This window comes from Heterocephalus glaber, unplaced genomic scaffold (assembly GCF_053883595.1).
Source record: "Heterocephalus glaber isolate CG9 unplaced genomic scaffold, H.glaber_assembly_v1.0 deba00001724, whole genome shotgun sequence".
In the NCBI taxonomy this organism is placed as follows: domain Eukaryota; kingdom Metazoa; phylum Chordata; class Mammalia; order Rodentia; family Bathyergidae; genus Heterocephalus; species Heterocephalus glaber.
In genome coordinates, this window is record NW_028258435.1 from 1,488,656 (window position 1) to 1,632,834 (window position 144,179).

The following is a 144,179-nucleotide window of genomic DNA, read 5'->3' on the forward strand; positions in this document are numbered from 1 at the left end:
CACTGACGAGTTTACAGCTAACTGTGATGGTGGAAGGTGGAGCCTGGTTGGAGGAGGTGGGTCTCTGGGGGCGTGACCTGGAAGGGGCTATCTCCGTCCTCCTCCCTGATCACTCTCTGCTTCCTGCTCGCCATGCCATGAGCTGTTTCTCTTCTGCCAGGACCCTCTGCCATGCTGTTCTGCCTTGGAGCCAGCTGACTATGGACTGAAACCTCTACAAACTGTGAGCCAAAATAAGTCTCTCTTCCTAAGAGTTATGGGTGTCAGGTATTGTATCTTAGCAACAAGAAAGTAACTAAAATACAATCTAACAAAAATTGAGATCTATAGTGATAAGTTAACCAGTAAGAGAGCTTTAAGATAAACTTATAGCAGTAACATTCTGCAAAATTTTTAAGGGAAAAATAATATAAATTTTATACAAACTCTTCCAGAAAATTGAAGAAAAATGAGAACTTCACAAGTCTTTTTTATGAGGATAGAAATATCCTGATGCAAATTAGTAATTTATTACCAAAAATTACAGAATCATAACACTGATTAAAATAGATATGAAAATTATAAACAAAATCTTAACAAATTGATTTGGAATATTTACATTTTAAATCGCACCATGAACAAGTGGTATTTAGCCTAGGGAACACAGGGATGACTTAGTATCAATGAATGGAATTCACTCTATTAACAGACTTAAAAATAAAACCAGCCAGGAATATGGTGGTACATGCTTGTAATCCCAGCAATCTTGGAGACTGAGGCAGGAGGATCACAAGTTGAAACCAAGCCAGAGCAACTTAGTGACTTACTGAGATTCTGCCTCAAGAAAGATAAAAGAAGACTGAAGATATAACTCAGTGTGAAGTCCCTGGGTGCAATCCCCAATACATACATACATATATACATACATAAAATCATCTCTCTTGATTTAGAAAAACACAGTATCTATTCCTAATACAATTTTAAGAAAACTAAAAATTAAAGAGGAAATCCTCAATCTGATAAATGACATCTACAAAAAACCTATAGCTAACATCATGCTTCACAGTGAAAGCTTGGTTGTGTTTATAGGCTAAGAAGAAAGGTAGGGTTTCCATTCTCACTGTTATTTATTCACATTGTATTGGAGGTGCTTGCTGGTAGCAAGAAAAAGAAACATATATAAAGAGAAAGGAAGAAGTAAACCTTCTTCACTCACACGTGTTCCTTGTCTTGGTTGTGGTGACTAGATTAAGGATATATGTAAATCCAGACTTACAAATTATATGCTTTAACATGTGCAATGCATTGTATGTATATTTAACCTAATGAGGCTGTTTTTAAAAACTGACATAAATTAATTGATAACAAATAAACCTATGTGTATGAATGAATATGCATTTATTGACTATTATCTACAATGAATGGCTCTAGGTTTATCATAAATGACATGACCTTATATTATAAAGTACTCAGCATCTGGTCAGGAACTGAAAATAATAATAAAAACAAAACTAACTAAACTTATATGTGTACTTGGAATATAGTTAAGTACTGAATACACTGAATTCATCATTTGTATATTCTAGGTACTGATCTAGGTATTTTAAATGAATTGTCTTTTTTATTTTAACAAGGCTTTGATGTATGTTTTCTTTATTCTCATTTTATAGGTGAGAGAAACAAGGCTTAGCTAGGTTCAGAAGCCTGCCCAAGGGCATACAGTTGGTTAGCAGAAAGCCAGATTAGAACCCAGGACTAATATGAAAAATCTAGTGAAAAATCCACATTAATACTTTTCCAGGATTTATAAGCAAATATAGTAATTACAGTACCATCTGATAAGACCTTTTTGGAGTGGAGGAGAAGTAGTGATTGATTGTTGGCTGTGAGGATTCCTTCCTAAGAGATGACATGTGACCCAGGCTAAAGAATTTGCTGCTCACTATCTTTCTTTTAGAAAAGTGGCCCATGGAAGGCAAAGGTTAGCTGTATGTTACCCACGTAAGTGTCCATTTTTAAAATTTTGCTACTTCAAAAATGTTATTCAAATGGAATTATGCACTATTTAATATTTTGGAATTGGCTTTTCTCACTTAACTGCCTAGACCTTCACCCAGGTTCTCATATATATCAATAGTTCACTTCTGTTTATTGCTGAGTAGTATTCCATGATGTGTTTGTATCATAGTTTGTTTAATACCTGTTGAAGGACATTTGACCTGATTCCACTTTATGGCTACAGCAAATATGGTTGTTATGAACATCTGAGCACAGGTTTTTGAATGAGGATAAGCTTTCACTTCTCTAGGCTAATACTCAAAGGTACAATTCTGCAGCATGGATTTTGTCATTATTCTTTATTTTAGCCACTCTGGTATATATGTACAGTGGTATTTCACTATGTATTTAGTGCACATCTTCTGATAACTAATCACAGTGAAGATCTTTTCATCTGTGTATTTGATCCCTGTGTATCCTCTTTTGTGGAATACCTATTCATGTCTTTGGGCCACTTTCTAAATGGATAGTTTATGCTATTGAGATTTGAGGTTCTTTATGTATTTAAATCGTACTCTTTGTCAAATAGAAATTCTGCAAATATTCTTTCCCAGTCTGTAGTTTGTCTTCTCATTGCATTTATTTGACCTTCACAAAGAAGTCTGAGTGTTTTAGTGAGTGTCTGAGTGAGATCTAATTTATCAATTTTTCCTTTTACACATCATGCATTTCGTGTCAAGGATAAGAACTCTTTGCCTCATGCTAGGTCTCAAAGATTTTCTTTGACACTCTTCTAAAAGTTATATAATTTTACACTTTACATTTATATCTATAATCCATTTTGAGTTATTTTTATATAAGGAAATGCCTTTATTTAGTTTGCAACTTTGTTAAAAATCAGTTGAGCATATTTGTGTCAACTGATATTATCATATGAGTTTTCTTCTTTAATTTGTTGGTGTGGTAGAATAAACTCCACTCAGTAATTTTGTGTAACGCTTTCTCTCTCTCTCTCTCTCTCTCTCTCTCTCTTTTTCTGCACTGTTAGATTTTATTTGCTAATACTTGTTGAAGATTTTGCATTTAAGTTCAGGAGACATTAGTCTATAGTTTTTCATTTTGTTTAGTTTTTTGGTACTGCCTTTGTAGGATTTTGTTGTCAGATAAAACTGGCCTCATAAAATGAGTTAAGAGGGTTTCTTCCTCTTCTATTTTCTAGAAAATTTGCATTAGTAATATTTTAGTTGTTTGGTAGAGTTCTCTAGTGAATCTCTCTGGGGATACTTTAAATTATGCATTCAACTTATGTGGTGGTTCTAAGGCAATTATAACCATCTAGCTCCCTTTCATGGAGTTTTTGCCATTTGTGGTTTTAGAGGAATTGATCCATCACTAAATTTATGAGTGTGAAGTTGTTTGTAGAATTTTCTTTTTCTCTTTTGAATGCCTCCAATATCTGTAGTTATATTCTCTCTTTCATTCCTAATATTGTTGTTTGTGTTTTCTTTTTATTTATGTCATTCTCTTTAGAGGTATATCAACTTTATTAATTATTTTCAAAGATTGAGATTTTTTGTTTAATCACCTTTCTCTTCTTTTTATTTTTTAAATTTTACTTATTTTCTGTTATTATTATTCTTTCTGCTTGATTTCGGTTCCGTTTCGTCTTTTTCTAGTCTCTTGAGAAGAAACCTAGGTTATTGACATGAAATTTTGTCTTATTTCTAATTTAAGTAATGAGTGCTATAAATTTTGATCTCAGCATTATTTTAGCTGTGACCTACCCCTATATTTTGGCAACTTGTGTTTTGTCTCATTTGATACTATGTATTTTAAAAATAACTTCCTTTGAAATTTTCTCTTTGATCTGTGGATTTTTTTGGGGACTCATGTGTTTAAAGATTTTATTGTCCTACTGAAATTGATTTCTATTTTGATTTCATTATGGCTGGAGAGAATTCTGCATAATTTCAGTTCTTTTTTTTAATCAATTTTATTGGTACATTTTAGGTATACAATATAATGACATTCATCATTGTAAATTTGCACCTTTACATAATCTCTCTTGGTTCTTATTTTTCCTCCTTCCCCTGCCCTCCCTTCAACCCCTCCATCCCTCCCTATTTACAAAGACTTTGTTTCCATTTTTTCATTTTCTCATATTAATTCCATTCCCTTCTTTCCTTTCCCCTACCCCTCCCACTTCCCCTTGCCCTTTGCTCCTTTTCTTCCTATTTCATATTATCTATTATACCTTTTAGTCCTTATTTACATTTTCAGTTTCTCACACCAAAGAAACTATTTGGTATTTACACATGTGTGTCCTATTTATTTCACTTAAGAGTATTGCCTCAATGTTCATCCATTTAGCTATAAATGTCTCTAAGTTCTCATTTTTTATGGCTGAGTAGTACTCCATTTTATAAAAAAACCCCTACATTTTCTTTATCCATTCTCCAGTTGATGGGCAATTGGGCTGCTTCTAAGTTTTAGATATTACAAATTGTGCTGCTATGAACATGGGTGCATGTATATCACTGTGGTGTGATTCTTTTAAGTCTTTGGGGAAGATCCCCAGCAGGGGAATAGCTGGGTCACACGGGACTTCCATTTCTAGTTCTTTGCTATACGTCCATACTGATTTCCACAGTGGTTGCACCGGTCTACACTCCCACCAGTAGGGGAGCAGGGTTCCTCTTTCCCCACAGCCCTGCCAGCATTTGTTATTGGTTGATTTCATGATAGTAGGCATTCTCTCTGGAGTGAAGTGGAATTTCAGCGTTGTTTTCATTTGTATCTGTTGAATGACCAGTGATGTTGAACATTTTTTCATGTGTTTATTTGCTATTTCTATTTCTTTGTCTGACAAATGTCTGCTCATTTCAGATGCCCATTTTTGGATTGGGTCTTTAAATTTGAGAGGTCTGATTTTTAAAATTTCTTTATAGATTATAGATAGTAGACCTTTCTCTGAGGAACAGCAGATGAAAATTTTTTTCCACATTGTGGGTTGTCTTTTCACCCTGTTGGTGGTTTCTCTTGCTGTGCAGATACTTTTTAATAAGAAGAGATCCCACTTGTTGGTTGTTTGTGCTAGTTCATGGGCAACTGAGGTTTTGTTCATAAAATTTTTTCCTACACCAATGTCTTCAAGAGATCTACTAACCTCTGTTCCAGGTGGTTTAGCGTTTTTATTTTAATATTTACATCTTTAATCCATTTCAATTTTAGTTTAGTGCATGGTGAGAGATATAGGTCTAGTTTTAATCTTTGGCAAGTTGAAACCCAATTTTTCCAGCACCATTTATTAAAGAGGCTATCTTTCCTCCAGTGAGGGTGTTTGGCTCCCGTGTTGAAGCTGAGATGGCTGAGTGTGTCTGGAGTTCTTTCTGCATCTTTTAATCTGTTCCACTGGTCCTCAGGTCTGTTTCTTTGTCAGTACCATGCTGTTTTTATCACAGTAGCTTTGTAGTAGAGTTTCAAGTTGGGGGTTGGAATACCCCCTGCCATGTCTCTGTTACCTAGAATTGCTTTTGCTATTCTGGGTCTCTTCTTGTTCCAAATGAATTTTTGGATTGTTTTCTCCAGGTCTGTGGATTATGCTACTGGGATTTCAATTGGGATGGCATTGAATCTATACAGCAGTTTTGGAAGTATGGCCATTTTCACTATGTTGATCCTTCCTACCCAGGAGCAGGGGATGTCTGTCCATTTTCTGATATCATCTTCAATCTCTCTTTTTAGAGTGCCATAGTTTTCAGAGAAGAGGTCTTTGACTTCTTTTGTTAGGTTGATTTCTAGGTATTTCAGTTTTTTGGGTGCTATAGTGAAAGGAATTGTTTGCCCTATTTCTCTCTCAGTGAGTCTGTTGTTCATGTAGAGGAAAACTATTGATTTTTGCGTGTTGACTTTGTATCCAGCTACTTGACTGAATTTGGTTATTAAGTCTAGAAGACTTTTGGTGGCATACTTGGGGTCTTCTATGTAGAATATCATGTCATCTGCAAATAATGACAATTTGACTTCTCCATTACTTATCTTTATTCCTTTTATTTTTTTCTCTTGTCTAATTGCCATGGCTAATGTTTCCAAAACTATATTGAAGAGAAGTGGTGATAGTGGACATCGTTGTCTTGTTCCTGATTTTAGTGTGAAGGATTTCAGTTTTTGACCATTTAGTATGATATTGGCTGTTGGTTTTTCATAGATGGCTCTTATGAGGTTGGGGTAGAGACCATCTATTCCAATTTTTTGTAGGGTTTTTATCATAAATACATGTTGGATTTTGTCAAATACTTTTTATGCATCTGTTGAGATGATCATATGATTTTTGTCCTTGGCTCTGTAGATATAGTGTATTCCATTAATTGATTTGGTTTTTTCCCCCTTAAATTCTTTTATTGGTACATTTTAGGTAAACAATACATTTACATTTATCATTGGGTGCTTGTACTTGTACGTGATGTATTTTGGTTATTTTTCCCCCATTCCCTGTGCTCCCTTCCCTACTTACAAAGACTTTGCTTCCATTTTTTCCTTTTCTCATAATTTTTCCTTTCCTTCCTTTCCTTTCTCCTTCCCCTCCCACCACCCCTACACCTTTGGACCTATTCTTCCTATTTCAAATTAGCAATTGTTTATTTTAATCCTTATTTACACTTTAAGTTTCTCACACTAGAGAAACTATTTGGTATTTACACGTATGTCCTATTTATTTCACTTAAGAGTATGGCCTCAATACGCATCCACTTAGCTATAAACATCTCTAGTTTCTTGTTCTTTATGGCTGAGTAGTACTCTTTTATAAAAAAACCCACATCTTCTTTATCCAGTTTCCAGGTGATCGGCACTTGGGCTATTTCCAAGCTTTCACTATTACAAACTGAGCCGCTATAAACACGGGTGCACGTATATCGGTGTGGTATGATGCTTTTAATTCTTTTGGGAAGATCCCCTGCTTCACTTCTTATACCTTTTACTGTTGTACTTTTTCATTTTCAGCTCTTATCCAGTGGATCTCTGTACCCCTCGCTGTTGATGTCTTCAGTTTGATTGAATGATTTATTGTGCTACTGGGGATTGAACTCAGGACCTTGCACTTGCAAGGCAGGTACTGCACCACTGAGCTAACTCCCAGGCCCTAGTTTTATTTTTTTGAGATAGCGTTTGGCTATGTCATTCAGGCTGTCCTCAAACTTGAAGTGATCTTCCTGCCTCAGCCTCCTGAGTGCTGGGATTACAGGTGTGCACTGTCACACTCAGCTTCTTCAGTTTTAGATGCCATGACACTTACCATCCATGATGTTGGGATTTGCTAAAGGGTGTAAGGTTATTGACTCGAGATTTGCTCCATGCTTACCACAATTTACTTAGCTATGAACGCTTCATCCTAGTAACTTGCTGGGTGAGGTGGTGTATGCTTGGGATCCAGAACTCTGGGAGGCTGAAGCAGGAGAATGGCAAGTTTGAGCCCAAGCTGGGCAACTCAGCCAGATCCCGTCTAGAGAAAGACAATTGAAACATACATACCCCAAAGATGATGCACCATGTATAGCTGCCCAATCTGAGAGAAGAATCCTCCCACTGCTTCACTATTGTCTTGTTGGAAGCAAATTGCACTGGCCCAGTAATTGCCCCACTCAATCATGGTTCCTGGTCGGAGCCGGTAAGACCTGAGTGCATAGATGTTAGGTCCTGACTGGGGGATGGGTTCTTTCCAGAAACTGAACTCTAGGAGCAGCTAGTTCTTCCGAGAGATAAGCACGTTGCTTCTTGCCTTACGGAAATTTGCAAATTCCTGATTTCCCGTGAGTTTACTCATGACCTCCATGAGGGTGGGATAGCCTCCTTCATGCCTCCAGAGGTGGACAGCTTGATCCTGCTCACCATACCACGTGTTCCAAGTTCCCACTAAAGTGCAAGGATAATGTTTATCTTCATGAACCTTTGGTAACATCTCTTGAACTGTAACTTGTACAGACTGCTCGGTTTCCTTTTGGCTAGGAAATTCGAGTGAGTGTCTTTTCTCGGATCAACTTTCCTGACAAATAAGGATTTTAACCAACTGTCTTCTCGAGGTCTGTTGCTGGGAGACGTCAGTTTCTGGAGCCCAGAAGCAGGCTGCAGGGGGCCCGGGCTGCCGCCCTCTCACCCCGGCTCCCCCGCATCGATTGATTGCATATGTTAAACCATCCCTGCATCCCTAGGATGAATCCCACTTGATCAGGGTGTATGATCTTTTTGATGATGTTCTGCATTCCGTTTGCCAGTATCTTATGAAGGATTTTTGCATCTATGTTCATTAGTGAGATTGGCCTATAGTTCTCTTTATGAGTTGGGTCTTTCTCTGCTTTGGGGATCAAGGTGATGCTTGCTTCCAGGAATGAATTTGGGAATATTGCTTCCCTTTCAATTTCATTGAAGAGTTTAAACAGTAGTGGCAGCAGTTCCTCTCTAAATGTCTTGTAGAATTCAGCGGTGAAACCATCAGGGCCCATTCTTTTCTTAGTTGGTAAGTTTTTAACTACATTTTCAATTTCCTTGATTGATATTGGGTTGTTTAGAATTTTTATGTCTTCTTTGTTCAACTTTAGTAATTCATACTTATCTAGGAATCTGTCCATTTCTTCTGTGTTTTCTATCTTATTATCTTATTTCTATCTATTCTTATGTTCTTGAAGTAGGTATTGATGAGCCTCTGGATTTCTGCTGGGTCTGTTGTAATTTCACCCTTTTCATTCCTAATTGCATGGATTTGGGCCTTTTCTTTCCTTTTTCTGATAAGGTTGGCTAAGGACTTGTCAATTTTGTTTATTCTTTCAAAGAATCAACTCTTGCCTTCATTGATTTTTTTGTATCATTCTCTTAGTCTCCATTGCATTGATTTCTCCTCTGATCTTTATAATTTCTTCCCTTGTATGAGTTTTGGGTTTGTCCTGCTCATCTCTTTCTAGAAGCTTGAGGTTCAGCATCAGGTTGTTTAATTGGGCTCCCTATGTTTTCCTGATATGTGTAGTCCCTGCTATGAATTCCCTCCTAAGACTGCTTTCATTGTGTCCCATGGATTCAGATATGTTGTAATGTCGTTGTCATTTAATTGAAGGAACTGTCTGATTTCTTCTTTAATTTCCTCTATGACCCATTGGTCATTCAGAAGTGTGCTGTTCAACTTCCATGTGTTTATGAAATTTTTCCAGTTTCTTTTACTATTGATCTCCAATTTCATCACACTATGGTCTGATAATATACAGGGGATAACTTCAATTCCTTTGCACTTACTTTAACATGTTCTATGAGCAAGTATGTCATCTATTTTGGAGAACAGCCCATGTGTAGCTGAAAAGAATGTGTATTCTGATTTTGTGGGGTAGAACACTCTGTAAACATCTGTTAAGTTCATTTGTTCAAGAGTTTGATTGAGTTCTAGTATTTCATCACTTATTTTTAGTCTAGTTGATCTATCTATTTGTGACAGTGAGATATTGAGGTTCCCCACTACTATTGTATTAGTGCATATATGACTTTTCATGTCTGTTAGTATTTGTTTTATATAGTTGAGTGCACTAGCATTTGGTGCATATATGATTATCATCTCTTCCTCTTGCATTGTTCCCTTTATAAGAATGTAGTGTCCTTCTTTGTCTCTCTTAATTAGTGTTGGTTTGAAATCCACTTGATCTGAAAAAAGGATAGCTATTCCTGCTTTTTTTCAGGTTCCTGTCACATGGAGTATTGTTTTCCACCCTTTAACTTTCAGTCTATGAGTTTCTTTTTAAATTAAGTGTGCTTCTTGTATGCAGCATATTGTTGGATCTTGCTTTTTGACCCATTCTGCCAGTCTATTTCTTTTGATTGGTGAATTGAGACCATTAATATTGATGGTTATAACTGGTATGTATTGTCTTATCATTATCATGACTTTTTCTGTTTGTTGGGTTCTCCCCCTTTACATTTAATTTCTTATTGCACCTGATGGAGTCATTCTTCTGTGTTTCCTGGGGTTGTGATCCTTCTTGTCTTTTCCTAGGATATTGTCTAAAATTTTTTGGAGTGCTGGTTTGGTATTTATGAAGTTCCTAAGTTGCTGTTTGTCATGAAAGTATCTTATTTCTCCATCAATTTTGAAAGATAGTTTGCAGGGTACAACAATCTGGGTTGGGGACTGTTTTCCTTTAAGGCTTGAAATACATCACTCCAAGCTCTTCTTGCCTTGAGGGTTTGCGTTGAGAAGTCTGCTGTGATTCTGATGGGCTTTCCTTTGTATGTGATTTGTTTCTTTTCTCTAACTGCTTGTAGGATTTTGTTCTTCTGTTACATTTCTGGAATCTTAACAATTATATGCCTATGTGTAGATTTTTTTAATCAAGGCTAGTTGGAGTCCTATATGCCTCACTTATCTGTATGTCAAGTTCTTTTCCCCTGCTTGGAAAGTTTTCTGCCATTACTTCTGTGAACAGTTTTTTTTATGTCATGTGCACTCTCTCTTGTTTCTTCATTGACTCTGATCAGTCTTATGTTATTCTTCTTAACATCATCTAACAGCTGCTGGATTGATTTCTCATTGTCCCTTACAATTTTAAAGAAATTTTTGTTTTCCTGGTCACTAATTGCAATCTTATCTTCTATATCTGAAATTCTGTCCTCACATTAGCTCATTCTGCTCTCTAGACTTTCAATGGATTTTTTAATCTCCTGGAAATCTGTTTGCATCTGTTTCATGGATTCCATTCATTTCCTATGTTGGGATTCCATCATGTTCCTCAGGTCCTCTCTAGATTTATTAATCATGTCTTGCACTATGAGCACAATCTCTGCTGTTGCCTAAGAAATTATTTCTGATTTCATTTTTTCCAGATCCTCTTTTGTTGCCGGTTCAGGGAGTCCAGGTGGTTGAGTATCAGAGTGTTCCATCTCATTTCCCTTTGAGGTTGCTGTAGGTGACCTGGATGTCTGTTTTTGAGACTTGTTTATGTGTCTTCTCATTTTGACAGTGGGTAGGGGGTGTGTGCTGCTGGTGCCTGCATGGCTCCCTTCCTCTGTGTTGGGAGTGGTGCTACACAGCCTGGAAGCCTCCTCCTCTGTGCTGGGAGAGGTATCTCAATTCTTTTAACTAAGTTGAGGTTTGTTTTGTAACCCAAGATATAATTTATTTTGGTGACTGTTCCATGAGTGTTTGAAAAAAAAAAACTGGAGTCTGCTAGTGTTGGTAGGGTATTCTATATATGTCAAATTTGATTTTTTTTCTTTTTCCGGTACTGAGGATTGAACTCAGAAACTTGTGGATGAGAGTCAGGTGCAGTGCCACTGAGCTAAGCCCTAGCCCTATATATGTGAAATTTGATTCTTTTGTTTTTTTGCTTTTTTGTTTTTTTAGTTCTGGGGCTAGCACTTGGGACCTTGGGGTTGAGAGGGCAGCAGTGGAAGCACTGAGCTAAATCTCAGGCCCTAAACATTACTTTAAAAAAAAAAATTGGTACTGGGGATTGAACTGGTGTCCTTACACTTGTGAGGCAAGTGGCAGAACCACTGAGCTAAATCCCTGGCCTGATACATTGGTTTGATAGGTTTAGATTTTCTAAATCTTGTTGATGTTCTTCTAATATTTCTACATTTGCTGGAAGATGGTATTGAACTCATCAGTATGTGCTTAGATTTGCTTATTTCTCCTTTTAGATCTATTGGTTGTTGTATTATGTACTTTGAGCCTCTGTTATTTTTTATTTTTTATTTTTTTCTAGTTTTTTTTGTATTAAATTCTTTTATTGGTACATTGTAGGTATACAACACAATTACATTTCTCATTGGGAATTGTACCTTTACATGATGCATCTTGGTTCTTATTTTCTCCCCATTCCTAGCCCTCCCTTCACCCCCTCCACCCTTCCCTATTTACAAAGATTTTATTTCCATTTTTTCCATTTCTCATCATTTTTTCCTTTCCCTTCTTTCCTTTCTCTTGTGCCTCCCACTACCCCTACCTTTTGGACCTTTTATTCCTATTTTACATTATCGATTATTCATTCTAATAATTGGTACATTTTAGGTATACAATATAATGACATTCATCATTGGAAATTTGCACCTTTACATAGTCTCTCTTGGTTCTTGTTTTTCACCTTTGCCCAGCCCTCCCTTCAACCCCTCCAGCCCTCCCTATTTACAAAGATTTTGTTTTTATTTTTCCATTTTCTCATATTAATCCCATTCCCTTCTATCCTTTCCCCTAGCCCTCCCACTTCCTTCCCCTTTGCCCCTTTTCTTCCTATTTCACATGACCTATTATACATTTAGTCCTTATTTAGACTTTCAGTTTCTCACACCAGAGAAACTATTCAGTATTTACACATGTGTGTCCTATTTATTTCACTTAAGAGTATTGCCTCAATGTGCATCCACTTAGCTATAAATGTCTCTAATTTCTCATTTTTTATGGCTGAGTAGTACTCCATTTTATAAAAAAACCACATTTTCTTTATCCATTCTCCAGTTAATGGGCATTTGGGCTGTTTCCAGGTTTTAGCTATTACAAACTGCGCTGCTATGAACATGGGTGCACATATATCACTGTGGTATGATTCTTTTAATTCTTTGGGGAAGATCCCCAGCAGTGGAATAGTGAGGTCAAATGGGATCTCCAGTCCTAGTTCTTTGAGGTATCTCCATACTGATTTCCACAGTGGTTGCACCAGTCTACACTTCCACCAGCAGTGGAGCAGGGTTCCTCTTTCCCCACAGCCCCACCAGCATTTGTTATTGGTTGATTTCATGATAGCAGCCATTCTTTCTGGAGTGAAGTGGAATCTCAGCATTGTTTTCATTTGCATCTCTCGAATGACCAGGGACGTTGAACATTTTTTCATGTATTTATTTGCTATTTCTACTTCTTTGTCTGAGAAATGTCTGTTCATTTCAGATGCCCATTTTTGGATTGGGTCTTTAAATTTGGGAGGTCTGATCTTTTTAAGTTCTTTATAGATTGGAGATAGTAGACCTTTGTCTGAGGAAGAGCAGGTGAAGATTTTTTCCCACATTGTGGGTTGTCTCTTCACACTGCTGGTGGTTTCTCTTGCTGTGCAGAAGCTTTTTAATAAGAAGAGATCCCATTTGTTGATTGTTTGTGCTAGTTCATGGGCAACTGAGGTTTTGTTCATAAAATCTTTTCCTAAACCGATGCCTTCAAGGGTTCTACCTAACCTCTGTTCCAACTGGTTCAGAGTTTCTATTTTAATATTTAGATCTTTAATCCATTTTGATTTTAGTTTAGTGCATGGTGAGAGATATAGGTCTAGTTTTAATCTTTGGCAAGTTGAAACCCAATTTTCCCAGCACCATTTATTAAAGAGGCTATCTTTCCTCCAGTGAGGGTGTTTGGCTCCTTTATTGAAGATGAGATGGCTGAGTGTGTCTGACGTTGTTTCTGCATCTTCTAATCTGTTCCACTGGTCCTCAAGTCTGTTTCTTTGCCAGTACCATGCTGTTTTTATCACAGTAGCTTTGTAGTAGAGTTGCAGGTTGGGGATTGTGATAGCCCCTGCCATGTCTCTGTTACCTAGAATTGCTTTTGCTATTCTGGGTCTCTTCTTATTCCAAATGAATTTTTGGATTGTTTTCTCAAGGTCTATGCAGTATGCTGCTGGGATCTCAATTGGAATTGCATTAAATCTATATAGCAGTTTTGGAAGTATGGCCATTTTCACTATATTAATCCTTCCTACCCAGGAGCAGGGGATGTCTGTCCATTTTCTGATATCATCTTCAATCTCTCTTTTCAGAGTGCCATAGTTTTCAGAGAAGAGATCTTTGATTTCTTTCGTTAGGTTGATTCCTAGGTATTTCAGTTTTTTGGATGCTATTGTGAAAGGAATTATTTGCCCTATTTCTCTCTCAGTGAATCTGTCATTCGTGTAGAGGAAAGCTATTGATTTTTGTGTGTTGACCTTGTGACCAGCTACTTGACTGAATTTGGTTATTAAGTCTAGAAGACTTTTGGTGGAGTTCTTGGGGTCTTCTATACACAGTATCATGTCATCTGCAAATAATGACAATTTGACTTCTTCATGTCCTCTCTTTATTCCTTTTATTTCTTTCTCTTGTCTGATTGCCATGGCTAATGTTCCCAGAACTATATTGAACAGGAGTGGTGATAGTGGACATCCTTGTCTTGTTCCTGATTTTAGTGTGAAGTATTTCAGTTTTTGACCATTTAGTATGATACTGGCTGTTGGTTTTTCATAGATGGCTTTTATCAGTTTGAGGTAGAGACCATCCATTCCATTTTTTTGTAGGGTTTTTATCATAAATGCATGTTGGATTTTGTCAAATGCTTTTTCTGCGTCTATGGAGATAATCATATGGATTTTGTCCTTGGTTCTATTGATATAGTGTATTACATTGATTGATTTGCATACGTTGAACCATCCCTGCATCCCTGGCATGAATCCCACTTGATCAGGGTGTATGATCTTCTTGATGATCTTCTGCATTCTGTTTGGCAGTATCTTATTAAGGATTTTTGCATCTATATTCATTAGTGAGATTGGCCTATAGTTCTCGTTTTTGGTTGGGTCTTTCTCTGCTTTGGGGATCAAGGTGATGCTTGCTTCCAGGAATGAATTTGGGAGTATTGCTTCCCTTTCAATTTCATTGAAGAGTTTAAACAGTAGTGGCAGCAGTTCCTCTCTAAATGTCTTGTAGAATTCAGCAGTGAAGCCATCAGGGCCCGGGCTTTTCTTAGGTGATAAGTTTTTAATTACGTTTTCAATTTCATTGGTTGATATTGGGTTGTTCAGAATTTTTAGGTCTTCTTCATTCAACTTTGGTAATTCATATGTATCTAGGAATCTGTCCATTTCTTCTGTGTTGTCCATCTTATTGGTGTGTAGGTTCTGGAAGTAGGTATTGATGATCATCTGGATTTCTGCTGGGTCTGTTGTAGTTTCACCCTTTTCATTCCTAATTGCACGGATTTGGGCCTTTTCTTTCCTTTCTCTGACAAGGTTGACTAAAGGTTTATGAATTTTGTTGATTCTTTCTAAGAACCAACTCTTGGCTTCATTGATTTTTTTGTATCATTCTCTTAGTCTCCATTGCATTGATTTCTCCTCTGATCTTTATAATTTCTTCCCTTGTATGAGCTTTGGGGTTGTCTTGCTCTTCTTTTTCTAGAAGCTTGAGGTTCAGCATCAGGTTGTTTAATTGGGCTCGTTCTGTTTTCCTAATATGTGTATTCACTGCTGTGAATTTCCCTCGTAAGACTGCTTTGTGTCCCGTAGATTCTGATATGCTGTATTGTCATTGTCATTTAATTAAAGGAACTGTCTGATTTCTTCTTTAATTTCCTCTGTGACCCATTGGTTATTCAGAAGTGTGTTGTTCAATTTACAAGTGCTTATGAAATTTTTTGAATTTCTTTTGCTATGGATCTCCAATTTCATCGCACTATGGTCTGATAATATACAGGGGATAACTTCAATTCCTTTGCACTTACTTAAACATGTTCTATGTGTGAGTATGTGGTCTATTTTGGAGAATGAGCCATGTGCAGTTGAGAAGAATGTGTATTCTGATTTTGTGGGGTGGAAGACTCTGTAAACATCTGTTAAGTTCATTTGTTCAAGAGTTTGATTGAGTTCTAGTATTTCAGTGCTTATTTTTAGTCTAGTTGATCTATCTATTTGTGACAGTGGGGTGTTGAGGTCCCCCACTACAATTGTATTAGTGCATACATGACTTTTCATGTCCCTTAGTATTTGTTTTATATAGTTGGGTGCACAAGTGTTTGGTGCATAGATATTTATGATCGTCATCTCTTCCTCTTGGATTCTTCCCTTTACAAGGATGTAGTGTCCTTCTTCATCTCTCTTAATTAGTGTTGGTTTGAAATCTACTTGGTCTGCCAAGAGGATAACTACTCCTGCTTTTTTTCGGGTTCCTGTGGCATGGAGTATTGTTTTCCACCCTTTAACTTTCAGTCTATGAGTTTCCTTTTGAATTAAGTGTGTTTCTTGTATGCAGCATATTGTTGGATTTTGCTTCTTGACCCATTCTGCCAGTCTATTTCTTTTGATTGGTGAATTGAGACCATTAACGTTGATGGTTATAACTGAAACGTATTGACTTGTCATTGCCATGACTTTTTCTTTTTGTTGGGTTCTCCCCCTTTCCATTTAATTTCTTGTCATGCCAGATGGGTTCATTCTGCTTTGCTTCCTGGGGTTGTGATCCTCAATGTCTGCTCCTAGGATATTGTGTAAAATTCTTTGGAGTGCTGGTTTGGTATTCATGAAGTTCCTAAGGTGCTCTTTGTCATGAAAGTATCTTATTTCTCCATCCATTTTGAAAATAGTTTTTCAGGGTACATCAATCTGGGTTGGAGGCTGTTTTCTTTTAGGGCTTGGAATATGTCACTCCAAGCTCTTCTTGCCTTTATGGTTTGTGTTGAGAAGTCTGCTGTGATTCTGATGGGCTTTCCTTTGTATGTGATTTGTTTCTTTTCTCTAACTGCTTGGAGAACTTTGTTCTTCTGTTGTGTTTCTGGAATCTTAACAATTATATGCCTATGTGTAGATTTTTTTTGATCAAGGCTAGTTGGAGTCCTATATGCCTCACTTGTCTGTATGTCAAGCTCTTTTCCCCAGCTTGGGAAGTTTTCTGCCATTATTTCTGTGAAGAGATTTTTTATGTCATGTGCACTCTCTCCTGTTTCTTCATTGAGCCCAATCAGTCTTATGTTATTCTTTTTTGCATCATCTAGCAGCTGCTGGATTGATTTCTCATGTTCCCTTATAATTTTGAAGCAATTTTTCTTTTCCTGGTCACTAATTGCAATCTTATCCTCTATATCTGAAATTCTGTCCTCACACTGGCTCATTCTGCTGTGTAGACTTTCAGTGGAGTTTTTCATGTCCTGGAAATCTATTTGCATCTGTTTTATGGATTCCACTTGTTTCCTATGTTGGGATTCCATCATGTTCCTGAGCTCCTCTCTAGATTTATTAATCATGTCTTGTACTGGGGGCACAATTTCTCCTGTTATCTGAGAAATTATTTCTGATTTCATTTTTTCCAGATCCCCTTTTGTTGCCAGTTCAGTGGGTCCAGGTGGTTGAGTATCAGAGTGTTCCATCTCACTTCCCTTTGGGGTTGCTGTAGGTGATCTGGAAGTCTGGATTTGAGACTTATTTATGTGTTTTCTCATTTCGACTGGGCAGGGGGCTGTTAGCGCCTGCACAGATTACCCTCTCTGAGCTGGGTGAGGTGGGACAGGGGCTGGGAGCAGCGGTAGGGATGGTGACCCAAAAGCCCTTTCCTGTGGGCTGGGAGCAGCCGGAGGAATGTTGGCCAGGAAATCCCTTCCTCTGAACCAGGAGCAGTGGGATGGTGGCTCAGAAGCCCCTCCCTCTGGGCCAGAGTGGTGGGAGGGATGGTGGCCCAGAAGCCCCTTCCTCTGGGCCAGGAGCAGTGGGACGATGGCTCAGAAGCCCCTACCTTTGGGCCGGGAACAGCGGGACTCAGTACCTTGGTCTGGTGGTCTGGTGTCCTCTGCGCCTTGGTAATGTAGAGTCAGGTGGCTGCCTGTCTGCAGTGGGGTGATCCGGTGTCTTCCGCGTGACTCAGGACCTCAGTAGGGCGTGCACAGACCTGCCTGTCTGCAGCGGGCTGATTCGGCATGTGTTCCGTGAGACTGGGGTCCTCGGCAGGGTCGAGCCTCTGTTATTTGATATGTACATATTTAGGATTATTAGGTAGATGTTTTCCTGATAGATTTAGCCTCCTATCATTATATAATGTTCCTCTTTACCTCTAGCAATTACTTTTGTCATAAAATCTACTTTATCAGATATTAATATAGTCACTTCTGCTTTGTAAAAATTATCTTTACTTGACATATTGTCTTCTATCCTTTTACTTTCAATCTACCTATGTGTAGAAATTGAAATAAATTTTTTTCAGTTACATATAGTTAGGTTTTATATTTTTAATCCACTGTGAAAATATCTTGTGGTCATTCAAAAGAGAAGGAAATAGTATGAACAAATTCATGCTCATAAATTTGATTGGTGTAGTTAGATATTTTAGATAATTTTCAAGCTGCTTGTATTTGAGTCTGCCATTAACATTTTCTTTTTACTTCTTTGATTTGATTCTGCTGTTTCTTTTTCCTTTTTGCTTGCTATGAGATACTTGAATTTTTTTAGGATTGCTTTTTTATTTATTTATAGAGTTTTTAGTATAGATTTTGGTATGATTTTCATAGTAGTCATTTTAGGTGTATGTAATACACACACACACACACACACACACACACACCCATACATACATGACTCACAAATGTCTATTGCTTTTAATATTGTGGTACTTTTTTTTGAGATAGGGTCTCACTATGAATTTCGGGCTGTCCTTGAACTCACAGTGATCCCCCTTCCTCAGCTTCTTGAGTGCTGGGATTATAGGCATGTGCCATCACATCTGGCTGTTTTACTACTTTTTGAGTGAAGTTTGGAAATGACACTTTTATTTAGATGCCTTTATCATGTTCATTTTTAAATATAATTGTTGAAAGATTGGATGGCATCATTAGTTATTGTGTTAAGTCATCAAAAAGATTTATAAAACTCACATGAAAAAGGACAATGTATTTCTCTGAATGTATTTATGATCCTTCTGCCCCATTTTCCTTCCTGATGTACTATGGTACTTTCTTTTATCATTTTCTTTCTGTCTGAAGAGCTTCCATTAGCCAATAGGGCTGATAGTGTCAAATTCTTTTCCTTTCTTTGTCTGAGAATGTTCACATTTCCCCTTTATTCCTGAAGGACACTTTCTCCAGATATAGTATTCATAGTTAACAGTTCTTTTTTTCTCAGCAGTTGAAAAATGTTGTGCCTTTTCTTCTGGCCTCTGTGGTTTCAGACGAGAAATCCAGTGTCATTTGAAGTATTGTTTCCCTATTAGTATCATGTCACTGGTTTCAAGAGGAATTTAATTTTAACAGTTTAATTATAATATATGTTGGCATGATTTTCTTTGAGTTTTACCTGTGTTTACTCACTTTCTTGAATGTGTATGACTGTAATTTCCCAAATTTGGAGAAATTCCAGCCCTTTTTTCTTTTCACTTGCTTTCTTCCATGATCTTTCTGCAGGTCTCTGATAATAAAAATTCATGAGCTTCCCTTAATGGCTTCACACTTCCCAAGACTTTTTTATTCCTGTTTTTCTCAGTCTGCCTTCTCTCAGTTTCTCAGATCATGTTAATTCTATTGTTCTGGCCTGGTCTACTGTGTCCTGGTATCTATATTACACTATTGAACTCACCCAATCTTAAAATTTACGTTTTTGTATTTTCATCATACAATTTTTATGACTTCTTCATGTTTGCTGAGATTTCATTTTTTCCTGTTTGGTTCGAGAGAATTTGTAAGGCAGGTAAAGCATTTTAGGGTGACTTCTTCTTTCGGTGCGATTGGGATGCAATAATCCCAGTACTCTCGGAGGCTGAGGCAGGAGGATTGCAAGTTCAAGTCCAGTCTGGGCAACTTAGTCAATTATTGAGACCCTGTCTTAAAAACAAAACAAAACAAAACAAACACCATCTGGGAATGTAGTTCCATGTGAATGCCCTGAGCTCAATCTCCATTACTGCAAAGAAACAAATGAAAAAACACCTTTGTCCAATAATTGCAGCATCTGCTACATCTTGGCATTGCTCTTATCTGGTCACCATTTTTTCATTCAAGTTGTGATTTTCTTGGTTCTTAGTGTAATGGATGATTTTTAAATTATATTCTGGACATTTATCTCTTACATTTGGAAACTTTGGGTCCTATTTAAAGGTTTTGTTTTCATACACGATTACTCTTACTAGGTTTAGCTTGTCACTATTGCTTTTATCTGAGGTTGTTGTTCCAATGCCAGTTTGGCTTTAAAATCTGTGGCCTGTTATTTTGATCTAATTGGGATGACAGGTGACATGGCAGCTCTCCTGGTTCCTGCTACCACTGTGTAAGGTAAGGGGTAGAAAGGAATTTTCTAGGAGAAGCCAATAAATACATTTCCATTGGGGCTATCTTACTTACTCTCTCAGTGCTGAGAAAAAATACCCAAGTTGAAGGAGGGGGAGTTTATTTTGCTCACAGTTTGTAGAGGTCTATGGATGGCTGCTCTGAGGCAGCGCAGCAAAGCAGAGGGGACTGGCAGAGAAGAAATGGTTCATGGCAGGCCAGGCAGGAAGCAAGAAGGGATCAAGGGAGGAGAAAGGATATACCCAGCTATAAATCCATCAGTGGACTAATCAAGTGTCACACAGTCATGATCCAATATCACACATCCATGATCCAGTGTCATACACCCATGATCCAGCCACCTTCCGAAAGCCCCACCTATGAGCAGATGGAGCTTTGAGGGGACAGCCATAACAGGGGGGAATCAAGTAGGATCCTCCTTTATGATCTGCTCTGCCCTTCCTCTCCATGTTTCTGTGGTGTTTCTGGGCAAGGGAATGTCAAATTCATGAGGACAAAGGCTCTTTCTAGTCCAGGATGCTTCCTGAGGCTGGTCTTACTTCTGGTTCTTGCCAATTGCCCTGTTTATATTCCTTTCTCATTCTTTCTCCTTGTCCACATCTCAGACTTGGAGCAGCATCCTCCATCTGGAAGATGCTCAATCTGTACTTCCTTGAGTTGTACAGTTAGTTACTTTTTAAAACTGTTGGAAGGGATGGTTGTGTGTTTGCTGTACTCTGACTTCCTCTCTACCATTGCTCTCCAAGCCCTTCTGTGCAAAGGTCGGGTTGTCTGTAGGACGTGTCTAACCGCAAGAGCCTGGACAAAGCTGGGATATAACATCCTGTTCAATGGAGATGTCTTTGTGTCCATCAGAGTTGTCTTTTTAGTGACAAGCAAGAAAAATAATTGTCTCCTAGGACTTTTATAACACGAGTTCTAAAGAATTTCAGAAAGGTGCTTTGAGTTTTAACATTGCAAACAGGCTATTTGATTGTATGAAAGGAATCTATAAATGGGTACTATTTTAGCTCCTGTCACAGTGGCTGGCTCTGAAGAAAATGTTCCTTAATTATGCTTGATAAGGTTCTGCAATATCAGAACTGGAGAAGACATAAAGAAAAGCTTGTCCAAAACCTCCTATGTTGCCCATGCCAAAAATAGGACTTATTTAAATATTGGATTATGTAAGATCATGAAGATGTTAACAGTAAGTGGACAGTGTAGCATAATGGTTAAGCATTTTTGACTTGGTTTTGAGGGCATGGGTTCAAATCCTGCCTGTGCTACTTCCTGTCTGCAGGATCTTAGACCTAAGTCCTTCCCCTTGCCTAATTCTATTCCTTCAGTGGTGCTATGAGGATTTAGTAAGAGAATCTATGACCAGAGCTCACTAAATGTATCTCCTGCCAGGCCAGAGACTGCTAAGTTAAGCTCAGACAGCTTCCTGCTTCATTATGCAAAAAAGATTATCCTTCCTCTATTAGGTCCAGGTTTGTGCTTATTCATTAAACATTTGCTGAGTGCCGGCTGTATGCAGCTACTTGGGAGGCACAAAGAGGAATCAAAAGTCTGCTTTGCCCTCAAAGGCCTGCTGTCCCTGGGGAGATGTCTCAGAGACCACGGAGTGGGACAGAGAGAGGGATGTATAAGGCACACAGCGCAGGAGAAAGCAGGTGGCCCTCCTGTCTTGGAAAATCAGTTTGAGAATCATTTTATTTTAATCTCCTCATCCCAAGATGTCTGGCCGTAAGCAATGAATGGTGGTAAGGTAATTACCCAATTGTTTTCAGAAATTAAGATTTCTGATGTACTAAAAGGCTTTTGTCAACATAGCCGTGGAGATACACAGGGCTTGGGAATTTGAAGGAACTCCTCCTCCCAGACAGCTATTCTGCATAGGTGAATAGTCAAGGTGAGGTTCATTTTGCAGCAACTGGACTGAAGTTAATTCAGAGTCCTTTTCCAGTTTCCTTGTCAAAAATGTAGAAAAGCCAGTTTTAGGAACAAGTTTTAAGTGCAGAGAAGATTAGCTTAGGAAACAGAAATGCATTATAAGAGAGATGTAGGGTGCTACAGGAGAGCAAGGGATGAAGATGTTAATTTTATTTATTATCCCAGGACCATGGAAAACCTCTGACTTGGAGTTAAAAAAAAGTGAAGGATTGACCATTAGGGCAAACAAAAGATCCCCAATCAAAGGCTCGTTTTTTAGTGACAGGCAGGTTTCAGGTACACTGCACAAACTGGCTGGTCCATGAACTCAAGAGGAGGAGGGAAAGGGCACAGAGTCAGGCAGGCTTGAGCTGAGATGCTGAGGAGGAAGGACTTGGGACTCCATGCTGCAGAAAACAGAAGCTTCATATTGTTTTTTTTTTTAATCCCCCAATAGACACAGAGCTATTTTATTTCTCCTTAGTTATATTGAGGAGTGATTGACAAATATTGTATGTATTTAAGATGTTCCATGTGATGCTTCGATGTAAATATACATTGTGAAAAGTTGTCACTGTCAAGCTAATTAAAATATCCATCACCTCACAGTTTTCATTTTCATTTTTTTCTTGCTTAAATTCTTTTATTGGTACATTTTAGGTAAACAATACATTTACATTTATCCTTGGGTGCTTGTGCCTGTACATGATGTGTCTTGGTTCTTATTTTTTCCCCATTTCCAGTCCTCCCTTCACCCTCTCCACCCTTCCCTATTTACAGACTTTGTTTCCATTTTTTCCTTTTCTCACAATTTTTCCTTTCCCTTCTTTCCTTTCCCCTTTCCCTTCCACTTCCTCTACCCCTTTGGATGTTTTCTTCCTATTTCACATTATTGATTATTTGTTTTCATCTTTATTTACACTTTCAGTTTCTCACTCTAGAGAAACTATTTGGTATTTACACGTGTGTCCTATTTATTCCACTTAAGAATATGGCCTTAATATGCATCCATTTAGCTATAAATGTCTCTAGTTTCTCCTTCTTTATGGCTGAGTAGTACTCCATTTTATAAAAAAACCCCATCTTCTTTATCCAGTTTCCAGTTGATGGGCACTTGGGCTGTTTCCAAGCTTTAGCTATGACAAACTGTGCTGCTATAAAGATGGGTGCACATATTATCGCTGTGGTATGATTCTTTTAATTCTTTGGGGAAGATCTCCAGCAGGGGAATAGCTGGGTCAAATGGGACCTCCAGCCCTAGTTCTGTGAGGTATCTCCATACTGATTTCCACAGTGGTTGCACCAGTCTGCACTCCCACCAACAATGGAGAAGGGTTCCTTTCTCTCCACACCCCCACCAGCATTTGTTATTGGTTGATTTCTTGATAGCAGCCATTCTTTCTGGGGTGAAGTGAAATCTCAGTGTTGTTTTCATCTGCATCTCTCGAATAACCAGTGATGTTGAACATTTTTTCATATATTTATTTGTTGCTCTTACTTCTTTGTCTGAGAAATGTCTGTTCATTTCAGATGCCCATTTTTGAATTGTGTTTTTGAAGTTGGAGGGGTCTGATTTTTTTGAGAAGCTGTATATTGTTAAGGGAGAGATTGCACCAATAAACCTGCAGTTATTACTGGTGTCAATTAATCCTGTGCTCTTTGAATCTCTGCTTTAAGGGATGGGGGAATGAAACATATTTATACAATGTCAGTTTTCTTGTGCCACAATAGCCTTAGATGTATAACCTTAACTGAGAGTGCTTTATGATAATGTTCTTAGAAAGGTCCATTTATGGCCATAGGACAAGGGTTTCCAATTGGACCTCAGCTTGGAGAAATGTCACGGGAAAGTACCTGGCTCTGCCCTTTTGTGGATTGATAGCCATTTTGACTTCCCCACTATGGTCTTGCCTTGGGTTTGAATATGATGTCTTTTGCCTTTGTTAGACAGTTTTTTCTATTTTTATTTTTCCTGCCGATTCCCTGGAGTGGTCCAGGTGAGAGATGAAGACTCTCTGTGAAACCCTTTATCAAGTTCATGGATTTTGTCTAGGCTGAAGTCCTTGTGTGAAGCAATCATTAAAAGATGAAAACAGAGCCGTCATCTCTCTGGATTAACTGGTTCTGGGCTGTATTTGCGTAAGCAAATTAATGAGCTGGAAAGTCTCATTTTTACAAGTGCTAAATTGTAAAGACCCTACAGGGACAGATGCTTCTGTTATTGATGTCTGCTCAAACGAGAGATGGAAATCTCAAAGAATATCAGGGAAGCTTCCTAGGTTAAATTATGTCATCTAGCTGTTAGTAGCAACATTTTGATGGCAGCAGAGAAGGAAATGGCAGAGAATCCTTTTCATTTTGTTTGCTGCAGATTTTCTAAAATGCATGTATAAGACCAGATTACCATCTAGGAAAAGTATCTCATAAAATTTATCTTTCCCAGATGGTTGAATTAAAATTTTAAGGTAAAATCCTCCCATCTGTACCCCTGCTCTTCCCCCTCCCTGGGCCCTCCCTCCCTTTCTCTCATTCTCTCTTCCTCCATTCCTTTCTTCTTTCCTTCTTTTCTTCTGGAAGCATTCATCAAGGTCCTGTAAAATGCATATTGTCATAAGTGTCCAGATTCACAGCGACTGAAAGTACTGGTTCTCTTCTTGCAACTCACGGGCTAATGGAGGAAACTAGTACATAAAAGGTAGGAATAGATGATCACAAAGCAGCATGGTAACAATTTGGTTCCACATGCCTTCCACCCAGAGGAGCATCCCTGAGTTGTTGTCAGGGTGGGAGGTCACAGGTCACAGGGAGAGAGGAGTGTCAAGGGGTGCTACCTCGGGCTTTGAAGAACTCTAGCAGCCTAAATCAGAGTGGTTCCTATGCTGGTAAACATGATAAAAGCAAGCTTTCTGAAAAAGGACCAAATAGTCATTCTTCCAAAAACCATGGTTACTTTGATAAATGAGGAGAGCAAATGATTAGTAAATCATCATGTCTGATGTTTTAATAAACTTTTTATGCTTATGTTTGCATGCAACAGTACCATCGGAGAAATCTTTAGCTCTTTGAATCCAATGTAGGCCTAACTTAGAAGAGACTGGCAGGATCACCTCTCATGGAATTCAGTGCTGTCTTCGAGATGGACTGCTGAGCCCCAGCTCAGTTCTGCATCATGGAACTAAGAGTTGTGGCCTAAAAGTGTTTAAAGTACAGCCTCAGAAGTTACATTAATTTAAGAAATCTTTTTCATCACATCATACTTAATATCAACCCTCTCAATTCTGAAGCCTAGAGAAAGCTAAAGTTATCCCCCTTTTACTGAGATGACTCTGGGGTGTGGCATGGTCCAGTGCTCCAGTGAACATAGTGAGGGGCTGAGTCTGAGTTTAAAGAAATTGTGGTCACCTCTCTTCCATGCCTGGATTGTATATATAGTAGGAAACAGGGGAGACTTTGGTGTGTGAAGTTTGGGAGTCCCCTTGACAACCAACAGACCAGTCACTAACTACTGATCAGTGACATAGTGACAAAGAAACGGATACCTCTGTCCATGCAAGACTTGTATAATCTAGATATGGACATAAATCACAAGCAAAGCCCCATGATGCTGTAGAATTCATTCATTCAGCCACTCAGCCAATATATTGGAAGATCCTACCACATGCAAGAGACCTTACAGGCACTGAGGCAATAGCAGAAGCAAAACAGACAAAAGCAGCTTTTCATCAAGCAACAGTCCACAGTCAGGAGATAGAAACCAAAGAAATAAATAAGGAGCAGGTAAGATGGAGGTGAATTCTGGGGAGAACACTGTACCTGCCATCACTTCTCTGGCTCAGGGGCTGCTCTGTAAGGCAGGTAAGGAAAGGATAGGCTGATTGGAGCTGGCATTTTTGTTCTCCAGTTTGCAAGGCATATTTTCTGGTTAGGTCTTATTTTCATGGAAACGCGGTATTGATCACAGATCCTCAGACTAGTAGTCCTCCATGACTACAGATGAATTATTTAATATCTGAGTCAAGTTATCCTGGCTACTGTTATAATAATACCCACCTTGTGAGATTGTTCTAAGGACTAGAGCTACTTCTGTGAAATGTTTATGCAGACTGGATATGGAAGTTGATGCTCAGTTCATTGTAGCCATTACTTTAACCATTGCTAGAGTTGTTGTAAAATACTGCCACATTTTTTCCCTCTTAAATTCTTTTATTGGTACATTTTAGGTATAAAATACAATTACATGCATCACTGGGATCTTGTACCATTACATGAGCATCTTGGTTCTTATTCTTTTCCCCTTCACCTGTCCTCCCTTCACCCCCTCCACCCTTCCCTATTTACAAAGACTTAGTTTCCATTTTTTTTCTTTTCTCACATTTTTTTCTTTCCCTTCTTTCCTTTCCCCTGCCCCTCCCACTTCCCCTACCCCTTTGTACCCTTTCTTCCTATTTCACATTATCACTTATTCATTTTAATCCTTATTTACACTTTCAGTTTCTCATGCCAGGGAAACTATTTGGTATTTACACATGTGTGTTCTATTTATTTCACTTAAGAGTATCGCCTCAATGTGCATCCATTTAGCTATAAATGTCTCTAATTTCTCATTCTTTATGGCTGAGTAGTTCTCCATTTTATTTTAAAAAAAAAATACATTTTCTTCGTCCAGTTTCCAGTTGATGGGCACTTGGGCTGCTTCCAAGCTTTAGCTATTACACTGTGCTGCTATAAACATGGGTGCACATATATCACTGTGGTATGATTCTTTTAATTGCTTTGGGAAGATCCCCAGCAGGGGAATAGCTGGGTCACATGGGACCTCTAATCCTGATTTGTTTGTTCTTTTTTTCCTTAAATTCTTTTATTGGTACATTTTAGGTATACAATACATTTACATTTATCATTGGGTGCTTGTACCTATACATGATGCATCTTGGTTCTTATTTTTTTCCAAATTATCTGTGTGCCCTTCACCCCCTCCACCCTTCTCTATTTACATAGACTTTGTTTTCATTTTTTTTCTTTTCTCATAATTTTTTCTTTCCCTTCTTTCCTTTCTCCTTCTCCTCCCACCACCCCTACCCCTTTGGAACTTTTCCTAATTCAAATTATTAATTATTCATTTTAATAATTTTAATCCTTATTTACACTTTAAGTTTCTCACACTAGAGAAACTATTCAGTATTTACACATGCATATACTTAAGAGGATGGCCTCAATATCATCCATTTATCTATAAATGTCTTTAGTTTCTCATTCTCTGCTGAGTAGTACTCCATTTTATAAAAACACCACATATTCTTTAGCCAGTTTCCAGTTGATGGCCATTTGGGCTGTTTCCAAGCTTTAGCTATTACAAACTGTGCCACTATAAACACGGGTGCACATATATCGCTGTGGTATGATTCTTTTAATTCTTCATGGAAGATACCCAGTAGAGGAATAGCTGGGTCAAATGGGACCTCTAATCCTGATTTTTGAGGCATCTCCATATTGATTTCCACAGTGGTTGCACCAGTCTGCACCCCACCAACAGTGGAGAAGGGTTACTTTCTCCCCACAACCCTGCCAGCATTTGTTATTGGTTGATTTCTTGATAGCAGCCATTCTTTCTGGGGTGAAGTGAAATCTCAGTGTTGTTTCCATCTGCATCTCTCGAATGACCAGTGATGTTGAATATTTTTTCATATGTTTATTTGTTGATTTTATTTCTTTTTCTGAGAAATGTCTGTTAATTTCAGATGCCCATTTTTGAACTGGGTCTTTAATCTTGGAAGGTCTGATTTTATTGAGTTCTTTATATATTTTAGAGAGTAGTCCTTTGTCCGAGGAACAGGTGATAAAATTTTTTCCCACATTGTAGGTTGTCTCTTAGCTCTGTTGGTGGTTTCTCTTGAACTGCAGAAGCTTTTTAATAAGATGAGATCCCAGTTGTTGATTCTTTGTGCTAATTCCTGTGCTACTGAGGTTTTGTTCATAAAGTCTTTTCCTATGCCAATGTCTTGAACAGTTATACTTAACTTATCTTCGAAAAAGTTTAGTGTTTCTGTCTAATATTGAGATCTTTAATCCATTTCAATTTTAGTTTAGTTCATGGTGATAGATATGGGTCTAGTTTTAATCTTTGGCAGGTTGAAATCCAGTTTTTCCAACACCATTTATCAAATAGGCTATCTTTCCTCCAATGAGAGTGGTTGGCTCCTTTGTCAAAGATGAGGTGGCTGAGTCTGGAGTTTTTTCTGCACCTTCTAATCTATTCCACTGATCCTCAGTTCTGTTTCTTTGGCAGTACCATGTTGTTTTTATCACAGTGGCTTTGTAGTATTGTTTCAAGTTGGGGATTGTGATAACCCTTGCAATGTCTCTGTTGCCTAGAATTGCTTTTGCTATTCTAGGTCTCTTCTGGTTCCAAGTGAATTTTTTGTTTTCTCTAGTTCTGCGAAATATACTGTTGGGATTTCAATTGGGATTGTGTTGAATCTATATAGCAGTTTTGGAAGTATGGGCATTTTCACTACATTGGTTCTTCCTATGTGAATGATGTCTTTCCATTTTCTTAAATCCTCTTCGATCTCTTTTTTCAGGGTGCCATAGTTTTCAATGTAGAGGTCTTTTGCTTCCTTCATTAGATTGATTCCTAGATATTTCATGTTTTGGGGTACTATTTTGAAAGAAATTATTTTTCTAATTTCTCTCTCAGTGAGTCTGTTACTTGTGTACAAGAAGGCTATTGATTTTTGAGTGTTGACCTTATATCCAGCTACTCTACTGAATCTGCCAATTAAGTCTAGAAGTCTTTTGGCAGAGTTTTTTTGCGTCTTCTCTCTACAGTATCATATAGTCAGGAAATAATGACAGGTTAACTTCTTCCTTTCCTATCTTTATTCCTTTTATTTTTTTCTCTTGTCTAATTGCTGTGGCTAATGTTTCAAGTACTATATTGAATAGGAGTGGTGATAATGGACATCCTTGTCTTGTTCCTGATTTTAGTGTGAAAGTTTTCAGTTTTTGACCATTAAGTATGATGTTGGCTGTTGGTTTTCCATAGATGGCTTCTATCAGTTTGAGGTAGAAACCATCTATTTCAGTATTCTGTAGGGGTTTTTTTTTTTTTATCACGAACAGTTGTTTGATTTTGTTGAATGCTTTTTCTGCATCTATTGAGATGATCATATAGTTTTTGTCCTTGACTCTGTTAATATAGTGTATTACACTTATTGTTTTATGTATGTTGAACCATCCTTGCATCCCTGGGATAAATCTGACTTGGTCAGAGTGAATGATCTTCTTGATGACCCTCTGTATCTTGTTTGCCAGTATCTTCTTGAGGATTTTTGCATCTATGTTCATTAGGGAGATTGGCCTGTAGTTCTGTTTTTTGGTTGGGTCTTTCCCTAGTTTTGGAATCAAAGTAACATTTGCTTCCAGGAATGAATTTGAGAATATTTCTTCCCTTTCAATTTCATTGACAAGTTTAAACAGTAGTGGCAATAATTCTTCTCTAAATGTCTTGTGCCATCAGGACCTGGGATTTTCTTTGTTGATAAATTTTAAATTACGTTTTCAATTTCACTCATTGTAATTGGAGTGTTTAGAATTTTTATAACTTCTTCATTCCACTTTGGTAATTCATATGTATCTAGGAATCTGTCCATTTCTTCTGTGTTTTCTAATTTATTAGAGTACAGTTTCTTGGAGTAAGTATGGATGATCCTCTGGATTTCTGCTGGATCTGTTGTGACTTCTTTTTTGTTCCTAATTGCATAAATTTGAGCCTTTTCTTTCCTTTTTTTGATAAGGTTGGCTAAACGTTTATTGATTTTATTTATTCTTTCGAAAAACCAACTCTTTTATTCACTGATTTTTTTGTATCATTCTCTTAGTCTCCATTGCATTAATTTCTGCTTGGATCTTTATAATTTCCTCCTTTGCAAGAGGTTTTGGTTTGTCTTGCTCTTCTTTTTCTAGGAGCTTGAGACTCAGCATCAGGTTGTTTATTTGAGCTCTGTCTGCTTTCCTAATATGGGCATTCACTGTATGAATTTCCCTCACCGAACTGCTTTCAGTGTCCCATAAATTCCTGTATGCTATATTGGCATTATCATTTAATTGTAAAAACTGTCTAATTTATTCTTTAATTTCATCTGTGACCTGTTGGTTGTGCCAAAGGGTGTTATTCAATTTCCATGTTTTTGTGGGGTTCTTGTGATTTCTTATGCTATTGATCTCCAATTTTAATTCACTATGGTCTGATAATATACAGGGGATAACTTCAGTTCATTTGCATTTGTTTCAGCATGTCCTATGAGTTAGAATATGGTCTACTTTGGAGAATGACCCCTGTGCAGCCAAAAAGAATGTATGTTCTGATTTTGTGAGGTGGAACACTGTGTAGACATCTATTAAGTCTATTTGTTCAAAAGCTTGGTTCAGTTCTAGTATTTCATTGTTGATTTTCTGTCTAGATGATCTGTCTCTTTGTAGCAGTGGAGTATTGAGGTCTCCCAGTACAATTGTATTAGTGCTTATTTGGTTTTTCATGTCCATTAATATTTGTTTTGTATAGTTGGGAGTGCTAGTATTTGGTGTGTATATATTTATGATTGTCATCTCTCCTTTTTGGATTGTTCCCTTTACAAGGATGTAGTGCCCTTTTTTGTCCCTCTTAATTGGTTTTGGTTTGAAATCTACCTTGTCTGCAAAGAAAATAACTACCTCTGCTTTTTTCCAGGTTCCTGTTGCATGGCAAATTGTTTTCCACCCTTTTACTTTCAGTCTATGAATTTCCTTTTGAATTAAGTGTGTTTCTTGTATATAGCATATTATTGAATTTTGCTTTTTAATTCATTCTGCCAGTCTATTTCTTCTGATTGGTGAGTTGAGGCCATTAACATTGATGGTTATAAATGATATGTATTGACTCATCTCTGTCATGATATTTTACTATTGTTGGCTCTTTTATTTTTCCCCCTTTCTCTGAATTTCTTGCCTTGCCTGTTGACTTTGCTCTCTGGTTCTCATGGAGTTGTGACCCTTATTGTCTTTTCTAGCATATTTTTTAGAATTGTTTGAAGTGCTGGTTTGGTATTCATGAAGTTTCTCAGGTGTTCTTTGTTGTGGAAATATCTAATTTCCCCATCGATTTTGAAAGATAATTTTGCAGGATACAAAAGTCTAGGTTGGAGGTTATTTTCTTTTAGGGCTTGAGATACTTCACTCCAGGCTCTCCTTCACTTGAGGGTTTGTGTTGAAAAGTGTGCTGTGATTCTGATGGACTTTCCTTTGTGTGTGATTTGTTTCTTTTCTCTAACTGCCTGTAGGATTTTGTTCTTCTGTTGGGTTTCTGGGATCTTGACTATTGTACATCTCAGTGTAGATTTTTTATCATGGCTAGTTGGAGTTCTATATGCCTCACTTATCTGTATGTCAAATTCATTTCTTGTGTTTGGGAAGTTTTCTGTCATTAATTCTGTGAACAGTTTTTTATGTCATTTGTACTTTCTCCTGCTTTTCATGTACTACTATCAGTCTTATCGTATTCTTCTTTGCATCATCTAGCAGCTACTGGATCAATTTCTCATGGTCCCTTACTATTTTTAAGAAATCTCTTTTTTTGTGGTCACTAACCACAATCTTGTCTTCTGTATCTGATATTCTGTCTTCACATTCACTCAATCTGCTGTGAATACTTGCAGTAGCGTTTTTAATCTCTTGGATATCTCTTTGAATCTGTTTCATGGACCCCATTTCTTTTCTGTGTTGGTCATTCATAGTTTCCATTTCTTTCCTATGCTTGGCATTTATGGCTTCCATCATGGTCCTGAGCTCATCTATTTTTTTTAAATCTGTTTCTGTTCTAGAGTCTCTAATCATGTCTTTCATTCTGCTCACCATCTCTGTAGTTATCTGGGAAATTATTTCTGTTTTGAAATTTCTAGAGCCTCATTCATTTGTTTTGTTACTTCCTGTGCTCTCAGTTTAGGGTGTCCAGATGGTTGGTTATCAGATTTTTCCACCTTGTTTCCCCCAGAATTTGCCTTTGGTGAGCTGGAAGCCTGGGCTTGTGACTTGCTTAAGTGTGTTCTTATTTCTAATTTTGTTGTTGGTGTTGTTTTTTGGTTTAATTCCTGGGCTGATGCTTCAATATTGCTTATTGTGAGTATCTTTATTACTTGTGTTTAGAGCCCTTATGGAGTGATTGCTTCTCAGAGATATCTTCCAGGTATAGCTGGACTTTTTAGGCTTTGAGTCTCTAATGACTCTTAGGTGATCTTATTTTCAGTATACCAGGGAGGACAACTGATTAGATCAATCATGACACCTTATCCCAACTGTTACAGTCAGCAAACAATAGCATCAAACACAGCTTGGAAAATGGCAATTTGTGGAAGCAATTAATCTGTCACCTTTGACTGTGTGAGCTAGATCAAAGTTGAGGACCAGCCCAAAATATGTTTGTAGTAAACCCTTCAATATAGCAAATTTACCCTTTGGGATAAGGATTTAGGAGGGTTTGTGGAAGGAGGGATAGAGAGATAGAAGGAGAGGAAAAGGTTAGAAGTGAGGCTAGAGGACACAGGAAGATCACACAAATTTTGGGAGACTGTTGAAGACAAGAGGAAAAGACAGAGCAAAGGAACATAGACAAGAACAGAACAAACTAACAGCCATAGGGAAGGTAGAAACTGTATTCACTTTCCTATAAGAATCTTGACAGTTGAGAGAAGGGAAGAGAGAGAAGAACAATCCAAAAGGATAAGAACAGGAACAAAGAGAGAGAGAGAGAAATGCAGAACAAGAAGGGAGAGAGAGAAAAAGAAAAGAAAAAATATGCCTCCCTCAGGGTATGTCTCTTCTGTCGTGGTAGAGAACATGAGCAGTAGTGTGCAGATCTAAGTCTATTAGTCTCAGCAAGCTAGCTATAGTTCACTGAGATTCAGGCTGATTTCTGGCTGCAAGACCTAAATTGAGGTCCCTGACCTCTTGCAGGATTGAACTCTGCAAGATTCTACAGCAGGACCCAGCAATATGTTCTCCCCCTAAGTGAGCCCAGGTTTCTATGGGAGATGCTGATCCCACTGACTTACCAACCACAGTGGTCCAGTGTACCTTTATTTCAGAGATTTTCTTCACTTTCCCAGTAGGCTTCAATTTTCATTGAATTGCCTCAGAGAGGCCCTCTTTCTATTGTCCACTTCTGATCTATCTTCTGGAGCTCATGATCACAGCCTTTAATGGCCCCATGATGTCTCTCCAGTGTGGATTCAGATACTGCATGGCCCGTGCAGTGAGCTGGGGTGGGGGGCGGTGGACTGGCATCGGAGCGATGGAGGTCAACTGCCACTTTCCACCAGGATGAACTTCAGGATGCACCATGAACTAGGCGTGACTTCCCCACTGCTAGGGTGATGGAGTTGAATGTAATTAGCATTGTTCAAATTCTTTTTAAAAGTGGTGTCACTTCCATTTTTTGTATAAAATTTCACACTTTTCTTTAGAGCCATTTAAAGTTGAAATGACTTAAATATTATATTCAAAATGACATTATGGCAAAATGATTTTCAAACCATAACCAAAAGATGGGCACTCAGAGAGCTAGCTATTCTTTCATTTCCCTTCCAGACCCAATATATGAACTGATTCTATAGGTTTTGAGGGGAAGCAAACTCAACTCTGGCTATTTTCTGTCATAAGATTCTACTAGACCTGGGCCAACTAGCTTCTCTCCAAAATCTCTTATGACATAAAGATCATATATCCTCTTTTGACACAAGGGGGCCTGTGGGCCTTCCTCCTTTCCCTCCTTGGCTGCTGGCACACCCTTTGGTCTAAGGGTCCATTGCACATTTAGACTGTCACAAGTCCCTTCTTATCCCATTCTGTACATGTCTCCTCTCTTCAAATTCAAAGCAGTGGGAACCGTTGGCTCTGTGGATAGGAAAATTTACACACAGTAAATGTTATTGATTTCCCTAGTCCAGAGATTAATTTAGAAAAAAGAATCTGTTATTAGTTTGAAGGTGATGGGCAATGATGGAAAAAGGAAGGGGTAGAATTAATAGCAGGGAGCCACTGTAATGTACTACCGTCACTACCATTTTGACAGGTTTACAATCAAATGCTATTGATTTCTCATCAGCCTTTTTAGCCAGCTTCAGAAGGTGAGGTATCTGGGGTTTGAGAACTAAAGGATCTGCTAACAGGAGTTTTTGCTTGAGCATTTGAACCCAAGAAAGAACACATGAGCATTGCTGAGTCTGCCTTCAGCCTCTCTTGTGTCTTTGTGCATTTGGCTCAGCAGTTTGGGAGGAAATTAGTAAGGAGAGTGCATTCCTGATGGACAGGACAAAGACAGTGCTGCTCAGAGCATGGGACTTTCTCAAGTTGTCTGTGTTAGAGAATCAGAGAGGGTGTTAGACCCTCAGGATGTGTATGAGGACAGTGGGGGTGGTGACCTATAGTCTTTATTTTAGTTTAAAATTTTTTTAATTAATATGTTTATAATGTACAACAAATTAATTCATTGTGGGGAAACTGGTATCTATGCATATCCCATTTGGATTCATTTCACTTCCTCTCCTCTCCTCTCTCTCCTGTCTCATACCCCATTCCTCTTCCCATCTCCACAAAGTCTATCCCCTTGTCATCTTTTACTTTGCTCTTTAAATTGTTTATCCTTTTAGTTTCTCACATAAGAGAAACCATGTGATCCTTGGTCTGTGTCTGATTTATTTCACCTGGCACTTTGGGGTGGCCGGTGACCTCTGCTCACCTCCTAGGTGCCTATGCCTTGTTTGTGTCATTTTATCTAACTCTCCTATCTCCAAGTTACAGGACAAGGATATTTCAATTTAAAAGAAACTTTCACCTCAAAATGCAAGTAACCTTCTGTGGGTTATACACATGCATTGGATCCCAAGGATGTTGAAATCATTTCTGTCTCCCCTTGGATGTTCTAGTTTGTTCCTACTACTCCTCTCAGCGATGGGTATGGACTTGCCTGGTATTCACTTTGAGGAACATGAATGAATCCGGAAAGCCTTGAATATTGGCCTTTTTCCTGGAGCAACCCATAACTCCACCTCCTCACTTCCGGTCCTAGCTGCTTATGCTTGCAGTACAGGTGCTGGGTGTTTCCACGAGTAAATGCCCACCCCTGCTGGTGAGTGATGATGGTTCTTGATCTTGAGCCCTGCAGACACACAACAAGGATGAGAACAGAATCTGTGGATGTCTTTTGAGTCTGCTCCTGCCAGGTGGTAATGGGAATTTCTTTCCTCCTAGACATTTTAAATGTTCATTTTTAAAACTATTGCTTTGTTTAAGTACTTTTCTACTGTAAAATTCAAATTTTGATGGATTGTTAGTATTTAAAAATATCTAAGAGAACACAGGTTTTAGACCCGTAGTATGAAGCTCCTCCATGTTGTAGGAGTGAACGGTACTGGACCTGGGTTTGAGGGAATGGTTTGAATAACTTCTGGTTTTGTCTTCTCTTTTTTTTGTGGTACTGAGGATTGAACCCAGGGCCTTCACACTAAGCTACATCAACCACCCCTGTAATTTTTTTGAGACAAGTTCTCTTTAAGTCATTAAGTTGCTAGGCTAGTTTCAAACTTGCGATCCTCCTGCCTCAGTCTTCCGCAGTGCTGAGATTATGAGCATGCACCACCATGCTTATTCTTATCTCTGACACTAATTATGCTGTGGCTTAGAATAAGACCTTCCTTCTCACTGTCACTTTCCTCATCTATGAATGAAGCCCTTGGGGCAGAGTGGTGTGGAAGATTTGCTTAGATAGTCTATGCTTGACGCCGATTGCTCACTGGATTATCTTGACAGACTAGAAAGGAGATTAGTAAAGTGTACTACTGGTGGGTTGGTCTTGTGGATGTGAATTGGGGACTACACAAAGTTCCTGGTGTCTTCTCTGGTTCTTCCTTTGCTCTCTACTTTCAAGATGCTATGAACTGAGCAGCTTTGTTCCCCCATGCCCTTCTACTATGGTGTTCCTTCCTTGGAGACAGTGAACATGGACTAAGCCCCCTGAAACCAGGAGCCAAACCAAACCTCTTCTCCTTGAAGTTGTAGGTGTCAGGTATTGTGTCCAGTGATAGAAAAGCTGACCAATACAGATAGTATTGCAGCAGGACTTTGGGGTGCTCTTATCCCAATGTAATACAGTTCCCACATATCAGCAGAAAAGATTTTTCCAGAAAGAAAATCTCATTTTCTATGTTCATTTCTATATTCTTCTTTCTGAATCACAGTTGAGAATGCCATATAAAATATGTTTTAAAATTCCCATATGGACAATAGAAAAATAACATAGGTCTATGTGCCACATAGACAGCCTGGCTTCGAGCCAAGCAGGTTGAGGAAAGATACCAGTTATCAGGTGAGATAGTCATCAGTGTTTGTTTAATTTATTTCTGGCCAGCAGACATGCAATAGCAAGAGCTAAAAGTACATGGGAAAATGTGCTTAGAAATTTTATAATTGAGAAAATTCTTTTCAGTAGTTTTTTGCTTTATGCAGCATGAGTTCTAAACAAAAACTTCCGGGGTTCATTTATGGAGGAGAATATTCTAATGTGCAGGGAGTGTCTAATTTGTTGCTTGACATAGAAATCAAGAGGACAGTAGAAGCTCTCATAGGGTGAGCTTATTTGATTCTTGTGGTGGATCATCTCTGTTTAGCTCTAAATTCCCCTGAAATGGGGGTTGAGAACCATAAGACTACAGGCGTTTACCATCCCTGCCGGAACTGACTTTCTTGGCTTCATAGATGGGTTCACCACAGGGCAAAAAGCCAAGGCTCTCGGGAACTTGGATAAAGCAATGGGTAGGAGAGGGTTTGAAGATGAGGGTGGGTGACACTGGGTAAGCAACTATCATGATTCTACCTATCAACACCTGCCTCAATCCCTTGATTAAGTGACAACAGTTCTCTGTGACATTCCAAATTCTGTGATGTCTGGTTGATTATATGCAATGCCATCTGTCATTTCTGTAGCTGGGCCCCCTTAGTCTACGTGAAATGATTTAAAGGGGGGAGACAATCCAGCAACTTTGAATTGAAATAAACTAGACATATGCGATTGGCCAGGAATGATAAAAAGTTGAAGATCAGCAGACGTCTTAGCCTCAGGGTGGCATAATCCAGCAACAGACACTCAAGTGAATACATACCTATATGCTTAAGGCCAAGTGCACCGAGGACTCCAGTGCAGTCTCTTCCCTAAGTTGAAGCTTTAATTTCAGGTGTTGACCCCAGCTTCCATCCCAGCTGTGAAGCTTATGGGTGCTTTGTTGAGATGGAGATCAGAGAGGTGGGGGAATCAGTTTATAAATCACAGACCTTCCTGCCACCCTGAGCTGGACATGTCCCGTCGATAAAAAATAAACCTGTGTTCTATTAAGCCACTGACAATTTGGAGTTGTTTCCTCTACAGTGTCACCAAGACTGTTAACTGACACAGGCAGAAAAAAATCGGTCTCTTTATTCACTCCCAATTTCTTGTACTTCCCCTCCTCCCCGCTTTTTAGCCTTCCATATGCCAGGGTTTGCTGTTTCATGCTTTTGAAATGTCTTGCAAAAATAAATACTAAGGATCTCCTATTTCTGAGATTATGAAGATCTTCAGAAATTAACCCCTTTGAACTCCCTACTTGATTCTTTAAGCATACAATATTTCCTTTGACTATTTATTTTTCTTTAGCTTGCATCAAACTTTATAAAGCATTTTAAACAGCTGGGAACAAATCCTGTGGTGTTTCCTGTTAAGATGAAAAATATTTATAAATTGTTACACAGTCTTCAATATTTTATAAAATCAATAGATAGCTGTTCCACAGCTAGATTAACAAAGTTTGGCTGTTAGACTAAACTCTTGGTGATGGGCAGTACTATATAGGATTTTTAACAAGTTAAAATTAAAAAAAATCTAAAACTCATAAGATAAGTGATATTATAACCACATATTTATAACTTCGTTGATTATAAGGAGTGATCTAAAAATATAGTAAATGTTTCCATTTAAAAATTATTACAGTGAAAATACATTGCCATTAATCTCCTCAAAATATTCCCCCTTGCTCTGAACACACTCATCCCATTGTCCTTGTCACTTCCTGCAGCAGCTCTGGCGTCTTCTTTCCTGAGGGTCTTTACCAGGTGTGATCACAAATACGGTGACTGCTGCTGCCGAGTGCCATCCAATGGAAAAGAAGCTCTTAAAAACATGATGCTGTGTCCTCATCCACCATAGTCACAGGATCTGGCACCGTGTGACTTCTGGCTCTTCCCCAAAGTCAAAATGACCATGTAAGGGAGACATTTTGAACCTATTCCAGATATGGAGGCAGTGCAACTAAAGACCCTCAGGAAAGAGGACTCCAGAGCTGCTGCAGGAACTGGCAGGGATGATGGGATGAGTGTGTGTGAAGCCAGAGGGAGGATTTTAAGGGGGATTCATGGCAATGTCTGTTTTACTGCAATAACTTGTTATATTTAAACACACACCATATTTTTTATCCCACCTTGGTTGAATCACCAGACCTTTCATCGTACAAAAGAAGGATGAGTCACAGAAAAAGAGAATGATTTTGTCATTGTAAAAAGTACTCAAATATAGAGAAGCTGAACCAGAAAGAGCCTACACCTGAAGAAATGTCTTAAATAAGATGTCATTGTTCCCTCAAGAAGAACAAATACTAAATAATGGCATGGAAATATAATATATTTGTGTATTGTGAGTGTGTCGTGTGTGTTTGTGTGAGTATTCCCAAGGTACAGCTTCAAACTTTCTAGTTATCCTTCTCTTTCAGAAGTCCCATCCCTTTTATTTTGGTCATCTGATGTGGTTTACCACACCAAGTTTTCCCTGCTCATGTGTGCACAGTTGCTAGGCCTGTAGGACCCCAATCCCACCCCCCAAAAAACCCAGGAAACCCATAGTTGATAGTTGTTCAATATCTGCACACATGAAAACACAAAGCCTGATGACTACTTGTGTATATTTTATGCTTATTTCTGAGCTTTGTGCTTTAGCGTATATTTAAAAACACATTTGAGTCCATTTAGCTGCCTCTGCTTATTGGAGCTTTAGGTGGTAGCTGCTCTCACGTGGGTGAGACCACCAGGCTCTGAGACTTAGTCTATGATGGGACTTTGGTGCTTGTCTCCCTCCTCCCTGTCCATCTCATCTCTGGACAATTGATGTCACTGCCTGTCTCCCTTCTGTGTTTTCCTTTTCCTCTTTTTATGGATCTTCACCTGCTTTGATCTTTAGCTTTCCTCTGCCTGCAGTTTCATTTCCTTTTGGGTCTGGTTGTCCCTTAATAACCCGCAGAGAGGTGCACCCTTTCCCTGGGCTGGATCCAGCTTTATACTGTGCATTATAGCTAAATCCTGAGGCTGAGGGGGTCTCTGAACCCCCACAGGACTGAACCTGGCTTGTCCAGCTTTGCAAACAGCCCACGTATCTGAAAAAGCATTTCTGGCTCCCCAGAGTCAAAGGCTGTGGCTCTGACCCTCCCCGAGGTTGCTGACCAGCCTGAGGGTCATTTGCTGGATTCAGATGGGAAAGTACAGCACTGTTGGCAGCCCTAATGTCACCATGGGACACTGGATAGTTCTGGACTCCCACGGTGGTTGACATAGCCAGCTGCTGGTCACTTGCTGTTGGCCACCACGTCTGGTGCCAGTGTGTGCTGGACACCATAGGTCAACTCTACTGGTCTCTCCCTGTGCTGCCCCCAACTGCAGAGTCAAGCGCTGCTCATCTGTCTCACAAGATGGTCCTGGTGCTGTGAGAATAGCACCTGGGACTGTTGCTTTGCCAGTGTGCCCAGAGCCAGATCACAGCCAGGAGACCGGATGGCCCGCTTCTGCCTGGTCCTGCACTCCATCCTTCCTCTCTCCCCCAGCTCTGCAGATAGTCGGCACCGTGATGCACACCAGCATGCGTTTCCAAAGGCCCAAGTTGCCCTGTCAAGAGCAAAATCCCACAGGACATCTGTAGAGCCCTTCAAGGTCTTGTCTGTGACTGAGGCCTGGCCACTCCCCATGTCTCTCTACCGGTGTGGAGTCAGTAAGCACCTCCATCCTTAGCTGGCTCCTTTGTTCCCATCTGAATCAACCTTGGGCTGAAACTCTCCCACCCCCATATGTATGCACATCACTCCCAGGATGGGTAATAATTCTGGGACACCACAAGAGAAACACTTAAAAGCAAACATTGTCTGCTAAGATTGTGCCTGCTCCACAGAGGGCATGGGGTTTACATTATAGAATAGTTTTGATCTCCTTTCTTTCCTTAACCCTTTCCCTGCCATGTATTAGTTTCTGACAAGAGACTCACTTAATGAACAGACATTTCTCAGACAATGAAGTAGAAACAGCAAATAAACATAGGAAAAAATGTTCAACATCACTGGTTATTCTAGAGATGCAAATTAAAACAATGCTGAGATTCCATGTCACTCCAGAAAGAATGGCTGGTACCAAGAAATCAACCAATAACAAATGCTGGCAGGGTTGTGAGGAGAAAGGAACCCTTCTCCATTGTTGGTGGGAGTGCAGACTGGTGCAACCACTGTGGAAATCAGTATGGAGATACCTCAAAGAACTAGGACCAGAGGTCCCATTTGACCCAGCTACTCCCCTGCTGGCTATCTTCCCCAAAGGAATTAAAAGAATCATACCATAGTGATATATGTGCACCCATGTTTATAGCAGCACAACTTGGAAATAACCCAAGTGCCCATCAACTGGAGACTGGGTAAAGAAAATGTGTTTTTAAAATTTTTATAAAATGGAATACTACTCAGCCATAAAGAATGAGAAACCAGAGACATTTATATCTAAATGAATGCAGATTGAGGACATACTCTTAAATGAAATAAATAGGACACACATGTGTAAATACTGAAGTTTCTCTGGTGTGAGAAACTGAAAGTATAAATAAGGATCAAAATGTATACTAGATAATGTGAAATAGGAAGAAAAGATCCAAAGGAGAAGGGAAGTGGGAGGGGTAGGGGAAAGGAAAGAAGGGAAAGGAATAAATATGAGAAAATTAAAAAAATAGAAACAAAGTCTTTGTAAATAGGGAGGGGTGGGGGTGGAAGGGTTGAAGGGAGGGCAGGGGAAGGAAAAAAATAAGAACCAAGATGCATCATATAAAGGTACAAGTTCCTAATAGTGAAGGTCATCATATTGTATGCCTAAAATGTACCAATGAACTTGATGAATAAAAACAAAGAGACCCATTTAAACATATAAAGTGGGACTCATAATTGTTTCCTTCACAACTGTTCGCATTTGTTTTCAGTTACTCTCAATTAGCTATGCAAAGGTTTTCAATTCATATTTTTATCTTTCTCTTGAATCAACTCAAATTCTTAGTATGGGCTTCCTATGTCACTAGTCTCATGAAGGGAAAAGGAGAAGTACAAAGCTGTATTTATCCATGTACAGGAAATACTGGGGAGCAGAAAAAATTAAAACCTTAACTGTGACATTAAGGTGGATTGTCCAATTAAATGGCTTTGGGAACAGCTCAGGGACACTTCTGGGTGTGTCTGGTGAGTCATGGAGAGTGACTCTGGGGTCTGTATCTTGTCCCTGCCCCTTCCTCTCTGGTGGTGTCCCCTGCTCTGTTTCCCTGGCCACCATGCTCAGCAGCTTTGCTCCCCCACGCCCTTCCGCCACGATATTTCTGCCTTGAAGCCAGCTGACCATGGAGCGGATCCCCTGGAATAATGAGCCAAAGCAAACCTCTCCTCCTTTAAGTTTTGGGTGTCAGATATTTGGTCCCGGCAACAGGAAAGTTGACTATTACAGTAGCAAAGTAATTTTATACACGTTGTCTCATGTTATTAATTATGTGGGACCTATATAACAATAGGAACTCCCTCCCCCAAAGAACAGAAAGAGATTCACTTAATGCCTTTGGTGAGTTTCTTGAGGGAGGGACACTGCCTTCTGCATCCACTTCTAAGGACCATTCTGTAATTTCTCATCAAGTTGTCTACCCCTTTATCTGCAATTTTGACTTGACCTTATGGCTGCGGCTCTCAATTATCTCCAATCCATACTCAGTTAAGGTGTTAATAAGGGAGGAAAAAAAGCCATTACCTGAAGAAGCGACCTCCCGCAATCTTCTGCTTTATTCTGTGGTGGTCGACTTGTTTTCTTTCAAGATGCTTATAGAAATAAAGGGAGCTGGTTGCCCTTATTTTAATGCTTAGAAGGTCACAGGTTAGATACATAAAAGGTTGCATTTCCCCCTTTTCAGAGGCTTTGAAATTTCTAAATCATGCAGGTTGCTTTTTCCATGGCCCATTATATAAGACAGCCTTAATGGTGGCACAGTATGGAGAGAGCTGAGTAAGTCACACACACAGTGAGCAGAGGCGGGAAGGTTTTTATGAGCTCTATAAATTTCACACCTTTATACATTTAATAAAAAGCTTGTGTCTAACTTATGAGAATGTCATTGAGAATGAGGCACAGGTTTTTGGAACCTTTAGTATCTGAGGATATTTAGACTGCAAAATAATAACTTTGCTGGAACTTCCTGGAGTGCGTAAGTAGCAAAAATGACAAGGGGCATTCAGAGATGTTGTCTTTGTACCAATTCACCACCTGAAATTTTAATACAGTCAGGATTTACTGAGAGGATAACACATTCCAATATATTAAAAGCTGAGAGTGTTATAACCTGGAATGATCTTGGCTACTGTCTATCCAATTACATATGTTCCTCCAGAAGTTCAGCTGAGATTATTGACCTTGCCACGGATGGAAGTGATTTTGGGCTATTCCTTTCTGCAGGTAATGACTTCAGTGTTTCTTTTCACTTTCTCCCTAGTACAACTTATGGATTAGTTATGACTGGATCATGGTTATGTGGTATTTGCCCAGGTTAGAGGGAACTCCAGGGAAGCTGGCTGTGAGAAGAGCAAATCAGAAGCCTTTCTTCGGGTAACAAATACCCCTGAGAGAATGCCAGTGTCAAAAATAGCTGATTCATTAAACAAACCATCGTGCAGCCAGAAGATGATCCAGTTTAAATTCCAAACAACAACAAAGGAATAAACAAAGCAAAACAACACATGGGTCTGAGTCTCAGCTCTGTCATCAATTCTCTGCCAAGTCTTTTCCCTGGCTCACACAATTTTCAGGAGAAAACGAGGCAAATTGTGTCACAGTCTTATTTTGAAAATAATTAGGGGAATGAATCTCAAGTTCTGTATCTAACACAAATTACAGTACATTGGCTAATTATAATTTATTACCTAAAGTGATATTAAGGTATTGTGTTATCAGTTGTCAAACTTAAAAGGTAAGTTGAGGCACTTCAGGTGTGGGAACATAGTTTATCCAGGTCAAAGGGAGGATGGTCCACAGGATCACAGATCCTAATTGCTCAGAATAAGCACTCTTAGTGGCATCTGAGATATCTGGCTTTGTAAATCAAAGAGCAAGAAGGGAGTTTCAGGACACTGGTTGTTAAAGCTGCACTGGTTGACAAAATAGCACAGCATCCTGATTGATCATTGTTAATTTATGAGGTGCGATTGACAAAAATGGTAAATATCTAAATTGAAAAGAGTTTACTGCAATGGAGAAGGAACTCTTCTCCATTGTTGGTGGGAGTGCAGACTGGTGCAACCACTGTGGAAATCAGTATGGAGATACCTCAAAGAACTAGGCCTAGAGGCCCCATTTGACCCAGCTATCCCCCTGCTCAGTATCTTCACAAAAGAATTAAAAGAATCATACCACAGCGATATATGTGCACCTGTGTTTATAGCTGCACAGTCTGTAATAGCTAAAGCTTGGAAACAGCCCAAGGGCCCATCAACTGGAGACTGGATAAAGAAGATGTGGGTTTTTTTATAAAATGGAGTACTACTCAGCCATAAAAAATGAGAAATTAGAGACATTTATAGCTAAGTGGATGCACATTGAGGCCATACTCTTAAGTGAAATAAATAGGACACACATGTGTAAGTACCAAATAGTTTCTTTGGTGTGAGAAACTGAAAGTGTAATTAAAGATACACATGGATGAAATGGCCTAATAACATATTTCTCGGATTGTGTTTCCATTGCTTCATATGACTGTATCAAAATTTAAATCAGGGAGGAGTTTGGCTTATGTGGAGTCTGGTAACTAACTGGAGATTTTTTCCAGATCATTATTTGTTTAGTGTTGATTTTGGGGAACTTTCTGAAACAAATCACATCCTCTTGTGCCTTGTTGGTGCTTGAGATGTCTTTTTAAGTTATATGGAAAAATGTTTAAGTGTTTTTCAGTTTTGTTTTGGGTGAGTTCTGCTGTATTTGAATATTATTGTAGTTTTTTTCCCCCTTGCATTGTTCTTCTTTGAATGGTTTTAATTTTTTGTATGTGTGTGTTTGATAATAAAGTTATTTTTTTTAAAAAGAAAAGAATTTACTGCAGTAAAAGACACACTGCCATTAATTCCCCTCAAAATCTTCTTCCCTTTGTCCTTGCCTCTTCCTGCAGCAGCTCTGGAGTCCTCTTTCCTGAGGGTCTTTAGCTCCGATGTCCTGGCTGCCACAAGTTCCTGAATGGACTCTAAATGTCTCCTTTTGATGTCATTTTGACTTTGGGGAAGAGCCAGAAGTCACAGATCTGGTGACTAAGGTGGATGAGGACATCCTGTGTTTGAGAGCTGCCTTTCTGCTAGATGACATTCAGCAGCAGCATTTACTGTATTTTTTTAATCATACGTTATAGAGACACTCAGGAAGGCAGACTCCAGAGCTGCTGCAGAAAGCGGCAAGGACAAAGGGAAGAAAATTTTGAGGGGAATTAATGGCAGTGTTTCTCTCAGTCTCATAATTTTTTTAAGAGTAAGCATATCTTATATTTCTGATTATCCCTTTTATGTTACATATTCTAGATAGGAATTGCAATAAGCAGAAATTAGGCATTCTCCAAGATATTTATTGCTCTAATGGCATTAACACATCTACAAGGAACTAAGTCGAAGTGGCTAAAGGTTAGAAATAACTAGAGCAACAACTTTGGACTCTAGGAGGGAGGGTCATGACTGCTATCCTACAACCCATACCCTCCAGCCCGGGTGGGAGACTGTAGACCCTCTTTCTTTTACTTATGTCTTCACACTGGAATAGAGAGACACCATGATTTCTACTTTCAAAGAGCTTATAGTCTGTAACAGGACCCGCAACGTTTATAAGGCACGGAGTGCTCAACGTTGGGTGAGACAAGATTTAAAAAATAAATAGGAATAAAAGGGAATGATGCACAAGGGAGGCTTGGAAAGGACGATCCTAAGCACTGAGGTTGTGTCTAGACATAACAGGTCCTGGCCAAGTTTGGGGAAACTTCAGAACACCCCCAAATCACACAGTATGTAAAGGCCGTCCTCCTTTCATGAAGACTCAGGGATCTAGCTCCAGCGCCCCCTGGCTGTGGGGAGGGATCTGCGCGCTCTCACCTCTGGCTGCTGCTAGGACCTTGTCAAGTGCGCTTGGATGTGGTTTCCTTGTGAGCTCAAGACTGCACCGTGTATGCATCCTGCTATGGCAGAGACCGGCTGAGTCCTGCTGGGCAAGGCAGAGGTGGCCATGTCCTCTTTAAAATGATCTCTTAGCTTATCCAAGATTCTTAAGACACAGATATGTTAATTTTGAACCCTCGGGTGCTGGGAGCTGGGTTAGATACTATTGAGCTGCCATCCGAATCAGCATTATAGGTGTTGTAGGGCAGTGTTATCATTTCCTTTTACTACAAACTATGGAGTAGTGTTATTGTCCTCATTATATTTTATTTTCTTTTCCCCATTAAGTTTATTGGTACATTTTAGGTGTAAAATACAGTTACATTCATCATTGGGATCTTGTACCTTTACATGAGTATCTCGGTTCTTGTTTTTTTCCCCTTCCCCTGCCCTCCCTTCACCCCCCCCCTCCCTATTTGCAAAGACTTTGTTTCCATTTTTTTCTTTTTCTCATATTTTTTCTTTTTCCTTCTTTCCTTTCCCCTACCCCTCCCACTTCCCCTGCTCCTTTAGACCTCTACTTCCTATTACACAATATCAACTATACATTTTTAAAATTACAATATCAAGGTCTAGGAGACATTACCACAGATTTTACAGAATTTAAAAGGATATAGAAAGCATATTACAAAAATCTGTTTTGAAATAAATTCGACAACTTCTAAGAAGTACCTTGGAAGACAAATTAATGAAACTAACTCTGGAGGAAATATAACATTTGAATAGCACCTATTAAAGAAAAATATTCCTAGCTTGAAAACCTACCTATATGACAACAACAGGCTTGTATACATTTTAACTGATAAATTATATCAAACATTTAAAGTAGAAAAAAAGGGAACATTTCTCCACTCATTTTAGAAAATCAACATTGTGCTAATCCTAAAACTGGATAAAGATAATAGAAGAAAAAAGTATGAACATAGATAGAAATTTGTTTAACAAAACAAACTATTAGAAGTCAGATCTGGCAGTATGAAGAAGGTGGTTTTGTTATAGGGATGGCAGTGTTGGTTCAGCATTGGAAGATCCACTCCCAAAAGGCATCATTTTAACAGAGGAAAGGAAAAAGCCATATGATCCTGTCACTAGTTGGAGAAAAAGTATTGGACTAAATTCTACAGTTGTTCATGGTAAAAGCTATCAGGAGACTAGAAGTAGAACAGAACCTTCTCAACAAATCAAAGACATGTACTCCATACTTCTAGTGAGAACGCCTTATATGAATGGAGAAGATACAATGCTTTCTCCTTAAGGTGAGGAACAAGGACAGATATGCCTACTCTTCATCTGTACATTAAACTTTGAAACATAGGCCTAAACCAAAATAGTCTGGCAATAAAATGACACAATTAGGATAGGATTGGCATGGCAGAAGCAAAATCTTTATATGTAGATGAAATGATCATCTACAGAGAAAATACTAGAAATCTCAAGGAGCCCCGAGAAGTTGTATTTGAATTTAGCAGGATTAGAAAACACAAGGTATATATAAAAATTCAGGTCTGTGTATACTTGCTATAAATGAAGAACTGGATATTGAAATTTAAAAGTTATGTGGGAGTACAAAGGACCTAGAAAAGTAAAAAGAAAAAGAAAATAATCAGTGTTGGAAGACGTTTAGTACCTAATTTTAAGACTTCCTCTAAAGCTGCAGTAATCAAGGGAGTGTTGGTGTAAGGAAAGACATATAGATCATTGGAATAAAACAGAGAATCTGGAAATTGAACCACACATATATGGTCCACTGAGTTTTGAAAGATTATTTAACATTAACATTTTATAGAATATAAACTCAATTCAAGAGCCAAGGAAGAGATAGTGTTTTCAGCAAAGGACACTAGAACACCTGGTATCCGTATATAAAAAATTAACCTCAACCCTTTTTTTCCATACATGAAAATAACTTGAAAGGATCTATGAACCTAAATATGAAAGACTAAAACTATAAAACTTTAAGAAGAAATTATAAGGGAAAATGTTTATGAATTTAGGTTAGGCAAGAACTTCCTAGGATACAAAAAACATGATGTATAAAAGAAAAAAATTGATAAATGAGATTCCATCCAAATTTAGAACTTTAAATGACATCGTTAAAATGAAAAGTAGTCCTTAAACAGACCATATTTACAATGAATATAACTTGTGACCAGAATATATAAAGAACTCTTACAGCTCATTAATAGACAACTCAATTAAAAAGTAGACATAAGATGGTAAATAGCCAGTACAGCACAAGGAAAGGTGTGCAACACTAGAATCAGAAAAATACTAATCAGTACAATAACAAGATTGAATTATACACTCATTAGAGAGATGAAGTTAAAAGTTTTAAAAGCCTTGTCATGTTTCTTTTTGTTGGATTCTCCCCCTTTGCATTTAATTTGTCACGCCCAATGGATTTATTCTGCTGGGCTTCCTGGGGTTGTGATCCTCATTGTCTTTTCCTAGGATATTGTCTAAAATTTTTTGGAGTGTTGGTTTGGAATTCATGAAATCCCTAAGGTTCTCTTTATCATGAAAGTATCTTATTTCTCCATCAATTTTGAAAGATAGTTTTGCAGGGTATATCAATCTGGGTTAGAGGCTGTTTTCCTTTAGGGCTTAAAATACATCACTCCAAGCTCTTCTTACCTTCAGGGTTTGCATTGAGAAATCTGCTGTGATTCTGTTGGGTTTCTGGAATCCTATTATATACCTATGTGTAGATTTTTTCTGATCAAGGCTAGTTGGAGTCCTATATGCCTCACTTATCTGTATGTCAAGTTCTTTTCTCCTGCTTGGGAAGTTTTCTGCCTTCACTTCTGTGAACAGTTTTTTTACATCATCTGCACTCACTCCTGTTTCTTCATTGACTCCAATTGGTCTTATGTTATCTCCTTTGCATTGTCTGGCAGCTGCTGGATTGTTTTCTTGTGGTCCCTTACAATTTTAAAGCAATTTTTCTTTTCATGGTCACTAATTGCAACCTTATCTTCTATATCTGAAATTCTGTCTTCACATTGGTTCATTCTGCTGCATAGACTTTCAGTGGAGTTTTTAATCTCCTGGAAATCTGTTTGCATCTGTTTTATGGATTCCATTTGTTTCCTATGTTGGGATTCCATCATGTTCCTCAGCTCCTCTATTTTTTTGATCTGTGTCCCCTCTAGATTTATTAGTCATGCCTTGCACTATGGGCACAATCTTTGCTGTTATCTTAGAAATTATTTCTGATTTCATTTTTTTCCAGATCCTCTTTTGTTGCCAGTTCAGGGCATCCAGGTGGTAGAGTATCAGATTGTTCCATCTTATTTCCCTTTGGGGTTGCTGTAGGTGATCTGGAAGTCTGTTTTTGAGGCTTGTTTACATGTCTTCTCATTTCCAATGGGTGGGCGGGGGGGGTGCTCCTGGCACCTGCACAGCTCACCTCCTCTGCTCTACGAGTGATGGAATGGCAGTGGGGAGACTCCTCCTGGGCGCTGGGATTGGCTCGCCTCCTCTGCCCTAGGAGCAGTGGAATGGTGGCCCTCATTTTAAAAACAAATTAGAGGCTTAGATCTCAAAATTTGAAGCTGATATTCTGATATATATACACACACACATATTTTGTGTGTGTGTGTGTGTTTGTGTGTGGTATTGGGGATGGAATTCAGGGCCTCCACGCTGAGCTACATATCTTGCTCCTTTTTAAAGTTTTTAAAATTTTGAGACATGGTCTCACTAATTTGCCCAAGTTGGCTTTGAATTGGCAATCCTCCTGCCTCAGCCTCCCAGTGAGCTGGAATCACAGGTGTGTGCCACCACACCTGGCTTAGAGATTGTTTTAACCATCACATGAACACTTCTGAGAGCACCCAGTTTAGCCTCAGGAAGTTCCACTGGGGAGGTTCTTGCTTAAACAAATTCTAAAGTATGACAGAGCTCTTGCAGGAATGGGAATAGCAGTGTCAGGGAAAGCATCCCTACCAGGCAAAGGCAAGGGAACAGGAGGGAGCAGGTGGTGAACAGAAGAAAGACACCATGATGTCTGGTAGGGGGGTCTGAGTGGGTCCTCAGGCCCCCTGAGGCAGGCTTTGGTTTGTTATTTCAAGGAGCCCACCCTGTATCCTGTAGGAGATAGAGCTTTTAAGTAGGCTGGTGGCAAACTTGGATTTTAAATTTAGAAAGAAGGACTCCAAGAGCTGTACAAAGGTAAGACTCAAAGTAGGGAGACCTGTGGACAGTAGATGTACTGGAAGGTAAAGAGATGGCTGATAATTTATAATCTCCCTCTTGATATTTACATGATGGTGTAGCCAGAAGGTAGAGGTTATGCAATGTTTGAAAGAGTTCTGACAGTATTACAGAAATAGACTTGTTTTTTTAATATTAGGAGATTCATTTTCAGCATGGAAACAACCATGCCATTTTTCTTTTTGTTGGAAAGGTTATTATTTACCATTACATTCTTTCTTGTGCTCATGCATGCACACACACACACACACACACACACACACAGACACACAGAAGCTGGAAGAACAGAATGACAGTGTATGGAGAAAGAGTCTGAAGACCTCCAAGATTTCTCTGAACTGACTAGATGTGCTTGGCATTTCAAAGATCATGTTTCAGTGAATGTATTTGACAGTGATGCTACACTGTATGTGAACTTGAAACAATTACAGTTAGCAAGAGAAATGCCTGCTGCTGAGAAATCACAATCCTAATGTGTGGAATAAGAGGTGTGTCATATACAGAAAATCATCTGCAGGTCTGAACAGTGAAAGTAGAGAGCTTATTTTCTATCACTTATAATGTAAGTTACAAGAATTGTTAAGCTAGCATTAAAACCACAACATAACATCACTTTGCTGGACACCCAAAGTCCAGATGTATCAAATAATAGGATTGCTTACATTAATGAGCAATCATTTTAAAAACAGTGCCACTAGAAATCACTGAAAATGGCTGTAACACTTACAAATAATTTGTTACTAATTATGATCATAAAATATGGAAAGGCAGAGGTGAATTCTTTGCTAATCTGCCTGGAACCAGTTTACTGACTACATAACTTATTCTCCTGAGGATGAACCATTGCCCTAACCAAAATTCTAAAATAGCTAATTAGCAAAAGAGCAGTTTGCCAAAGGATCTATTCATCTAATACCTCAGCAAAAGAAAAAGTTCTCTTAAAATTAACTACATAGAAAATTAATAGCAATTATTTGTGTTTTACTGAGACCCACTCAATGCTCTGTAAATTTCTACCTTAAATTTTGAGTTTCATTGTCATGCACAGAACAAAAGTTATAAGTGTATGTGGATTCTCTCTCCAACCACATTTTAAATCCAATCTTCTTCTCTACTTCCCTCAGCATACAGGTTTGCCGTTGTGAGCAGGAGAGAAAGTAGGAAGTTGTAACACCAGGGTTTTGTGCGTGGGGATGATTTTACACATGTGACCACACACTGATCACCATGTTTGTGTGTGTCACTCAGATACAGGTGTGTCCATGCCCTGCACTCCCAGATGTGTTCTTTATTCTTGCTTTCTCTACAAATTATTCATGATATCGAGCAAAAAACCGCTATTTCTCATCTCATCCAAGACAGGGTGCAGTTTACTAATGTGCTATTCCCCTATCATTATTTCCTTTGGTGTTGTATGTATTATGATTTATTATTAAGGTGTAGAGTAATTTGGCTACTTTTGTGTGATTTATTCTTTATTCCTAGTCTATACTATCATAATAAGGTATGATCACGTATACAGTGAAAGTTTAAATTAAAACATTTTTACAGTAAAAGACACACTACCATGAATCTCCCTTAAAATACTCCCTCTTGCTTCAGGCAAACTTACACCATCATTCTTGCCATTGAAGAAGTTCTAGAAGTTCTTTCTCCTGAGTGTCTTCAGCTGCACTGTTCTGGTTGCCTCGATGTCCTGAATGGATTCAAAACACTTCCCTTTCCTGGACATTTTAACTTTGGGGAAGAGCCAGAAGTTGCACAGTGCCAGATCCAGTGACTAGGTGGATGAGGACACAGCATCATATTTTTAGACCCTGCCTTTCTTTTGAATGGCGCTCGACCACAGCATGCACTGTACTTTTTTTTATCACACCTGCTAAAGATACTCACAAAAGAGGACTCCAGAGCTGCTACAGAAAGTGATAAGAATGATGGGATAAGTGTGTTTGAAGAGAGGTGGGTATTTTGAGGCAGATGAATGGCACAGTGATTTTTACTGTTTGATCAGCCCATGTATATATTTGTTAGCCTCACTAAGCAGTGCAGGTTTATGTGGAGCTGTGGGCTTGGGTATGCATGGGTTTGTCTTAAGTTTTGCTGCTGTGTACTGATTTGGTGGGTGCATGATAACTGCAGATGAAAGAATGAAATCTTTCTGATCTTGGTACACTACCTGGTACTACCTCTTTCCTTTCAATCATGAAAACAAGCAGGTAAATCAATAAAGTAGAAATAGCAGTAACTTGGACTGAAAATATACTCAGTGAGGGAAAACCGTTGTTTGATTTATAAAATATTTAACATCTGTTTCCTGCCTGACAGGTGAAATTTAAAATATACAAGAAATTGCAAACCGAAATTATACTTGATATTAACCATTGTCAAAGAAAGCAGGAGTACTATAAACTTTACAATTGGTTAAGAAAACTTTTAAAAATTAGATCAATAATTCAGCAAATTGGTGAATCCCTCGGCTAATGATTAATGATAGATTAGGTGACTTGGATTTTGACAGATATCTCTGTAGCAATACTCCAGCGATCTTCCCAGTTACCATGGGGTTGAGTATTTACTGGTGTTCTATGCCTTAGTAGGTAATAACTACTCACAAGTCTTCGAAGACACGGTGGATTAGAATTCTATAAATGTATTTCACACAGGAAGAAGAATCAAGGAACAATAGAGAAAAGAGATAGCGTCTAAATCAGGAAAGCAAAACTTTTCTAGAAAATGTCAGCAGAATGTTGCTTATTTCGCATTGACCTTGGGCTGGACCACAGCTTTCTCAGACTTAACTAGATTTGGGATCCTGAGGGAACGAGAGAAATTGGCGATTTGAGAAGCAACAGTATCTGCCTGCTAAAACTGAAGGTTGCACCGGTTCTTTTGCTCACTTTCAATTCACCATGTGGAGGGAGGGAGAGGAAAGGGAAGTAAAAAGAATTAAGACGTGTGGTGTTTGTGCACCAACTCCCCACAGTGAATATGAGCATTACGTACTGCAAACATGAACTGATACATATTTAAAATTTAAAAAAAAATAAAAACCCAGATCTTTTATTATTAAAAATTAGGGTGTATTATTATGCAAGCTTTTAAAAACATTTTGAGTTTTTACTCTCTTCCTCCAACTCAGTTGAATTTTATTTCACTTATAATCATAGGAATCCCATAGAGAAAATGCAGAGAATCTCATTCCACCCCTTTATTTAGCAGATGGGAAATCTGAAGCTCCTCAGTGCAGTTTCCTGCACAAGGCTACACAGCTGGAGAACCCGGGAGAACTGTAGGCCGCTGCTCTACCTGGAGCCCTGCTGCCTCTGGAGGAGAGAAAAAAGTAACCAAGATGGCTAGTGTTTTACTTTTGCTAAGTGAGAACTCTGGTCACCAACTGCTTTACATTTTAATTTATTTGCATTTCTATTGTGCAGTTCAATTTCTAGCCAGCTGAGCATAACAGGGAGAAGTTAGCAATTTTCCTTATTAAACTTCTTACACACTTTGTTATAGGACCAGTGGGCTGCCAGAATGGGAAGGGGAGCTCAGAGGGGCTTCCTGTCACTTGTTAATTATGGAAATTAAAAGGCAATGCATAAGAACAACCTCACAGAATGCCACCGAACACCACTGTTGGAAAAATATTCCAAATAAGAAGTGCAGCTTCCTGCGCAGCTCCCCCACTCCATCCTTTCTGAGTGTCAAATCCAGGGCCTCCACAATGAGCAGCATCCTTACCCTTTTCTGAGTTTTTATTTTGAGCTAGGATCTTGCTAAATTGCTCAGGCTGGGCTGGAACTTGCAATCTTCCTGCCCCAGCTTCCCGAATGCTGGGATTACAGTCATGCACAACCACGTCGGACTTTCTTGCTGTTTGTTTGATGAACTTTTAAAGATTGGTGCACCAATGGCTGTGTGATATAGTGGGAAGGCTCCTGGAAAAGATCAGGGATGGACTCTTCTCCAAAATGAGTTCTGCTACGCAGGTTGCTTCTGTAAGCTGGTTCTCTTTCTCCTGTGATGAGGAGAGGTTGGGCTGGAATTAGGATCTCAGCTTGAGTTGCCCTTGGGAATAACTGAAGAATATTTAAAATGATTTGTTTCTATCTTAGTCCAACTCTTGCTTTGCCTGGTTTTCAGTGTAGAGCACAGGCACTGCAGTTTGGCGGGAGCTCTCTGGGCAATGCTGGTGTGGAGCCAGAATGGAAACCCACTGGGCCAGGGTGAGTGCTAACGGCGGCATCTCAGCCTGCATCTCACCTGGGATCTCACTGGAAATGCTCATCTCAGGTCCCACGCAAGTCTCCCCGTGGCAGTCTCCAAGAATCCCAGGCGATGCGAAGACTGCGGAGATTCCTTTTGGCTGTTTCATGTCATGATTTTATATCAGGTTTCTTCCTTACTTACAAATGTTCAGTAACTACCCATGCAATCTAAATTCTTCAACATCATCTTTAAGGCTCACTATGATGGGGGCCAGCCTTCTTTCCAGGTATTTCTGGTCTCTGGAGAACCCTGTTTTTCCACTGAGTAGCCCTGCCTGGCGGGCACAGCTCTCAAGTTCAGTCCAGACCTGGGCTTGCCTCGCTCACTATGCAGCCCGAGAATATCTTACCTCCTTTTCTGCTCAGATATATGAATTACTTGAGGGACCTTGAATTATTGCCTTTCTCTTTTAAAAACATTTAAACATTCTATTTATTTAAGTAGTAATGGTGGCCAGTGTTAGCCTAAACTGAGGAAAATTATCAACATTCTGCTGTTTAGAGGCAGCAAAATAATTTTAGAAGTTGTGGAACTGGAAAACCCAAGAGAAATCTTATTCCTAAAGAGGACCTCAGAGTAGAGTGAGACACGCTAAATTAGGGCATTAACTGACCTTGAGGATTTGGGAATTCTGTATCCTGGTCTGGCCACTTCCTAACTGTGTGACCTTGAGGAGTTGCAGAAGTGCTAACACTGTCCACCTCAGAGATGATTCATTCCCATCGGATGCATTCCTCTAGTCCCACTTTACAGCTGAGGACAGTGACACAGCCGCCATTCACCCAAGTGAGTAGTGAAGTGGCTCCCAGCCATTTCTGAACTGCAATGAGAGGCTTTAGTTTCTACATCAATATTACTTTGTCCAGTTTTTCTTTATGTCCGTTTGGATGACTATGGAAAAAATGCTCAATACTTTTAATAATACTGAGTTAAAATAAAATCAAGGCAATAGAATTTCACATTTCCTCAAACACTATTTCTCAGTCAGGACAGACTAATACAGGATAAAATCCAAGCAACAGCAGAGAAAGCTACATGGGCAAGGAGGCCATTTCTTTCACAGCTTTGTTTTGGTGCGAGTTAGTGCCTTTGGATTGGTTTTCTTACCTCTGTTCTTAGACTATGAGGTCCTATATGACAATGACTGTATCTTTTTCATCCTTAAATCCCAGCTGCACACTCAACAAATATGACGGGCAACCAATAAATATTTAGTACTGGGGCTTGCTAGACTGGGATAACCAATGTCTTGAGACTCAGATGAAGTGGATTCTGTAATCCCAATGTTGTGCTGTGTCTTAGTCTCGATTTTGTCCTATGTGAGGGACTTCAGATGCTTCCAGCTCTGATAGTTTGAGTCTAGAGCTTCGATGAGTTTCAGTTTTGTCTAAGCCACAGTCCTTTAAGATGAGCCCTCAGCTCTCAAGTATTCTACCAATCTTCTGTACATGTCCAAAATTTTAATCTATGCTTTTTATTTAATTTACATTTATAATACATTTATAGCTCTTCATATGGGCTATAAATATACTACATTACATATATAAATATCCACATTATTCTGAAAAATAAACACTGTCCCATAGTTGTGAAAGAAATCAAGGTAAATTCAATAACCAGGCAGCTGATCCAAATGAATTTTTGAATTGTTTTCTCAAGGTCCGTGAAGTATGCTGCTGGCATTTCAATTGGGACCACATCGAATCTATATAGCAGTTTTGGAAGTATGGCCCTTTTCACTATGTTGATTCTTCCTACCCAGGAGCAAGGGATGTCTTTTCATTTTCTGATATTGTCTTCAATCCCTCTTTTCAGAGTGCTATAGTTTTCAAAGTAGAGGTCTTTGATTTCTTTTGTTAGGATGATTCCTAGGTATTTCATTTTTTTGGATGCAATTGTGAAAGGAATTGTTTGCCCTATTTCTCACTCAGTGAGTCTGTTGTTGGTGTAGAGGAAAGCTATTGATTTTTGTGTGTTGACCTTGTATCCAGCTACTCTACTGAATTTAGTTATTAAGTCTATAAGACTTTTGGTGGAATTCTTGTGGTCTTCTATACAGAGTATCTTGTCATCTGCAAATAATAACAATTTGACTTCATATCCTATCTTTATTCCCTTTATTTCTTTCTCTTGTCTAATTGCCGTGGCTAATGTTTCCAAAACTATATTGAACAGGAGTGGTGATAATGGACATTCTTGTCTTTTTCCTGTTTTTAGTGTGAAGAATTTCAGATTTTCGCCATTTAGCATGATACCTAGAATAGCAAAAGCAATTCTAGGCAACAGAGACATGGCAGGGGGCATCACAAACTCCAACTTGAAACTAAACTACAAAGATACTGTGATAAAAAACAGCATGGTACTGGCAAAGAAACAGACCTGAGGACCAGTGGAACAGATTCCAAGATGCAGAAACAACTCCAGACACACTCAGCCACCTCATCTTTGACCAAAGAGACAAACACCCTCACTGGAGGAAAGATAGCCTCTTTAATAAATGGTGCAGGAAAAATTGGGTTTCAACTCCTCAAAGATTAAAACTAGACCTATATCTCTCACCATGCTCTAAACTAAAATTGAAATGGATTAAAGATCTAAATATTAAAACAGAAACACTGAACCGGCTGGAACAGGGGTTAGGTAGAACTCTTAAAGACATTGGTGTAGGAAAAGATTTTATGAACAAAACCTCAGTTGCCTGTGAACTAGCACAAACAATCAACAAGTGGGATCTTTTCTTATTAAAAAGCTTCTGCACAGCAAGAGAAACCACCAGCAGTGTGAATAGACAACCCACAATGTGGGAAAAAATTTTCACCTGCTGTTCCTCAAAGGGCTACTATATAGAATATGTAAAGAACTTAAAAAAATCAGACCTCCCACATTTAAAGACCCAATCCAGACAAAGAAGTAGAAACAGCAAATAAACATATGAAAAAATGTTCAACATCACTGGTCATTTGAGAGATGGAAATGAAAACAATGCTGAGATTCCATGTCGCCCCAGAAAGAATGGCTGCTATCATGAAATAACCAATTACAAATGCTGGCAGGGCTGTGGGGAAAGAGGAACCCTGCTCCACTGCTGGTGGGAGTGTAGACTGGTGCAAGCACTGTGGAAATCAGTATGGAGATACCTCAAAGAACTAGGACTGGAAGTTCCATTTGACCCAGCTATTCCCCTGCTGGGGATCTTCCACAAGAATTAAAAGAATCATACCACAGTGGTATATGTGCACCCATGTTCATAGCAGCACAGTTTGTAATAGCTAAAGCTTGGGAGCAGCCCAATTGCCTATCAACTTATGACTGCATAAAGAAAATGTGGGTTTTTTAATAAAACTGAGTACTACTCAGCCATAAAAAATGAGAAATTAGAGACAGTTATAGCTAAATGGAGACCCATTGTGGTGATCTTCTTAAGTGAAATAAATAGGACACACACGTGTAAATACCAAATAGTTTCTCTAGTGTGAGAAACTGAAAGTGTAAATAAGGACTGAAAGGTAAAATAAATAATGTGAAATAGGAAGAAAAGGGGCAAAGGGGAAGGGGAAGTGGGAGGGGTAGGGGAAAGGAAAGAAGGGAATGGAATTAATATGAGAAAATGAAAAAATGGAAACAAAATCTTTGTTAATAGGGAGGGATGGAGGGGGTGAAGGGAGGGCAGGGGCAGGGGGGAAAAATAAGAACCAAGAGAGACTATGTAAAGGTGCAAATTTCCAATGATGAAAGTCATTATACTGTATACCTGAAATGTACCAATAAAATTAATTTTAAAAAAATAGCCAGGCAGCTGGATGAATGAGAAACTGCTTACTTCAGCTTGGTCTTTCCATAATTTTATCTGGTTTACAAGGGCATTGTGATTTTTTTTATTTTTTGATCTCTTAAGGTCAGGCTTGTGATCCACTAGAACCGTGTCTTTTGGCCTGGAGAGCTTTCTGTTCCGAGTTACACCGTCACCTGGTGAGCAGCACAGCATGCTCTAGGCCTGGTTGTGATTTACACAGCACCTTTCTCAAGGCCTCTCAACAGCCTGATGAAGGGGGCAGGAGATGCAGGGTTAGGAGGGCCCTAGGTTGCAGGTGATGCAGCAGCTGCTGAGAGGCGACGTGAACTGTGGGTAGTTAGCAGTGCTCTTCAAATAAAGGGCTGGCTTATGGCCCATCTCCCTGAAGCATCTGGGGGTACTTTGCTGCAGAGTTTTTGGCCCCAGATGCACCTGACTGTGTGGGTCTTAGGCCCAGGGTTCTGGAAGCTTCGTAATCTCTAGAAGTCTTTAAGCTGTGCGAGTATGAGGGCCGCCTGGCAAGGGAATGTAGAAAACCAATTTACCTCTCAGGGTGGCTGCGCTTCCGCTTCCCTCTTTCCAGGCACAGACCCTCGGCCGAGTGAGTTTTCACAGCCACCAAGTGTGGAGGGAAGAGCACAGGACTGAGTGCCACCCAGGCTGAGTAAATGGTTTCTCCACAGAGCAGCCCTGGACCCCTCATCCTGAAATAGTTGTATAGATGGCCCTGCTTCTCTCTAAAGCTTGGGAATGACCCTCCTGAGTTTTATTCCAAACCAGACGGGAAGGTTTTTGAAGGCTGGAGTAGCAGAGAGGATGATCTGTGAGTGTAGAGCTGGTGCAGTTAGAATGGAGTCTTGGGCCGCCTGTCTGCCGGAGCCTGAGTTTATCTCCTCGTGGAAAGCCTTCAGTGCCTTGATCAGCAGGAGGCCCTGTTGCACATTTAAGCTCCTTGGATCCCTTTAGGAGCAAGTGGGGCTCAGGGAGATGCACTCAGACCTGGGCTTTCTGAGTGAGACCGGCCGCTCATCTGTGTTGTCATCTCAGCATGCAGACTGTGAGCCCAACCAGTAGCTTCTGAGATGCCCACAGAGTGGGTTAGGACCGGCCCTTCCTCCCCTTGTAACCTGAGATAAATGAGAGACAACTGTGCTCAAGTTCAGTCAAGAGTGCTTTTCCATTCGCAAAGCACATTCACATCTTTTTATCTCATTAATCCTCATAACAACACGGGGAAACCAACGTCATTACCCACATGCGACCAATGATGTGACCGACGCCAAGAGAGATAAATGCTCTTCCCATAGTGGCATTGAGTCGCAGAGCCCAGCTGCAGCCCAGGGTCCAATTTCAGGCCCTGGGCTCTTTCTATTGCATGCATTCGACCTGGCAAAGCAGGCCTTATCTCTTATCCTCAAACAGCAGGACTGAAGTGGGAGGGACCGGCCCAAGGTCACACAGTGAGCTCTGGCCTCAGCCCCAATTCTCCTCAACTCCAGAGCTAATTGCTCTTTTGATTTCCCAACGTGACCATGTTCCTTGAAGGCTCAAACTATAAAGTTGAGTTTTATTTCTCTGATACATTCTTGACATCAGCCCACTGGAAGAAATTGTTATAGTTCAATAGATGCACCTACACAAATCCACACAGACACACAAAATCCAAAGTGGTGAAACTCAGGAGGGAAGGTAGGTTGAGAGGGGTAGGGAAGAATGAATGAAGTATGTAAAGTGCATGTCTAAGTCTGCCAAAACGAAACTCACTCATCTGTGTAACCAGTATGCACTAATAATGTGGACAAAGAAACCAAGCTGAAGCATGCTTTCTGAGTTAATAATCCTCTACCATCATACACCCTATCTTCAATCTTAGCTTTTCATTCACAAAATGCTGGTCACAACCCATTAATTTTGTTTTATAACCCACTGAAAGCCATGACCTACAATTAGAAAAATACTCTTCTGAATGTTCAAGTACTCCCTGGTAGTATTTATTTAAATCTTTTCTACTAGGTCAAAACCACAAGTAGAGAGACTGGTAGAAATTTCTCCATGGACTTGGGCTCCATTGGCTTGGACACCACCCCTTGCCCAGTTCAGTCCTGGTTTTTTTCTGGCCTTTGGGTGAAGCCACAGAGTCCTGGCCACCTCCAGGGCTGCAGAGTTGGGGCTTGGGGCTGGTGATGACGCAGTGAGGTTGGGACTCCAGGATAATGAGCTCATTCTTCACAGCTTACCCTTTCCTGACAACTGTGAACAGTAATAAAAACGTGAGCAAACAGGGAGAGTTTAGTGTGTTTATTGCTGCTATTGAGAAAATAATGTGATAATAAACAGGGCGAGTAATGGAAATTGCTTCTAAGAATAAAATTATGTTATTATGAGTTACACACAGCCATCAGAAAGCATTTTGTCTCCAAGTGAGAAGCGCCTGGCTGGCTGGCACTGCTCCAGGGCCCTTGAGCCCGGCCTGGGAACCCTGCTCCTTGCTTTGCTAGCCAATTTGAACTTTTAGCCTCATTGACTTCTTGGCATTGCTGATCCTTGGAAACTGGGCAGCGTGGGCAGCACAGCGTTTTAATTAGTGCATTTAATCCTTGGGACTGTGTGCTGAAGCCCATACCTTTCTTTGAAGAGTCTCATTAGGTCTGGATAAAGAAACTCCTTTTCAGTCTATGGTGAAGGAATTAACCTCGAGCACAGTTTAAATGGTCTGTGTGGAAGAGGATAGCCTTTTATATCGGCTAATAGTCAATCCTGTCGTCAGCACAGGCAGAGGAGTAAAATGAAGGCTTGAGAGCTCAGCTCCTGTACTAATTAGAAAGAAAATGACAGAAAAATTGGCAAGTTTGAAGGGCTGAGCTGGCTTTGGTGACAGCCAGTCATCCCCAGGCTGAGAACAGCGATCTCTTTGGGACTCTTCCTCACGCTACTCTACCTGGCACGGCTCACCCTTTCCTGACCACCTCCCTACCTGGCACGCCTTCTTTTTCACTGTGTTCACGCCCATCTTCTTTCTGCAGGGATCCTTCAGTTTCTAGCTCCCCTGGTCAAAATGCCTTTCCCCAATGTCTTTTCCAACTTCTAGGTGCCCCTCTTGCCTCTCGTCCAATGGGGAAAATAATTCCCCACTGGTTAGAGGTCAGATGTGCTCAGTTCGCGGTCTCACAGCACTGAGGAATGAAGTCCTGGACCAAAGGAGGAGGAGGTTAGGAGAGTTTTATGGGAAATAAGGAGAAGAAGAATAGCCCCTGGATGCCCGAGTGGGTGGCTGTGTGCTGTCTAGTTGGGGCTGCTGTTAGGTGAGGAGTCCTACGGAGAATTCAGAGTGATTTACTACTCAGTGTGCCTCCCAAGAGTACTGGGGCTCTGTGTCAGGGCTATTTCTACAGCAAAGTTGTAATGTGGGCACAATGTGGGTCAAACTGCAGCAAACCTATAGGGTTACAAATACAGTCGCTTAGCTGGTATTGATCCAATAGGGAAGCGAGTCAAAGGGTACATGGAAAGAACAAAGACATCCCTGGAAAGGGATGGGTCCAGGGGTTCTTTGCATCCGCCTATGCGTCCAATGCCCACCTGGGCCTACTGGATCAGGTGGTGCTAATGACAGCACAATTTCAAGCTGCTGTTTCTGCCTAGGGAGACTCACAGCCCTGGGCATTGTGTTTCCATCTTGAGGCTTAGCTGTCTTCAGATTCACCTCCAGTCACCATCTTTGTGTGTCTCATCTTCTGTGCTGAGTTCTTCGATGTCTGCATACTAATTTCTACCCAACTTAGCTGACTATAATAGCCAGATGAAGTCCTGTGGGGCTCTTACCTGCTATGGGATCCCCATGACTGGTGAGCTGTCGGCTAGCAGACTTGCCATGGTGTCCTGAGTCTGCAGTGAATCTCACCACAGCCTTTAGGAGATCATGAGATCATCTTGGATTCTGACTCCAGCTCTCTGTTTCCTGTGCTAAGGCTCTCAGGATACAATGGAAGCCGGCTGGATGGATGACGGAGGAGTAGAGCTAAATCAGTGGAGAAAGACTGTGTGGTTTTCACTGAGCATGATGGGGTTGGGACTAGCCTCATGCAAGAGAAGAAGCTCACATACAAAATCTAAAAGGCACATGTGCCATACCACAGTGATCCATGCACACCCATTTTTATAGCAGCGCAATGCATCATAGCTCCCTCTTGGAAGCAGCCTATATATCCAACAATGGATACATGGATAAAGAAAGTGTGGTATTTACACACAAAAGACTCTGCCATAAAGAGGGATAAATTTGAGTCACTTGTAGGAAAACACATGTACCTTGAGACCATAAGGTTAAGTGAAATAAACCAGACCCACAAGCTCAAATATCACATAACCTCTCTTATATGAGAAACTCAAAGCTTAAGTAATTTCAAGAAAAAAGAACAAAAGATAGACAACAGGAAACAGGGAGACAGAGGTTTGCAAATGAGAAGGTGATCTAGAGATGGAGGGAGGGAAGGGGAAGGGGAATAAAAAGAATTCAGATATGTGAACTACGTGTACCTACTCCCTAAAATGGATGTGAACATGTACTGTGAACATGGACTAAGGAAAAGATTTAAAAACGAAAAGCACATGTGCTGTGGCTTTGAGAATGACCCCTTGAGTTTGGGACCCTGAACGGCTCTTCCCTGCCCAGTCCTGGCTGCGGTGACTGAGCTGAAGAGCACAGAGGCCTCTGTTGAACACGCTTTTGTTGGATTCCTTTGAGATGAGTTTAGTGTCCTATTATCAGCGTTCTTAATAACCAAGAGAAGAACAAGAGCCCTCACAGCTGCCATTGTTCTCCAGAATGCTGGCATCCAGCAGCTTCCCCTTGCCCCACTCCATTCGGGGTGGTAAGACGGGCAGGGCATAGTTCAGTTCCTGGTGGGATTGGAGACCGTTGACAGGTGTCAACCAGGAGCCCAGGATGGTGTGATTTACCCTGTCAACACTCACGCTGGCAGGTGTGCACATGAAATAGCAAATCACCCAGAGTTCCCAGTAGCACTCCTCACCTCACAGTGGCCCCTATTAGACAAAACAGAAATATTTGTAACATCAAATGGCTAGGAGATGCCTCAGTTTGCCGATATCCTTTGTACATTTCTTCTTGGCTTGAAATGTATTTTTAACTTAAAAAAGAAAGGTCCTGTTTTGTACCATCCATATTTGGAGTTCTATAAATATTTGGCATCTCAGTGTCTATCATTCTCTTAATAACAGTTGGAATTTTTTCTGTCCTTTCTTGTTGCATCAAGCTTGTGACACCACCACACTGTTTTACATGCATACGATACACACCTGGCTTTTTGGCTGTGCCCTTTTCTGAGAGAATTGAATGTAAGGAAAGTGGTAGAAGGAGCAGATACCATTTTCTTTGAATTTATCACACAGAAGACCATGCTATTTACTGACATCCAATCTTATTTGGTGTTTGAAATAGCTAACATCTTTGGGGACAAGAACAAGCATTTTTAAACTGTGAACTCTACCTACCATAGAGCATTCTCTTGGTAAATATGATTTTGGCTTTCACTGCAGTGACCAGGGGGAGTCAGTAGAGGTGAAAGGTGACCTCAGAAGCCAGGTGACCATGTGTCCTCTTTCCAATGACCTCACCAGTGCCCTCCTGCCCCATCTTCTCCTCTTTCTCCTTTGGTTGCACTACACAGGTTTAGTTCCCTCCAGTGCTGGGAATGGGTTTCTGAAATGCCTGCATTGTACATAGCTGGTTTCCTAAGCAGGCTGATGAGCTCGCAGAGTGATGGTCGGCACTGACAGGCCGGCCAGTTACTGACCCAGTTGTGTCCCTGACCCCTAAATTCCTACACTGAAGCGCTAACACCCAGTACTTCAAATGTGACCTTGTTCGGAACCAGGGTCATTGCAGATGTGACTAAATTAGGATGGGGTCCGCTAAGGTGCGGGGTCCCAAATCCTGTCTGACCAGTCAGTACCTTTGGAAAAGGGGAGAATTAGGAGACAGGATCCCATCCTGTGTGCGTGACCCTGAAGGCCAAGGTCAGGGTAGAGGTCACAATGTCAAAGGTGGCCTGCGACTACCAGCAGCTGAGGGAGAGGTACGGAGCAGACTCTCCTCATCATCCTCGGGAAGACCCAACCCTGGCACACCTCTCTGTCCGGCCTCCAGACCGGAGCTCTGAAGCAGTCACTTTCCAGCGTCCACAGCATCCGATGTGCAGCACAGCAGTTTCCCTTGCCAAGAGTTTCCCTCTCTGAGGTCTCAGTTATCCACATCAGCCATGGCCCAAAACACTGAACAAACAGTTCCAAGCCAAGTGTGATGGCACGCATAATCCCAGTACCAGGGAGTGCCTGTAATTCTAGTATCCTGGGAGGCTGAGGTAGGAGGATCTCATGTGGGAGAAACCCCCAGCCTAGGCAACTTAGTGAGACCTTATGTCAAAACTTAAAAAAAATGAGAAGGGCTAGGGATGTAGCTCAGTGCAAAAGCCTTGGATTCAATCTCCCATCTTACAACTTTTTAGAATCCACAATTATACTATTCACACTTATAAACTGTATGCCATTCTGAAAATCATGATGAAATCTCTCACCACGAAGCTCTGTCCTGGCCCAGATAAGAATCAATTCTCTGTCCAGCATATTCATGCTGTTTAGGTTGCCACTACCAACTTAGCCAATGACTTGGTTATCGGTTTGCCAGAGAGAGTGCCTTGGGCAACTGACTCTTGTTTTACTAAATAGTAGCTCCAAAGTGCAAATTAGTGAGTCTTGATTGTTATAACTTATTATTATTGTTATGAACACCTGCTATTTTTGTTCCATCTTGATTTTTATGGTGGTTCTATTTTATTATTAGTCGTTGTTAGTGTCTTACTGTGCCTAACTTCTAACTTAAACTTTAGCATAGCAGAGTCATAGTGTCTGAGTTTGGAGCTTTCTCCAGTACTGTCTTCTAGAGGTTTGCTGGTATCTTTTCCTTGGAAAACTTGTACACGGCCCTACCTGGTTCCCGTGGACTGCAGGTTCTGGGGAAAGCTTGGGAACCTGGTCTTTTCACCAGTTCTTCAATGATTTCTGAGATTGGAGTTGGGAGGCGTGGTGGGAGACAGACCCTTCTCACCCTGGCATCCATCCTTCAGCATCTACAGAGATATCACTTCTGAACACCTGTCACCCTCGCTGACTCACCTAGGGTCTTTCCAGGAGTCCTGTGGGATGTGTGGACATGTCACAACAACCCCATGAGTCAGCCACCACGTGACTGTTCATTTATTAAAATAGACTTTTGCTGACATTCCTCTGGCCAACATCAAAAAAGCTAATGTGCTATCCTATCACATACAAAGATAGCATGCACAACTGGATTCATAACACCCAGCCTCCTGCAAAGGTTGTTAAAGATGATGGCATTTCTAATTTCAAAGGATCCCATTGTGCTTTGAAAATGATGGCTTCCTGGATTGCTAGTTAACTAAAAGTAAGCCACTCTTCATTCTAAAATGTCTACTGTGCTAAGGATTCTTTCTGACAAATAGGTCCCATCAGACCCCCGCTGCTTCCTGTAGAACATACTAAGTGATGCCAAGAAAGCCCTTTCCAGACAGGTCCAGTTAGCAGTGTATGTATAGAAACCCAAGGCTGCAGGGAGCTTTGAGTTTTTCTTCTGGCCAATCTGACCTCTGAGACCAGACTGCTTGTTGGACAGCACCAGCTCTGTAGAGTTATCATTGCAGAGTCCATTTTATTCTAAGTCTGTGGTCAGGAGTCTTTAGCATTCTTCAACTCACCCTTTGGGGTGGAATTTATCAGGCTGGTTCTGAACCCAAAGGTGATTTTTTTCTCCCTCCTCTCTCTCTCTCCTGAAAGTTTGGTAAATTTCTCCTCAGCCATTTCTATACTGCTAGTGCACGACACATCGTTATCATGCTCTGAAAATTGTTTAGATGCTTTCCACCCACCTCCAGCCAAATAGCAGCAGCAATTTTTTTTTTTTAAAGTAAAATTTTTCCTTGGCCTCCTTGAGTGCAAAAAGTGATTCTTTGTCACCGTGGGAGATTTCTTCCTTGCCTGAAGCAATACAGGGGAGTGAGTGCAGGCAGTATAAAAAGACAAGGCTAGTTTGAATTCCACTTTTCCAAGCACTGCCAGTGTGCTCTTGGGTAAGAAATGAACCTTTTAAAGCCTTGTTTTCTTTACTTACAAATGAGATAATAACACTGTTCAGGTTTCTGGTGAGGATTGAAGTTGATATATATAAATTGATAGAAGATGTGATACTGGCTGCTGGTTATCAAATGAGGGTGACTGGGGCTTTGTTTTCTTAAATAGACCTTATTTTTTAAAGGCAATTTTAGGCTCATAGCTAAGATAGGTAGAAGGTACAGAGATTTCCCACGTACTCTCTCTCTGCCTCCCCATGTGTATAGCTTCCCCACCAGAGTGGATTTTGTTATAGTTGATAAACCTGCATTGATATGTCATTATCACCCAGAATCTATAGTTTAGATGAGAGTTCACTCTTGGTATTTTGGATTTTATGGGTTTGGACAAATATATAATGACATGGATCTACCAGTCTACCATCATATGGGGTAATTTCACAGCCTTAAAAATAATCTCTACTCTGCCTATTCATCCTATCTCCGGGCAACCACGGGCCTTTTACTATCTCCCTAGTTTTGTCATTTCCAGAATGACATATAGTTGGAATTATACAGTATATGGCCTTTTAAAATTAATTAATTAATTAATTAATTTTGGTACCAAGGATCGAACTCTGGACCTTGTGATTGAGAGGCAGGCAGTAGAACCACTGACCTAAATCTCCAGCCCCCAATATATAGTCTTTTTTTAGATTGGCTTCATTTTCTTAGTAAACTTGCACACTTACACACTTGAGTTTCTTTTGTGTCTTCGTGGCTTGATAGCCTATTTCTATTATACCCATCTTCTGGGAACACCACTGTTCATTGACCCATTTATCTACTGAAGGACATATTGGTTGCTTTTAAATTTTAGCAATTATGACTAAAGCTGTTGTAAATATTCATGCTCAGATTTTTGTGTGGTCATCATTTCTCAGCTCATTTGGGTAAATAGCAAGTTGCAGAATGGCTGGAGCAAGTTTTGTGAGAAACTACCAAATGGTCTTCCAAAGTGACTGCACCACTTCACATTCCCACCTGCAGTCAGCAAGAGTCTCTGTGGCTCTACATCCTGTCAGGGCTCTGGAGTTTGGTCCACCTGTATTTCCGGGATGACATATGATATTGAGCAACTTTGCATGTGCTTATATGCCATTCGTATATCTTCAGCAAAATGTCTCTTTAGGTCTTTGGCTCATTTTGTAATCAGGTTATTTTCTTATTGTTGAATTTTAGTTTTAGATAGTGGTATTTTTTTATCGGATGTGTTTTTTGAAAATATTTTCTCTGTCTATGGCTTTGCATTTTCTTGGCACTATTTTTTTGTTTTTAAGAAAGGAAATTTTAAATTATATTTAAGTACAGATTATCAGTTTTTCTTTCATGAATCAGGCCCTTGGTGTTATAACTAAAACATCATCACTATTCCCGTGGTCATCTAGATCATCTCCTATGTGTTATCTCAACTGGGGAACTTTTAAAATAAAACTTCCTGTGATGGTTGAGGGGAGTGTTAGCTTGATTGGCTTTGGGGTCCAACCCCTGGGGATTAGTGGGGAACACCTCTGGGTGTGTCTGTGTGTGTCATGGAGAAGTGGCCTTTGCATCCATGACTGGTCCCTGCCCCTTTTTCTCTGGCAGTTTCTCTGCTCTTCCTGGCCACCACACCCTTCCACCATGATGTTCCTGCCTTGGAGCCAGATGACCATGGACTGAGCCTCTTAGAAACTGTAAGCCAAATTAATTGTCTCCTCCTTTAAATTGTGTGTCTACTGTTGTGCTCCAGCCACCAGAAAGATGACTAATACAATTCCCTTCATTCTAAATGAGATGAATTTGATTTTTAGGGGTATAAGATTATAAATCTGAAAAAATTTTAAATGCCCCCAAATACTGAAGCCCACTGAGGATTAAGAATTAGTAGGTCTAACAGAGATAAATTTCAGGAGCATTGTGCTAAGTGACTCAAAATACCAGGTTCAATATGATTGCCTGTATGTGATATTTTAGACATGACACAATTATAGCAACAGAAATCAGATCAGTGACTATCAGTGTTAGGGACCTGGGGAAGGCCACTAATTACAATGGGCCCAGGAGAATGCTTTGGAACGAAAATGTTTATAAATTGATTTATCAACACTCATTGACTTCAAAATATAAATGTTATCTCCATTTTAAAAAATGGGACTAATAGAGTAGGAGCTCAGTAGTGATTGTGATGATGACGATGACGATGACGATGACGATATAGCACCAGGAAGGTAGCAGGTGTTTGGAGACAGCTTCTAAAGGTTGTATTGTGATGAGGGCCTGCTGAAAGCTCTTGAGGTGTTACAAGATAGAGAGCATGCATCCATAATTTGAAGTGTGCACATTAAAATGAACGGATTTGATACGCTTTTAGTTCCAGATGTTCAGGTTAGCATGGAGAATGGGATTTGCTGTTGCTTTCATTACTAATGAGGAATAAATATCAGAGGATTGCAAAGGGTGTTAACATGAGAAGCATATTTGAGCTCAGTTATCCAAATTCTCTAAGGCTTTTAGGAAAACAGCCAGAGAAGCAGAGGCTTCTTTCTTATACTCAGATTTTCAAAGAGGCCTTAAGCACAAGATGTACCTGCAGAACCAGTGTCAGGAATGTGGAGATCAGCAAGGCTCCCTGGAGAAGGTTTCAGCTGCATTAGATGCATTGGAGCTCTTTCCTAAATGTTTTTACTCAAACACGGGCTGCTGTTCAGAACTGGAATTCTTGTTTTCTCACACAAAATAATTCCAAAATGTTCTTCAATTTTTCCCCAATTATTTGTGATTTAAACTTCCATGGTGTTAACTTCCTCCTACTCAAAATTGAGGCTGATGTTACGTACTCTGCAGGCTGTTGAAAGAGGTAGAGCTGTTGATGTGTGTTAAGCACTTGGTGCATGGGAGCGCTATCTTATAGTTACGGAATCAAGGCTGTCCCGGGCACTGCTCCTCTTAGCTTACCTATATTAATTACTTTCATTTTTACCACGATGCTAGTGGGCTTCATTGCTATTAACCATTTTGTTAGTAAGGAAACCGAGGCACAGAGAGGGCAGCAATTTGGACTACAGTGGATGGGAAGAGTCTTGCTGCTAATCTTGTGCTCTTAATCACTCAACCCCACCATCCCCTGCGCACACAATAGGTTTGCAATAAATACTGGGAATCTGCAGAAAGTTCAGTATCATTAATTCATTCTTGAGTAGGACTGATTCGGCATGGATTGCTCGGTGCCATGCTAGTCCATGTGTGGATATACATGTGTAGGGTACATGAGTATTAGTTACAGCAAAGCCTGCAAACCTGGGCTAGAATCCATAGTTATCCTCTCCAAAGTGTGACATTGGGCAGATCTCTTGGTATCTTTGTGCTTTTATTTCCTGTCTATAAAATAGGAATATTTCTTTCTCCCCAGAGGGTTGTGAGGGTTAAAGAATATAATGGATGTAAATGTACCTAGCAGATAGCCCAATATTTAGAAGATGTTGGCAAATACTATTTTAAAGATTAAAACATAAAGAAATTCTCAAGAGAAGTTTGAAGATGATATTTGGGGTGATATCTGTAGGTTCCTTTGGGTCACTGGTGATTCACAGCTATAGCCCACCCCTCCGTTCTGCCTTGCATTTTGCAGACTAAAGGATGAGAAGAGGGCTCCCACCAGCAGCGAGAAGATTGGGCTTGAGAACTGAGTTCCCTGGGAGGACCCATCCTGTCCCTGAGCACATTGCAGGGGAGGGAGGAGCCATTATCTCTGTTTTTAAGGAACCCAGAAACTAGCTATGTATGGCAGGGCTCAGGCTTCATTTTTAGATGGTGAGGTGGGACTATGGTTCTCTGCCTTTGCTTCCTTAACCACAAAGATAGTGAACACTTCCCAGGTGCTCAGATGGTGAGAATGTAATTACTGCCAGGGAGCCTGCAAACTGAAAGCCTGCAAACTGAAGTGCAGGAAGCAAGATGGGTTAGATACACAAGCATGTGGGATTCTCCTATCCAGATCTTCTGTCTTTGTGGACATCACCCAAGTCTCCTCCTCTCTGCTGACCTGGTGCTGAGAGCCTGGATGTGGAACTGGGAAGTGTTGGCAATCGGATGTCTCTGGCTGATGCTTCATGAACAGGGGAGTGGGGGTTCCTCTCCACAGCTGTCGAAAAACAGAGAAACCTCCCCACTGGTGACATCGGGTTCAGTGGCTGCCTGGCTGCATCCTTGCATGGGCAAAGCCAGGGGGCAGAGAGCTGGCCAGGACTCAGGGAATCTGAGTCTGTCACTATCCAGCTTTGTGATCTTAGATGAGGCATGATTTGCTATGCTGAGAATTTCCTGTTTCGCTGCTAGCCGCTACCTACCAGGTGTGATAAAAAATTATGGTGAATGTTGAGATTGATTATTTTTTTAAATAACAGTGAGAGACATGCTACCGTGAATCCCCTCAAATCCTCCCTCTTGCTTTGAACACACTCATTCCATCATCTTTGCCACTTTCCGCTGCAGCTCTGGAGTCCTCTTTCCTGAGGGTCTTTAGCTGCACTGTCCTGGCTGCCTCAATGTCCTGAACAGATTCAAAATGTTTCCCTTTCATGGTCATTTTGACTTTGGGGAAGAGCCAGGATTCACACGGTCCCAGATCTGGTGAATAAGGTGGATGAGGACACAATGTTGTGTTTTTGCAAGCCTACTTTTCTGTTGGATGGCTCTTAGCAGCAGTATTTACAATATTTTTCATCATAGCTAAGACCCTCAGGGAGGAGGACTCCAGAGCCACTGCAGGAAGCAGCAAGAATGCCAGGTAGTGAATGTGTTCAAAGGAAAAAGGAGGATTCTGAGGGCCGTGATTCACAGCAGTACGTTTTTTACTGTAATAATTTTTAATTTAGTCATTTACTGTGTATTTTGATCATACCTGCTATATGTCCCCACTGTGTTCTAGGCCTTGTCCTATGGATTGGACTAATTCATTTCTAAGTACTCCTCTGACAAACCTTGTGTAGTCAGGCTGCCACATGGCAGGCAAGACCTCTGGTCTGTGGCTATGCTTCTGGAGCAGGCTCTGTGTCCCACCTCCTGCCACAGGGTCTCGGCAAAGGTGGGTGGCTGCTCTGGGTGGGGGGCCAGGGGACATCAGGGTCTCCTCATGCACAACAACCTGCTTCCTCATCCCATACTCATCCACTCAGCCACATGTCCATGACAAGGCACCCTTTTTAGGCCATAGAAGAGAAACAAACTGTGATAAAACTTGCCACCTAGGACAGCTCTGGGGTCAGCTGAGAATGCAGCTGGTAGGGCTGGAAAGAACCTGGGAAATCCCTTGGCTCCAGTGTGCCTTGCTGCGTGAACCTGTGAAGCCACTTGCCCAGTCTCAGTTTCTTCCTTGGCAAAGTGATGATGATTGTCCTTGATTAGATTTTAGGATTGCAAGGTCAGAAAAGCTGATGGTGCTCCTAAAAGGTCGTGGAGTTTTACACTGTGATATAAGACCAATTTAGTGTCCTGGAGAAATGATCCTTGTGCCCTAAAGTGCTCCTGCCATGATTCCTCAAAGCCTGAAGTCTCCCTGCTGCAGACTTTGAGTCATTTCTTCCTTTCTGAAGGGACATCAGACCCTGGATGCCCTCCCCTTACCTTCCCGACAGTGGAGGCAGGACTTGGGATCCCTGGAATAAGTGATTCTTGAACTGAGATTTGAAGGCAGCTGGTGTGGCCTGGGGAGATGATATGACCACCCACCAGATGTGAGAATTGTTAAAAGGCCATACATCCATTCCCCAGCAATACGTTGTCTTCCTTCAGTGAGGACTGGCCCAATTAGAGGCCAGAGATGATAGCTCATTCATCCCTGCACCCCAGCATCTAGCATAGCACCTTGCTCAGAGTAGGCCCTTTATGACCGTCCTTTACAGGACCGAGTTAAGCTAAATGGAAGCATGAAAACAGCAAGACAACCACTGGACCCCTGCAGAAGGTAAAGCTCTGCCAAGCCCAGGTGGAGGTCATTCTAGAAAGCTGGCATCTGGCAGGGTAGGAGGTGGAGAGAGGCTCATTCCCCCTGACAAATAGGTGGAGATCTTTTCCCTGTACCCTAGGGGTTTAATCTTTTCTTTTGAATCTTGAGAGCCCATGGCATTGAGTGCTGAATCCCATTACAGAGCAATTGCCCTTAAAGCTCAAGTCTCCTGCCATTCTTTGTATGGGAGGCTCATATGTGGGGCACTGACATTATTCCATGAATCATAGACACCTCTGCTTCAGGCTTTTAGCAATGTTTTCCACAAGCCTGGGGCTACCAGGAAATTGGATTTGATCCTCCTTTCTGTAATGTTCTCATCTTCCAAGAAGGAACCTTCTCCAGAGTATTCCACTTTAGAAGAATTTGTAATCAATGGGTCAAGAAATGAGGTGAGGGGAGAGAGATCCAAGGATTAAGAAGGCCTCTGGGAGAGGTACACCTGTACTGCAGCAGGTCACAGGCCAGTTGGGAGATGCAGCCCTCACAATCCTGGGACTGTGGAATTACAGAGTGCTTGGGATTCTAGCTTTTGTGCCAACTCTATTGCTCACCATTTTCAAGCCTTCCCCAGGGTTTCTAAATGCATGCAATTCCCTAAAAATGGGATAACCAGCCATAGTCCCTTCTGCCTACAGCTGCCCCTTTAGGATGCCCTCCCTGATGCCCCTTAGCCTGATAACACATTAAACTTACTATTTTGTCACTTGTTTCCTTCCTATAGTGAGTCCTGAGGAGTTATCAGTTGGGAAATAAGGTGGCCCCAGCATGATTTTCATGTAGTCCACTCTGCTGGCTTCTCTAGAAAATGTGACTGCCAAGGTGGACAGCCTGTGCCTGGGATGGGGAAGCTGCAGATTGCAGTGGGCCAGGGGAGAGGTCGAGGGTCTGTAGTGGGACATGGAAGGGAGGTAGAGTTTGCTCAGAGGAAGCACAGGATAAGAAGAAGGCTCAAAGTGCTGCCTAGTTAAAGGAATGGGCAATGCTTTAGGAATTTTGCTGGACATACAGTACAGAGTAGAGTGCAGTGGAACAGGAGTCTTTTTGGGTTTTCTACAGACAAGTAATCCGGCTGCAACAGTGCTCGACAAGCTGGGAGTAGTGATGCATGCCAGGAACCCTAGCACTGTAGGAGGCTGAGGCAGGAGTATCAGAAGTCCAAGCTCAGGCTTCTGGTGACTTAGGGAGACCAGTTTCAAAACAGAAAGAAAGAAAGAAAGAAAGAAAGAAAGAAAGAAAGAAAGAAAGAAAGAAAAAGTCTGGGATCATAGCTCAGTGCAAAGTCTATAGGTTCAATACACAGTACTGAAAAAAAATTCTCATCAAACAAGGCCAAAACATTTGTTCCCAGTTGTGGTGAGTAGTTTTTTGAACGAAGAGAAAAGCACTGGGACAGCGATGCCTGATCTCCCTGTAGGCTGCGTGCCTCCTTTACTATCCCCGGATTCCTTGCACATCCAAAGCAGACAATTTGCTGTTCTCCATTTCCCAAACTGTTGCCAGACATGACCACATGCAGTTCCATGTTCTGCCCAGGACCCTGTACTCCATGCTGCTGTAGCCTCTAAGGATCCCCAGGCCCTTCCTGCCCATCCTAAAATGCTCAGCTGAATTCTTTGTCTGCAGGAAAGCCAGCAGGGCTTGCTCTCCTAGTGAAAAGCTGAAGACTGACATTTCTCCCTGCCCTGCCATCTCAGCAAGTTCCTTCCATCTCACGTTCTCCATTTGTGAAGTAAGAATAGGCAAGAACAGCACTTTTGAGGATAGATTATGAGTGTTAAGCAGGGATAATGCCTGTTGTAGTAGACATCAGAGTCACCTGTCTCTGTGCATACTCTCTGCCTGTGCTTTTCTCACTTAACGTCAATACAAGTATCATCTTCTATGCATTTAGACTGTACAGTTATGCAGAGTAGTACTTCCTTATTCCTTGATAACCACATTTGCTCCCATCTGATGGACATTTATTCATAGAAGATTCTCAGAATACACTTGAAATGAGTGAGATACAAGTTGAAAACTGGCTTTTCTGGGTACTGAAAACTATGGCCTCCTTCCTTCAATCTAGCAATCAAAGGTTGGTTTCTTGTTTTATTTTGTTTCATTACTAGAGATTGAACTGGGGGCCTTTGTACTCAGCCATAGAGCTATATAACCATCTCTTTTGTTATGACTTCTATCTAGATGTCTTCCAAGGCTTCATGTGCTTATAGGTAGTTCTTTGGGAAGGTGATTGGATCATGGGGTGTGGGTGTAATGCTTTCACTGGATTAGTCCACTGATGAGTTTATAGCTAAATGTGATGTTGGGAGATGGAGCCTGGCTAAAGGAGGTGGATCATTAGGAGTGTGGTTTGGAAGAGTCTATCTCCCTCCCCCTCCCTTGATCTCTGCTTCCTGCCCACCATGCCATGGACTATTTCTCCTCCACCATGTTCCTCTGCCATGCTTCCCTGCCTTGGAGCCAGCTGACTATGAACTGAAACTTCTACAAACTGTGAGTCAAATTAAATCTCTCCTCCTTTAAGCTGTGGGTGTTGGGTATTTTATCTCAGCCATGAGAAAGTGATTAAGCAAGATATATATATATATATATATATATATGGTATCCTTTAGTTGCTAAGTTGCCCAGGCTGGGCTCAAACTCCTGATTCTCCTGCCTCAGCCTCTCAAAGTGCTAGGACTACAGTTGTGCACCACCACACCAAGCTGTGATCATTCTTTCAGCTTTTTTTTTTTTTCTCAGAGCTAAGGGACTTGGCAGGGTGTTTCATGTACTCAAACAGACTAAGGGATAGGGACCTAGTATAACAAATTAGACTGTAATTATGTGAGTACATGTGAGTGAATGAACACAAGGGGTGATCCAAAGATATGGTGAATGTTTAAATTTAAAATAAATTTATTACAGTAAAAGATATATTGTCAAGAGCAATAAGATAAAGGTGTTTGAAGAGAGGGGGGTATTTGGAATACTTTGATTAATGACAATGGGTCTTTTATTGCAATGAATTAAAAATTTAAACATTAATTGTATTCAATGGTCACCCTATATTGATAAAATATTTGTGGCAATTTCTGCCAAATAAAAACATGATACTGTGTCCTCATCCACCTTAGTCACTGGATCTGGCACTGTGCAACTCCTGGTTCTTCTCCAAAGTCAAAATGAACATGAAAGGGAGATGTTTTGAATCCATTCAGGACATGAAGGCAGCCAGGACAGCGCAGCTAAAGACCCTCAGGAAAGAGGACTCCAGAGCTGCTGTAGAAAGAGGTGAGAACAATGGGATGAGTGTGTTTCCAGTGAGGGGGAAAGCTTTGAGGGGGATTCATGGCAATGTGTCTTTTACTGTAATAATTTAAAAAAAATAAACATTGACTGTATTTCTGTATCGCATCTCATATGCCTGTGTACACAGGTATGAGACTATGTGAGCATGAGTGTGCATGAGAATAGTGTGTAGAAATGTGTGAGAGTGTGGGTGTGTGTGGATTGGATGCTGGTGGGAGTGTGTGCAGACAGATGTGTGTTTGAAAATTTGTGGGTGAGAATTGTGTGGGTGAACATGTTTGTTTTTGGGAGGTGTGTGTGTGCATTTTGTGGATGTGCATGATTGTGTGGATGTGTGTGCATGTATGTGCACCCTTCTTTGTGGGTGTGTGGATATGTATGATGTGTGCACATGTGTATGTGTGTGCCTCTAGGTGTGCAGGAGAGAGTGGAGGAGGTGCAGGAAGCACACAGCAGGAGGGAGGGAGTGTGCACAGCCAAGCACACAGCCAAGCATCTCGCCTGCTGCTGGAGCCTCTCTGGACTACAAATCAAGATGCCCCAGGACATCACTAGTGTGGGAGCTGATGAGGGGGAAATTCAACCAATAAACTTGGCAGCTGGTAGGGCACCCTCTGGGCAAGAGTCCCCCTCAGACTGCTCCAGCACTGTCCTTGGGTCTGCGCCGAGATATCTGAGTACCTCAGGCACAGCCTGTGGTGTCCAGCCTTTGGAGCTTCCTCATTCACTGTGGGTGGCAACCTCCAGTTGCAGTCTGTGATTATTGTGGGCCTGGCCTGCCAGTGCACTCTGGTTCGGCCTAAGCACACCCTGTGATGTTCTCTATTTTCTTTTCATCTCTGCCTCCTCCCCATCATTATTCCCTTCAGCAAAGTGGTCGTGGAGGAGACACTTACCCTCTCCTGACTTTAGGTTTTGAAAAAAAAAGTGTTATGACTTCCAAAGGCTTGTCTCATTTGCAGCACTCTGGCTAAATCATAGTCTTTACCCTGGAACTTCATTCCTCACTGAGAGCCCCCTCCCAGGTGGGGCAAATGATGCCATTTGGACAATGACCCAGGAGCCCATATCCTTCCTGGGAAGCCTCCTTGATTCGTGCTGCTGAGTTCTCTCTGCTTCTCAGTCCATGGTGAGGCCAGAATGCTACTCGGTGCTGGCTCCCTGCTGGGTCAGTCACACTTTCTTTTCGGGAAATCCCATAATCCTGGCTTCACCCATTCCTAATGGGAAATTGCTGTTTTCCAAAAATGAGTCCTTCCTTTTACCTTTACACAAAATCAAGGCAAAGGATGGTGAATGATTCTGAGACTGTCTCTTTGCCCGGTGAGAATAAAAACAAACTGTCTAACTGATGCAATGTGGAAAATGTTTCATTCCATCTTAGAGGTCAAGCTATCAGCAGATAAATAGAATACAATTGGCTTTCCTCATCTGTGGGCTCCATGTCTAAGGATTGCATGAGCTGCATATTGAAAATATTTGGGAAAAACATTCTTTATTGAACATTCATAGACTTTTTTTGTATTATTCCCTAAGAATACTATAGTATTTATTCATACTATATATACTATAGTATTCTTACTATATATTCATATAATATTTACATTGCATTAGGCCATATAAATAATCTAAAGGTGATTTAAATTATACAGGTGCCTGTGCAGACTGTGTGCAAACACTGTACTATCATATGTAAGAAATTTGAGCACCTGCGATTTATGTACTTGTGGGAGTCTTGGAACGAATTCTTCACAGACATGGAGTAACAACTATAGTCTGGGGATAAGTGATTTATGTTTTAATTCTGCCTGTCAACATTGCTTGGAACAAATATCTTGGCTGTCATTGAGAATAGGAAAGTATTATGGGAAGGTCAGTCTGAGGGAATCCCTGGTCTCCCAGGTCTCTTCTCTCTTGGGACTGGAGCTTAGAGGTGTGGAGATTTTGATTCCAGAAGCAAAATATATTTTCCAGCCATGTCAGGTCTGGAGCAATAGTGGGTGTTTCGGTTCCCACATTGTGTTCATGCCATCAACCTGTACCACCTGACATCTCTGCTTCATCCTCCCCCCTGCAATGAAAGTCACAAGATCTTAAAGACTTCTCAGCTCCAGGGATATACTCTTATTTACTTCACCCCAGTTACTTGGCACCTCAGCACAATCATCGGTTTGGGCTGCCCAGGCCTGAATTAATCATGCATGGCCACAGTGATTGGTTTCCTGATGATCTCCTGGTTCTTTTCAGGTCAGTGAAATGTGTTGGAAATTTTGTGAAGTTATTTCCTATTCTCTCTCTCTCTCACTCATCCTCTGGAAAATACCATAGTCACTTTGCTTCTCTGAGCTTGAAATAGACTGAAATCAGAATTGAAATCAGAAACCAGAAATCAGAATTATACTCAGGCAACCAGGGAGCCTGCTCTATCTCTGGACTTCCTGTCCTGTGCATCAAATCATGTATTCATTATTTAAATAAGATGTAGGTTTTTATTATTTACAATATGAAACATTACTTGATATTGAAGAAATTAAAAATTTATTGAAAGGAGGAGGAACAAGTAAAGCCAAAGAACACTTCCAAAGAAGGACCCCTGGCATAGCATGTTTTAGAAAACTGTCAGGGGCTCTTTGGTTTGGGAAGCTTCAGTTCTGTTAGGAGAATTGATTTATACACTGAACATTGTGATCTTTGAAGACTCCACGTGTTCTTCATCTATGAGTCCCTAGTGCCTCATTTGGTGCCTGGCAGTACTTCCTGAATGAATAAATCAATGAATGAATGGATCTCTTGTTTCCATCATTTGCAGATTTCAAGATTGTAGAAGATGGAGAGAGAGAGAGAGAGAGAGAGAGCGAGAGAGAGAGCGAGAGGATCAGTGTGCTCACACAGTCATCTGTAGGGATCCTGAAGAAACTGGGACATTATTGGACTTGCAGATAGGAGAGCAACTATCCAATACATATTTGTAGAACTGGTGCCAGCTTCTTTACAGCAGTGCTTCATTAAGAAACTTGCAGTCTTGAAGGGCTTGCTGGTGTACCTGGTGGGTGTGCTTTCCCAGAAGCAGGGGACAGCTCAGACCCTATGAAAAGTGACACTCTCTCTTGTAAGATTTCCCAAAAGTTGATTGCAGGGGAGCTCGGGCTTGAGGACCCCCGCAGTAATCAGAAACACCTGCATTATCAATGCCAGACAGATCTCCTGAGAAGATTGAAATCATTCACTATCATTTTGCTTTTATTTCTTCAGCAACTGCAAGAACAGAAATCAACTGGGGATAGCCCAGAATTTAACATGGGCTTATCTCTTTTTGTGAGCATCACTGAAACCTTAGAGCTCAATTAAGTCATCCAGTTGCCAATAAAAAATTCACTGAGTCCAGGAGAGAAGATTGGATATTCCACACTTCCCTTTGACAACCTTTGGATATTTTACTCCATTAATCATCGCTTTTCTCTCCTGTCTCTCAGTCCTGCTCTGTCTACTGCTGCTCTGTTCTCAGCAGGTGAACACACATCTCTACCTTACCACACACACAAACCCAAATTTTCTTTCCACCACATTTATCTCCACTCTGCACCTCACTTTCCACCTTTACACCCCTACCTCAGTCCGTGGAGATCATCTGGATCTAGAGTTTCAGCTCACTGTCTCGATGCTGTTCCTTCGCTCTGAGATTGCCTACACTTGCTGTTCTGTCCAAACCCTTCTCCCAAATAGCTCTCACCAGTGGTAACCACGACCTTCTCATTGCCAGGCTTGCTGAGCACTAAAATAAGGCCTAAAGACAGTTGGATGATAACATAATTATCATCAAACTGAGACACTTTTCAGAGCCTTTTCAGGGAAGATAGGAGTGGGCACCAGAATGAGACATGTACTATGACTCTTCTTCCAGTTTAGATCTAAAGTGTCCCCCCAAAGCCTCATGTGTTTGGAAGGTGATGGATTATGGGGCGCCATACTCATCAGAGGATCCATCCATGGATGAGTTTGTGGCTGAATGTGCTATAGGAGGTGGGGCTTGATTGAAGGAGGTCATTGGGATGTGACTTGGAAGGGTGTATTCTTGTCTCCAGTTCCTCTCTTCTCTCTGTTTCCTGACTGCCATGAGGTGAACAGCTTTCCTCCAGCCTGCCTTTTCATTCTTCTGTTTCTACCTTGGCATCAGCTAACCATGGACTGAATCTCCTAAAACCACAAACCAAATTAAGTCCTTCCTCCTTTAAGTTGTGTGTGTTGGGTGTTTTGTCTCAGAGATGGGAAAGTAACTAAGGGAACTATTCTAGGACTGGATGAGTGATGCTTCTGTACTTTGGGTCTGAAATGATTCCCAAAAGGCCAATGTATTAAAGGCCTGTCGCATTATTGGGAGGTTATGGGACATTTAAGAGGCAGAGTCCAGCTGGAGGAAGTTATATCATTGGGCATGTGCCCCAAAAGAGGTTATTGGGACCACAGCCCCTCCTCTTTCTCTCTTTGCTTCCCACCCTTCCTAGGCAAACAGCCTCCTTGGCCCTATGGCCTCACCATGATGTACTGAGCCACCACTGGCCCAACAAAACAGGACCAAGAAACCAGAGACTGAAACTTTTTAAAACTGTGAACCAAATGAACCTTTTTAAAATTAAGCTGATTACCTCAGGTATTTTGTTATAGTAACAGAAAGCTGATTAACATGGGTGCTTTAGCAATGAAATAGTTTTGTGAATATTTGTTTATTTACAGATAGTTAAAATTTATCCTGGAGAGACAAAACAACTTGCTCAAGACCATGAAGCCTGGAGTTGAACTCAGTTACTCTGACTCTAATTATTCTTGTAGGACTCACTGTATACCAGGCACTATTCTAAGCGTATTGCAACTATAACTCTCATGACAACTCTGTGAAGTAGATGATATGAGCCACATCTTACGAATAAAACTTCACTAAAACTGAAGTAGACTCAGCAATACACAACTTGCCCAAGCCAGAGGCTTGGCAGGGGCAGACATTAAACTTGACTCTGAAATCTACTGGCTAACTACTAAGCCATGTTGCCTTTCTCTTCTTACTTTTCACTCTTTTCTGCAAATCTTTCCAGTAGGCTGTCTGGTTAGAAGTGGTCTGAGATATTAATCTCCTCATTCCAGGGACAGCTGGGTGGAGATTGAGGGAGCCATGCTCCTTGACAGGTTCCTTTTTCTGGATGCTGCCTTCACTCTTTAATGCAGCCGGTTATACAATATAAATTTTCACATTCAACATATCTTGCAATGGATCACATATGTATTATTGATGTAATGTCCTTACTAAAATAAGCACTCTACAAATACTTGTTGATTTGTTCAAGTCATATATTATTGTAGTCTTGTAAATGAGTCCCTCAAAACTCTTTTCATAGTCACCATCAAGTTTTCCAAAAGGGCAGGATGGGGTGAGAGAAAGGATAAGGGGAGAAGAGATGTGAATAAAAGAAGAGGTTCTGAAACAGTGTTCATGATAAAGGAATTAGTGTTCGGTTTGTATCTATATACATACTGGTGCTAAGTTTCCCTAAGATGAACCCACTTTACCTAATATTCTAAAATGTTCCCTTGAAGTCAAAGTCACAATTAGTTATATAAAATCTCTGTGTAAGCTGAGATAGATATGCTTCTAAAATAAACCACTGCGCACAGAGAAGCAGTCATACATGTCATTATTTTACAATCTGGTGTTAGCTATTTCCTCCAAGACAAATATTTTAATAATTAAGGGTATCACTAAAAGCATAAATTGTTACCAACTAATATAATGTATGATCCCCTTTATTCTCCTACGTTTTATTCTATCACAGCAAAATAATATCACTTAATAATACTTAATTCTTCAACAATGCCAATGACACCTGTGTTTATGTGATAATTTGTAGTTTATTCTCTTATCTAATATCTGAAATGAGTTCTGGCATGAATATTCTCAAATGTCCCCTGAAATCAATAAGATGAACCTTTTTATGAGCCTTTTCATGAAATGAGAACCCTTCAGTTGAATCTCAAACTCATCCCTATGGACATTTGCACTGCTCACATTCCCAGAGCTTTTAGCCCTCTGCTCTGAGGGAATCACTCAAAGAAATTTAAGCAGCTTCCAGTGGAGAAGAAGAGGCTCTTTGATGTTGTCAGGAAGATAAGCATTGTGGATCATCCCAGGAGAGAGGAAAAATGCCACATACTGAGTCTCCTGTGTTCCAGCTTGATGGACAGACATCAAGTGTTAGGGACTTTGTTCCTCTTAGGAAATATTCCCTTATTAAGGAAGATACCTCTTTGCTGAACTACTGTGATGGTTAAGCTTGATTATGCCATCTTGTTCGGCGTGGGATGTCCCAGAGGATTGGTGGGGCTTGCTTCTGGGTGTGTCTGGTGTGTCCTGGAGGTTGACCTTGGGGTCTACGTCTGGTCCCTTGCCCCTTTCTCTCTGGTGCCAGTACTCTGTCCTGCTTCCTGGCCACATGAACTAAGAAGCTTTGCTTTAACACGCCCTTCCATCATATTTCTACCTTAGAACCAGCTTACCATGGATTGAATCCCTTTAAAATTTAAGCCAAATTAAACTTCTCCTCCTTTAACTTATTGGTGTTGGGTGCCATGTCCAGCGAAGGGAGGGCTGACTGATAAATGCTGCTATTCTCGGGCTTACTGGGAGAGCATGGCTCTTGGCTGTGGGTGTCTGCATGGTTCTAGCTGATTACTCATGACCGTATCAGTTTCCTGTGACTGCTATGGTTTACGACACCATAAATGAATTATCTTACAGTTCTGAAGTCAGAAGCCACTGAGCTAAATCAGGGTGTCAGTAGGACTGAGTTCCTTTATGGAGGCGATAGGGAATAAACTGTTTCCTTATCTTCCCCAGCTTCTGCAGGTCATGCACCTTCCTGGCCTCTTCCACCTTCAAAATTAGCATCTTCAATCAAGACTTTCTCACAACACATCACAGACACATTGACTCTTTCTTTAAAATTTATATATTAATTGTCACATTTTAGGTTTACAATGCATTTACATTTATCATTGGGTGTTTGCACCTGAACATGATGCATCTTGGTTCTTATTTTTCTCCCCAGTACCTATGCACCCTTCACCCCCACCACCCTTCCCTATTTACATAGACTTTGTTTCCTTTTTTTTTCTTTTTCATAATTTTCCCTTTCCTTTCTTCCCTTTCCCCTTATTTACTCCTCTCTCTTCTGGATTTAAGGGCTGTCAAGTTTATTCAGGCCCACTTGAGTCTTGCAGGATAGTCTTCGTATTTTAAGGTCAGATGATTACTTCCATCTGCTCCCTTAATAGTTCTTTGACATAGAGCACAATGTATTCTCAGGTGCCAGGAATTAGAACACAGATGTTTTCAGGAGATCATTCTTCTGCCCATCAGAGAGTCCTGGCTGATGCACCTGACTTCTGGACCTTGTGTCCCAGGCAGTTCTTTCATTTAGGACAACTGGTGCAGTTGGAAGAGTGACTGTTGAGGTGGTTGACCAGTTGACTGACTTGACATTTTTGTTATGTCCAAAGTATTCAACAGAAAAAATTAATATTGAGTCTGATTTTTTACCTCTAGTGAATTCTTTCATACATGCCATGTCTCACTGGGATCCTGAGTTACCTAAAAAATAATACTACCACTGCTATTAATTATAATGATACTTTTTTCTTCTACCTTTTTTCCTTCATTATTTGCTCTTTCTTCAACACTTACTATTTATTGAACACACACTATGTGTCAGGAACCATGTTATGTTAACTAATTTAACTAATTTAACATAATTAGCTCATTTCATCCTTACAGTTACCATATAAACTAGGTATTTTTTTTTAATTTTCTATATGTGGAAATTGACATAGTAAGGGATGGACCATGCACAGTAACAGGATATTGTTATCTAGATCTACACTCCAGGGAAAAATTAGCATTTGCGTTTAAAAGGAAGAAACACACCTGATTAAAATAATTCAGGTCAACTTGACTAGGTTTTGAGGTGGACTTGAATACCTATGGGTCTTCCTAGGTCTACAGTCTGAATTCAGGGATATTTCCTGCTAATCAAGAAAGTCTGACCCAGTGTAACTCTGCCTCTTCTAAAAAAAAGCCTTTTTGCATATACTTTAAAGGAAGTATCACAAATATTCAGGTATGCAGTGGTATATAAGCCTGTAAGATGTACTTGGCAAAAAGTATTGTGGGCAAGCTATCTTACAAAAATAGTTTGGAGAGCCTCTACAAACAGAAATGACTCAAGAGTTGAGACTAAACAGTCATGCAAGACCACATGCCAAAATTTATTTCTTTGATAGCAACATTACAGGTGCCCTGGGCTCCTAACTCTAATGGATTTGGCTGGGGTGTATATAAATTTAGGTTTCTAAATTTATTTTGAACAGACAGTTCAGGTGGCAATGAAATGCTTTGGGTAAGTATAATTTTCTTTTCAAAAGGAAAGTGGCAAAGAGTCGCCAAGGTTTGGGAGGATAATAACACACTTTATCTTTAGCTAGTGACAGCTCTCCAAGAAGTTCCAATTTCTTGGACAAATGTTACAGAGACAGAGGTCCTATGAGGCCCTGGAATGGTGAGTGGTATGTAATGCTACCCTGGTTTTTTTTTGGTGGGTGATATGTGGAAGGCCTCTCCTTTCATGTCAAATCAGAGAAGGGAAGCCAGACCACAACAGTGTGGATTTTCCAATGTCAGCTCATGGACCTTTTGTGCATTTGGTGAGGCTATGTTGTTACTATTATTAGTTGTATAATATTTAAAAGATCATGCTGATTTCCAAATTGTCATTAACTTAGAAGAAGCTGAGCATGGTGGCACACACCCATAATCCCAGCACCCTGAGAAGCTGAGACAGGAGGGTTGCATATTGGAGCCCACCTTGGGCAACTTACTGTCTTGGCAAGACCTTGTCTTAAAATAAATGTGAAATAAAAATAGAAGGCTGGGGATGTAGCTTAGTGCAAAAGGCCTGGGTTCAACCTCCAGTACCACAAATAAATAAATAAACATGGAAAAAATAAATCCTGTCCGATGTCAGGCACTCCAGTCTTTTCCATTCAAACACCTCTTGTATTTAAAGAGTGATTAGGGGACTGTATTAACTTTCTAAGATTGTGGTACTACAAAGTGCTACAAGCTTGGTGGCTTAATACAACTGAAATTTATATATCCCCTCTTCAAGCAGTTAGAAGTCTGGAATATGTCCACAGAGCCATTCTTTCCCTGAAGCATCAGCGGAGGATCTCTCCTTTCCTCTTCTTACCTTCTGGTGACTGCCAGAAATTCCTGACTTGCTTTACATGGTAGAGACATAAGTCCAGCCTTTGCTTCCATCTCCACATGGTATACTCGCTGTGTGCCTTATGTTGGGTCTAAATGTCCTCCTTAGAAAGATGCAGGCCATTACATAGGGTTATCCTATCCAGTAGGACCTCATCTTGCTTCAGTTGTATCTTGACTTGGTTACATTTCCAAATAAGTCACCTTCACAGATATTAGGGCTTGGGATATCAACATATCTTTTTATGGGACACAATTCTCCCATTTTGGGGACTACCTGACCTATTGACATTCATTCATTTCTAGCTTTCTGTTGTGAAAATTTGAGAGAAGTATGGATAGCAGTGACTTCTTTTTTGGGTAATGTCTTCAGGTGTGATGTGGTACTTAGACAAAAGAGGGGTTACTGAGATGAAAGATGCCGGAGGCAAAGACTTGGTAGGTGAGGGAAAGAGAGAGGAGGAAATCAGCAAGGTGAGCACGACTCAGAGAAGGCCCTGTTCCTGAAGTCCACATCCGTACCTGAGTCCTTGGTCTGGAATTGCCTTGAAGTGACTGTCATCCCCAGCCCCACGGAGGAAGCAAGCAGCAATGGATGAGCAACGTGCCTGGTCCCTTCTGCTTCATTACTGACCAACTGGTCCTGCATCAAGTCGGGTGAGGAAAGGTGTTAGGTCTCAATGCCACTACTCTCATACCTGTAAACCTGCCTCCAGAGAATGGCTACTTAAGAGGATTTCCTTTTCCTTTATCGAGGGGACATATAAGACATGACCAAATAAAACATGTTTCTATATCTTCTATAAAAATGCTACTCAACAAAGTATCCCTCCCATTGTTTCCTGTTCCTTGCATAAAAATTTCTGTAATGATTACCTCTTAGAACGTTGATACCAGGAAATGGTTTGTCTGTCCTGTCGCCTTATTTTCTTGGAAGTAGGGGATGAAAGCACTAACAGTTTTGGTGTTTTACAGTTGTTGTTTGGTTGTAGCCTTTGTTAGAAAACCACAGGATCTGAACTTCTGTTTCTAACCAGATGTTATGCTAGTGGTTTTTCTATTGCAACGTGCCTGTCAGAATAAAGACATCACTGTATGGGGGGCTGGGTGGGAGCAGAGTGATGATGCTGTCCCCTCAGGCCACCAGAACCGGCTCTAACAGCCAGACTAAGTCTACTTGGCCTAAGCACCTCAACATAATAATACCTTCTTCCGGATTCAGAACATGACTGTAGGATTGGGTGAAGATGGCCTAACTCAAGTTGTGGAACAAGGATTATACACCATTTGGGCAGATGCATAATTACATGAATTATAAAGGACTTTTAGAAAGGTGTATAAATAATAAATAGACCAGCAAGGTTTTGGCCAGATGTACTTGTGGCTCCACTTTTACTAAATGGTTAGTCTCTTGTTATTTCTTTCCAGGTATAATGATTCCATACTGTCTAGCAATACTTTACCACTTAATACTTCCTGTTGTTCACCTGTGTAATGTCTTATGGAAAATCTCAGGGTTATCTGCATTTCAGAACAATTCCTCATGATTATGTACTCTTGTGGAAAAGCCTGCAAAACGATGCTTAGAGGCTGGCTCTAGAAACACATCCCAGTGCCTGAGGCAAGACATAAGTCGGGCATCTATATTATCTCTTTGCTTTATAAATTATAGAAGAGGTTTGTATTCATGTGTGAGGGTGTGTATGTGTGTTTGTACTTACTGATGCGCTATTCCACTCCTCGTCAGGAAGCATCTACAGTGTTTACTGAATTCAATTCATTGCTCCTCCTTAACTTACACATGACATAATATATCAACATAGTTATCCAGAAAATGAATGAAATATGCATGTAGGTACCATGGGTTGGAAAGAATCTTTGGAAAATATCAATGAAAAGGCCAAAGGAAAAATGCTGAAGAAGAGAAAAAAACATCATATAGCCTCAAAATTAAAGCAGTGACTATGAATTAGAATATATCCATCCACTCATTTGATAATAATTTTATTGAGTGCATATTAGGCACCAAGCACTTGTGCTAACTATTGGGTTGTAAGGGTAACCATAAATGGATATTGAATGGAGTGATAGATCTTAGTAAATTACCTAATTAATAAAATAGGATTAAATAATTATGCATATATAAAACCACAACACTGACTACTTCTGTAAAGAAGAAAACGATATGATTATGAACCACTAAGGGGTGAAGTAACCTATGAAGTGAATTTGAATTAAGGCTAAGAGGAATACAGTTCATTCAGATTTCATTCTTTCAAATGCTTTAGGAAACATTTAAGAATGTGCCAGTCCACAAGCAGGTACAGTGTCTTATGTTTTCCAAAAATGTCTGTGAAGAAAGGAGGTTCCAAGCCCTTCATTTCACACATGGGGAGTGTATTAGTCACTTTTCCATTACTGGACACACACCCAACACCCACAACCTCAAGGAGGAGAGGTTTAATTTGGCCCATGGATTCAGGGGATTCAGTCCATGGTCGGCTGCTCCAAGGCAGGAACTGCATGGCAGAAGAATGTGGGGGAGCAAAGCTGCTCAGTTCATAGTGGCCAGGAAGTAGGACAGGGGAACAGAGCCAGCAAGAAAGGAGAGGGACTAGATATAGACCGTAAGATCATACTCCATGAACCACCAGGCACGCCCAGAAGTATGCTCTGTCAGTCCCCTAGGTGGCCCCCAAGCCAATCAGGTTGACACAGTTCAGCTTAATCACTAAGTGAGGCTGAGGTCAGAGAAACTACACTGATGAGAAATTGATCATCTACACTTCTTATCTTTCTGGTATTGTTCTCCAAAGTTGTGGTACCCTCTAAACAGGACAAATATTTTTGTTGGTTCTGCATGTTTCTTATGACCCTCTTGGCTTTACAAATGCTTGACACATAGTTGGCCCCCAGCTGAATGTAAGGACTTCTGAACCCAGTGTGCAGTAGGAGTTCCATGCTTGCTATCTCCCCACCCTTTGTCGAACCTGTGCTGAGATGTGAAGGTTATGTTTCTCATTCTGTTCCTGGTTGTCCCAGTGCAAGAAGGGGTGAGGCTCATCTTATTGAGGGGAATTACCTGGGTGGTGTTGGTTTCTTCACCTCTTAGTCTGGCGACCATATTGACCAGCCCTGGATTGGGGCTGAGAAGGTGTTGACCCACCAGTGTTGAGTCAATAAATATGAAACACAGCTTGGGAATGAGGACTGTTCTCATATAAGAACAACTCTGGAGAAACAAGAGTGTGAAGATCCCAGACAGCTCTGTCCACCAGACCTGGTTAGGGACATGGAGACATGGGCTGACTGCACCTGGGGACTTAAAATAACCAGCCAGGATTTAGGCTTCCTTTTATGTAAGCATTTAGGTGCAAGGTGAAAAAACGCCCCCACAAACATTCATACAAACCTTCATTTTCCTCACATAGCATAAAGACTTTGCAAAAGGGAGTCTCCCTTTGCCCTGACACTGCTCAGTGAAGTTCTCGGAAATGTGGGCCTTTTCTGTCTTTCTTCTCTGGCATCCTGAGGTGGTGGCTTTTCTCCTCATTCAAGTTGATCCTTGATTATAAACTAGCTGCTGTCCTTCATGGCATTAGGTCTGCATTCTAGGCAGGAAGAAGAGGGCAGATCAACTAGGCCAAAGAGCCATATCAGACCTCCTCGATCAGCAAAGCACAGCCTTTCCAGAATATTCCAATATAATAATAAGAATTGTCACCTGACACCCCTGAACTAATTCCCAGCTGAAGGAATGAGAAATCCCTGGTGGTCTAAGTAGTTATGATTTATCGCCCAGTTGGGATGGGGCAGGGCCACCATCCTGAAGGTTTTTCTCAGTCATCTGAACAAATCCTGGCTCCATCAGGTAGGAGAAGAGGGAAGATTGTAGATTTTTCACAGATCCTGATGAACCTGACATGGGACTTCAGCACCAGCCTCCACCTGGCACTACTGTTTCCAGGCTCTGCACCTCAGCAGGGTTCTCACCAAACTCTGGGGACCCTGTGAGTAAGTCCTCCATGCTTGTACACGAGGACACCCTAGTGGACATTCAACTGGAATTTTCTCATGCTTTGGTAGGACCTCTTGTCAATATCTCCACTGTGCATGGTGTTCTCTGCTCTCATGATTAAGTTAAACATACAAAAATTATTCTTTGGAGATAATTTGGGGCTCTGTGACTGTAATCGTAGTGGAGCCAGAAGCAAAGAAAGAAAAGTGTGTAAGATTTCCACTGCATTCTCGCTGGCCTTGTGATATTGTATCTGCTGTTCTCTCTAATCCTTGGTTTTCTGCTCCTGAATGGGGATATTTTGAAGGCTTACATAGAATAATAAGTTTGAGAGTGCTTGGCAAACTGAAAACACTTCAAAGAGTTCAAATTATATTTTCCTCAGTGTTATGGTTTGAGTTGTATCTCAGACCCCTGAGACTCTAGAGTGTGGCTGTATTTAGACATAGGCTCTTTGAAGAGGATATTAAGTAAAATGACTTCCCATGGGTGTGTGCTAATCTGGTAAGACTGATACCCTTGGGAGAGGAGATGGGGTGCATACCTGAGGGAGAGGTTGTTCTTGTGAGACACAGGGAAAAACAGCCATTTACATGACAGGGATAAACTAACTCTGCTGGGATCATGATCTCAGACTCTCAGTGTCAGAATTGTGAGAAAATAAATTTCTGTTAGTTAAGATGCCTTGTCTGTGGGCTTTGTTTTAGCAGCTATAGCAAACAAATACACAAGGAAAAAGAAATCTACCTTTGTGCTGTTTCTGCTTGAAAAGTGGGTGGTTTGGAGTTATACTTTGAAGAATGTGAGAGCAGAGTGATGAGCTAAAGGGAAAAGAGCCCTGGGTTTGAGGTCAAGAAGCCAGGGCCCAACGCCCAGCTTCATCACTGTGGCTGTGTGACCCAGAGGACTCACTTGTCCTCTTTGGTCTCAGTCTCCTCCGTTGCAGAACACTTCCATCAGTGGAGTTACAATGAGAACTGAGTACAGCTGGCCACATGGAAGCACTTGCATCTGGCCTAGCACATGTAAGAGTGCAATAAATATTTATGAAGCTGCTGCTTATTGATACATCAGGCTGGTCTGTATTTGGCTTAAGAAGTTAGAAAAGAATCATTGCAGGCTCAGGAAGGGAGAAGAGCTCAGGACAGCTCAGCTCACTGAGACCAGTCTTAGGGAGCTGGAGGGGAGGCTGCTAGAAAAACACCCACTTAGAACTTTGTCCAGCCTGTGTTGTCTCTACTGGGCTCCCTCACAGGGTCTATCAGCTCTCAAATATAATTCTAAGTGTTCTGTGTGATTTGCTGAGACTTTACTACTTCTGCTCAGCTCAAGTTAACTCAACAAGCATCAAGATTCTATTTTCTGCCTTATGAATCTGAGGTTAATAATCTTTAGTCCCTGCTCTTACAAGGCTTACAATGTATAAGAGATGGGGAATAGTTGCCCTAACAAGGAGAGACTTGTTTTATTGCTGTAGTTCCAGTGCCTGGAATTGTGGATTGCACATAGTAGTTGTTTAATGAAGTATAGGTTTGAATTAGGTAGCTCCTTTCATCAATCTCTAGATTCTCCCTGCTCCCACTTGAGAAAAACAAAAGGAAGTTTTGTAACTGGAAATTTTACAGGATGATTCAAACAAGGATTAGATTATTGATATTTTAGACTATAAATTAAATAACAATTGTTTTAGAAGATTTACTCTTCTGTAAGAGCTTGTTTTATACTTTGTCAGTATTACTTCTTTTCCATCACACTGTAACCTATGAGGTAAATGTGACTCCTCCTCTACAGGTGTCAATTGAGGCACAGATATTACAGTTGAAAAGCATTCGTGCCCCCAATCCTATTCTACTTGGTGCCATATTCTGCTTGGTCTTAGGCAGTGAGTCTCAAAAGTTTGGAGAGAGCTGGGTTCCTATCACAGTTCCGGGCTCTTTTTTCTCCAGTGCAATGAAGGTAATTACTCCAGTACTGCCTTAATTCAGTACTGAATTAAATTAACTCAGTTTGCTTATTCCCACCATTTTGAAAAGGCTATCAGCAGAGAAAATGATCAAAGCAGCCATGTACCCGCATAATTTAGACAATATTAGAAAAAGACAAAGGCCTGCAGCTCTTACAAAAGCAATCTCAAGCAAGATTATGTTTCCAAAATTGACTGTGCAATAAAAGCCAGATCTATAGAGCCTTTGCTGGCTGTATTAGTCATTTTCCTGTGGCTGGGACAAAATACCCAACATTTATAACTTAAAGTAGGACAGGTTTATTTTTGCTCATAGTTTCAGAAGGTTTAGTCCATGGTTGGCTACTCCAAGGCAGAAATGGCATGGTGAAAGGGTGTAGTGGAGGAAAGCTGCTCATGTCATGGTGGCCAGAAAGCAGAGAAAGAAGGGAGCAGCTGGGGACAAGGATACTCCTTCCAGGTCACATCCCTGTGACCACCGGCAACCAGTTCCCACCTCTTTCAGCACCTTCACCTGTGAATGGGCCAGTGGATTCATCCTGCTGATGAATGTAGTGGTCCTATGTTCCAGTCACATTTTAAAAGCCTCAATTCTGGACATGTGAGACTTTTGGGAGACATTTTAGATTTAACTACAGCGTTGGCCCAAGATTTTACAGTTCTGGCAGTTTCTTGAGGAAGAAACTTATACAGAATCAACAGCAACAAAATCTCATGTTTCCATCTTGCCAGAATGCCATTACCAGCAGGGCAGAAATCCAGAAACCATCATCCATGCAAGTTGCAAAGAAGAGGTGTCCCTCAAAGGTGTTGGCTCCATTAACAGGGTGAAATCAGCCTATGGTGTTCAGCCTGATGTGGTAGAGAGCAGCACTGAACATGGATGTGTTCTTAACATCCTGGAAAATTGAGAAGTTCGTTTGAGTGGCACTTCTGGCCACCAGGACTTATTTGAAGTCTTCTTCCACATCCTTTAATGTCCATCCAACCTATTTAAATGTGTGGCTTAAATTGTAATTTCCACTTTCTCTGTGAGCACATGCCCAGAGGTCTAGGCAAGGTCGCTGCACCCAAATTCCTAGTCTTCAGTCTCTCTCTCTCTCTCTCTCTCTCTCTCTCTCTCTCTCTCTCTCTCTCTCTCTCTCTTTCTCTCTCTCTCCAATCAATCCATTTGTAATCCCAAGTGTTGGGAGCAAAGCTAAATAATTTTAGGGAAAAATCATTTGGTTAGCCTAGTTCTCCTGCCTACAGCCCAGGTATGGAATTCTGAGATATAATTCCATTTTGGCCTCTGGTCACAACTGAGACCTCAATGACCCAGTGATGCTGTGATTCTCCAGGACAAGAAACATCCTGGGAGCTGAAAACATCCTGGGAGCTGAAAACATCCTGGGAGGAACAAACATCTACTCAGTTCCTCATTGTTCTTGGATTGTTACATCTTGTTTACTCAGGATGTACTGAACTCTCTGCAAGTCATTTGTTACATTTGTTTCCCCATGTACTGAATAAAAGGTGCAGTAAGCTGGGGGCTTTCGTCTTTGCCGCCCAGAGCAGCACTGATCAGACCCAAAGCTCAGCTTCTTCTCAGTCTCATTTTTCTACCTTTCCTGTGATTCGCCTTGTGCTGCCGTGGCTTGCAGGAGACTAGGACTTACTGCAGAGGTTCTAGTAACGTCCCCTGTCCCTGTTCCTTACACCCAAGTCCCTTGCTTCCTTACTTACAAGATTTTCAGTTTCTCAGGGATGTTCTACCTTGTTCCCATGTTTGCCTCAGCTAGACTCCACTTGGCAGATCTTAGACTCACAAGGTTTCTGAAGATAATGAAACATATGCCCTCAAGTTCCATCCTTCTCTGAACTAATCTTGCTCCAGCTTTTGGATCATTCACACTTTCAATACCTCCTTTTCCTTCAAGGGCAGCAGGAACAGTCTTCCAGGTCATGACTTGCTTGGCTGTATTTCATTTTTCTTTGTTTTTTTCTTCTGCTGCTTTCAAGCAGGACTTGCTAAGATTTTATAAATGTGAACCCACTTCATGAGCTAGACACAGCTTTTCTCTGCAGCACTCATGATCAGCTTTCTTTAGGGGCCTCATATCTTGTTTCCTAACATATTCCTCTAGCCTCTACTTGAGACATGTAATGCTAATGAACTCTGGGTCTATGAAAGCATCCAGTCTTCAGACAAATCTTATTTACTCTCATCTTCCTGAATCTGAAGTCTCCACCCAATAGCTATCCTTCCTTCCATCAAACATATAACTTAGTACCAAATTCAATATAGAGTTTATGCATATCTAATCTTTTCTAACCATATCATTGAAACAATTGAAATATTCATCAGATCCCGGCATAGTGATTGTCATCCCACCTAAATGGGGAGAACAGGGAAGGGGCAGCAGTGAATCATATCCTCTTAAAATGTTCCCGATGATGCTGTGCACTTTCTTGACATTGTTCCCCCCATTTTTCTGGACTCAAATGGGTTCTACTTTTTATATCTAGTTGACATAGCTCTCTTGATATTAAAAGGTTGCTTTTCCAATTGTCCTTACTGTGAACAGATTTAAGAGGTATCTCTTTATAGTAAGCTGGAGGTATAGGGTATTTCCTCTGGAATCGCTGTTCCAAGTGTGCTCTTTGGGTTCTTGCTCCCTGCAAATGGGACAGCATTGTCCTGCCCCGTGTGTCCATGAGGGAATGGTGACTCTCAGAAGCATTGTTCGAACAGCACTTCTACCTCATGTTCCATGCCACCCCTCCACACTTCCCAAGTGGAGGCAGAAAGACTGATGGAATGCTCAGAGTTTGAGATCCATTGTTCCAATTTGGTCATTTAGGCAAGATTACAGAGACAAATAACGCTTTCCTAATGCCCAACCCTCCTTCTCTCTTCAGCAGCTGCCTTGAGTGCAGGGAATATTGGGTTTCATTCTGCTCTTCCATATACAAAATTTTGCAAGAGGCAGATGTATACCTGCGAGGGGAAGAGAGGGACAGGGAGAATGATGCCTGCATTTATCCATCTGCACTTTATGCACCCGGGTGGCTTTAATTTCTTAGAGTGTGGAAAGGAAGTAAAATAAAAAGTGCATGTGGCCAAGCTTGAAGCTATATCCTTCAATACAGAGGACCTAGCAATAACCATAAGTAAGGCCTGTCTCAGTTTCTCAATCAGTTTGGAGCTCAGAAAAAGGAGAGAAATGTGAATTATTTGTCTTGAAAATGGCAAACAGTTCTTCCTCTGCTAGGTCTCTTTGGATCTGAGTCCCCCATGCTGATGGAATAAGGGGAAAATGTCCCCCCTCTTTCAATAAAGAGCTATGGGGATCAATCCTCCCCTTCTTCCCGTCTGCATAGCTTCACCCCCAAGCTCACAACCTTTCTCAGGAGCAAATCCCTCTTTTCTTTCAGGTCAATTGAGACACCATTCTTCAATATTTTCATTTATTCTCCCACAGCAATTGTTCTGAAAAAAAAAGATCTAATATCTTTTTTCTTTATGAACCAATACTATTCATTTTTAAATCTCAGGTTAAATCTGACTTCTAGATGCTGAAAATTTTAAATGTTTCCTTCCATTACATTGCTTTCTATCTTTGTTGGCTGAAGAGGGAATTTCATTCTCTTATGTGATAAGCTTCACTACAATAATTAGAATGCTCTTTGGTACAAGCAATGCCAAATCCTACTTAATTTGGATTAAGTAAATTTCCTTTTCTTTTTTTTTTCTTTTGGTACCGGGGATCAAACTCGGGACCTTGAGCTTGCAAGGCAGGCGGTGGAACCACTGAGCTAAACCCCCGACCCTTGGATTAAGTAAATTTATCAGTTCACATTTCTAGATATCTGGAGGAAAGATAGGCTTTAAAATTAGCATAACCAGGGCTCCAGCTCCATTCTGGTTCCTTGGCACTGCTCTTCTGTGGGGACTGGTTTCCTTCTCTGCTGGCTTTTAGTAGCTCAGGTTCTTGCATTCATATATGGCAATGTCTGGAAGAAGAATAGACAGTCCCAGATATTTTTCCAGAGCACAAGGAAGAACTGTTCTAGAAAGTTCTGTAACTTTCTAGAATTTTCACGCATTAACTCTTAGTCTCTTGCTGATCCTAGAAGGAAGGAGGAATTGGATGTCAAACAACTGAAAATCTCTGTTTCTCTCCCAAATTTCTCTAAAGAAATTCATTGATAAAATTTCCTATAAGCCCACACTCTGTGTCTCTGAAATGAAAGATGGCCAGCTTGACATCAACTCATAGCCAACTGATTCAAAGTGGCTGTGGGCCAGACCTATGGACCCAAGAGGTTCCAGAGACACTCTTTAACATCAAAGGGAGCGAATCAGAAAAGACTAAGAAGAATCTATTTGAATTTGCCTTTACTCCTTTGTAGCACTAGTATTTTAAATGTAAAATCTTCATGTTAGTGATCAGCTAATTATTGGTCTAGCCATTGTATTAGTTAAGATTCTCTAGAGGAATAAAATCAATTGAAAATGAAATATATATATATATATATGATTATGCAAGGGGATTTATTAGGTAGCTTATAGGATCAGAGGCAGGAGAGTCCACATGGCCATCTGTGTGCTGGAGAGCTGGAGGATCCAGTAAGTGCTCAGGTCAAGAAGATGAAAGCCAGAGAACAAAATGGGTCAAGGATGCAGCTCCAGCAAAGTCAAGGCCTGAAAGCTCCCTGGAGAGTCATCAGTGTGAGTCTGCATCAGAAGGCTAGGAAACTGGAGACTGATGTCCAAAGGCAATGGTAAGGACTGGAGTTCTTCTAAAACAGGACCACTTCCTTCTTTCCTTTTTTATTCCCCAGGCTAGAAGCCTATTGGTTGGTTCCATTCATATCTGAGTCTGGACTTCCCCCTCAATTTGCTGGCCTATATGTCAATCATCCAGACACACCAAGAACTGTGCTTTATGAATCTTCTAGGCATTTCTTTCAGGTTGACACATTATAATTAACAGTCACATCCTGGGTATATAGTGGTGGTGGTTCCATGCATCAACAAAGCACAATAATCCTGTGGGAAAAAAGATACAAATCTCCAAGAAAGCATAAACATTTGAAACCTGTCTCAGAAAGTTTGTGTGTATGTATATGCCTATGTACTACACACACAAACACTTATCTCAGAGCTTGATTTCTGACACAGGAAGCTCTACCTCCCTATGGAGAAGAGAGAATATTAGGCCCTAGGATAGGTAGGTTGCAGACCATGTTTGGGGAGAAAACAGTTGCCCAATCTTGGGTTTCAACAGAGAAAAAAATCCTTCTCTTTTGTGTTCATCTAGGTTCTCCAGGAAGAAGACACTAAGACATGACTAAATGTATAAGGATTTTATTCATGAAAGTAGCCATGTAGAAATATGTACAGCCAGGGCAGGTCAAGAAAACAGAAGAAATATTATACAAGTCTGAAGAGCAATGAAGTAGAAAATAAGTTGGGTGGAAATGTTCAAGACTACTGTGCTGCTTAAGAAGAGTCAGAGAAGAGTCGGCAAAGGTAATAGCCTTTGACAGTTAGCTGACAGGTGTATCTTACATCTCCTAGGCATAGTCACCATCACCTCCCTGCTTGGGTTGCCATAGAGGCAGAGTCTTGTACAACTACGTACCAATCTGAGCAAAAGGAAAATCAATAATACCAACCTTTGTAAAATTTTCTATATTTTATTCATTATGAATATTTTGTAATAATTTTGATTTTTAAAAGATTGCATCAAATGTTATTCATCATATTCATTATTAAATTTTTTGGCACCCCTGAAGTTTTTCACCCCTGATCTAAGCCAGGTGAGTGCAAAGTAGCCCTGAAGAGTTTGTGCTCAGTGCAAACCCTCTGATGGGTGTTGAGGCTCAGAGCCCTGGGTCAATCACACTCTCTGTAGCTGGAGGCCTGTGACTGCATTTTTGTGGCTGCTGTGGCCTCTCTTTGGAAGGAAGAAGTGAGAGGTCTGGAGAAAGCACCCATCTAGATGACTATTAGTGACAATAACCAGCACATCCCTAAGAAGCAGAAAAGTTTGTTCAGTCTTTTCTTTGATGAGCTGGGGCAGAAATGCAGGAGGAGACAGAGAAGTGGGATGGGGCAGAGGCAGCTGAAGAGATCTTTGAAAGATTCCTGGAAGAGGAATAAATAAAATTAGATGCATAAAATATTTAATAAGGGTTTGAATCTTTTGGATTTGGAGGAAATGGCTGACTATTGAAATAAGGTGACTAAATAAATAGAGCCCATAATTGAGAATCTGTTTCTATAGTCAGACATGTCCATATAGAATGGGCAGTTGACCCTTTGCCATAGGCAATTGTTGGCCCTGGAGGAAATTTTTGACCCTGAAACTCTAAAACTGACTACATAGCTCTCAGTTGAGGTTGGGATTTATAAGTGTTTTTTGGGGTGTAGTAAATTCAATGTATGTGGGACTTTAGATAAGAGAATCATGATTTCTTCCTGAGAATCAGGGACCAACACAACACTTCCTTCAGGAAACCTCATCTGACCTCCTCTGACTCCTTCAGTGTGTGGACTGGTTTTTGTTTCTGACTGATATCTGTGTTACAGTGCTGAGGATAACAAAGATTGGCACACACAAGACAATCAATAAACATTTATGGAAAGAATATATGATTGGTTGAACATATGGGAGGAATCTTAAATGGGTAAAGATTCTGGGATGAAACACCAGGCAGCATTAGGAGGAAAAATATTGAAGTTCCGGAACATTGAACTGTGGAAAACAGTGAATAGTTCAGAGTAGAAGCAAAAAGAGTGGCATGAGAAGACAGTATCAAAAGGAAAGCTGGGTGTGATGGGACATACCTGTAATCTCAGCACTGTGAGAGGCTAAGGCAGGAATATCATAAGTTTGAGCTCAGCCCAGGCAATTTAGCAACTTAGCAAGACCTTGTTTCAAAATTTAAAAGCAAAACAAGAAAAAAAGGCTGGGGGATAGCTCATGGCCAAAGCCCTGGGTTTCGTCCTATGTAAAATTTTGAAATCTGGGGAACGTTGGACTTTTCCTCCATGGAATGGGAGTGGAGGAGCTTGGCAGATTTCTTTCAGATTTTTTTCTCAGGGTAGCTCTTCAGTATGACTTGCTAAGTGCTAACTGGGACTCCAAGGTGGTTATGATGAGATCAAGTTCACTCTTCTCTTCCTAAACCAGGAATGAGACAAACACTTGCAGCAATATTCTTCCTCACCTTAATTTTTAGATCTCAGCTTCTTATACCTGGTGTGCTCAGCCTGTGTGAGTCTTTGTTGATCAAGAAATCTGCTGGATTTCAGCAATACCTGGATTAGAATTACAGTGCAGAACTGGAACTAAGAGCAGATGCCCTGTTTTTAGTGATACACCATTTTACCCATTGATATTGATAACCACCCCCAGGAGAAAGAGAAGAATCACACATTTATCACAAATGTTAGTTGATACAAGAGATGATCAAAATATATGCCAAATGTTTAAATTTTAAAAATGTATTCAGTAAAAGACACATTGTCATTAGTACTTCTCAAAATAATCCTCTCACTTCAAACACACTGATCCCATCATCCTTGCCACTTTCTGAAGCAGCTCTGGAGTCCTGTTTCCTAAGTGACTTTATGAGGTGTGATCAAAGCTACTGTGAATGCTATTGCCAAGTGCCATCCAAAGGAAAGTCAGGCTCCTAAAAAGATTATGTTGTGTCTTCATCCCTTCTACTCACCAGATCTGGTACAGTACAACTTCTAGCACTTAATCAAAGTCAAAATGACCGTGAAAGGGAAACACTTTGAATTGATTCAGGACATCAAGACAGCCTGGACAGTGCAACTAAAGACACTCATGAAAGAGGACTCCTGAGCTGCTTCAGAAAGCAGCAAGAACAATGGGATTTGTGTGTTTGAAGTGAGGGGGAGGATTTTGAGGGTGATTCGTGGCAATGTGTCTTTTACTGTAATAATTGTAAAAATTTAAACATTCATTGTATTTTTTGATCACATCTCCTACACATCCCTTTATTTTTTTTTTAACTTAGAACTAAGAAAAGGAATGATTTTCCTTCCACTTGATAAACTCCATGTTGGAAGGAGGCCAGTTTGGATGTGGATGGCTGTTTCTGCCCACTCATGCTGCAGGTACTGGAAGGAAGTCTCTGAAGCCTCCTCCCTTAGCTCCTACCCTTTCTTTAACCCCTTGCTCAGACACTTACCTCCATTCTCTTTGCTTTCCATAAGTTTGTTTCCAGCACATGCAGATTGATCATCCATGTGGACAAGGTGCTTAGCTTTTTTACTTGGCTTCCATACCCTGCGTTTCTTTTCAGAGTACTTTCTTAGTTCTGTAAGCCACAAAGCCATAGGCAGTGGACAGATAATGTGTGACCTCCTGTATTTTCAGGCATCTGGGACATGAAAAATTAGTTTCATTCTTAGGCCTCACAAAATTTTCTTGTAGAGAAGATTTTAAACAATAAAATGGAGATTTTTGAAAAAAGTCAAGTGAAGAATTAATGAAGAATTTAGGGTTTCTTCCTAGTTTTCAGATTTAAAATATTTTAAACTTTTTCCTTGTGCATGATGCCAAAGTACATCAGATGGCATAAACAGCCTTCCTGGCAACTGAATTGGCTCTGAGAGTAGTCATTTATCTCCTTTAATTCTGCCTAAGGTGTGGTAGGGGTTGCTACACAACAGGCAATGGGCAACAGCACATGTGCTGGTGCTAGTCCTCCTGAGATCCATCCATATAGTTCTCACTGCCTCCTCTTGGTGAGTATGAAAACTGAGGTTCCAGGAGGATCTGTAACATCCCTGTAGCTGGTAAATAATGACTCACTAAGCTGGTAAATAATGACTCTCAAATTCTAAATCAGTGTTTGACTTGTGTGTCTGACTCTACTTTCCTCTGTACTCACTACTGACAAATTTTGACTACTATATTTTTGATTGACATTGGAGAGCTTATTTCCAGAGAAATCATTCTTATCTATAAATTTATGTATGTATGTCTTTGGATTAGTCACCAGTAGACATGAAGAACAGTGACCAGCTTGCTCAAATACTATTAGGGTTGGTTTTGACCAGGACAGAATAGTACTTGCTCCATCTTATTAGTCAGTCTACTCACCCAAGCTTTGTAATAAATTTTAGCTAGCACTCCTGTGGATGCTAATTCTGTTTTTTTTAACCTGCAAGTGAATGATATCTAAAAAGATTTAAAGATTTGCTTAACTTCAAAAGAATCAAAGAGAAATTTCCAACTTTACCACTGCTACTGAAACTCCACAAAAAAGGCAAAGCAAGATCCCTCAAGGTCACATAAAATTTTTTCTTTTGGTAACAACAGAGTCTATAGCTTCTTGTGACAAAGGATAATAGGTTTGCTTTGAATTAAGACTGTATTACACTGAATGGGCTTTGTTTTCCATTTTAAAATGTGACTTGTATTATTATTCCAGGTACAGGAAATGATGTCTATTTTGGGGGCTTATGAAACTGGTGAGTACAGCATCATTTATAAGAACTGATCTCTGTATAATATCTTCTGCTATTAAAACTATATGCACTTAAATATTTATAATGAGGAAAGTATTATTCAGCATCTTAAATGCATTATTAACAGTCTCTAAATACGTCTTCTAAATCAATTACAGTGTGTATCATACCTCTGCCATTGGAATTTACCTTCTGGTTTCAGTTATTATGTTTGACGACAAGAAGCGATGGGTCCCCAAGGAATACTGTGACCCAGATTCAGTTTCCATATGTTCAGTGCTTCCTGAGGTTTTCATATCTGTTCCATTGCTTAGTACTCATGTGTGTACTCTGAGTCATATAAAATTAAAACTCCTCATTATGAGATTTCAGAAAATATTAAAGGAAGACAGCATTTGACTGGGAATTGACAGCATTGACTGGGAATTGTGTGCTCATCCTGGACTTGCTTGGTACCTCAGAAAATTCCCTTTAAACTTCATTTTCTTTGTCTATGGAATGAGGAGTTTGAAGAGATGCTCTGTTTCTTCCTGACCATGGAGACATTAGGACCCTCACCACCCAAGGTGAGGGAAGGCAGCTACCAGGAACTGGAGAAAGTCTGGCTGATGCTGCACATGCTGTGACTGAAAGATCTAATATTCAGAAAACATCCATAGACAAGTGTACTGGTCCTGTAGGGGTGGAGGCAGTGATCATATTACAGCTTTGTCATTAGAACCGGCTTAGAAATAAATGGATCATCACATTCCTGGTCATCCTGGAGCTGGAAATAATATGGTTCTTAAGAATAGAGAGAGGGAGATTTCTTAACCTGCCTGGTGAAAGAGTTGAACCTGGACTCACAGATTTGCGGGTGGATGGAAAGTGTGTTGAGTATGGAGAGACTTGGCTCCAGGTAAGAATTAGGTAGGGGTGGGAGAGAAATATGGGATTTGGTTTGTGCTTTGGGGTGTGAGAGTGCTAAGTTATCCTTGGTCTTCAAATGGTGTCTTGTAGACAGAGCTCTGGTCTGAGTTATGATGCGGGAAATTACAGAGTGGTGTCTGGTATTGGTCTCTCTGGTCAGGCCAAGGTATCAGGGAGGACAGTGTCGGTGTTAGGCATCCCTGGTCACAAAAGAAGTGGGAGAGGATCCCAGGTTCCAGTGTTAAAGGTCCAGAGGGACTTATTCCAGTGCCCATGAGAAGCAACTTCCTGCATGGCTCTTAAATCTACTGAATGAAGTCAGGATATGGATCTGAAGGGGACAAGAGAGGCAAGATCGACACCATGCTGAACATCTGCAGTTATAGCAGGAATGGGAGACCGTTAAAGTCTTTTGATCCTGGGACTGATATGTTACTCTTACTTCTCATAGAAGAAATTCTGGAGGCAGCATGGAGACTTATGAAGGATGAGATGGGAAGTAGCCCAAAACCATGCTATTCATGCTCTGTTAGGCTTAGTAAATGCCAGGCGCTCGATTTGGAGCTTTAGATTTCTCAAGTAAAATTGACCTGCACATTTCAAACTTTCATTTTTGTCTCCAAGTGGTCCATAGCCCCTATTCCCTCTAAATTCTTCCACAATGCACAGGAAAGTTGAATCACTATTTCACATTTTCATTTACCATAATGCCAACTCTCACTATCTGAAGGTTTCCAAGAAATGATAAGGCATGGAAATGTGGCTAAACACACATGTGTGTTCATGCCTACAAAGATGCACACACCTATCAATGTGCATGTCCTACCACGTGTGGATTGGGTTTTACAACATGATATCCCAAGTGCATTAGGAAAAGCACAGCCCAGCAAATATCAGTGCTTTTGATGTAGCCCTGTGCAAGTAGCTGTTTAGCTCTGGACAGATCACAATTTTCCTGGGTCTCTATGCCTTGTCTGTCAAATGGAGATGGAGAATGAATTAGACCTCTAAGAGCCTTATCAGATCTAATGTTTTTATTTTCTAATCCTTTCCATCATATCTTCAAGCCCTTACACACTGCACAGATACTGTTAATTGTTAAAGTTCCATGGCATGCTGTATCTTTGGATAGGAAAAACAAATGAGAAATAAAAGGGAAGAGAATATATTAAATTTGACCCTGGAGGTTTCATTTTGTAAAATATTTCCAAAATGGCATGAGCAAGCAAAAAATAATCTAAGCAAATAGCAGATAGACCTTTTACCATGGAAACCATGAGACAATAGACATTGTGCTGTAGAAATGAATGAAGTCGACAGTATGAACATGTAATATGCTGTGGAGAAATTTCTGCCTTACAGGAAGGATGGGGAAAATATGATCTTTTGGCATCTGCACATTAATAAGGGATGAAGGGCTGAATCTGGAAATATGAGGGCATTGTATTCACTTATATTAAAACCAGACAAATGTTGATAAATGTCAGAGCAGGGTTTTCTGACAGCAGTGCTATTTATGTTTGGGGGCCATATAATTCTTTGTTGTGAGATGCTGCCCTGTGCTTTGCAGCATATTTTGTTGCACCCCCCAGCCACATAGTAGATGCCAGTCACAGTAAGCCCCCTCTCTTCCCAGGGGTGGAAATAAAAAATATCTCCAGACTACTGAATGTGCCCCAGGGGACAAAATTGCCTACTGTGTTAAAGTGAAGCTTGTAAAAAGTAAGCAAGCTGAGGTTTTAGAGCCAGGCAGAACTGGTTTGATTTTTGTCTCTGCTGTATAGTCGATGTGTGACTTTGGACGAGTTACCTGCCCTGTTTTCTCCATATGCACAATGGAGATAATGCTGACAACCTCACAGTACAGTCTAAGGATCTGGTGAAACAAGATTATCCTTGCAAAGTATCCAGAATACAGGTTCCTGGTGCAGGAAATCCATTCTGGTGATTATTAGAGAAAAGGAGACTGAAAATCCTAGTCTAGTTCATCAAAAGTGGTTTTCATCTATACATGGGTGAGGAACTAATGTTACAACACAGAATGTTCATTGCATCTTTAGTCACAGAGTGAAGAAAAGAGCAGAGATGATATTTACTGAGTACCTAGTATTAAACATTGTGTGCTCTTTACCTAGATCACCTCCTTAAGTTTTCTTTTCTTTTGTTTTCATTTTTTATTAGTACATGCTTGTAGAACATAATGATTACATTCATTGTGGAGAGTTGGTACACACATAACAAATCTTAGTTCTCTTTTCTCCCTTCCCCTCCTCTCCCTTTAATCTCTGTGGTATCTACTTTAGGGGCAATTTTCAGATGAGACAACTGAGGTTTAGAGAGAGAAAATAGTCCATCTAGAGCCACATAGAATGTTCGTTTTGCTCAATTTCAGAGCCCATGATTTCAGTTTCTCCAAAGATGGCAGTGGCAGCCAGGATATGGAATTGAAAACACTACATTTGGATCAGAGGAAGATTAACAGGAATTTGAAAGGGAATGACTTTACCAGCAACGTCTTACTTGGCTATAAATAACTGTAGCTGAAGGAGTTTATTTCATGTCACTGAGTTACAAGGACAACTGCTCAGAGAGGCAGAAAATACAGATATTCTAGCATGTACTCAGGGCACATGAAAAGCTAACGCTATGCATTTAATTTATTCTAATATTTGATTTAAAATGCAGTTATTGAGATTCTCCTTTGTCAGCTTTCTTCTGCAAAAGCTGTGTCTGTGAGAAATCTTCCTTGTGGTCTTCCTTGGCCCCAATCTTTCACGCTGGTCAAGGGGAAAGCCCTGATTCATGAGTCAGAGAATTGGGTCGCATTGCTTTTGAAATACTGGTGCATGGTAGGAATGGTTTCCAATTACCATGAACTGAATGTACAACCCTCATCCTGTTCTATTTAAATAACTGCTGAATTGCCAGGTCTGGCTTCCTGTTTCTCACTCCCCAAACAAGCAAATAATGGAAAGAGGGAAAAGCATCAGCATCTGTAATAAATAACCATACAACCTAGTGGTGGAACCTCATTCCCTGCTCACAGTTCTTCACCTCCACCAACCATTTCCTAACAGCAACTCTAAAAATAAGAGTTGCCTTTTCTATGTAAAATTTGGAGTCCAGACTTAAATTTGGGTTGCACAGTTAGGAATGTTCATAGCAGCATGTTGCAGGGGGAAACATCATTGATTTTGGAGTCCAACAGGCTTGCATTAAATTCCACCTCCACTGTCAGCCAGGGTTGTCAACAGAAATAACTCTCACTTCTTGGACTTTGAATTCCATGGTGTTTGGACCTGGACAAAGCCAGGCAATCTCTGTCAGCATCTGTCAAATAGTCAAGCGTCCTACCACTGGTGAGATGAGAGTCTGGAGAATGGATGAGCATACAGCCTCTAGCATGGCTTCCAATGCGCAGCGGGCATTTAGTAAAGGGACATTGTTTCATTAATGTCAATTTCCTTGTTAGACACAGACCTATAATAGACTGTCTTTCAATGTATGTTACAAAATATACAGAGCTTTTGATAGGCAAGCTACGCCACCGGCAGGTATGCAGACCAGTTTTTAGAAAGAGAAATGCAAAGTTAGCCAGAGGCTGACTTCCTTTGAGAATGACGTAATCAAGTTTGTGGCTGCATTATGACATAGGGTGGTATATATAATCAGTAGGGAGGGAGGGAGGGAGAGAGGGAGAGAGAGAGGGAGAGAGGGAGAGAGGGAGAGAAAGAGAGAGAGAGAGAGAGAGCACAAGAGCTTGTTTCCCATCTGCCTCTGAGTCACCTGCATAGCAAGAGTAGAGGACACTTTGGAAGACAGACCCAGTGCTCACCTAGGAGGAGGATTTAGCAAAAAGATGTCAGAATTCCAGTGGACAGCTGGATTTAGAAGCAGTCTTGGTCCAGGCCCTCCAGGTTTGATGTGAGAGGTCTTCTAGCCCCTGCCTGCTACTTGTGTGTTGTAAGCTCACTTCTTCCTGAGGAAATCAGCTATAAACATTAAGGAAGAGCTTTCTCCTGCATCCCAAGCTGGGCCTCATCTGCCTGTTGCTCATCACTCGGTCCTCGATCTGCCCTCTGGGTCAATCTGCTGTCCCTTGTTGGGAAAGCATCTGTCATTTCCCTGGGTCTCAGCACCCCAGTTCTGCTTGGTGGCTTTACTTCTCAGGGAAAGCACCAGATGTGGGGCTGGAACTTGGAGTTACAGTGGAGAGGTAGAGAAGCTGTGGCCTTGGCTAACACTGGACATCACCAGAGACAAGAAGAGGGATCTGTTCTTGTACTCACCTTGCACAAAAGTGTCACCCATCACTTGACCTATGTGTCCCTTCCTGTAAAATGAGAATAATAATATTTCTCTAATTTGTGAGGCCTAAAAAAAAGAATGTATGTTCCAATTTTTTGTAGGGTTTTTGTCATAATGCATGTTGGATTTTGTCAAATGCTTTTTCTGCATCTATGGAGATAATCACATGGTTTTTGTCCTTGGCTGTATTGATAGAGTGTATTACATTGATTGATTTGCATATGTTGAACCATCCCTGCATCCCTGGGATGAATCCCACTTGGTCAGGGGTGTATGATCTTCTTGATGATCTTCTGCATTCTATTTGATAGTAACTTATAAAGGATTTTTGCCTCTATGTTCATTAGTGAGATTGGCCTATAGGTCTCCTTTTCGGTTGGGTCTTTCTCTGCTTTGGGGATCAAGGTGATGCTTGCTTCCAGGAATGCATTTGGGAGTGTTGCTTCCATTTCAATTTCATTGAGGAGTTTAAACAGTAGTGGCAGTAGATCCTCTCTAAATGTCTTGTAGACTTCAGCAGTGAAGCCTTCAGGACCTGGGCTTTTCTTAGTTGGTAAGTTTTTAATTACATTTTCAATTTCATTGATTAATATTGGGTCATTTAGAATTTTTAGATCTTCTTCGTTCAACTTTGGTAATTCATATGTATCTAGGAATCTGTCCATTTCTTCTGTGTTTTCCATCTTATTGGTGTATACATTCTGGAAGTAGGTATTGATGATCCTCTGGATTTCTGCTGGGTCCATTGTAATATCACCCTTTTCATTCCTAATTTCATGGATTTGGGCCTTTTCTTTCCTTTTTCCGAGAAATTAGAGACATTTATATCCATTATAAATGGATGCACATTGAGGCGATACTCTTAAGTGAAATAAATAGGACACACATGTAAATATTGAATAGTTTCTCTAGTGTAAGAAACTGAAAATGTAAGTAAGGACTAAAAGGTATAAAGATAATATGAGTAGGAAGAAAAGGGGCAAAGGGAAAGGGGAAGTGGGAGAGTAGGGGAAAGGAAAGAAGGGAATGGAATTAATATGAGAAAATGAAAAAATGGAAACAAAGTATTTGTAAATAGGGAGGGATGGAGGGGTTGAAGGGAGGGCAGGGGAAGGGGGAAAAATAAGAACCAAGAGAGATTACGTAAAGGTGCAAATTTCCAATGATGGTCATTATATTGTATACCTAAAGTGTACCAATACAATAAAAATTTTTTAAAAAAATGTATGGAAGTGCTTTGTAAATTATAACTGATTGCACACATGATACTGTACATAATGACAATGGCTGCAAACATTTCACAGTTATTATTTTGGGGGGTTTTTGCTTTGAATAAGTCCAAGAAAAATATTGCTAGTTGGAGGATGGAGTCTCTGAAAACTTTGGCTTTTGCTGTGACATTTGTAACAAGTGTCATTCTGGGGACCTGCTACAGAAGCCCGTTGGTACCAGGCACAGGCCTTCACAGATAGATGACTTCATCACAACCTTGCCAAATGTGGTATGAAATCATGGAAGCTAGGATTTAGGTGAATCTCTTTCCTTCATGGTGGGAAAAAGACTTGTCTTTTGAAACATTAAAAGGGTAGTCTTATCATTGGTGCTGCTTTATTTGGCAAAAATATAGTTACTAATTCAAGTGTGATAGCTTTGACATTTGACCTAGAACGTAACTGTGGCAAAGCACCGGTGGTGTCACTATCTTGGTCACCAGAGGACTCCTTGGGATTGAGGATAGAATAGTCTGCACTATCTTCTACTTGCTCTCAGGCAGTATGTGATGGGCTGGGGTCCAGAAGGACAAACTCTGGAAGTTCCCATACCTGTGAGTTTCAGACTGTAAATGATCGCAGTAACAAGGCAAGTACTAAGACAGTGTACAAGGTCCTAGCAGAAAGGATGACAACTTCCACAATTTTTTCTCTCTCCTCTGACCACCACCATGACCATCTGTATATACTTCTGTATCCCACATTGGCACTGGGCAGGTAGCATTTAGTGGGGTGACCAGTTGCCCATCTGACTCTCACAAGTGCTAAGACCGGTGATCAGCCTTTATGTTCTTCAGTAGGAAGCATAGTGACTCATATGGCACAGCATGCAGTATAAATGAATGAAGTGGTAATCCAGCTTGAAGGAATATTACTGGAAGGAATATGTGAAGCTATTTCTTAAAGAAATAGAACTTTCAGATGCTAACAAGGACAGTGGTAGCTTCCAGATGTGAGCTCTTTGAACAAAAGCTGAGAAGAGAGAGAACCTGGCTTCTTAGGGATTCTGGGCTGGAGAGACTGGAATACAGATTTAGTTTAGAGGTGCCAGGAGATCTAACACATTTTCAAAGGACTTTGCCATATTATGAGGTTTGGTCCTTATCTTTTAAGCAGTGCAAAACTATTGGAAAATTTTAAGCATAAAAATATCAGTGAAGAGACTGCTACAGACAGTAGAATGGGGATAGGTGAAAGCTTAAATTTGGGGCCCAACTAGGAAGCTAATCTAGTAAGAGGCCACGAGGAAAAGGAACAGGAGGGTGGTAGCAAAGGAAAGAAGTACCCAGCTCATCACTGAATTCATCACCATTACCACTGGTCCAGTGCTTGCCATATGCTATTGGGCATCATCTGAATCTCACTGATCATTATAAAATCCTTGAGAAGTTTCCCTCACATGATGCCCATGTGTAAGACAGTTTTGCTGAGACTCAGGGAGATTAAATGAATCTCTAAAGTTCACAAAATGAGTAAGTGGCCCCGATGGGGTTTAAATCCAAGTCTGCCAGGCTCTGAGGTCCATTGTATCATGCAGTCACTGCAGGACATCTGAAGCCTAGTCATGGGGAATTCACCACCCTCTCCAATCCCACAGTTAGAGAACATGGTGCCAAGTCATCGCCTGGATGATTCCACGAAGGCTCAACCTTAATTTAGAGACTTCTGAATTCAGACACACCTTGATACAATACCTGACACCACAGATTAAAGGAGGAGAGGTTTAACTTAGCTCCCAGTTCAGAGGAATTCAGTCCATGATTTGCTGTCTCCAAGGCAGAATCATCATGGTGGAAGGACATGGCAGAAGAGAGTTGCTCACCTCATGGCAGCCAGGAAGAAGGGAGAGAGGGAGAAGTCGGGGAGGGAGATGCACTGCTGGAGACCCTAACCTCTAGGAACTCACGTCTCCCAACCAGGCCCCGCCCCCTAGGGCACAGTCAGCCATGAACTCGTCCATGGATGAGTCCACTGATGAGCATAGCCCCCCACAATCCATCACCTTCAAAACGTCCCATCTCTGAACACAGGAGACTTTCAGGAGACACTCTAGATCTAAACCACAACTTCTGAACTCTGCCTTCCTTCCCTACATATGCGATCTCCTCTGCCTCCCCACATGACCCCACATGCTCAACTGCGGCAGGACCATTCACAGGGATCTTAGTCTGAGTTATTCCCTCTTATGCAATATATCCTAGTCAGAAATTAACTAGCTGGAGAGAGATTAAAAATCATGTCTTCATATTCTTTTGTACCCAAGGAATTGAGGCCTGGAATGGAGAGGCCCCATTGAGAGTCTGGGCCAGCTGAACTTCGATCCAAGTTTCCTAACTTGTTTAATGCCAAATGGCCCCTTTGTAAGAAAGAATTTCAAAGAATATGTAGTTTCACTTAAAACCTGCTACAAGAGAGTTTAACATATGCCAGGTATTTTTAATTATAGAAATGGAGGGAGCTATCCTTGGATGGGAGACTCACTTTGCAGAAGTAATTTCTCTGTTGACAAAATATCGAACTCCACCCATCTGTTACTACCTTTATTTACAAAACACCCAGGCTTGGGTTCTCCTACATTCACTTCTTCAGAGGCATGTAGGATGTGGGATCAATCCCTTTCCAGCAGGTCCCAGACCACATGTGCAGGAAAAAAAAAAAAACCAATTGGATGAATAATTCTTGCGCACTTCTCTGTGGGAGCTTCAGATCAAAGGCCACGGAGGCTGCAAAATTCATCCAGGAGCTTGTGTTTCCCTCCAGGCAGACACGAGGCATCTACCACAGGCCAAATACAGTAAGGGTAGACAATCTCATGTTTGCTACTCAATTCAGCTATGCGAGTGACCCTGTGAGGTAGAAATTAGTTCTTCCATTAGAAGGTGAGCATGTGGCAGCCAGAGAAACTAAGAAATAGACAGATAGGCTGCTGGTGGAAAATGTAGCATCTGCTGCCCTTAGCGGTTTGAGGCAGGGTGTATAGAAGGTGAAAGGCATTAAGAAGGAACAGAAGTTACAAGAAAGAGTAGGCATGGGGTAAACCAAACTTCATGGAAACAGGTTATCAGCCTGTTTCTTAATAGCCCTGTTTCTTCCAATGTCATGGAGAGCTCTGCTTCCATTATGGAAACACTCCCTGGGAATGTTGGAGGCGAGTAATAGGGAGAATAAACCAAGCAGCCTTGTTGGCAATATTGCCTCAATGAATGGGTTCTGGTACCTTGAAGCTGGTCCCTTTCTTGGTACGTTTCACAGACAGCTAATGGAGCTACACAGTCACTGATATACTAATAGTGGTGTACAACCCAGATGCCAATTCTAAACTGGCTGTCAGAGATGTCCTTTTCCAATAAGAAGGTAGCTCAGTCTCGAATCCAGAGAACCCCTTTTCCTCAATATCAAGGTAGTCTGTGAAATGTGACTGGGAACAAAGGAGTGTTTGAGGAATCTGAAATTAAAGGAAAAGATGAGCTGTGAGAACCAAGGATCAGAAAGTTGTGGCCCACAGGCTAAATCTCATCTGCCACCTGCCATTTTTTAAAGAAAAATTTTATTGGAACACAACCATGCTCAGTTTTTACATACATCCCTGGCTGCTTTTATGTTACAGCAGAGCTGAGTAATTGTGGCAATCATATCACTTACAGTGCCTAAAATCCTTCCTATCTTGTCCTCCACAGAAAGCATTTGCCACCTTTTTGATATGCTCTGTATAGACTTCATGCAACTTTGCTTCTGTTACCTGTACTTCTCAGGTCTCCTGGCTCTGTCTCTCCTCCTCTCCTCTTGTTCTAAGGTCTTATTTAAGAAGCTCCAAGAAAGCTTGACTCACCTCCAAGAAAGCATCAGCCAAAGCAGGAGAGGATAATCGGCCTGTATGGAACATCCAAGGCTGAGTTGTTTTTATGCTCATCTGAAACTGTAGAGTTTGAAGCTAAAGAGTTTGTGTTCATTCTCTGGAGCACTTTTCCCCCTTGTGTTTCACTTTTATTTTCAACTGCTGTGATGCACCTGCTTGGCACAGGGAGAAATGACTGCTGTCTTTGTGGATGCTGAGAACTAAAGGGGTTTCGTTGCCCCCAGATAAAGGTTGAAAAGTCTTAGAGGAATCTTCTGATTGGTCCAGCTTTACTCAAGTGATCAATCTTAGGACCAATCACTGTGGGCAAGGGTGGAAGGTAGTGAGGTGGTGCTCTCATGGGTCCAGGTTGCCTCTTGTGGCTGTGCTCTGATAGCAGAAGAACATAGCAGGTGCAGAGTCTCTGGGATAGGTAGCTGCATTGCACTGCACCACAACTGCTTTCCTTTATCACCAGCCCAATGCTCAGGCCCGTGGCCCTTGCATTCAGACCAATGCAAATGGTCCCCTAATCTTCCCCAGTTCTACTATTTGTAGGTACTTATTGGTGCTAGTAGATCTTTCTGCATGCAGTTAGATCATATGGTTTGAATGAAGCTTTAATTGCTTAAATCATTTCTGTCTCTGTTCCTTCCCTTATGGCCTTTTGATCAGCAGGAAACCTCATGTCCAGTTCCTGACTGTCTGGAACCCATCTATTTCATCTATTCTGAATCACTCTTCACTCCAGATGTACAGATCAGATGATCTATTTATTCCTTATACAACCACCATGAAATACATGCTGCTTTCTGTGCTCAGAATATTCTGCCACCCTTTTGCTCCAGCTTACTTCTAACTCCATGTTTCCTTTTGAAACACCTGATGTTCTGGTTTAGCTCCAAAATGTACCCCCAAATTCCATGTGTATGGAAAGTGATTGAATCTTGGGGATGCTATCCTATCAGTGGAGATATCCATTGATGAGTCCATAGCTCATCGATAGCTAGTCCATAGCTAGGAGGTGGGGCCTGGTTACAAGAGGCAGAAGGAGTGGGTCACTGGGACCATGACTGGAAGGGTGCATCTCCCTCCCCAGCTCCTGCATTGCTTCTCCACCCCTTGCCTACCATGACATGAGAAGCTTTCCTCTGCCCAGGCCCTCCTAACATGCCCTTCTTGCCTTAGAGTCAGCTTACCATGGACTGAATCCTCCACAAACTGTGAACCAAAATGAACTCCTTTGAGTTGCTGGTATCTACTATTGTGTCTCATTGGTATTGTGAGTGATGGGACATTTGGAATGCCCTCATGGACCCAGTATCCATTTGTCTGTCTCCCTCAACTATGTGCACATCCCTCTGTCTCAGCACTGTACCCCTGTGGCCTGGATGTTGTTGCTATCTTTATACACTGTGGGTTCCAGGACAGTGGCACCATGCTTCACTTACCTCTCTGTACTTAGCTACCACATCAGGCTATCTGTGATCATTATTTGCTGAATGCAGCATTTTACACTCACTTCCCCCATGGAACAATCCTCTGATCCCATTTCCCACTCCCTCAAATCTCAGCTCTTCTCTCCATGCTCACCCTTCATTGGGAATGGCATGGACTTGTTGGATGATGGTCTCATCAGGTAGCAGCTACGGTGACCTGATATTTTCTCTATTTATTTACTCTTTCTTGGAGCCAAGCATACTTCACCTTCATTTGAAAGCACCATCCACATTTCCAAACTGACTGAAAAAAGAAAAGAGTACATTATTTTTTTTGGAGGAGCAATTTTTAAAGCCCAGCTGTTTAGTATATACACACATGCTTGCAAGTGGCTGTCTATGTGACTACACATTATCTGCTATTACAGACATCAGTAATCCTCAAAATTTTCTGAGGTTCCAATTGGATATTTCCAAGTTTATTTTTGCAGCAGAATCCGAAGTCTAACAAATAGAGTTGGAGCATGGAAACCCAACTACTGAGCAGTACCTTCTGCTTGCTTAAACCTTCAAGATTTGAAGCGAGGAAGATTTGCAATCAGAAACTGGGGAGTTGAGTCTTGGGTCTCCCTTTTCTGAGAAATCACAGGGAGTTTTCACTTAACTGCAGTGAACCTTGATTCCTGTATTTATATAATAGCTGGCTTTTATTGGGTTAGTGACCAATTAAAAGAAAATGTATAGGAAAGTGATTTTATATTCTTATTTTAGGATAACATTACCTTTTAAAAATGTTTTATTGGTCATGTAGATTAATGGGCTTCCTTTTGCATGATCCGTCAATGCACATAACATATTTGATCATTTTCATACACACACACACCTTTTGTCTTTCTTGTCTTGTTCTCCCCTCAAATTTTGCATTTTTTTGGATAATGTGTATGACATATTTGCTTATATCTAGTGAAATACAGTAAAACTATCAGTTATCACAGACATAGAAATGTAATCATTCAAGCCTGGAATATTTGATACGTATCCTCCATACGAAGAAAGAGTGAAGCCTTCCCCTCCACAATTTAGTATTTTTCTCCCCACAAAACCTGAAGTGGAGCATCTTGGGAAACTTAATTACCTGCTGGAAAGTCAGCTTAGCAGCATCCAACAGGTTTGCTATAGAAACTGAATGGGAGCTAACAGATGTGTGTGGCTTTCTGGGCCCGTCACCAGGGAAGTGCAGCTGCCACCTCGCCTTTATCTCCAGTATTTGGGCTTCCAAATGTGGCTGCGCTTTTGTGCAAATTCCTCTACTGAAGCTCTATTATCTTTCCTTTTCCAGGGGATGGTCGTTTTTCTTGACAGCTGCATGCTGATACGCAGAAACAAAGATGCTTTGTAGACAATTACAGGTGCAGAACAAACAGCGTGCATGGTGTTGCCGGATTCAGAAGTGTGCACGCATGTGGGGTGCAGAAGTCATTGAGAAGGCTGCTCTTCTCAACGACGCGGCGGCACAGCTAGTCATGTGGTTTTCGCAGTGATGCCAGGATATGTGCTGAACTGCTTAGAAGTCCTTCTTTGCCCCAACTTGGAAGAAAACTGATTCAAGCATTGTTTGGAGGAAGATAATGGCTGGGAGGCAGCTGTTGAAGACTTCAAAACTTAGCAGATGTTTCTGATCTTCACATTTACTCTTTTGATGGATCACACATCAGTATTTATAAAAGACTCATGTTTTTATTTCAACTTTACCTAGCACTTCTAAATATACCACATACAGGTTTATATTTGGAGCTGTTGCAAGGCATGCTGGGAAAAGCGTGTATTTTGTCCTCTGCAAATTAGGGATTTTTCAAGTGACCATTATTTCACCTTCTGAGCTCCAACAAGCACAAGGCAAGAAACAAAACACACACATATGATCTATGCCCCACAAATATTAGAAATACATTAGCCAGTCTAATTTTATCTTCTGTATTGCCCCAAGAATTGTTCATCATAAATGAATAGATCCTATTTGGAGAGGAAGAACAGATTTAAAATGACAAAATCAGAACATTGTCAGAATCCTGGGAAGGACTGGCACTTAAAAAAGTGTGTTGTACTGGGTGTCTGTCAGATTTGAGACACTTTGCTCTCTCTGAGTCTGTGTATCCCAGATGGAGCGGTTGGTGTAGAAAAACAATCATGGTTATGTTCAGGAGAGCTTACTTGGCAAGAAAATTATGATTGAACTCATGCTATTGTGACATAATGTAGGAGTTTATAATTGCAATTTGTTATGAAACAGTTGGACTGAATCCCAAGGATGGCTATTTTAATGCTCCATGGGAAAATTCGAAAGAAATGCAGTGGCAAGAATAGATGTGATGGTAGAATGAGGCTGCCTGTTGGGTTTGACTTTGGAAAATCCACAGAAGTCCCAAGTTTGGCCTTTTGTCCCACAAATCTAGAAATTCAACCTTACCAGTGTCCCAGAGTTGACTGTTCTTGGGAAGGCCAATTCCTCCTGAGTGGTGTCAGATGTATAAGCCAAGAACAGCGTTGGCTATTAACCAAGAGAAATAGAATTTTTAGGCAGGCCAGTCTTTCATTTTGGTTTAAACCAATGGATTCCTTGTGAACAAACTACAGGTAGGATTGGAATCTGGGGTAGGTAGGTAGTTTTCAGAGTGATGGTGTTACACACACCCCTTAACCCTTGTGCCCCCTGGAGCAATGATGTGAGGCTTTGAAGGACCAACAGGCCACTTTTTACCCACAGAGACCTTTGAATTTTCATTCCAATGTCTCCCTCACCAGCTCTACTTTTTCACAACCTTTTATTGTTAAAACTCTTCGTAAAGTGCCAGGCACATGTCTATTATTCCCAGAACTCTGGGAGACTGAGCCAGTTCAAGCTCAGCCTTTGCAATTCAGGGAGACCTTGTGTCAAAATTGTAAAAAAGGGAGGGAGGGATGTAGCTTAGTGTGAAGGCCCTGGGCTCAATCCCCAGTACTGCTAAATAAATACATAGATGATAGATAGATGGATAACCTCCCAAAACAACACTTGCATCTTTCTTTGATTGTAATAATATTTTGAATTACATTAATAGGGGGGCCAATATCATTGGCTTCTCTTTATAATGATGCTCTAGCATTTGTGCTCAGCACTCTGGGCTCTGTGTGCTCTGTGGGGAGCCACTGGTGCTGAGCTCAGCTGTTGTACCTCCAGGCAGCCCTGCTCCAGTGCGTTTTGCACTTCCTTCTCAGCAAAACTCTGCTCATCAGAAGACTGGATCTACCTTCCTACAGAGGTGGTTTAGCAGCCATCTATTCTCACAGAGTCGGGCTTCACAACCATTCTCTCTAACCACATATTCCTCCATAAAATTGATTTTTATAGATTAATTTCATCTTCTGATAGACCAACACATAGTTTATCTGGGGATATTTCAGAACATTTTTTGAACTGATGCTGTCGGTAGCTACCTGCTGCCTGGTTCCTTGGCCCAGCTAAATTCAGAGACAAATCATTGCTTGGCTTGTTAACTCTTGGTTCTATTTATAATTTAAAGCAAATAGAATTTGCATATCTCTTGAGCCTGACCATTTATTAAAAAAAGTCATTCCATCACTTGTTTATTCCTCTGTTCAACCAATATGAATCGACTGCCATCTAGGTTGTGTACTGCAAAGGGTAATAAGTGTATAAAGATGAAAAAGACACAGTACTTGCCCCAAGATCCATGTGCATGTGGGAAGATGGTCCTATACATGTGGTAAGTGCAGCAATAAGGAAATGCTCAGGGAGCTCAGAAACATTTGAAACCACCCAGGCCCGGGCTGAGGGCTTCTCAAAGGCTCCACTGACAGGGGCTGCTTGGGAATCTGCAGGAGAGAGTAGGAGAGTGGGTGTTAGGCAGAACAGAAGCACAGTCTCATATATTCTGACCTGACTCCCTACTTCCCTTCCAATGGTAATGTGAGTTTTCTTTCTTTCCTCCCCTGTGGCTGTGTCTCACTCTAATCCCGGGGTTCCAGCAGGAGAGAATGGAAATGACCCCACAGGGCAGAATCTCTGGCTCTCTTAACAACCACTAACAATTTCCAGCACTGCTTGTTTAGGAAGCAACATTTCATTGTTAAACATATTCATTACCTCACTCGATTTTCTAAATAAGTTGTAAGGCAGTGGCTCTCTTGGTTTAATTCATAGGCACATTCGGGATTTTCCTGCTGCGGCAGGATGTTGTTTCAAGGCATCTACTCGGCAGAGGATTAATCCTGAACATCCTATGATGCACAGGGTAACTCCCAGTTAAGAATTATCTGGACCAAGCCGGAGATTTAGCTCAGTGGTTCTGCCTCCTGCTTCACAAGCACAAGGGCCAGAGTTCGATCCTTGATACAAAAAAAAAAAAGAATTATCTGGACCAAATATCCAGGACAACTAGGTCAAGAATCACAGTCTTGGGCTTCTCTCCATACATAAAAAGGAAAACTAAGCTTTCAAGGTCGTGCTCTGTCAAGTTAGCTATGTGATCTTTGGCAAGCCATTCAATATGATTTCTAATTGCTCTAACCCTAAAAATGAATATTTGTTTTTAGGTGAAATGATCTATATAGGCTTTTCTGACATGCAGAGTCTGTGAGCCCATGAATTCAAATGTCATTGATTTAAACCTACAAATCAGCCAACAGAATTGTCCTACTGCCGAAGTTCCTGTTGCTACCCATTGATTTTCAGTGCAGAATTTATTTGGGTAATGAAAAAGGATTCACTCAGCGAGATCTTGGAGGGGCCCTAAGTGGGTGTGGCAGGGTCCCTGCTGTTGTCTGCCTCAGTCTCCTCTCTCAGCCTAGCAGCAGAAGCTAGGCGCTCCAGGGTACGCCCAGCACCATCTGGAAGCTTGGGGGGAAGGACAGAGTCATCTTGCTGAGATCACTGAAGATTATCTGTGACCCTTAGCACTTTCTTGTCTTTTATCTTTAAAGTTTTTGTTAGTCCAAGTGTTATAGTGTACAAGGACCGTTACATTCGTCACGGGGTTTAGTACGTGTACATAGCACATCTCCATTCTGGTTATTTCCCTTTCCCCTCTTCTCTCTCCCCCTCACTCCATATCTTCATCCCCTTCCCTTATGCAAAAGAAGTATCTTCCTATTTCCTATTAGCTTTTATTTTGCTCTTTATTTATATTTTGGTTTTCATTGAGAAAAACCATGTGATATTTAAGCCTACATATCTGATTTATTTCACTAAAACTTATAGTCTCAAGGTGCATCCATTTTCCTACAAATGACCCAAGTTTATCCTTCTTTATGGCAGAGTAGTTCTCCATTGTGTGTAAACACCACATTTTCTTTATCCATTCATCTGTTGATAGATATATAGGCCACTTCCAAGATTTAGCTATTAGGAGTTGTGCTGCTGTAAACATGAGTGTGGATGTACCTGTGTAATATGATGTCTATGGCTTCTTCAGGAAGCTATCTAGAAGAGGAATATTCCCCATCACCTGACCACCTGCACACTTTGGTCACAGACAAGTAACAGGAAGTTACTCTAATGAGTAACAAGATGGCATAGTGTTTGGGAACAGAGGCATAAACTGTAGCCCCTCCAATGAGTAGGCCAGTTGCTAAGTCACAATGAATATAATAAGCTCAACTTAAGGAGCTGGTATGAGATGCCCTCTGTGGAAGATGAGTATCATTATTGGCACTGACAGAAGAGGGAACTGAGCCTTACAAAAGTACCTTGCTTTGATATTTTTAGAAGGAATAATTCAAACTTGATAAATGATGTGAATGATGCATGGAAAACTATTAGATTCATAGTCCTGATCAGCTTGGAGTCAGTATTTTCTTTAATTGTACTTGTGAAACATGAGGCCCAGATCTGTATCAAAAATGGTGAGGCTAGTGGGAAAAACATAGCCTTTATTAACCTAAGTTTCTTCATTTACAAAATTGAAATAATAGTGCGTGTTTCAAAGCTGAATGCAAGGATCTTTATTGGATGTAAAGTGTAGTAACTAGAATATAGTAAGTGATCAATATATAATGGTAGCTGTCCATTACTTTTTTTTAACTGGTGCACGCCTGATCTCTAATATCTTCCAGTGGAAATACAGGTAGGTAAACTTGAAGACTGTGGAATTATGGCATGTGCAGCTGCTCCCAGCATTAGCGTGTTTTATATGTGGCCCAGACTAACACCATTCAAACCCCTAGAACAGCCAGTCAGTTTGGTTCAGTAACTCCTAGGACTTGCTCCATGAAACTTGTCTGGGAACTCTTCTTCAGTTGAATTCATAAATTGAATCATTTATTATCACATTATCTACCAATTTATGCTATCCCCTTTCGTCCCATTGCAAATTCATTCTTGAAGGAAGTGTTTCACATTTAGATTTGATAAAAATAAATTTGGTTCTTTCTCTATATTAGGTACTATGTGAGATGCTGTCACTCATTATTTGGGTTCCCATGGAGATACTTCCAGTGGGACTACTCAGTCGAGCACTCTTTCAGATCCCTGGCAGTTTAATCAGTTTAATGCTTCCTCTGAGAAAGAACCTCACATCAGCTCCTCTCTCTCTCTCTCTCCCTTCCCCCCTTCCCTTCTACATTCCTCTCCCTTGCTTATTGTTGCCACAAGAAAAGTCAGAGCCAGTGCACAGGAAAAGTTTTCCTAGTCCATTACAAACTATTGCTACCTGGGCATGCTGGAGAGTATCTATAATCCCAGCACTCTAGGAGGCTGAGACAGGAAGATCACAAGTTGAAGCTCAGCTATCCTGGCCATCTTAGTGACTAAGACACCATCGTTAAAAAACATTACTTCCCGATACCTACGTAGTTAGTTACTACCAACTATCATTCATAGACTGAGCTCCAGTTACACAGGCAAGACCCTTTTCTTTATGAAATAACATACACTTGATGAATCAAAGTGGATAAGATTACTTTTTGTATATTTCATGAAGCTATTTTCATTTGTCCCAGAAGAGGCTGTACTGGGTTGAATCAGGTCGCCCCAAACTGTTGTCCACACAGAGCTTCAAAATATGACTTCACTTGGAAACAGGGCTTTTATAGGTATAATGTAAGGTAAGGTCATGCCGGAGCAGGGTAGGACCTAATTCCAATGGGACTGGTGTCCTTACATGACATCAAGGAGACACAGGGAGTGGAGGATACACAGGGAGGACCCCACAGGAAGAAGGCTGACATTGGGTTGTGATGACTCCACAAGCCAAAAATATCAAGATTCCCTGTCTGTAGGATAAACAAAGAATGAATCCCCAGGCCATGCCTTGATCTCAGACTTCCAGCCTCCAATAGAGGGAAACAATAATGACTGTTGGCTTGGACACTGTTAGAAACTTTAGGAGACTAATATGGACATTTTGTTTATAAAATGTCACTGAAGACCCTTTGAGGTTGCTTAGGAAGTGGTTGGTCTTCAGTGGACCAAATTGCTAACTCAGAATTCATCAGTCCTGTGCCCCCAACATGTTACACTTTCCTTTAGCCTCCCAGGACCCTGAAACACAGAGCAGCATGGTAGACACCCTGGAAATGTGTTGCTGTCCTGGGTGGAAACTCCAAGACCCCAGGAAGCTAACACAATGCACCTTCCCAGTGTGAAATTCTCCTCTGCTCTTCATTTGAGTGTGGTTTTGTTTTGGTTTTCAGTTGACCTTTGTTCTGAATTGGACTTGGGGAAAAATAGTGGCATTTGATGTGGCCAGATGTTGGTTCAGTTTCCTATTACTAGGAGAATTCAAGGCACTGTGCAAAGAGTGTCCATGAGCCTGGATGAAGGTGTGCTTGTTTATGAATAATGTTTAAAGCAGGCACTTCAGGCTTTGATCCTATCCAGTCCCAAATGAACCGAGAGAATGGCAATGTCATCCAGCACATATCAGAACGTCTTAGAACAGCTTCAGATCTTTGTTCTTTTGATTCTATAGGGGAGACACAAAAGGAGAGTGGAGGATTTAAAAGTCAACACTTAGATTAATAGGAAAGATATGCACCTATCAAGTACTTGCAAGAGTGATCTTTTGGGAAGAGGATCACTAGGAAGGATGGTGTATTGGGGCTGACATTTAGCTGCTCAGCTCCTGACATTGTCTTTAGACTTTCTTGTTCAACTGAGAATAAAGCGAGAGTTGAGGAGCTGTGTGACGGATTATTGAAGCCACTCTGATTCCTGTCTGGGGAGTGAATTCAGAACAAAGTTCAAAGTGCCTGCAAATATCTGCATTTACCCAGCTGAACTTGACAAGCTTACCACCTGGATTCCATCACAGGGAACTAGAATTAGACGGCGGCATATACAAAGTATCTTTACACTCATTACTTCACTTCACACACCCATGGATACAACTGTAGGCAAGCATCTATCCCTCTACTTTACTGGAGACTCAAAGAAGTCAAAGAAATTTCCCTACACCTCACAGCTAGTACCTCAATGAGCTGGGATCTAACTATTCTTCTAATTCCAAATCCCAGAATTTTTCTTACTACTGTGTTGTGCTCTTGGAGAATCTGTGGAAAGCTACTTCCTTCGATTGCTTTGAAAAGCTGATCAGTTGACATCTTGTGTCTGAGCTGATGACTAATGATACTACAGCGCTAGGAAATAAGGTAGACATGGAAACAATATATTTACTAAAATCTATCAGTTTGGTAATCTTTCCTGTTTTCAATGTCAATAAACATGTTTTATTTCCAAGAAAGTTTCTCTCTTCCTGTAAACAAGCATATTTCTTTAAGTAGATTATTTAGAAAATTGTTTAGAAAATTGAAAACAATCCAGAGATTGTTTCTTCAACGATGCTTACATGGCAGCTGGAACTTTTTCCATGTGGTTCAACATAAGATTAAACCACTGGTATCAAAATTTGTAAATCTCTTAACTGATTTCCAGTTTGCATTGTTGAATTTCTTTGCAGTAATTTAACTAGTTTATGTAAGACACCATTGATTCTAGTTTTTAGAGGATAAATCCACTTTGAGTTGTTCATGTTCTTCGTTAGCAATGAGTAAATATCCTCCCAATGAGAAAAGTCATAGTTTAAACCAAAAATAATGTGGCTGTGTCCCAGGAACTTTACATGCTTTTAGTTCTTGCAAAATTATGAAATAAGTTCAACTTTACTCTGTTTTGTAAATCGGATACTGTGAGTAAGACACTTCAGGCTTAGCAAAATTAAGAAACTTGCCCCAACTCTCACAGCACCTTCCTGGATTTAAGCTCTCATATATCTGAATCAAAGTCCATGCTCTTCACCCAGTCATAAATCAACACAAAGAGGAGCCAATTTTTATTTCCTCCTCAGTGGCTGATGTGGCAGATTGCTGGAGGGCTGTGACATATATCAGAGGAGAGGATCACTACACATTCATCCGCCATCCATCGATTGCCTCTTGCATTCCAAGTGGGATGTTCATTGGTCATCATGTAAGAATGAATACGACACATAGGAGATCTAATATCTAAAAATGAACCATAAGTAGGGTGAGTACTATAAATAAACTCAAGGCTGGAATTGAGAGGGGGTGGGCACACTGTCTCGGAGCGGCCACAAGTTGAAGGGTGAGAGGTGCTGGCTGTGGGAAGAGTTGGCATTGGACATGTCCAAAGGCCCTGAGCAGGAGAGGGGGCAAACTGCAGGGACAAAAGCGAGGCCATTGCCATTGGCATGCAGGAAGGGCACTGGGTGAGAGGCCAGCAGAGCCCCGTCCTCAGGACTTCACTCTCCCATGCGTGGGAGTTCAGACCGAAGTGAGAGAGAATGAGATCACATGAGCAGAAAAAGGAGGCAGAGATCTGGTGCTGCCAGAGCTGACTCCTGCTTGCTTCTGGGATGTGAGAAAGTTGTGGATTTGGGCTCTGAGCTCCCTGAAGCACTTTGGTTCTGCTCCTTCCAGAGGCACAGACTCTCAGTGCTTCCAGGGCTGCTGTGAACTTGCTGAATTCTCAGCAACTGGTTTTATGGTAGGGATCTGTTACTTGGGATCTTCCCCCGTAAACAATTAAGCAATCTACAAATAGAGACTTTTTGTTCCTACTTGTATGGCATTTTTTAACCTTATTGTAATTTTTAGGGCCTTGAGCATAATGTTAGACACAGTGGTGAGAATAGGCATCTTTCTTTTGCTATGCATAAGTGATGGCGAAACTTTTAGAGACAAGTGCCCCAACTGTGACCCCAAACCCACTTATTTGTCACAAAGTGCCAACACGGCAATTAAACCTGAATACCAAGGTTTTAGTTTAGAACAAACAGCTCTATATTAACTTCTTTTGTCTTAAAAGAAAAACACAATAACACAGGTGCTATATGTTCACCACCACTGCTGTAGATCTTACAGGGAGAGGTATTTGAAAGTTCATTATTAAGTATCATATTATGAATAGGCTTTCCAAAGATGCTTTATAGCATGTCAATGAAGAGGTTGGTGAGAGTTTATAATGTAATTACTTTTTAAATATTCGAATAGATGCTATATTTTGTCTGTTGTTTTTCTCTGCTACTATTGATCATACTCTTTTTGTTTCTGTCTAGTGTTATGGCAACTTAGCATTCTCAGGGTCAGTTCCACTCGATTGTGGTGCATTTATGCTACATCACTGCATTAGATTTCAAATTGTTTTCTAAGATTTTTGCATAAATATTTATAAATAATATTGGTCCATAATTTTATAAGGCCGTTGACAAGTTTTAGCATTAGCATTATGTTATTCTCATGCAATGAGTTGAGAAATGTTTCTTCCATTTTCCTTTTTCTCCCCATTTTCTGAGTTTGCATGTGATTGGTGTTAATTTTCAACTAAGCCTTGATTGAACTTACTAGTCAAACTGTAATCGGGCCTCGAGTTATCTTTATGAGAAGACTTTTGATAAATAATTTAATTTCTCCAATTGATTCTATGATTTTGAATTTGACTGCTTCATCTTGTGTTAGTTTTGGTAAATTATGCTTTTCAAAGAATTTATCCTTCTCATATAATTTGTTGATTATGAATTTTATAAATAAAGTTTTCATTATATTCTTTAAATAACTTTAGTGATGATCATTTTTCATTTGTGGTACTGATGATTTGCACTTCCTATTTTTTTTACTTAGTTTTGAGGATTTATCTTTTTTTATCTTTGCAAAGAAAATTCTTTTGGTTTTGTTCACTTTATTTTGCTTGTTTTCATTTTTATTGATTATTGCACTCAAATTACTTTGTGTTTATATTGTTATTCTTTCTCTGCCTCTTCAGAGCCTTAGGTCACTTGTTTTAAATCTTTCTTCTTTTCTGATGCAAGCATTTAAAGTCACAAAATTTCTTTTAATCACCATGTCTTGTGTTTCCCCCCAAATTTTGGTATATTATGTTTAGTATTCAGTTCAAAATATTTTTATTTCACCTTGTCATATCTTCCTTAATCCATGGATTGTTTAAAAATGTGTTGTTTAATTCCCAAGTATTTAGGAACATTCCATCATATTTTCTGTTATGGATTCTAGTTTAAGTCTGTTTTTGTCAGAGAATGCTGCTTACCATATTTCAGCTGTTTAAATGTATTAAGAATTGTTAGCATAGGACATGATTTGGTGAATGTATCAAGCATGACTCTTCTTACTAGAGTTACAACATCCGTTGCTTCTGTTCATATTCCGTGGACCAGAATTCAGTCATGACCAACCTCAATCATACTGGAAGCTGAGAAATATATGATGTGAGATTAAAAAACATGGTGTAATGTTTATTTTTAAAAGATACATTACTATGAATCCCCCTCGCTACCCATCATCCCTGACACTTTCTGCAGCAGCTCTGGAGTCCTCTTTCCTGAAGGTCTTTAGCTGCGCTGTCCTGGCTGCCTCGATATCCTAAATAGATTAAAAATGTTTCCCTTTCATGGTCATTTTGACTTTGGGGAAGAATCAGAAGTCACATGGTGCCCAATCTGGTGACTAAGGTGGATGAGGACAGAGCATCATGTTTGTACAAGCTGCCTTTTCAGTTGGATGTCACTGATAGCATTTTTTATCATACCTTGTGAAGACACTCAGGAAAGAGGACTCCAGAGCTGCTTCAGAAAGTTAAAAGATCAATGGGATAAGTGTGTTTGAAGTGAGGGAGAATATTTGAGAGGGGGTTAATGACAATGTGTCTATTACTGTAATACATTTTTAAAAATTTAAACCTTCATGGTACATTTCGATCCTACATCAGAGTATGGTAGTGGCTCAGGGCTAGAAGAACATAAAACCACTGGCCCGTAGAGGCTAAAACTTGCTAAAGGTATTGCAGGAAGTCAATTGAGAGCTGATATAATGTAGTGCTTGAGAGAATGAGCTTTATTATTAGAATTTGTTTCAGACTTTGCTTTGCCTCTTGTATCTATGTGACCTTGGGTGAATTACTTAGAATCTCTAAAACAAGTTTGTCACATGTTAAATAGAAATAATAGTAATACCTAAACAGTGATCTGGTAGAGATTGTATGATATGCTGTAAAAGTGCTTCACAACAACAGCAGAACATAGTGAGTTCTAGATAATATTAATCCAATTTGACTAAAAGCTCTACAGTTTTCCAGCGTATCTCAAATCTACTTGTACCTTCACACTTGAATACCTACCTTTGGTTAACAGCTTATTATGTGCTATGCTCTGTAGTTACTTTTTATATATATTCAGTCATTTACTCCTAACAACCACGCAAGGTGAGATTTATGATTATCCATATGATACAGATGAAAAATCAGATCTGGAGAAGTATTCAGATTTCTCTTCTCTCATTAACTTGAGGTTTCCTCACAGTTTGACTCAATTTTTATTTTTCCTTGTGCAGCTTTAGCTGAGTTTCTAAGAAATGACCCTGCTTATACACAGCTTTTTAACTTGTACAATCCCTGCAACTGCTCTGTATGCTTAAAGAACTCACAAATATTTAATTATCCATTGATTTGTTAATTAGCAATATAAGGTTGAGCATCTACTGCCTTCTTTTCTTTCTAAAACATGAATTCCTTGTATGGAGTTGGGACTTGTGCACAACAAATCTTAAATCTTTTTTGTTGTTCCCTTTGTCTCTCCTTTTTTCTTCCTCCCTCCATTTCTTGACCCTCTTTCCACTTGAGAAAGATCTGTCTCTCTACTTCCTATTCTTTTATTTTGTTCTTTATTTGTATTTTGGGTTTCTCCATATAAGAGCAACCATGTGACAGTTAAGTTTATGTGTTTGATTTATTTCACTTAAAATTATGGTCTTAAAGTGCATCCATTTTCTTACAAATGACTCAAGTTTGTCTTTATGGTAGAGTAGTACCCCACTATGTGTAAATACCACATTTTCTTTATTCATGCATCTGTTGATGGACATGTAAGGTTCGTCCAAGATTTAGCTATTATGAGTCTTATTGCTGTAAACATGGCTATACATATATCACTGTAATATGATGTCATTAGCTCTTAACTAGAAAGGGAACAGCTGGATCAAATGGAATTCTATAATGATTTCCATAGTGGTTGTACTAGTTTACCTTTTTGTTATCAATGATGAAGATTCCTTCCCTTTCCTCATCCTCACCAGAATTTAATATTTCATTTCTTGATGATGGTCATTCTTTCCAGGATGAAATTTTGATATTACTTTAATTTGTGTTTCTCTAATGGCCAGTGATGTTGAATATTTCTTACATATTCATTGGCCATTTGTATGTCTTTTGTGAAGTGTATTCATTTCTCTTGCCCATTTTTTGATTGGGACTTTTATTTTGGGGGTCTAATTTTTTGAGTTCTTTGTATATTCTAGACACAAGTCCTCTGTCTGAGGAACAGCAGGAAAATTTTTTTTTTGCATTCTGTAGCTTCTCTCTTCACTCTGTCAGTTGTTTCCTTTGCTGTGCAGAAGCCTTTTTAATTTGATATGATCCTATTTATTTATTCTTGGTCCTGTTCCCTGTGCACTGGGGTTCTATTTAAAAAGTCCTTGCCTGTGCCTATGACTTCAAGAGTGTTTGCCCATCTTTGCCTATTGTTCCAGTCTCATCCAGCTAAACCAGCTGCTGCAATCTGTACAGCACACCTTCCCTTTGTTTCTACTGCATACCTGCCTATTAGGCACTCTTTGTCATTCTTTATTCCAAAACTAATTCTTCAGATAGAGATCAGCATCCCTATGAAGTGAAAGCATTATTGAAGAGATGCTCCACCATGCCCTACTCCATCCTATGGAGAATTTGTCAAAGTATCCAGAAAATTTTACTGCACTTGGTTGGAATATTTGTTTCCTGTCCAATATTATAAATTGAGGAAATCTGAATGCCTTCATTTCTGTAGTACTAAAGAGTAACGTCATAGTTTAAAATATTTTAGTTAGTCCAGGTTATGGTTTACTTCTAAAATATTCCCCAAACATCTCACATGTTCAGAGGTGTAGCTTTTGGAAGGTAACTGGATTATGGGGGTGTTATGCTTATCACTGGATTAATTCATTGCTGCGTTCATGGCTGAATGTGTTGTTAGGAGATAGAGCCTGGTTGGAAGGGGTGGTCACTTGGGATGTGACTTGGAAGGGTGTATCTCCTTCCTAGGCTCCTCCCTTCTCTCTCCGCTTCCTGACTGCTATGGGATGAGCAGTTTTCTACCCTGTCATTTCTGTTTTGAAGCCAGCAAACCAGAGACTGAACCTTCTAAAGCCTTGAGCCAAAATAAACCTCTCCTCCATTATTTTGTGGGTTTCAGATAATTTACCCCAGCAATGAAAAGTGACTAATACAGTCCATTTTAATGAATTAATGAGTTTGTTTCTGGGGGACCCAGCCTGTCTGCCCATAAGTTGGATACCTATTCTGTATCTTTTCTGACATCCAAACAGAACTCCTGTGGACTCTATCTTGGCCCCAGACCATAATACCCCGATCTTTCATCTGTGGATTCTTTTAGTGTTGAATTCACCATCTTTTTCTCACTTGTCACCTTCCCTGCTTCCCGCTCAGCACAAAGCCACATCCTCACACCCTTTCTGTGTCAGTTACACTGGCCTCCTCCCGGACTCCTGCGTGGTGACAGGTTCTAGGACCTCCACATAGGTGTGCAGCTTACCTCTCCCTCAAATACCTTCGCCCATCCCACCTTCCAACACATCCACCTCTTAGGACCTCTTTCATTTTCTTTGTCTAGAGAATTGCTGACATTTGTGTAGCACTTTGTAATTTGTAACGATGGTTCTGTCTGATCCCAAGCAGCCCTGTGAGCTATCATGATTGTCATCTTGATTATGGAGATCGATGCCTTCCTCACAGTGCTGAGCAATGCCTCGTGGACAGCAAGGTTCTCAGAAGAGGAGCTGGAAATAAATTGAATGAACGTTTGTTGCATACTCAAATATGAAAATCCCTGAGTGTGGGTCGATAGGCCATAGAAAGATGATCAAGCTATAGTCACTGTCCTCAGAGAGCTATTCTTGTAGTAGGAGGTGATGACAAACACTGTAGTAAAATAATAGTAGTAATAATAATAATAATCACAGTAACAAGTGGTTTTTGAGTACCTTGCTGTGGCATGATCCTAGTATAAATAATGCATTTACTTATTTGTGATGATGCTCACAACAGCCTTGGGCCAGGCATTGCCACACTTTCTCGTGTTAAGGGGACTGAGTTTCATAGAGGAGCCGAGACTTGCTCCAGCCGTCACAGCCAGTGCATGACCCCAAGTGTCCTCTTGCTCCGCTATGCCACCCAGCCTCTTGGGTGAAAATAGCCATGGTGCACTGTGAACCACATGATGAAGGGGAGCAGAGGACAGACAGTTCAAGTCTGCTTGGGGATAGGGTAGAATTTGGGATTTGCTTTGGTTGCATAGATACTGGGATCAGAGAGAGAACTGGAAGGGAAAGCACTCAGGAAAAGAAAACAGCCTGAGCTGAGTCTGGATGCATGGAGGAAGGAGTAATGAAATGTGAGACCAGTCTGGAAAGGTAAGCAGAAGGCAGACCCATTGGAGAATGGACAGACTCAAGTGAGAATTGACCAGAATCAGGGACAGATTGAGTTTTAGGGAGTGATGGAAAGAAACACACACATGCACACGCACACGCACACACATGCACACATGCACATGCACACGTACACACACCAAAGGTGTCTGGGAAAGAAAAGGCAATGAGTTTTGCTGGGGGCATGGGTATTGATTAATTGACTTCTTCATTGATTATGCATGGAGAGCGTATGCTAGGGACTCAGGAGGCTGATTCTTCAGCTGCTGGCGATGCACAATTTCATGTGCAGAACAGCCTCCCATAGGTGACCCTATCTGATCAGTGAAGGTGACGCTTCACTTTGACTGGAATGAGAAGGAAATTTTACTGCTGTAATGTCAGCTCAAGGTTGAAATATGACTCTGCCCTTCTCCTCCTCCAGTGTTTTAACAAAAAGACCAGGGCTGTTCAGAGATTGGAAGCATGCTTACCAGACCTGGGGCTACTCTTAACTCCACAGAAGTAATTGAGATTTATGAACTCCTTATTAGCTCCTTAACACAAAATGTGGAAACTGAAATTCCCAGCTTTCAAGATTAAAGAGGGAAGTATTTATTTTTGCTCTTAAAATCTATAATGATTCCTTCTCACCTTTCCCCTCTTATATCATTTGGGAGCAATACCTACATGAACAGTTAAAGATGGGTTAAGTAGGAGTAGAAAACATGGAAAGCCTGAATTTTTATTTTCAATTCTGCAAATACATTGAGCATGTAGTATGTTCCAGAAATATGGCCAGGCACTGGGAACACAAAGTTGAGTAAATCAAGGTGGTTGGTAGGTTATAAGCAAAATTCTGCAGACTTAAATCTTTATTTATACCTATTATGTCTCAAGAAATTCACATTTGCTCACAGTCCGCAAAATTATTTTTCAAGATCATTGTAAAGAAAGACTAAATTGCTCATGGCCAAACAGTAATATTCGGATTCAATCTCAGAACTTGTGGCAACATTTTAGGAAACTTGATTGTTCCTTTGTCCTGCACTTGTATTCACAGATGGCTTCTGAGAACCTTTTGGGCTCTGGCTTCAAGTCAAATGCAGTAGAACTTTCTGGTTATCAAGAAGAAACCAGGGTCAATGGTTCACCTGGGAAGAAGGTGCCCAGCCAGATCTACAAAGGACATGCTTGTGTGTGTGTGTGTGTGCGCGCGGGCGTGCATGTGTATTTGTAAGTGTGGAAGATTTTCCTCCTCTCTTATCCTGCAGTGGGCTCTGGTCTTGCTTGTGCAATGTTTCCCTAGAGTCTATTTTGTGAAATATAATTGAAATCGAAACACCAGTGATTTTTAATCATACTCCCAATTTATATCTCATGTAACCATATGCCAGTGTTCTCGGAGTGTTACAGGGATGTGAATTATGTTGAAATTGGATTAGGCAAATACACATTTTCCTTAAAAAATAGATACCCAGAGCAGTAATTTAATTCCACCAACTCTAAAGATTCTCTCAGAAATATCCTGTGTGTCTTATCAGCAACCCATTGTGGATTTTTATTCTGTGCTACTTTCTCTGCCTTTTCATTTTCTTCTAGAATTCACTGTATCTTACAAACATTAGCCACTGTAGGAAGTCAATTTATATCAAAACTATTTCTAAATGTATGAAAACTGGGTTTTCTAAGGAAATCATTAAGACCCTTCATCCAATTCTTCAATTTAGGGGAAGAAAAATGGAATGCAATTAAAGATCATTTCTCTTTCAAGTAGATACTGTAGACTGTATCACCACCTGAGTATTTAAACAGCTTTCAGGCCGGAGCTTCCAATCCCACTGGTCTGTGAGGCAGGCATTATCTTAGGGTTCTAAAATAGCCTTATGGTTTTTTGAGGACACTGAAGTAAGCAAACACTTTATTTTGTTGGAATAATTTCCCAGCTATAATAAAGTCAAAAGTTTAAACATACAACAAGAAAAACAATAAATAAGATAGCAGCAAAGATCCTCTCTTTAACAGTTCACCATGTGACTTCTACGTTACTTTAGAAGTGACAATTTGGGGTAGTTACAGCCATGGCCTCTAGCACCAGCTGGCCCTGGTTAGAATCCTTCTCCAGCTGTGTGGACCTGACTCAGTTACTTCACTTCTCTGTGTCTCAGATACCCCAAAAGGTTGCTCTGAGGATTAAGTGAGGTACTTAGAATAATTCTTTGCATAAAAAATATGTTTGATAAATGTTTGCTATCAATGTTATTTTACCTTGGTTTAATCAGCTATAATCGGATGTGGTTGGAGACATCAGGTTCCCCAACTACATTTACATTCTAATTCTTTTTTTTTGGTACTGAGGATCAAACTCGGGTCCTTGCGCTTGCACAGCAGGCGCCCAAACCACTGAGCTAAATCCCCAGCCCCACATTCTAATTCTTGAAACGTGTGAGTCTAATCTTATATATAACAAAGAGATTTCACAGATGAAGTTAAGAATTTTGGGATAGGAAGATGATCTCACTCTCGGAGTGGGTCCAGTGTCATCAGGAGTGTAAGGGAAGGAAGGAGGAGAGGGGCTGGTGGTAGGAGATGTGAGGGAGGAAACAGAGAGAAGAGTGCTTCGGCTTCTGGCTTTAAGACTAGAAGGGGCAGTGAGCCAAGGGAGCTATTCAACTTCAGGAAGGCAGACGAGAAAAGGGAATGGGTTCTTCCTCAGAGTTTCCAGAGGGAGCCCAGCCCTGCCGATGCCTTGATGTAATTGAGACTCCTGGCCTCCAGAACTGTGAGAGCATCTCTTTGTATTGCTTAAGTCACTGGCTTGTGGTAAATTGTTACAGAGCCACAGGAAACTATCACTTTGGACTCCATTTCAGCATTCAGTGGTTCCTTATTACCTGTGACTGAAGCGCATGCTATGTAGCCAAGAGTCCATTTCCCTCGCAATGTGACCTCTAGACCACTGTTCTGTTGCCAGATAGAATTCTTTTCTATAGTAAGTAGACTTATTCCCTGTTCCCAATGTACCTCTTGCCTTACCATCTTTTTGGAACCACATACACATTTTGGCGATGTCTAGAAAGTCCCTTTCTTCTCTTCCTGTAGGCAAATTATTCCCATCCTGTAAGGACCACAGTCAAATGACTGCACAGCCCTGGGTCCTTCATTCTGGATCAGAGATCTGTCTTGAAAAGCCTAGTAACATGCAAATCAAGTGAACCTGTACAGCAGAAAATACTCATATGGCCAGGGCATCACCATCAGTGTCCCATGCCTGTCGGTGGTAGCCCGCTGCATGGCCAGAAGCCCACTAGTAACCTCCGAGTCTTGGGACATTCATTCTCTACTCAGGGGCCAGGGACTGAGCTTGAGGTCATGAGCAAGTGGCTTGAGGCTATGCATAAATGAGACATCTTCTTCCCTAGCCAGCTTGGCTGTGGAGTCTCCTGTATCAGTCCTCAGGCTGCTTATCTTCATCTCCACACCCAGTCTTCTGCACTTCAAAAGCCCTAAGCACTCAGGATCAGATTGATTCACTATAACTGGGTTCTCACCATGATCCCCCCATCTCCTTCCCATCTCCCTACTTACCCTTTCCACACACCCTCATGCCTAGGAGCTCCGTGAGCCCTTGCATCTGTTTATTTCCACATTAAAATCACTACTTTGTGTTGATACAGGAATGATCACATTAGGAAAATAATCTCCATCGATTTGTATTAAGCCTGAGGCTTTTTTTGTTTTCAAATCTTTGTCCTCTTTTTCTAGAGCAGCTCCTTCTTCCTTAAAACACAAATGAATTGCATACAGAGAAGTTAAATGAAGATTATAAACTGTTTTTCTTTACAAATATGGGTGGAAAGTTGAAGATGATAATTTACCAGCTGATGCCACCCTGAATTTTCTAGTAAAATATCACAGAGAAGTGCTGAATTTATGCTTATAGAAGAAAAATACTATATTCACAATCCCCCTTCCTTAGTTGGAGACATATTTGAGAAAGTTTAGCCCCTAAACAGATTTCTACTCCTAAATTACCTGACTACAGATCCAATCGAAGCCCTCTTACCTAAGGACAAACAGAGAAGGCATAGGAATTCAACTCAGCAAATATTTACTGAATACCTGGCAGGATCCAGGCATGTGTCAAGTGTTGAAGAGATTGAGAGGAATAAAATATTGTATCTGCTCTCAAGGAATCCACAGGGCAAGCTTAGGACTGCAGGTGTTTGATGAATGTTTATAATGAATGAAAGATATTTAATTGAGGAGCAAGACCTATAAAAAGAGCTGAAATGCTGTTTGATGAGACCATTGACTGAGAGATGTGCAGGGTACAAATATAACACAAAAGACAGTGATGGAATTAGGGCTAGGGAGATGGAGAAGGATAGCAGAGAAGACTTCAAGGGGAGGTCACTCCTGAGTTATGTTTTAAAAGATGAGCAGAGGCCTCTCATGCAGAAAGGGTGAGGTGGAGTCTAGGAAATCTTAAACTTCAGCATCCGTGAACTAACTTAGTGCTATCTTTGTTCTTCAGGCAATTCTAGATGGAGTTACCTTACCCTTGTTTATGTATCTAAAATGGTGTATCAATAACCTTTCTCTAGAGGAACAGAATCAATATAAAATATATGTATGATTACACAAAAGGACTTACTATGTAGGCTTACAGGATTAGAGGCAGAAGTATCAAAATGGTGGTCTGTGGGATCAGAGATGGGAGAATCCAAAATGACTGCCTGAGTGCTGGAGAGATGGAGAAGCCAGTAGCAACAGAAGGTCAAAAGCCTGGAAGTGCCCTGTAGAGTTTTTGCGGTGAGTTTACACAGAAAGGCCGAAGAAATGGAGACCAATGGCCAAAGGCAACGATGAAGACTGCAGCTTTTCCAAAAAAGGGGACCACTTCCTTCTTTCCCTTTTTATTCCGTCCAGGCTACAAGCCTATTGATTGGTGCTACCCACATCCAGGATGCGTCTTTCCTTTTAGTTTGCAGGCCTACTTGTCAATCATCCAGAGACACAGTGAGAACTTTACTAATCTGGTAAATAGTTCTTACTCTGTCAAGTTGGCGTACGGCAATCAATAATCACAAATGGGTACAACACAGTTTTTCCTATGGCCACACAAACTCATACATGCTTTATCAGTGGGATCATAAAACCTCAAATCTGTGTGTGTGTGTGCATTTGTGTGTGTTTATGTTTATTAGGACACATTTGCTGTACATGATTATTACATTCGTTGGGGAGATTGGTGCATCTATATAAAACATAAATTTTTCACTACCACTTATTCTCCCTTTCCTCTTCTCTCCCTTCATCTTTAGTTCCTCTTTCCAGTTTTAGAGGAATTATTTCTCTATTTCCTATTATCTATCTTTTATTTTGCTCTAAATTATTTATACTTTGGGTATCTCATATAAGAGAAAGCATATGATATTTGTGCTTATGTGTTTGAATTGTTTTGTTTGACATTATGTTCTCAAAATGCATACATTTTCCTACAGATAGCTCTAATTTATCCATTATGGCTGAGTAGTACTCCATGTTGTATATATGCCACATTTTATTCATCCATTAATTTGTTGATGAATATATATAGGCCACCTCCATGATTTAGCTGTTATGCACGGATCACTGCAATATGATATCTTTAACACTTTCTCAAAAATATCTAGAATAGGAATATTACCCAGCACCTGACCACCTATACACCTCAGTCACAGACAGGTAACAAGATGCCACAGTCTTTTGGGATTGTCTTTAACTCTTTCTCAAATATATCTGGAAGAAGAAAAGCTGAGTTGAATGAAATTTCCATTTTTAAGTTTTTTGAAGAATCTTCACACTGATTTCCATAGTGATTCTCTTAGTTTATTTCCAACAAAAACATAGAAGTGTTGCTTTTCCCCCACAGACTCACCAACATTTGTTATTTTTCATTTACTCATAACAGCCATTCTTTTAAATTTGAATTTATCTCATGTCCAGTGATGTTGAACATTAGTACTTCTGAGAAGTGTCTGTTCATTTTAGTTGCCCGTTTTTTAATTGGGCCTATTGTTTTGGGAGGTCTAATTGAATTCTTTATATATTTCAGATATCAGTCCTCTGTCCAAGGAACAGCTGGTAAAACTTTTTGCTAATTCTGCAGATTCTCTCTTCACTCTGTTGGTTGTTTCCATTGCTAGCAGAAGCTTTTAAATTTGATAAGATCCTATTTGTTGATTTTCAATGTTATTTCTTGTGCAGTTGAGGTTATGTTTAAAAAGTCTTTACCTATGCCTAGGTTTTCAAGAGTTTTGCCTATTTTATCTTCCAGCAGGTTGTTGCTATTTTAATATCCAGGTTCTTCATCCATTTTTATTTTATTTTAGTACATGGTGAGGGATATGGGTCTAGATTCAAACTTCTGCATGTGTATAGTCAGTTTTTCCAACATCACTTATTAAAGTGGCTATCTTTCTTCCAGCATGGGTTTTTGTCCTCTTTGTTAAGATTCAGATGGCTGAATGTGTCCAGGGTTGTTTTTGCATCCCCTGTTCTATTTCATTGATCTCCATGTCTGTTTTTGTGCCAGTGCTATACAGTTTTTTATCACTCTAGCTTTGTAATGTAATTTGAATTCTGGGATTGTGATGCCTCTTGGTTTGCTTTTGTTGCCTAGGATTGCTTTTGCTATTCTTGGTCTCTTCTGGTTCCATATAAATCTTAGGATTGTGTTTTCTAGTACCGTGAGGAATACTGTTGATATTTTCTGTGGGGTTGCATTATATTTATTTATCAGTTTTGATAGTATGAATACTTTGAAAACATTGATCTATTTAGCAACAGGAGATATCTTTCCATTTCCTTATGTGTTCTTTAATATCCTTTTCCAAGTACAGTAGTTTTCATTATAGAAGTCTTTCACTTTCTTGGTTAGGTTAATTCCCAAGTATTTAATTTTTCTCAAAGCTATTGTGAATGATGTTTTACTAATTTCTTTCCTGGTGATTTTATTATTGATGTACAGGAATGCTCTTGATTTTTGTCTGTGGATTTTATATATTACTACATTGCTGAATTTGATTATTACTTCTAGGAGTCTTTTGGTGGAAATTTTTGGGTCTTCTATGTAAAAGATCATGTCATTTGTGAATATCACTTTAATCCTTTTCTGTATGTATAATTTTTATTTATTTTTCTTGCCCAATTGTTCTGACTGAAGTTTCAAATACTATATTGAACAGAAATGAGAGTGGATATCTTTATCTTTTTCCTTATTTTAGAGGGAAAGTGTTCAGCTTTTCCCCATTTAATATGATGTTGACAGTAGGTTTGGCATAAATGGCTTTTACCCACTGCATATAACTTCTTTCTATATGCTTCAGGGTTTTTAACATGAGTGGATGTTGAATTTTGACAAAGGCTTTTTCTGTGTCTATTGAAATGATCATGGGATTTTGTCCTTACCTCTGTTTATGCAATGTATTACACTTATGTTCTGTGTATGTTGAACCATCCTTGCATACCTGGGAGAAAGTCTACTTACTCATGATACAAGATTTGTTGCATTCTGTTTGCCAGTATCTTATTGATGATTTTCACATCTATGTTCATTAAAGTGATTGGCCTGTAGTTTTTTAAAAGTTGGGTCCTTGTCTGTTTGATATTTTCTAGGTATGAGTTTGACAGTACTCTTTCTACTCTTTCCCTTTTAATTTCATTAAAGGATTTAAAGGGTCAATTGGCATTAGCTCTTCCCTGAAGTGCTTGTAAAGTTCAGCAGTGAAACTATTGGATTCTGGGCTTTTCTTAGTTATTATATTTTTATTACTATCTCAATTTCCTTTCCTATTATTGGATTATTAAGGGTTTTTATATCTTTTTGGTTCAGTTTTGGTAATTCATATGCCTCTAGGAATCTGTCCACTTCTAGATTCTCCAATTTATTGGCATACAGGTTTTTAAGTGGTTACTAATAATGTCCTGGATATTGGTGCTTTCCTCAGACATAATGAAAGCAGGAAAGAAGAGGGGAAGAGAGGAGAGGAAAGGAGAGACTTATAGCTGTGAATGCCTCCATTAGAAAAACAAAAGAAACCCAAATAAATAATCTAATGATGCATCTCAAGGTATTCAAAAAACAAGAACAAATTTTGTCTGAGGAAGGAAATTATAAGGATCAAAGTGGAAATTAGTAAAATTGAGACTAAAGAAAAATACAAGAATCAATAAATTGAAGAACTGGTTCTTTGAAAGGAAATAGACACAGCAAAAAGAAAAAAAGAAGAGACTTACATCAATGCAATTAGAAATTTAAAAAGGTGAAATAGAAGTGTAGACCTCAAATCTCTTAATCTTTCACTTCTTTGAAAAGTTTTAAGGTGTTCATTTACCAGTGAATTTATTTTTTACTCCATTTACTGATTGCTGTGCATTAAGAGATTTTTTTTTCATCTCAAGAAGTCTACCAGAAATATTTAAACTTATACATCATCTCTTCTAAGTTTCTAGTCTCTCACTAAGCTGACAATAAACAGAAGGCAGATCACTGGCATGGGCAATAATGATAATCTGATACTAAAGATAATATTCCAAATAAGGTATTTTATTCAAATAATATTAATTCTTGTTTTATGGTAAAATTAATTTGAGTATTATTTCTTTTTTTTTTGCTTCTCTCTTTTATATTTTTGATTCTTTTTAAAAAAATTTTATTTTATTGGTACATTTTAGGTATCAATATAAAGACATTCATCATTGCAAACTTGCACCTTTACATAATCTCTCTTGGTTCTTATTTTCCCCCCTTCCCCTGCCCTCCCTTCAACCCCTCCATCCCTCCCTATTTACAGGCTTTGTTTCCATTTTTTCATTTTCTCATATTAGTTCCATTCCCTTCTTTCCTTTCCCCTACCCCTCTCACTTCCCCTTCCCCTTTGCCCCTTTTCTTCCTATTTCACATTATCTATTCTACCTTTCAGTCCTTATTTACACTTTCAGTTTCTCACACTAGAGAAACTATTCAGTATTTACACATGTGTGTCCTATTTATTTCACTTAAGAGTATGGCCTCAATATGCATCCATTTAGCTATAATTGTCTCTAATTTCTCACTCTTTATGGCTCAGTCATACTCCATTTCATTAAAAAAACCACATTTTCTTTATCTGGTCTCCAGTTAATGGGCAATTGGGCTGCTTCCAAGTTTTAACTATCAGGAATTGTGCTGCTATGAACATGGGTGCACATGTATCACTGTGGTATGATTCTTTTAATTCTTTGGGGAAGATCCCCAGCAGGGGAATAGCTGGGTCAAATGGGACTTCTAGTCCTAGTACTTTGAGGTATCTCCATACTGATTTCCACAGTGGTTACACCACCAGCAGGGGAACAGGGTTTCTCTTTCTCCACAATCCCACCAGTATTTGTTATTGGATGATTTTTTGATAGCAGCCATTGTTTCTGGGGTGAGGTGGAATCTCTGTAGTTTTCATTTGCATCTCTCAAATGATCAGTGATGTTGAACATTTTTTCATATGTTTATTTGCCATTTCTACCTCTTTGTCTGAGAAATGTCTGTTCATTTCAGATGCCCATTTTCGGACTGGGTCTTTAAATTTGGGAGGTCTGATTTTTTAAGTTCTTTATAGATTCAAGATAGTAGGGCTTTGTCCGAGGAAGAGCAGGTGAAGAATTTTTCCCACACTGTGGGTTGTCTCTTCACACTGCTGGTGGTTTCTCTTGCTGTGCAAAAGCTTTTTAATAAGAAGACATCCCACTTGTTGATTGTTTGTGCTAGTTCACAGGCAACTGAGGTTTTGTTCATAAAATCTTTTCCTACACTGATGTCTTCAAGAGTTCTACCTAACCTCTGTTCCAGGCAATTCAGCATTTCTATTATAATATTTAGATCTTTAATCCATTTCGATTTTAGTTTAGTGCATGGTGAGAGATATAGGTCTAGTTTTAATCTTTGGCAAGTTGAAGCCCAATTTCTCTAGCACCATTTATTAAAGAGGCTATCTTTCCTCCAGTGAGAGTGTTTGGCTCCTTTATTGAAGATGAGTTGGCTGAGTGTGTCTGGAGTTGTTTCTGCATCTTCTAATCTGTTCCACTGGTCCTCAGGTCTGTTTCTTTGCCAGTACCATGCTGTTTTTATCACAGTAGCTTTGTAGTATAGTTGCAGATTGGGGATTGTGATACTCCCTGCTATGTCTCTGTTACCTAGAATTGCTTTTGGTATTCTGGGTCTCTTCTTGTTCCAAATGAATTTTTGGATTGTTTTCTCCAGGTCTGTGGATTATGCTACTGGGATTTCAATTGGGATGGCATTGAATCTATACAGCAGTTTTGGAAGTATGGCCATTTTCACTATGTTGATCCTTCCTACCCAGGAGCAGGGGATACCTTTCCATTTTCTAATATCATCTTCAATTTGAGCATTATTTCAAATTAAAAGAAAATACAGAGCTAAGCTACTTTGTCTCTTCTTTGGAAACAATTTTAACCTTGGTAGTTGAGATTTTTGTGTCTGGATATTATTAAGAGGAAATTTGGAATGTTTATACAAACTTATTAATGCAGTGGGTTATTGACAGAGGGAGGTCAATTTTTAAATAAGCGGTGTATTTTTTTATGGACAATCTCCTTCCTGAATGTGGAATCATCTTAAGGAGCTGTCCTCAGTTGGCTAGTGCTTGTCAAAATTTGTCTCTTTTGATTAATATTTATCATTCTTTCCTGGAGGTAAAAGCTTGTTCTCCTGAGTATTTTAATTTATCTCTACTTTTTAAGATATATGATACCTCAACATACTTATATTCCCTGTCTTATACGTATATGAAATCTGAATGTAGGGATGGACCATCCTTATTTTTATTATAAAACAGAACTGCACCATGTCAGTTTATTCAATTATTCTAGTTTCTCTTATGTTACTCATGTACCAGTTACCTTTTATTGGGTGATTGTCTTCAACAGCATAAATCTCATAAAACTACTGTTTACCATTGTGAAATGATTTAAATTGATTATATAAATAATAAATTCCTTTTACCTTCCAAATTTTAGTTTTCTTTACTTCTATTCAGTTCCCAGAATATTTTTTTAGGTGTAGCAAGAAAATATTCAGCAACATTTGACCTCGGATTTCAGATCCTGACCTTTATATCTCCAATCCAGATCTGACATTTAATCTAGCTTCAAAAATAATTTATGTACTCTGTTAATTACAGAATGGTAAAATAACATACTTTTATTTTCATCATTTTAGATAGATAGATATTATTTATTGTTGCAAGATCTTAGATATTTTGTCAAAACCAAGGTGCTTGAGATAGCTTCGGGCAGAACATTCTTGTATGATTGAAGTTCAATAAAACTTTTTAAAAATCTGAAGAGATTAGGGAAGTGAGTCATCCCCTGGATGAATAGAAGTGAAGGTTTGTTTTTCTTTTTAAATGTAAATGGGCTTTTTTAAAATGAGGAATTGAAATGTACAGGGCATATTTTTAAATCTTCTTTTGTGCAAGTGGAAAGCTCTGGAAATCTATTTCCGTTTTTGTTGTAACTGTTGCGCATGGGCTTGAAGGTCTCTATTCTGTAGGCAGGGCTGGTGGGTGCCTCTGCAGTCATATCCAAATCGGAGAAGGGGGCACTGCCTCCAGGCAAAGAAAGGGGACAGGGAAGGAGGCTGGGTGAGAAGATTCATGGGTAGGGGAGTGGAAAAATGATTAGAGATGAAATTTGGGGAGATATCTGAAGAGCTTTAACAGTGAAAGCAGTTTGTGTGTCTTAGACTTTGAATTTTAAAATGGAATATGTTCTTTCGCTCTCAGTTCATTTATAAATTTGCTGCCAACATTTCCTAAATACTTTGATGGTTGTGTTTCAAAGTCCTTGCCCTTTCTCAAGGGAAATACTGATTTGCAATCTGTTTTTAGTGGGTTTCCTCACTGCAAGAGCAGTGTTCAACTACCTGGCTGCTTTTGTTAAATTCAGATTCTTGCATGGTGGGATCTTTGGAAGAATGATCAGAAAAAGACTAATTTTGTTCCTCTACTTGGGCGAAAATTCTTTGATGTATTATAAATGGATCTAGAATTTGGCCAACACATCTTTTTAATTTTTTCCCTCTTACTATAGTTTTGCCAGAGATCCTGAACTATTGCTTATATATCCCTAAGATTTATTTGCTTACTCCTTCTTGTACTTCATTTCAAAGCAGCCATCATATTAAAATTGTGAGAGACTTTGGAAATCAAGCCATCTAACCCACTTTCCAAATCAGGAAACTCTTCTGTGAATGGAAACATAATGAGATATTTCTGTGTTTAATAGATTTATCATCTGGTCTGTAGTCTTAGAGATTTTTGACAATTGAGGAAAAGCTTCAAACTTTCTCTTTTGAAAAAAAATTGACATTTGCATTCATGTAAGTAGTTTTAAGGAGTTCATAGACCTTTTGAACCTAGCCATGGATCAAGAAGAATTTCCATGAGATCTAGGTGAAAGACTTCTTATATCCAAATCCCCTACAAAATGTTCAGCAGATATCTTCCATTCTTTCTTCAGTAAGAAAAAGTATATGACTTCCCTTCTCCCTACTTTTGCTTTACTCTAACATTCTAAATTATTTTTTGTTGAGTTGAATAAATTTCACCTTTGTAGCCCCAGCCCTCTTCCCTAGACAGCTACTCCTAAGACTTGTTTCGAATTTGCTCTGAATTTCTCCAGGCCTCATTTTACCTGATTTTCAACTTTTCTTGCTAATCATAATACTCGGAATAGAAAGAAAATGCAAACACAGTGGATGAGTTTGACTGGGTGGTGGGAGGTAAGCCACAGGGGTGATAGTGCTTATGGAAAGAAAAGGTTTTAAAGGTCTTGCAACTTCAGATAAGCAGTGATCTGATTTCTACTGAAAATGTTTCAAGATTTCCTGCTAGGGAACCTAATATGAATTGTGAGTTGGCACAGCTCAAAATTGTAAACTAGAATTTCTGGGAGATGGAGACAAAACTCTGACAACAGGCATGCTAAAGGTGAAATGCAGAATAAATGACAATCTATTTGTAGGCACTCTCACAAAGACACAGCACACACCCAGTGGCAGCCATGGCAGCTGGGCCATAAGAGACTGAAAAAGACATCTGTCAGAGGCAAAGGAAAAGGAGTATTTTGTGTCCAAGAAAGATATATTTTAAAACCAAGCAGCATGATACCAGGCTATGATCCCAGCTCCACTCGTTATACTTCATAAAATAGAGCAAATTGCTTCACCTTTCACATCCTCATCTGCTGTATCAACCTCAAAAATCTACCCCTCCAAAAGCAAACAAAAACAGTGTGGATGATATTATGAATTCCAAACATATTTGTATAGTCCGTATCACATAGCATATGTTAGTCACTGGGGAGTTGTTGATTCTTGATGAGGACAGAGTGATGGTTATAATGTCTCCTACTCCAAACTACAATGATGTTTCTTCCTTCCTTTGACCCATACCTAAGAGATGGTGGGATAGGAGTTATCCATGTTTTCTTATGGATAATTTTTTAGGGAACCTGAAACAGAGCCATGATGTACCTAAAATCACCAAGCAAGTAAATAGTAAAGACAAATTTGATTCCAGTTGTGCTAAGTGAATAAATGCCATCCCCCACATAACTGGACTCAGAGTTTGTGGTAATTAAGCTCCATTTGTGAACTTGATGGGCTTGGGAATCATCAGGGGATTGACAAAGTATACCCCTGGGTGTTCTGGGGTGGATCATGGAGGGTGATCTTGAGTACTTATCTGGTCCCTGGCCCCTTCCTCTCTAGCACTGCTCCCTTGCTCTGCTTCCCAGCTGACATTAACTAAGCATCTTTGCTCTGCCACACCCTTCCACCATGATGTTCCTGACATGGAGCCAAGTAACCAGGGATTAAGCCCCCTGAAATTGTAAGCCAATTTAAAATCTCTCCTCCTTTAAGTTACAGTGTTCAATATTACATCCCAGTGAAAGAGACGCTGACTAATACAGAGCTGTATGAGGGGATATTATAATTAACATTTCCTGAAAAGGAACAAGATAAAATAAAATCCAAAATTCCAAAGCTAAGCTGGCATATGCAGAGTTTACAAAATAAATGGTTGGGAGCTGATTCATGAACTCTTGGACTGACCGATTAACTCAGATATATAACACAGAATTCAGAATGGCTCAGGGCTGGGGATTTAGCTCAGTGATTATGCTGCCTGTCTTGAAAGCACAAGGACCTGAGTTCAATCCTCGGTACCAAAAAAAAAAAAAAAAAAAAAAAAAAGAATGGCTCTCATGTCTGTCTATAAAAGTTTAAACTATGGACACTGCTTTGGCACTGAAAACATCTGAAAAATGGTCAAAATATATAAAACAATTGCTTTATTATATTGGACAACCAGGCAGTGCTAGGCTACATAATGTCTACAATAAGGGAAACAGTCGTGTGAGCTTCACAATCACCCCAACTTTCTGCCTGTGGCAGTTTTCAGGCCCTGAGAAAGAAATACAAACAGAGCCCATAGTTTTCTGAAGTGAGAAGATAGAAATTGAAGTCCTAAATGGCTAGGTTCAGAGGCAGACTTCTGGAGATATAGGAACTAAAAACATCTGCAGAGGAATCCCTTGGACTGTTTGTCTGAATATTGAGATGCATATTACAGCAACCAACTCCACAGGGCTGAACAATTCAGAAATTCCCCCACCACAGGCCTGGAGCTCATTTGCATTCCAATTAACTAGCTTACAGGAGAAACTGAATGATTCCATCTCGCTAAACAAACTGTTTTCAGATGGTGTCAACAAAGCAAATTTGTTAATTTTGGAGGTAGCGGTTTGATATACAAATCCCAAGTTCAGAGTAGAAATCCAGTTGAAGATATCAGAATGGGAGGTGTCAGCATGGGAAAATGATATTTAAAGCCATGATTCTGTGTGAGGTGCCCTAAGGAATTCTGAGTAGATTAGAATAGAAAAGCAAGAAGAATAAGTAGTGGAACATCCCAACATTTAGCAATCATGATGGTAAGTAAGAGTGCCCAAAAACATGTGGGATGAGCAGATGGATAGGAAGCCAGGAAAATACTATATTTTGTCCAGAAACTCAATGAAGTGCTTCAAACAAGAGGAAGTGATCAATTGTGTCAAATGCTACTAAAACTTTGAGTGAGATAAAGATTAAGAATTGGCCACTGAGTTTAGCAATAAGGAGATATTGACAATAGCTAAGTCAGGGGAGTGATGGATATGACAGCCTAATAAGAATGGCTTCAAGGGAAATAGAGAAAAATTCTGAAAATAGTCATAATAGACAGCTGTTGCAAAGGGGGCAGACAAATCAGCATGCAGATGCAGTGGAATCTAAACTTTTTCAGTGGTAAGAGATCTTACTGTATCCTTATAACGTTGATGAGGACAAACCAACAGAAATGAAAACATGTGAAGATGTAGAGGAACAAATGAGAACTGCAGAAGTAATATCCTTGAAGAGGTAAGAAGACTGATCTACTCCCCAGGACTGAGGCTGGCTCAAGCTGGAAGGACAGACAACTGTACCCTTTCACAGGAGTGAAGGGGTATACACGGAGATACACTGAGCAGATATTTAAGGGCTGCATTGTTAAGAGTCCTAGTTGCTTAAAGTTGCCTTCTATTGCTTAGCTTCTGTGAAATCATACTTAGGAATAGATATCAGTTAGGTTTAAAACTTGGAGGTTGGATGATGTAGGCATTCTTGTGGTGGTTTTAATTTGTTTTGTGAGGGGGACAGGAGTTACATTCGGACCCAAGAGAGGAAGGAATATAATGTTTTGAGGTTCAGCTAGCATGCTTTGTGAAGGATGAGGGATGAAGGAGTGTTCTAGAGAATGAGAGAAGAAATGGAAATGTATTTGCTTTGGGGAGCAGCATGAAGGCACACTGAAGTTTGTAATCTTGAAATAATTCAGATACATGGGCATGACTATGTTGCTGCCCCCTCCCTACCCCACATAGTCTTGTTTAGATGCTTAAATGTGGGTATAAGGTAGACAGATAGTTGGATTAGCCAAGGCTGGCATTTTGCAAGGTTAAAGAGAGAACCTGGAGACTTGAGAATTTATCCAACAAGCCAATTGTAGTGTTGGAACAAAACCCAACACCCTAAGAGAGAACATCAGGTACAAGGATGTAAGGACAGTGACAAGACTAGGAAAAGCCCCATGTCTTTGAACTTTTGCTGGAGTCATAGAACTTCTAGACTCAGGCTCCTAAAAAAAATAGGAGCAGGATACATGAACAGGGATTGAGTGACTTAGAGTAGAAATTATGGAATAAGCATGCTATCGACCATGACAGGGTCTAAGCTATAAAAATGGGTATGAGTGATGAATAGAATAGAAATAGAATTTGAGAGGTA

The 144,179-nt window shown here is 40.3% G+C and overlaps 1 pseudogene; it reads right to left on the bottom strand.

Annotated features, from left to right (window-relative positions):
• Positions 1-7,376: 7,376 nt before the first annotated feature.
• On the bottom strand, positions 7,377-87,666 carry LOC101705032 (protein NipSnap homolog 2 pseudogene; annotated as a pseudogene).
• Between the last annotated feature and the right edge of the window lie 56,513 nt (positions 87,667-144,179).